The sequence below is a fragment of the Garra rufa genome, chromosome 17 (genome assembly GCF_049309525.1).
Source record: "Garra rufa chromosome 17, GarRuf1.0, whole genome shotgun sequence".
Classification (NCBI taxonomy): domain Eukaryota; kingdom Metazoa; phylum Chordata; class Actinopteri; order Cypriniformes; family Cyprinidae; genus Garra; species Garra rufa.
Window position 1 is genome coordinate 8,513,961 of NC_133377.1, and position 144,179 is coordinate 8,658,139.

Here is a 144,179-nt window from a genome sequence, read left to right on the forward strand (position 1 = left end):
TCACTCAACTGAATCGGTTCGGCGGTTCTTTCGAACGGCACAGTGACAGAAATCTTCGCGTAACGTGGATGAATCGTAGCATCTTCTGACTATAATCAAATATCCAGGTAAAAAAAATAACTTGTAGTATACATTCAACACACTAATAGGACGAAATTCACTCTAACATACACCGAAGAGAAACAATGTGCATTATGGTATATGTGCTATTGAGGTAAGCTGACTAGCTCAGCAAACAACATATAAAAACAAAGGGCAATATAACGTTTTTATACCTAATTTGGAGGTATTTTTAATAAATGGACATCTGAAAAAGAAAATCTAACAATTTATAATATATCACATATTAAAAATGATAAAAAGTAGTTCAAATGTAGTTAGCTTTTCACATGTAGCATGAACTGTATTTGAAAGGTGTCATTCAACGTAAAGTATTTTTCTATAGTGTAGTTTGTAGCTCAGCTAGCTACATTTTGTCCCCCAACATTGAAAATTCCTTTAACACCATGTTTCTGTGTTCAGAATAAACACAGATGAAAAGCCTTGCTGCATACTGCTAACTTACCCATCAAAGACTAAAACGGTTTACTTTGAATAAGAACAGATAATCAATACGATAGGACGATTTAAGAAAGAGAACATTTCATCTGCACCATTAAAGGCCCCCTGGTCCACTCCCAGACTGCAGTGCAGACCAGACTAGATAGTGAAATTCACTTTAAAATGCAGTAAACAAACACTGCTGGACAGCAAACAGCAGATAGGTAGCAGACAATACAGCCCCGGCCTTATTTTCCAGCCCTCTGAAGGTTACTTCTTCAAAGAGCGGACAAAATAACAACAACAAACCCCAGTTGGCTGATATAAAGGAGTGGGTGTATTTCCATTTGAATGCTGCTGGGTGGAGCTAATTTGGTTTGCAGTGTTGCTGCACATCTCAGAAGACAGCCGCATTTCTGATTTCCTCCTGACCTCTGGGCCATGACGACTGCGTCACGGTCGGCGAGGCGTTATGAGCAACACGGCGTGTTTCAAATCACAATGCTCTTTAATACATATTCATATTAGGCCTTCAGAACACTCCAAAAGCCGAGAAGAAGATCTCTGCAACCCCCACAGAGTAATCATTGCTCATAGCGAAGACATAAGTTTAATTATTAATGGAAAAGGCGTCCACACATTTACATCTCAGAGACGAGCTAAAACGTAAAGCATCTAGTATGTAGTGAAGTGAGCTTATGGGAAATGTGTTATTTTGCTCTTATATTCAAAGTGTTGGACTTCAAACTAAATGAATTGAAATAAACTGAAATAGCTTTATCTAGTAAAAGCGATGTTGTGGGATGCAGCAGACTTTTGCACTGCAACAGCCTCTGCAATATAAATGTAAAGCTCAAATCTTAAAGGAACCAGGTTCTCCAGGTTCAACATAAATTAAACCTAACTGACAACAAGCAAAAATAATCAGCTCTTATTTTTTTTATAAAGCACTTACAATGTTATATATATTTTAAAATGAGCTGTAAATTTGTCCAAATTGTCAATTTAGGAGTCGAACTGCTGTTCTAGACAAATGAACGCCTGGTTTCTGGAATTTTTAATGTAATTTCTGTGGGTGGATGTAAATTGAAATTGGATATGACTTTGCACAGACGAGGTTACCAAGTGATTTTTTCACACTAGTCCAGTATAAAGTTACAGTATATGTGACTACTTACGTCTGTTTAGAAGTTAGCATGTTTATTACGTAGTTGTACCTTGCCTCATATGCTTTCATTGTAAGTGCACTACTGTAAATGGGTATTTGGGTTGTTATGACAAATTGAGGAATCATTCAGAATTATTTACAGTGGTAACTGACTGGATGTCATAGATACTTGCTGGGTTTACATGCATTTTTTTTTTTTTTTCAAAAGATTGATTTCAGTTAGACTAAAGTCAGCTTTTCAATATCAAAATTAATTTTGATACAAACTTGCAATTCTTGAGTTATGAACAAAATTCTGAAAAATAAAGTCATTTCATGATATAAAGTCGTTTCTGAGAGATAAAGTCAGTATTGCATACTATAAACTCACAATTATAAGAAATTAATAAGTAAATTCTAAGAAATAAAGTCAATATTGCATTATATAAACTTGCAATTCTGAGAAATAAAGTCAGAGTTAAAAAATATAAACTCACAAATTCTGAGAAATAAATCAGTTCTGAGAAATAAAGTCAGTATTGCGTGATATAAACTTGCAATTGTGAGAAATAAAGTTAAAATTGCATGCTATAAGCTTGCAATTCTGAGAAATAGTCAGTATTGTGTGATTAAAAACTCAATTATGAGAAATAAAGTCAAAATTGTGAGATATAAACTCGCAATTCTGATAAATGAAGTCAGTATTGCGTGATACAAACTCGCAGCTATGAGAAATAAAGTTGCAATTCGGAGAAATAAAGTCAGTATTGCGTGAAACAAACTCACAACTATGAGAATTAAAGTTGCAATTTTGAGAAGTAAATTCAGTATCGCATAATACAAACTCGCAACTATGAGAATTAAAGTTGCAATTCTGAGAAATAAAGTCAGTATTGCAGGATATAAACTCGCAATTATAAGAAATAGTATTGCTTGATAACAACTCACAATATGAGATATAAAGTCAGTTCTGAGAAATAAAGTCAGTGTTGCATAAAATAAACTCACAACTGTGAGAAATTAAGTACATTCTGAGAAATAAAGTCAACACTGTATTATACAAAACTTGCAATTGTGAGAAATAAAGTTAATATTGCATGTTATAAACTCCCAATTCTGAGAAATAGAGTCAAATCTGAGAAATAAAGTCAGTATAGTCAGTATTGCGTGATAAAAACTTGCAATTATGAGAAATAACGTCAGTATTGCATGATATAAACTCGCAATTATAAAAAATAAAGCCACAATTCTGAGAATAAAGTCAGAATTGCAAGATATAAACTTGCAATTCAGAGAAATAAAGTGAATTCTAAGAAATAAAGTCAGTACTGCATGTTATAAACTCACAATTTTGAAAAAGTCGCAATTTTGAGAAATAAAGTCAGTATCGTGTGATAAAAACTCTCAATTATGAGAAATAGTCCATTCTGAGAAATAAAATCAGAATTGTTAGATATAATCTCGCAATTCTGTGAAATAAAGTCACAATTCTGAATAAATAAAATCAGAATTTTGAGATTAAACTCACAATTCTGAGAAATAGTCGAAATTCTGAAAAAATAAAGTCAGTATTGCGTGACATATGCATTTCAGAGAAATACAGCTGCAATTCTGAAAAATTAAGTTAGTATTGTGTAATATAAACTCACATTTTTGAGAAATACACTTGCAATTCTGATAAATGAAGTTAGTATTGTATAATATAAACTCACAATTCTGAGAAATAAACCAGTATTGTGTGATATAGCCACAATTCTGAGAAATAAAATAAGTATTGTTTGATATAAACTGCAAATCAGTATATTTTAAGGATTTCTGAAGGATCACGTGACACTGAAGACTGGATTATTGATGCTGAAAATTCAGCTTTGCATCATGGCAATAAATTACATTTAAACAGTTAAACAGTTAAACATTTTACAATATTACTGTTCTTACTGTATGTTTGATCAAATAAATGCAGCCTTGGTGAGCATAAGAACATTCCAAAACATTAAAAACATCTTACCGGCCCCAAACATTTAAACAGTAGTACACTACTAAAGTAAAGCTCAACTACAAAAACACGCAATAGCTATTATAACTGCATGTGTAACAATTAAGTATTACAAAGACAAGCAATTTCTTTTTCCCCCTTTGTTTTGGAAAAATGTGCACAGATGAGTAATTTATAATAACACCAGGAGCAAACAAAAGTAAATGTTGTCCATTTTAATTTCATGTTTAATTTGTTCTTTGTGCTAAATAGCTTGATTGCAGTCTTATTAATTATGTAAAGCAAAATATTTTGCTCTGTTGTGTTGTCACCAAACAGCAGCCACATATAAAAACTGAATGTGCATTTAGTCATTGTTTTAACCTGACCTCTATCACACACAGTATAAAGCCGTGTGGTTGTGTAAGACTGCAGAGAGGAAGAGAGATCGACAGCAGGGCAGGGATGAAGAGCGCTAATGTCACCATGCACTGCAGCGAGAGGAGAGACTGGCTGTTGATATTGGCCGTGGAGACGCGTGTCTAAACCTGCGCCCTCATCTCAGACTGCGGCTGGCGTATTATGTAAGCACATCGTCTCTCTCTCTCTCTCTCTCTCTCTCTCTCCTCTACCTTTTTTTCCCAGTGTTCTCTCTGAGCCAACAAGCTAGCAACCTTTGAATATTTCAAGACTGTTGCATCAACGACAGTGTAGCAGATTGTGGTGGACTATAAATGTTTTATGGCACAGTGCATGTGGGAAAAATGTATTTTTAGAGCCTTTTTGAAAAGCTCAGTTGGAAATCGTGAACATACTGTATCTATGTACATCTCTCATCTTTTTTTTTTTTTTTTTCTCAGCTGAGGACAGTAATAAATGAGTCGCTGTCCCGCTGCATCATGCAGGAAATCTCGCTCAAGGTGATTCCAGGATTCTTCAGTTTTCTGCTCTCCAGAAGGATCGCCGTGATTTATGAAATGCTCCAGTTTGGGTAGGAAAAGGACACAGAGGACAGGAAGGAGGGGGTTATAATGACATCACATAGACAGGACTAGAACACCACGATCTAGCCATGCGTGATAACAGTTATTTTCTTTTCAATCTGCTACCAAGTACTTTCAAGACCAAGATTGGCATCAGTACTGATATCTGTATTAATCAGAAAGTCTTTGTGATTACAGGTATTCAATTTAATTTAAGTTTGATAAAAAAATAATTTTAATTAAAAATCTGTCATCATTTATAGGTCAAAAGTTTACGTACACCTTGCAGAATCTGCTAAATCAATTATTTTACCAAAATAAGAGGGATCATACCAAATGCATGCTATTTAGTTTATTTAGTACTGATCTGAATAAGATATTTCACATAAAATAAATTTGCATATAGTCCACAGTCCAAGTGATAGTTAAATTTATAAAAAATGACCCTGTTCAAAAGTTTACATGCACTTAATTCTCAATACTGTGTTGTTACCTGAATGATTTTGGTCCTGAACAGTTAAACTGCTTACTGTTCTTCAGAAAAATCCAACAGGTTCCACAGATTCTTTGGTTTTTCAGCATTTTTGTGTATTTAAGCTCTTTCCAACAATGACTGTATAATTTTGAGATCCATGTTTTCACACCGAGGACAACTGAGGGACTCGTATGCAACTATTACAGAAGGTTAAAATGCACACTAATGCTTCAGAAGGAAACACAATGTATTAAAAGCCGGGGGTGAATACTTTTGGAATTTAAAGTTCTGTGTAAATTTAACTGATTTTGTATATATGATATTATATATGAATATGATATTAAGGCAAAATAAGAAAAATGTACACATCTTCATTCTGTTCAAAAGTTTACACCCCGGTTCTTAATGCATAATTTTTCTTCTGAAGCGTCATTGAGCATTTGAAACTTCTGTAGTAGTTGCATATGAGTCTCTCAGTTGTCCTCAGTGTGAAAAGATGGATCTCAAAATCATACAGTCATTGTTGGAAAGGGTTCAAATACACAAAAATGCTAAAAAACCAAAGAATTTGTTGGACCTGAAGGATTTTTCTGAAGAACAGCGGGCAGTTTAACTGTTTAGCACAAACAAGGACAATAAACAACTATCACTAAACAAAAAAAAAACACAGCTGTGGATCATTCAGGTAACAACACAGTATTAAGAATCAAGTGTATGTAAACTTTTGAACGGGGTCATTTTTATAAATTCAACTTTAATTTTGTATGTGAACGTCTTCTGTATGAAATATCTTATTCAGGTCAGTACTAAATCAAAAATAATATGCATTTGGTATGATCCCTCAGATGATTTTAGTAAAATAATCAACATTTTGCAGATTCTGCAAGGTGTATGTAAACTTTTGACCTCATCTGTTCTTACAATCGTGGTGCTCCAGAACCTTTCTTTTGTGGGAAACAAAAGAAGATATTTATCACAATGTCCAAGCTGTTCTTTTCTGATACACATGAGGGTGAGTAAATGATGACAGAATTTTATTTTCATTTCATCTACAAATTTTTTATTGTTTTTCATTTAGTAATGTCTGTATGTTAGTTATGGCAAATATTTAAATATTTCAAATGCCAAATACGGATGAATTGAAAGAGAAAACATCAAAACATCATACTTTCTGATATGTATGGAAGCATGTTTGTAATAAAAAGTAATTGTGGTAATTGTGACTTTTTATCTTACAATTCAGACTTTTTTTTCTTATGTGTAGAGCTGGGTTGTAACTGATTACATGTCATTTAGATGACATAATCAGATTCCAAAAATTAACTAATTGCAAATTAGATTAAATTACATTTTAAAATACTTGTAATCAGACTACAATTTTTTACATATTATTCACATAATAGCAGTAAACAAATGAATTATTATTATTTATTTTTTTTGTAAATGGCTGATGTTATTTTAAAATGGTTTATTTTAATTTTATATTTTTATGTTTTAATAATTATTAGCTTTTTAGAACCCCTTGCAGTTCCTTCATGAACCCCAGTTGGGAACCCCTGATAATGTAATGTTTAATGTTTAATCTAAATCGAAAGCCGGGTTTCCATCCAAAATTGTGAATTTAGCTTATGCGCAAAATTGGTATAAAGGGTATAAATACACTCAATTGTAAGTAAAACAAGTTTTTTATTCATTATCTTGTGGTGGAAAAAATATTGCGAGATGTAAACTCGGAATCCGGAGAAAAAAAGTCTGAATTGTGAGATTCTCTTCAAGAAAAAAAAAGAAGAAGTTGCAATTACCTGTTTTAATTAATAGATATGAATTTTTTAATAGACATGCCTTTCTTTTCAGGGTAAATAAATAATAAAATTACTAGTATTGTTATATAAGCATCCACCCATCAGTCCGCACATTCTCAGTTTAATATGTGCAAAACATGCACATATTGAGCTGCTGATCTCAATAATCTTTGCACCGTATAGGAGAAATACACTGTGGTACAACATAGGCAAAGGAGATCATCCACACTGCTCCTGTTGACATTTAGGTTGCTATAATGGCTTGGTGGTTTTGTTGAGTAATCTGTACATGTGAAGAAAATAATCCAGGGTGATACAGGTCAGGATAATCTGGTGGGTGGTTATATTGGGCAAATAATCTCAGCGCATCAATGTGCTGAGTAATCCCGAATGATTCTGCTTTGTAATCTTCAGTGAGCTGAATCAAATGGAAGACCTGAGAAATTAAATGTAATAGGCTTATGTGACAGTTTCCAACTATATATATATATATATATATATATATATATATATATATATATATATATATATATATATATTTATATTTAAGGAATAAACAAAAAGAAGAAGAGTTGTTTAAGCATGCAGTAAAGCATGCAGTATATTTGTTATTATTAATAACAGAATGAGCTTCTCTTGAATCAAATACAGTTAAGAAAGTTCTTGAACTTCTTGAAAATCATGTCCTTCATTAGTTAAGTCGCAACAAACGCAAAGTATGGTTGAGGTCAGTGCGGTTGAGCTCATTTCCATATAACAGCCATACAGAGTTATGCAGAGGGTCATAGGGTGACTATCACTCATTAAGATGCATGAATATTCATATGCTTCGAACAACAATAGTGGACACACTTGACTGTTTATGATGACCTTAAGGGTTATGCTTGAAGGATCAGTTCACTTCTAGAATGAAAATGTCCTGATAATTTACTCACCCCTACGTCATCCAAGATGTTCATGTCTGTCTTTCTTCAGTCGAAAAGAAATTAAGGTTTTTGAGGAAAACATTGAGGATTTTTCTCCATAAAGTGGACTTCAATGGGAGTCAATGGGTGGGAGGTCCAATATGCAGTTTCAAAGCAGCTTCAAAGGGCTCTACACGATCCCAGCCGAGGAATAAGGGTCTTATCTAACAAAACATCTGTCATTGTCTAAAAAAAAAAAAAAAAAAATGGTATACTTTTTAACCACAAATGCTCGTCTTGCACTGGCTCTGTGATGTGCATCTATGACTTCATGCATTGCATAATCACGTTGGAAAAGGCACGCATGGTTAGTTCTTCGTCAGTGTGCTTTGATTCAAAAAGGTAGGTAAACTTCAAAATCGGCAGACATCGTTGTTGGACCTTTTTTTTGTAAAGGGTGTTTGACTTTCTCTGCACATTCACTTCTAAACACTGGGTCGGTACTTCTGTCTACATCAAGTGTGACCTTTTCAATGTGATTACGTAATACGTGAGGTTGAGCTTGTATATAAATGTGGAAATTTTTTTTTTTTTTTTTTTTTTTTTTTAGAAAGTTACTGATTTTTTCACTAGATAAGACCCTTATTCCTCAGCTGGGATTGTGTAGAGCCCATTAAAACTGCAATTTGGACCTTTAATGATATAGTCGCAATTTTGACTTTTTTTCAGAATTGTAATATAAACTCACAATTTTGACTTTTTTTTCAGAATTGTGTAACAAAAACTCACAAATTTGGACTCTTTTTCTCAAAATTGTTTGATATAGTCACAATTTTGACTTTCTCTGAATTGTAATATAAACTCACAATTTTGAATTTTTTTTTCAGAATTGTGTAACAAAGACTTGCAACTTGCAGATTTTGACTTTTTTTCTCAGAATTGCTTGATATAGTTACAATTCTGACATTTTTCTTCAAAATTGTGCAACAAAAACTTGAAAATCTTGACTTTTTTCTCGGAATTACTTGATATAGTTGCAATTCTGACATTTTTCTCATTATTACATAATTTTTTTTTACTTTTTTTCTCAGAATTGCATAATAAAAATTCACAATTTTGACTTTTTTTTCTCAGAATTATAATATAAACTCGTAATTTTGACTTTTTTCTCAGAATTGTAATATAAACTCGCAATTCTGACTTTTTTTCTCAAAATTGTGTAAAAAAAACCTTGCAAATTTTGACTTTTTTCTCGGAATTGCATAATATAAACTCGCAATTCTGACTTTTTTTCTCAAAATTGTGTAAAAAAAAACTTGCAAATTTTGACTTTTTTCTCGGAATTGTAATATAAACTCGCAATTCTGACTTTTTTTTCTCAAAATTGTGTAAAAAAAAACTTGCAAATTTTGACTTTTTTCTCGGAATTGCATAATATAAACTCGCAATTCTGACTTTTTTTCTCAAAATTGTGTAACAAAAACCTGCAATTTTGACTTTTTTCCTCAGAATTGTAATATAAACTCACAATTCTGACCTTTTTTCAAAATTACATAATACAAACTCACAATTTTGACTTTTTTTCTTAGAATTATATAAACTCGCAATTCTAACTTTTTTTTCTCAAATTTCTGTAACAAAAACTTGCAACTTTTGACTTTTTTCTCAGAATTGTTTGATATAGTCGCAATTCTTTTGACTTTTTTTCGCAGAACTGTAATATAAACTCAATTCTATTTTTCCTCAATATTGTGTAACAAAAACTTGACTTTTTTTTAAATGGCTTGATATAAATTCTGACTTTTTTCTCAAAATTGTGTAACAAAAACTTCAAAATCAAGCAATTTGATCAGAATTGCTTGATATAGTCGCAATTTTGACTTTATTTCTCAGAACTGTAATATAAACTCGCAATTCTGTCTTTTTTTCCTCAATATTGTTTAACAAAAACTTCAAAATCAAGCAATTTTATCAGAATTGCTTGATATAGTCACAATTTTGACTTTTTTTCGCAGAACTGTAATATAAACTCGTCTTTTTTCCTTCAATATTGTGTAACACAAACGTGACTTTTTTTAAAATGGCTTGATATAAATTCTGACTTTTTTTTTTTTTTTTCAAAATTGTGTCCTCGGCTGGGATTGTGTAGAGCCCTTTAAAGCTGCATTGAAATTGCAGTTTGGACCTTTAACCCGCTGAACCCAACTGAAGTCCACCAAATGGAGAAAATATCTCCATCCTGGAATGTTTTCCTCAAAAACAAAAAGAAATAAAGAGAAATAAAGAAAGATAGAAAAAGAAAAACCTCCTCAGAGAAATCAGCTTGATTTTCTTACATGCAAAACCATCTTAACCTGCAGACATTAAACCCCCATGCAATGAGAAAGCCAGAAAGTCAGTTTGGGATTTGCCTATGTTAGTTCAGGTGACACATGAATGAATGAACACATCGTCAGAACATGACGGCATGCAAACTGAACTCCACATAGAGAAAAACCATGGCAACCCTCAGTCGTTTATCATCTCTCTGTACAGCGGAGGAATTCTTTGTTTCCCTCACTCCACTTTTCTCCTTTTTGAAAAACATCCCGTCACCAATATCTGTGAAAATGAACACACTCCTCATTTGTCTTATGTGGCTTTGGTGCCACCACTGGAGTTTGTGAAAGGGGGTGATCGGTCTGGGGGAGACTGAAGTTTTGTGGGGTTGTGAAGCTAGTAGAGAGATGTACGTCCCCTCGGGCCTCCACCCCCCAACCTGTTAGTCCTCTGTTACTAGGCAACACCTGCTGGCATGTGCTAAATAAAGATTAGCACCAGGCGAGCCGCCTGGCAGCAATGTAAGGGCTTCTAGGAGACACAAAAGCACAGCTCCTGCTTTCTTACAACTTCCATCGTCCACCGCACAGTCTCTTTTTTGATACTACAGATTAAAAGCCAAAAACACCTGCTCTAGCTCCTGAGGAAAAATAGCGAGCCCAAATAAATCACCATTTCATGATTATGTGAGACCAAAAAAATTCTTATATCTAAAATAAATAAGTTTATTTTTTTTGGTCTCTTATGATCATGCTCTTATTTATTTGATAAACAAAAAAACAAACAAACAAAAAAAAAAAAAACAGCAATACTGTGACATATTTCAGTTTTCTATTTGAATGTATTTTAAAATGGAATTTATTCTTGTGATGCAAAGCTGAATTTTCAGCATCATTACTCCAGTCTTCAGTGTCACATGATTAATCAGAAATCATTCTAATTTGCTGATTTGGTGCTTAATTAGTAATGCTTATTATTATAAGCATTATAATTATTATTCTGACTTTTTCTTTACTCAGAACTGCGTAATACAAACACACAATTCTGACTTTTTTCTCTCAAAATAGCGTGATATAGTCACAATTCTGACTTTTTCTCAGAATTGCATGATATAAAGTCGCAGTTCTGACTTTTTTCTCAAAATTTAATGTAAACTCACAATTCTGACTTATTTTTTCCAGAACTCTGAAAAAAATAACTTTTGACTTTTTTTCCTCAGAATTGTCATATAAACTCGCAATTCTGACTTTTTTTCTCAAAATTGTGTAACAAAAACTCGCAAATTTGGACTTTTTCTCAGAATTGTAATGTAAATGATCAATTCTGACTTTTTTCTCAAAATTGTGTAACAAAAACTCACAATTCTGACTTTTTTCTTAAAATTGCATAACAATAACTCATAAATTTAGACTTTTTTTTCTCAGAATTGCTTGATATAGTCGCAATTCGGACTTTTTTTCTTAGAATTGTACTATAAACTCACAATTCTGACTTTTTTTCCAAAGTTGTGTAACAAACTCACAATTTAGCCTTTTTTTCAGAATTGTAATAAACTTGTAATTCTGACTTCTCAGAATTGCATATTACAAACTCATAATTTTGACTTTTTTTTACTCAGAAATGTGTGATAAAACTTGCAATTTTTACTTTTTTTCAGAATTGTAATAATAGCTCACAATTTTGACTTTTTTTTCCTCAGAATTGTAATATAAATTCACAATTCTGTCTTTTTTTCTCAGAATTGCATAATACAAAAACGCGCAATTTTGACTTTTTTCTCAGAAGTGCATGATATAAACTCACAATTTTGACATTTTTCTTAGAATTGTGAGAAATAAAGTGATAATTGAGAGAGAAAAACTTTTTTTTCTCAGAACTGAGCGATAACTCACAGTTGCAAGTTATAAATTCCATTTCTGAGGGAGAAAAAAGACTGTTCTCAGAATTTGTATATACATTTAAGAGGTTTGTATCTCATCAACTGAGTTTTCTTGCAATTGGGAGTTTATATCACGCAGTACTGACTATAAAATCATTCCAAACTTTTGACCAATAGTGTATATATATCTGCTTTTCTTTTCCATCAAGGACATTTGAAACACACACACACACACACACACACACACACACACACACACACACACTCACACACACACACACACACACACACACACACACACACACACACACACACACACACACACACACACACACACACACACACACACACACATAAAGTTACAAGGGTGTTCTAGATGGTCACAAAAACCATAATTATCGTTAGTACTTATCATATTGCAATGTTAAGGTGAATATTTACATTTAAGGTCATGTGATGTTTGAACAGGCATGAATGTTTAAATATAAGCCTTAGACTGTAGCTCCTGGTGGGAAAGGGAAAATGGGAGTGAATGAGAGATATAACCGCTAAACGACTGAAGACTTGGAAGAAAAATCTGTCTAATCCTCACAGAAAACCCAAACTCATCGGCCAGTGCTTTCCTTCCGTGGCTGCCGGTCATTGCATAACACTTTCATTACATAATCCCGAATGTACATTCATATCAGAGGTTTATCTTTAGCACTTTTTTGCAAGAGGCGTCCTGGAGTGTCCCATCTGAAAGCAGGGGGAGGAGATAAAAAAAAAAAAAAAAACTGGCCCACCAACACCTCCGAACGTCCTGTGTGAGTAGCTGCATTATCATAAGAGGGATGCTCGAGTGATGCTTCACCCTCTTCCCACATGCGAGGTTTGTATTGAATTTAAAATAAGAGCGTGAATAAACCAAGCATGATTGTGGGGGCGTTCAGCTCGGGAAAGCTGGAGAATATATTGTCTTATCTTCTAAAAATCACTTTGTCTAGGGCTGGTATTTTAAAGATGTTTAACTGAAGAGATAATAGAGAAAAAACATGGTCCAAACTGGCCAGTGATGGTCTTAAACTGGACCAAGCTGCTTTCAATGGCTGATATTAAGGTCAACAAAACCACCCAGAATTTCTTGTGAAGAAAGAAAAAGAAGTTAAGGAGATGTTTGGCAGCCACATGGACAGGGTGTTGCAACACATTCGTGGCAATTCGGCAATGCAAATTGTTTCAGTATTTCAAGGACCCTGAGCACAAATGGCACAGAATGTTACAAGCCAAGGTTTAAAGGGGAAATTCTGTCATGAATTACTTGCCCTCATGTCATTCCAAACCTGTAAGACCTTCATTCATCTTTAGAACACAAATGTAGATATTTTTGATGAAATCCAAGAGCTTTCTGACCCTGCATAGAGAGCGACACGTGAAAGTGCATTGAAGAAGGACACAGAAGAGAAGAAATAGTTGAATAAAGTTGTTGGTTTCTTTGCGCACAAAAAAAGTGTTCTCGTACAGAGGTCAAAAGTTTACATACATCTTGCAGAATCTGCAAAATGTTCATTATTTTACCAAAATTTTATTCTTAATACTGTGTTGCTACCTGAATGATCCACAGCTGTTTTTTTAGTGAGTTAGTGAGCCCGCTGTTCTTCAGAAACACCTTGAGGTCCCAAAAATTTTTCAACATTTTTGTGTATTTGAACCCTTTCCAACAATGACTGTATGATTTTGAGATCCATCTTTACACTGAGGACAACTGAGGGACTCAGTTGTCCAACTATTACAGAAGAAGATGTATACATTTTTCTTATTTTGCCTTAATATCAATTTTTTTCATTTAGTAATGCCCTTTAGAAGCTACAGAATATACTTACATGTTTCCCAGAAGTTTAACTGTTCAGGACAAGCAAGGGACTCATGAACAACTGTCACTAAACAAAAAAACAGCTGTCGATCATTCAGGTAACAATACAGTATTAAGAATCAAGCGTATGTACAATTTTTTTAATCATTTTTTTTTTATAAATTCAACTATTATTTTCTCTTGTGGACTATATGTAAACGCCTTTTATGTGAAATATCTTATTCAGGTCAGTACTAAATTAAAAATAACATGCAATATGTACGATCTCTCTTATCTTGGTAAAATAATTACCATTTGCAGATTTTACAAAGAACATGTAAACTTTCGACCTCAACTCTAGCTTCATAAAATTATGGTTGAACTACAGATTTCACATCACTATTATCAGTTGCATTGCTGTCTATGCAAGGTCAGACAGCTCTCAGATGTCATCAAAAATATCTTAATTTGTGTTCCTAAGATGAATGAAGGTCTTATGGGTTTGAAACGACATGAGGGTGAGTAATTAATGACACAATTTTCATTTTTGGGTGAACTATCCCTTTAAGTATCTGGCTTAAAGGCAGCTTGGCAAAGTCCACTCACATAGTTCATCTGGTTATTTGCATGCCAGATCACATTGCATTTGAGTATAATCAGGAGGTTTAGTGAGGGTTATGTCAGATCTCTCTCATGTGTTGTGCTGTGGCATTCACTGCATGTAGCTGGTTGTGTCACTGTGGTTAATTACGTTCAGAGCTCTCTGCAGTGACCATAGTAACAATCTCCACGGTCTGTAGACTCACAGCCTGTCTCTAGAACAAACCAACACGCCTGAGAAAAGAGAGAGAGGGGTGAGTCTGTCAGTCAAAGCAGGAGACAAGATAGATCCTGTCAGCCCGAGAGAAAGAACACTGACCGATAAACAGGAAGTGAGATAGATGGCTGCAGGGAAACATAATCACCATGAGCTAATGAAGGGAGATAAACTGAACAACCAGCAGTCAAGCCAGGACAGACAGAGAGAATTAAAGGCTAAAAAAGGGCATTGTGATCATGCGTTACCCAACCCAACAAGTTTGAGTCGGGGAAATAATAGTGAACGGGATTGGACCGAGACATACAATAGCCCAATCCTGACACTGACGAATCATTGTGAGAGACAGAAGGAAGATGGATACTTAAGAAACAGATAAGACAATAGTGCAGAGAAGGGTGTGAAATGGAGTGGTGTAGCAGGAAGGGATGTGGAGTGGGTGGACAGAGTGTCCTGGGTAAGACATCGTAGATCAGGCAGAGAAAGCTGGCATTTCTCTCGCTCAACCCAAGTGAATCACCCTCCCTTCCTCATTGTCTCACTTACAGTCACGTCTGTCAGTGCAGGGCTAAATGAAGTGTATCATTCGCCTTTTTGGCAACCAAGATGGCAGTTAAAGGTCCCATAGTGTACACATTTCTGGAGGTTTATTTTAGTTGTTGATGTCCTTAAGAATATATATTTGCGGTATAAGTGCCAAAATCCATCTCAATATATTTTTACAGCTCCTTTTTTAGGAGCTCTGTCAAAAACAGGTCGATTTTGGCCCATCTAATTAATATTCATGAGCCTATCTTCTGATTGGCCTGTTGTTTTCTGAGTGACGCACAGCCAGGCCAACCACAGTTAACTACGGTCATGTATGCTTTAGCCGAGCCCAGAGCCATAGAGAGAGCCTAGTCTGCTGATACTCAACAGGATATTTCAGAATGATCATTAATGTTTTTTCTTTTTCAAACACCGAATGCAGTAAGCTACATAACTGTTGCTTTAGTAAAGCCCCTTTCACAATGCACGCTGATTCTGGAAAATTACGGGAACGAGCGCTGTGTGAACAAAAGCTAGAACCGTAAAGGCAGTGTTGTAGTGATGATGCACGTTACCCTGCGACTCTTCACGATGAAAAAATACGTGCAAAGTGGAATGAAGCAGCGATCAGGGAGCTCCTCACTATCAGCGCTGAAGCACAGTTTGTTCAGGTTAGTTTCAGTTTAGTGAAACGTACGCGTCGCATTACATCTCACATCCAAACGTCACGTCTTTACGTGTTGTGTGTAAAGCACGCACAGATTCCGGAAAACAACTGTGAATGAAACAAATTAAACAACTCCGGAACAAATCATGGTACACATTATCCGTGTATTTACCGGAATCGCTGTGTGAAAGAGGCTGAAGTTGACGTGCCTCTGGTCTCTTATATTCACGTTGTTCTGAACAGGGTTTTCTCGACTTGTTTTCGTGTTGTTGTTGCTTAGCAATGTTATGGACACGATATTGTCTGGGTTTGACGTGATTGGTGCTGGGGTGGTGACTGAAGGCGGTGACTGAGTAAATCGGACGTCACATCTGTACGGAAGTCACAGCGGCTTGTGAAAAGAAACAGCTACTTTAAGCAGGCTGTGTGCAGTTTACTGTGGATTGACTGTTTTGAAACTCATATGGTAGTTACATAGCCCCTAGAGCTCAGTTATCATGAAAAAAGCCAGGAAATTTCGATTTTGACAATATGGGACCTTTAAAGCAGGTCTGGTCAAACTCTGGCCCTCGAGATCTAGTTTCCTGCAGAGTTCAGCGCCAAACCTGATCAGTCTCACCTGCCCGTAGGTTGCTGGTAATTCTGAAGACCTTCATTTGCTTCTGCAGCTGTGTTTGATTGGAATAGAGCTAAAATCTAGGACTGTGTCCAAAATGTCCCACTATACCCTTAAATAGGCCACTATTTAAGAGAATGTTCATTTGGAGTGGTGTCCAAAACAATACTGGATGTTATCAAGTGCACTCACAGTGCACTGCAATAATGAGTGTACAACTGATGTATACTCAACAGCTAGAGATAATGCACTGTGAGGGTCATATCTTGCCAGAAGGTGGCATCTGCAACTGAATCATCCATTCATCCATCCATCCATCCATCCATTTTCCAAACCGCTTGTCCAATGTGGGTACAGTACAGTGTTGCAAAGTCTGCGGTTTTCCTGCAATACTGGGCTTCTTTAAAGGGATAGTTCACCTAAAAAATAAAATTTGATGTTTATCTGCTTACCCCCAGGGCATCCAAGATGTAGGTGACTTTGTTTCTTCAGTAGAACACAATTTTTAGAAGATTTTTAACTTAAACCGTTGCAGTCTGTCAGTCAATGGTTACCAAATCTTTAAGAGTAACATTCTACTGTCCTGAGCGCGTTTACCCAACCCAGCATTTGACGCGTCAAGGTGATCTGCCATAGTAGATGTGCGTATACGTCACTTATTGTTTACATAGTGCATATTGGCCTCTCAAAATGGTAATTACTTGTGCTTATCCTGATTCTGGCAACTGATTAAAAACTAAAATATTATGATTCCTTGTGTGAACTCATCTGACTCAACTATTTGTTGAGTCAACTTAAAATAATTTGTTACCTGGCTGCCTTAAAATTTTAAGTTCTGTCAACTCAAATCAGTGGTCTGCTTTAAATGTTATGTTGTACTAAGTGACAACTTAGATATATAAGAGTTGATTCAACTTAAATTTTAAGGCAGCTGGGTAACTTACCCAGCTTTTAAGTTTAACAAACCACATTTTTTGTGAAGGCAATTATTTTACGTTGACTCAACAAATAGTTGCAAACAGACAGCACCGGTTTGAGTTAAAAATCTTTGTTTGTGTTCTACTGAAAAAGCAAAGTCACCTACATCTTGGATGCCCTGGGGGTAAGCAGATAAACATCAAATTTTCATTTTTTGTGAACTATCCCTTTAACACTGTTGCTGTGGGTTGTTTTTCATGTCTGCGGGTTGAAGCGACCCCAATAACGTGATGTTTAGCCGCTGTAATGCGAATTTTACCAGGGGAACCCCTAAAAAAAACATTTATTTTACCCCCTGGAATGCAATTTGTACTGGTGGACCCCGCTCAAAACGCGATTAGGCTACTTTTTAGTAGCAATTGGGCAGGTTTTGTTGTGAAAACCTGTCAACCCTGGTACAGTGTAATACAGTGTGTCATACAGGCATAAATTTGTTTTTAATTGATTATTAAATAGTTTAATTGAGGTGTATACATGCTAGTTTCCATAACTTTTCATTACTACTGGAGCTGCGAGTTTGCTTAGTTTTCTAATGATTATTAAACAATGTACAAACTGTGCAAAAGCGGCAGTTCTTTTGGCACCCTCAGTGTCCAAATGTATTAATTTGTGTTCATTCACTCCTTTAACTGGACTCTATCTTTAAAGGGGTCCTATTATGCTTTTTCACTTTTTGAACTTTAGCCAGTGTGGGGTGTGTATGTTTGGGCATAAAAAACATCTACAAAGTTACAAATCTCAAAGTCCACTCCAAAGGGAGATATTTAGTTAAAAATCCCTTTTTGAGAACTACAACGAAACGACTCGTTTGGACTACAGCGTTTGTTTTCCGGAGGCTATTATGTCACAACGTAAGTCCCGCCTACTGAAATTCAATTTGTTGGTGGGTGGGGGATTCGCCTAACTTTAGCCATGTATTATGGACGGCCGCTTTTGGGATGCTACAGCGAGCCGTAGGTGTCGGTGAGTCAAAATCGGGGGTAAAATCGTGCAGTCTGAACTCAGCATAAGGGAGACATGCCAAATGTGCAGAACAGGGTTTCCCCTAGGACTGTAATTGAAAACCACTGTTCTAGGGTATGCCACAGTTGCCCATCTTTGAGTTAAAGCATTGTTTCCCAACCCGGTGTTTCCCTGGAGGCACCCCAACACAACACATAAAACTTTCTAATCATAAACACCTAAATCAGTTCATCAGCTTATTAGCAGATACTCCAAGACAGGAAATAGATGGGTCAGATATAGAAGACATTTAAAATGTGTACTGCTGGGGTAGGAACAGAGTTGGGAAGCATTTGAAGAGAGCCCAAACTCGATCCTGGAGGACCAGTGTCTTGCAGAGTTTAGCTCCAACTTGCCCCAACACACCTGCCTGGAAGCATGCCCAGTAAGAGCTTGATTAGCTAGTTCAGGTGTGTCTAACTGGGATTGGAGCTAACTGCCATATGTAATACACATTGTAGCAAATACATAGCAATACCTTGGCTACAACCCACAAACCCAAGCGTTATGGTGGTGTTTCCCTCATGGGTGTTTCATCCATTCAAATCCTACTTGGCACAAGGGTTGTCTTAGACCAGGTATAGGCAAGTTTGGTTCTAGAGAGCTGCTGTCCTGCAGAGTTCAGCTCCAACCCTGCCTATAGCCTTAGTAATTCTGAATACATTGATTAGCTTGTCCAGGTGTGTTTGATAAGGGTTGGAGCTAAACTCTGCAGGACAGCAGCTCTCTAAGACTGAACTTGCCTATCCCCGTCTTAACCTCTAAGGTCTGATGGATATGGCAAACAAAATGGGAAACAATCCAGGTCAGTCTGAAGGTCTGGCACTAGCACAGGTGTGTTAAACGCAATTCCTGGAGAGTCAGTCCTGCAGGGTTTATACGCGACCCATGTTTCCGACCTGTTTTCAGGTAATTGTGAAGGCACTGAATAGCTGGTTCAGGTGTGTTGAATTAAGGTTGGAGCTGACTGTACAGTATGAATGTAATCTAGAAGTACCACCTTTGTCATATTACCTACAACGTTAGTTGCGCCACTTCAGTGCCATTCATAAAATCTTTTGGCGTCATGGGGAAGTATTCATTGGACGCACATTTCATAACCTCAGGCAATAGTAGCAGGCCATTCAAGTTCATTTCAAATATGCTATTTGCTTGTACTGCTTTTATTCTACTACTTCGTATCGAAGTAGAAATATTTTCACACACCGCTAGCACATCTACACTCTTAAAAATAAAGGTGCTTCACGATGCCATAGAAGAACCTTCTGTCTAAATGGTTCCATAAAGAACCTTCAACATCTGAAGAACCTTTCTGTTTTACAGAAGGGTCTTTGTGGCTAAAGAAGGTTCTTCAGATTATAAAAAGGTAAGAAAGAGATGGTTCTTTAAAGAACCTTTGACTGAATGGTTCTTTGTGGAACCAAAAATGGTTCTTCTATGGCATCACTGTGAAGAACCTTTTAAAGCACCTTTATATTTAAGAGTGCAGTCACTGAAAATGGTGCCAAAATAAACAGATATTGACAAATGGAGTTTATTTCAAGTATTGTTACAATGAACAAAAATGGCATAATGTACAATGTGTAAATCATGTACAAGCGTCTGAGAAAATGAAATGCATTGCGAGACCGTTAAATTTGTCCCTTGAACAACATAAACTATAAAAACATACAGCAAATGTTTTATTATTTAAAAAAGCTTTGATAAAATAAAAAAAATCCATTTAGGTTTCCAAATCAGTTCTTTAGAAGTTAGCCAACCAGGTGCTCCTGTACAAGTGTGTAGTCTGGGGGAGAAAAAAAACAAAAAAAAAACTGAGGACCGCCTGGAGCCTTTGATTTTTTTTCTCCTGACCCATACTAACCACTGAGATAACTAACTCGCAGGCTCGTCACAAGTGCTGCTAACAGGTTCTGTCCCATTAGTTTTGGACTCTGAACCGTTTTGCTCCGTTTCTTCACCTTCCTGTTCCAAGAGATCTGCCTCTTGGCTCAGTCCCTCTGCATCTTCTGTGCTTCCTTCCTGGGTTTCTGTTGAAGCGTCGGTCCTCTTGCCCTGTTTGTCACGGAAGACTTCCACCCCCACCATGCGGAGGTAATGAAGACGCTCATTACGTGGGACGAAAGCCCTGATAGAAGTTTTTCCCCTCCAGCCGCACAAATCTATAGGACACTGAGGAGCATTAAGATCCCTGGAGAAAAGACAAGAAAGAAAAATTAAAAGTTGATAGGAGGAGGAAAGAGAGCCAAAGAATGAGTGACACCGAGGAGAATGAGAGGTGAAAGCAAGACAGAAGAAGGGGAAGGGAAAATGAGCAAATTATTGATCAGCTATAGTGCAGACAGGGCCAGGAACCGGCGTGGAGTGTGACAGGGATGGCGGTAGGGGCGCTTTAAGTGTGCCTGTGATCAGGTGGATGGAAAAAGAGAGTGAAAGATGATCAGGCGCGCTGTGCTGGAACGGGCCGTCATGTTTTCATGTGGGGAGCCAGCAGCACACTGCCAACAGAGGAGGATGACACCACAGCGCCACGCGCCGCTAATCACAGTGACATCAGAGCTTGTGTCACTCACTATGAAAAACAAGTACGCGCACGTCAATATGAGAGTATGTGCTTTGTGGGGGCTCATATTAATGAGAAAATAAACAGACATATTCATAGATTCCCATGATGTTGTAAGGCTAATTTAGACATGTCGTCTAGTACAAAAAGGAATGGAGCAATGATGGCGAACATTTATCAGCCATGCTGTTTGTTGTTAAAGAGATGGCTCACCCAAAAATTCTGTCATTAATTACTCGCGCTCATGTTGTTCTAAACCCATAAGATCTTCGTTCATCTGCAGAACACAGTAGTCGTTATTTTTGTTTCCTTTGGACACAAAAAGTATTCCAATAGCTTCATAAAATTACGGTTGAACCACTGATGTCTCATGGACAATTTTATCAATGTCCTTACCATCGTTCTGGGTCTTGAACGTGTCGGTTGTGTTGCTGTCTATGCAGGGTCAGAAAGCTCTCGGATTTCATCAAAAATATCTTAATTTGTGTTCCAAAGATAAAAGGTCTTATGGGTTTGGAAAGACATAAGGACAAGTAATTAATGAGAGCATTTTCATTTTAAGGGTGAACTATCCCTTTAATACTGAAAAGGGCTGTTTGAGATAGTTTTGTATGCATATTTTGGCATATCTACGACTGCGTTTTAGTGACACGTAAAAAAAAAAAAAAAAAAAAAATCTAAAAATACTAAATTAAAGTTATAATATTTTGAGAATAAAGTCAAAATATAAAAAAAAATCTACAATTATGAATGTTGTAATAATATTTTGAGAACAAAGTCGAAATGTTTCGAGAACAAAGTCTACGACAATACAGTTAAAATGACAAGTTGAAATTACAAGAAATTAAAATTATGAGAATAAAGTATAAATGTTGAGAATAAAGTCTCACGATATCTACAATAGCAAATTAGTGCCATGTTAAAAAATATAAAATTACAATGAAAGTTGTAATATTTTGAGAATAAAGTAGAAATTACAAGAAATTTAAATAAGAATACAGTTAAAATGACAAGAACTTGAAATGACAAAGAAGTTGAAATTACGAAAATAAAGTTGAAATGTTTTGAGAATAAAGTTGAAATGTTTTGAGAATAAAAGTTTTTTACAGCATTTTAGTGTCGCATTAAAAACTAAAATTACGAAATGAAAGTTGTAATATTTTGAGAAAGTTGAAATTACAAGAAATTGAAATGATGAGAACACAGTTAAAATGACAAGTTGAAATTACGAGAATACAGTGGAAATGACAGGAAATTGAAATTACGAGTTAAAGTTAACCATTAAAGTTTTGGGATATCTACGACAGCATTTTAATGCCAAGTTAAAAAAAAAAAAAAAACGAAATTAAAGTAATATTTTGAAAATAAAAATGAAATTACAAGAGGCTGAAATTCCGAGAATAAAAGGAATAGTCTCGAAATTACGAAAATAAAAAGTCTAAATGTTTCAAGAATAAAATTTATATATTTTGAGAGTTTTGGGATATCTACAACATTTTCTATGACAGTGTTTAAAAAAAAATAAATCTAAAATTACGAGATCAAATCGAAATGTTATGTGAATACATTTGAAATGTTACGAGAATAAAGTCAAAATGTTATTAAAATTTTTCAAAAATAAATTACGAGATTAAAGTCACACGCTTCAATTGCACAGACAAACGCGGCGGCAATGATAGCCTATATCATTTTATATTAAAGCGTGAATGAAACTACGAGCATGCGCGTCAGATCGGCATCACGTTCAGCAGTGGCAGCTCCTAAAGTAATAGCAGCCAAAAAAAAAAAAAAAAAAAGGAAATCAATAACCTTTGTAGCTTTAACGATTCATCTATATTTAATTTAGTGTTTGATAACTTTATTCAATTTCTGTATATATCCTACTTGCTAAAGGGCACAGGCAAATGATGGGTTTATGTGAAGATTGTTTTAGGTTCGCTTAAATTAGAAGTTATTTCAAGTTTAATAACCATTAAAATTGATAGCTCTCAATTATACTGTAATGCTGAATGGCTAGAGTCAATGGTTAAATATTAGGGGGGAAAACTGTTTTATAGAGATAGTCATTAAACAAATACTGTCTGAAGATTGAATGTGAATTGTTGCAGTATAAAAGTATATTTAAAAACCTTAATGTTAGGTGGGACACACCTGATAATGAGTCATCTAGATTTCAAACAAGAAATCAGTTGCTGCTCTGAGTACTAGGCATCTTGTGCGTGAATGCTGTCAATTGACTATAATTTGCTTGTTGCTCACATTTAAAATATCAAAGAGTGATGAACTTGTCATGTATTGTGTGCTAAAGCTCAACGAAAACAAAAGAAACTATTGTATTGTTGAAGAACCATCTGGTATAAGCACAGCCATGCATGAGCACAACACTGAAGTTTACTGATTAAAATGGTGGGCGTGTTTGAGTGTGCGTAACAAAAAGAGAGGGAGAGAGATAAAGGACAGAGTTTCCAGCTGGATTGACTAGTTTTCTACACCGTAAGGGCCATCAACGTGAAACATGACTGTCTGGTGGGCCAAACAATGAGCTTTCTGCTGAGAGAGACAATGAAGAGCTATTTATCTGTGAAGAGGAAGCCGGGTGCATCAGTTCGAGCCCTTTAATTATCAGACAAGGGGCGTAATGGCTACAAAGCGCTCAATCTCCATTCATTTGTTTCCTGACTAGCTGATGAATGGCGGGAGTGCCATCACAGAGCCCTCTGTGTACGTACAACACACCTCCCAGCCACCGCCACAGGAGTCCCAGCACAAGCGTCGCACCAATAAATAGCCAGACGTCTACCTAGACCACACATTCAGACTTCACCTGATGCTGCTCCAAAAATACAGAAAACGGCACACAAAGCAGCCTGCTACAATCTAATTTTGGTTCAAATCCAAGGCAGCGCTACATTTAGCCTTCATATATGCGACCCCGGACCACAAAACCAGTCATAAGGGCACATTTTTTTGAAATTGAGATTTATATCATCTCAAAGCTAAATAAGCTCAAAACTTAATTTTTGATTAGTAATATGCATTGCTAAGAACTTCATTTCGACAACTTTAAAGGTGATTTTCTCAATATTTTTTGCACCCTCAGATTCCAGATTTTCTCTGCCAAATATTGTCCCATCCTAACAAACCATACATTAATAGAAATTTAATAAAAAAAAAATAAAAAAATAAAAAAACAATATTGAGAAAATCACCTTTAAAGTTGTCCAAATGACGTTCTTAGCAATGCATATTACTAAACAAAAATTAAGTTTTAATACATTTACGGTAAGAAATTGACTAAATATCGTCATGGAACATGGTCTTTGCTTAATATCCTAATGGTTTTTGGCATAAAAGAAAAATCCATAATTTTGACCCATACAATGTATTGTCGGCTATTGCTACAAAATCAAATACACCTGTACTATACGCCTTATTCAGCCCGCTGCCATTTTGAATCGAAAACGAGGCTGTGAGGGATAGCAGTCCAGCAGCGGCCACTGTGGCGCATTGTTGCGTACCGGGATGTAGATCGTATAGCCGTAAAATAATAGGTCATTTCACATTTTTCCACAGGAAAAAGAGCTCCAGAAAACGTGGATTGATCGACAGGACATATAACCTCACTTTCAGGTAACAATATTGCATTTAAGAAAATGACTGTGGAAACTAGCCGGTTGGCTAATTGCTAATTTATAATGCGAGCATGTTTATCTTCCTTTAAACGTTTACGCAGAGCTAACATGTTATGTACTACTACAACAACTAAACTAAATATCTCCATTTTGTATAGATTACAAAGAACACAAAAGTGCTCAACATTTTACTCAGGATTGTTTTTCAAAAACACTGACTGGAATTAGGACGCTTGAGGAGGGTTCAGCTCCGTCTGTGTTTACCTGGACTCTTAAGACCTCACGAAAAGAAAACCTTGCGATTGTAAATGAAAAAGATATTCTTTTTAAATGATGTTTTAAAGATTAACATGTTTAATAGTTTGTGTTAAGAGCCTGCAGTTAGATCGTAAGCCTCTTTCAGACAACATGTTAAGTCATACAAAAAACAGTGGGTTGAAAGTTTATTTTTATGCAAAGCGATCAAAAGATAACATTTATTTATTAGTTTGCCATGTAGTGTTTGATGTCAACCCCTTTTAAAATCGCAAAATGATATTCAGAACATTATTTTTTTGTTTCTGTCTTGCTTTAGACAAGGAAAATGTCATGTTTATCGTAATTTCATAATAAAGGTCGGGAAGACGCTTATGACCTAGCTGCAGGCTCTTAACACAAACCATTAAGCATTTTAATCTATATAACATCATTTGAAAAACTCTGTGTAAGCGTTTAAAGGAAGATAAACATGCGCCCATTAGAAATTAGCAGTCTTTCCACAGTCATTTTCTCAAAAAAATGCAATATTGTTACCTGAAAGTTAGGTTATATGTCCTGTCGAACAATCCACGTTTTCTGGAGCTCTTTGTCCTGTGGAAAAATGTGAAATAACCTATTATTTTACGGCTATACGATCTACATCCCGGTACGCAACAATGCGCCACAGTGGCCGCTGCTGGACTACTATCCCTCACAGCCTCGTTTTCGATTCAAAATGGCAGCGGGCTGAATAAGGCGTATTGCGACTGGTTTTGTGGTCCAGGGTCACATATAAACCCTAAAAGTTGATTTAATCAATATATGTGTAGGATTTACTTAAAATTTTACAATTTAGAACCTTCATAATGTTGTGAGCAACTTGCTAACGGTTGAATGAAGTATGTTTCCTGACAGAACTCACCGAACACTCCAAACAAAAAGAAAAAGTGTGTTCAACTCAAAGCCGCTTTAAGTCAACTACACCTAATGCTGTCTGTTGGACTAAATGCACTCATTGTTGCCACCTGCGAACTCACAAAGAGCTCATAAAAGGCACTTTACCTCCTCGTTGCTCCATGTTTGCCCTCTGCCCATGTGGTTTTGGATACATCGCTTGTTGCCTTCGTGAAAACATGTTGCATAGTGTCGCATCATGTCATTACTTCCTGTTTTTAGTTTGTTTAGAAGTATTTGGTCCACGTTGTGTTCACATTTCATTCGAATCGTACCAGAGTTTGTTTGGAAGCAGACTGAGACCCATCTTTTTAGTGGTCTCAGTCCACTTGTTTGCTGCACACCAGGGTTCAGATGGCAGTGTTCACACTTACTCAAGTGAACCACACAGAGTTTGTTTTAATCAAACCAAACATGACAAGTGTGAACACACCCTTAATTTGTGGAAATAATGTGGATTAAGAACATGAACACTTACTTTGGATCTGGCAGGTAACGTAAAACAATGCTGCCCATTTCTGTAGAAAGAGAGAACAACATATGCATTTCAGAGCAATATTTGAAATACATTAGAGATGGCAACAAAATCATGCCTTTATTGGCTGTAATGTGTTGCTGAGCTTTATGAAAGAATAAAAGGCCAAAGGTTCTGGTCTACTTGCAACTTCGTCACAATGACACAGACAAATTGTGACAAATAATTTTCTGAGCAGCATAATGTAAATAATAAATAATAATGGGCCGAGAATGGAGACATGTTTGAGTAAGACAGTAGGAGGTATATAGTTACGCATAATGCTGTAGTATTGTCTGTCAGATAGGAGGAAAACCAGCATAATGCAGCAGAGAGGTACAGGAGTAATAACTTTTGACAGACAGTATCAAAAGCAGAGCTGAGATTGAGTAATAAGAGTATGGAAAGATTGTCATTAGTTAAAATCATTAATAACCCTTACTAAAGCAGTTTCAGTACTGTCATGAAAGCGAAAACCTGACAAATATATTAAACTGATTGTTAAGAGCGAGAAATGACATTAAATAAATTACATAATGATTTATTTTATGATTTAGGGCCGTGACTAATGATCATTTTGGTAACCAAGTAATTTGACGATTATTCGTATTCTGGCGATTAATCGAGTAATCAGATTATTAGGGGTTCAAGTGCATAGTGATGAAACCCTACTATAATTGTTAGAATGGCCAGGGGTCAGCAATATCCACATAAAACTGATCATGCAGACCAAACAGTAATCCGTAGAGACTTGAAACTTGGAGGGAATGGTAGTACTCACTCCATATACAACGTCACCAAGGCTTGCCCCAATCGCCATGATGGAGGCAATACAGCGATCAAAAGTACGAAATTGCTCATAAATCCTAAACAGGTCATCATAGACTCAAGTGTCTTATGTTATTGGAAGCCTTGGCTCCTTGGGAACCTTGGAAAACGAACTAGTCCTAGGTTTTTCACCCATTCTGAACCAAACCAGCACGAGAAGGTTCTCTGTAGAGTAAGGGACACCAAAACATTTGAAAGGGGCAGGACCACCTTTACTAAAACAGCGGTAACCTTTGAATGGAATGAGATCTTTGGCAAACTCGCAACGAATATGTAAGAGCTGAATCTGAGGTCACATGAAAAAAAAATCTGGATCTTGGCCACTTGGTGGCACTATAAGAGGGGAAAAAAACTTTAAAAAGACCATAACTACACAACCGTTTGTCCTATTGACATGAAAATCGGTACCGAGAAATTTGAAAGAAATCAGTGACTGGGGGGTGATGATGCATTTTTTTTTATGTATGATATTCATATTATATAATAGACCTCCCAGTTTTGAATGACTTTGCCTCTAGAACCACTGCTGTCAATCAAACAGTTTATTAAATGATTGAGAAAATGTAAAAACTTACTTTTGCAAACTAGTCCTAGGTTTTACACTTAATCTGGAAAAAAAAAACACTGCAGTGCAATTCTCTGGACTCTCTAGGTCAATAATTATCAAAAAATGTTGAAATTTACCTTTTGGGAAGCTATAATGGGGTTGTTTAGAAAAGGAGCCTATTCAAGTATACCCAAAAGCTTATAAAGCCTAAATGAAAACTCAAAAAGCACATGCAACAGGGGATTCTACACAAGAATCCAAAGTTTTAGGGAGACTGGACCACAGCTTGCACTTTAACTGTCATAAATGTTAAAAACATCATACTTCCACGGAAAATTACCTATATTTGCCAAAATGCTTTTTTAAAATAATTGATTTAGGTGGTTACAGACTTACTAAATAATATGCAATTTCTTTTTTCATATGCGTTTAAATGCCTTAAAGCGCTTGAACCCCGGTAATCGCTGCTTGCAGCTATATATATATATATATATATATATATTGGAATAATCTTTAATATTTGGTCATTTCTTGACTACAGAAATGCTGCAGCCACTGTAATTTCTTAAATATGTGGACATCGTAATGTGTAAACTCAAAGTGAGGGTTTGAGCTTTTATTTTGTAGTTGTAATAAACAGCTAGCATATTGAGAAAGACATTGATATATTCTCCTGTGTTTGACTAGGTTTATAAACAATTTACCTTACACATCTGATGAAATAGCACACACTACATTCCCATTTGAATGTTATAATAAACCTACAATCAAAACAATATGCAGAGATGCAGCACTTATGGTATTTTTTAAAATTCAGTTTACTTAACTTTTTACCATTCAAAACTGCAAAATCCACCCATACATTTCAACATGTAAAGATTTCATAGGCTAAAAGCACATAGCATCAGCAGGACTCTGAATGGCACTGACCAAGTTTCTTTGCCTGACTGTGAGCTTCATCTCCAAGCTTGCTGAGGAACGGGTTCTCTTGCGTAAGGAGCACCTTCACATCCTCAACGCTGATGTTGATGATTCGGGCTCTGATGTAGGGGCACAGCGTGTAAATACCCTGGAGAAAGACATCAGCATAGAGTCAAGAACTCTAAAATCTTCTCTATCACAGAAAACAAAAGCATACATTTTCTGCTGGGAGGATTAAGTCTAGTGCAAAAATGCATTCCCCTTTGCCATTCATTAAGCCTTGGAAAGCAGCAGACATGTTTTAATCTATTTCTTCATCTAATGGGAAGAATAAACACACATACACAAAATATACAGAACAGATCTTCCTCTAGTTAAAAATCAATAAACTGTAGTGGAAAATGGTAATGGAAGTTCCCTCTAGAGCAGACAAGAAGCCAAACTGAGGTTATTAACGGCATATTGAGATTAACTTGTTTCCCTATAGACCACTGGACCTAGTTTTTGAGCAAAAAAAAAAACATGAGACAACTGAGATATCTGAGTGTTGCTTTAATTATAGACTGATTACTGTGGTACAACTTAATTTCTAAAGCCTTTTTGGTTAAAATTGCATGTGAACTCTACTTATTATATCTTGCAGAAGTATCTTTGGGATTAGAGTGCTGCTTTTCTACTTGAGAAGGATCTTTTAAAATCAATGATTTTTAAATGATGAAAACATGTCTAGACAACACTATCTTTATTCTAGAAGTGAGTGTGCAGTATTCATTTAGATCTCAACTTTTTCAGAATTTTGTTTATATGCATTTACACAAATGATTTAAAACTACTACTATAAAAACATTTACACCAAACTACGTTTTTTAAAACAAACCCACCTCCTGAGCCAGTCTGAAAGCACAACCAAACTGTTCTCCATCAGTATTTCTGGACCAGACCTTCACGCCTGTGTTTATAACCTGCAGAAAGAACGTAGAAATGAAGGGAAAAAAAACAAAACAAACAAAAAAAACATTTTGCTACTTAATGATTATGTTTTAATATTTTGTAACGCTTTATAATAAGATCTCACAAGTTAAAGTAAGGTAATGCATTAAAAAAAAATGTTGTTCATTAGTAGTTAATGTTAATTATTTGGTCATCTTTGTTAACATTAGTTGATAAATACACTTGTATTTTAACTAATGCTAACAAATGGAACCTTGTTATTAACCTGTAATTTTATCCAATTGCATTATAATTATAATGGCATATATAATATATACAATAACACATATAATAATAATGACAACAATTTATTAAATAAAAATTATATCATTACAATTACTATTATTATCAGCAGTAGTAATTATATATTTTTGTATATACACACAGTATAATAATAATTACTGTAAAATAATAAAGTCGTTGTAGTTATTATATTAGTAGTAATATTGTATTTATCATCATTTTACTACTAATATATTACTACTATTAATCCTTCCCATATAATAATACAATATCTAAATATAATATAGATATATAATAATAATAATAATAATAATATAATAATAATAACAACAAACAACAACAACAACTATCACTTATAAATTAGTATTATAATTACAATTGTTATTAACAGCAGTAGTTATGTATATATATTTACTGTAACAATATATGTATTAGTGGTGGGCTGTTAACGTGCTGCGTTAACGTGAGACTCTTACTGTGCGTTCCCACCGCCGCCGGCGAGAGCGCCAAAATTCGCTCTGGCCGCCCTGCAAGCAACGCTGTTGAAAGATTCCTTGACGCTCTGACGATCGAACGCTTGGTCTTGTATTTAAAGCGGCCGCAAAGCAAACAAGCATTTCGATCTTGTGCAGACTGACAACAAGTAGGGTGCAAGTTAGTTAACCTCATTAAATATTTTAAACATGAAAATAAGACATTGAATTTAATTGTAGTTACATGTTTGCTAACGAAATAAAACAATTAAAAGCCATTTGTATAGTATGGGTTTTGTGTTTATGGTTAAGTGCAAACTTAACAGGGACACGTCGTAGATTATGGGGAAACCCGCCACAGCAATAATTAACTTCTCCATTTTCCTTGGGAACTAATGTGGCCGGAACCAAGTTTACAGGACTGCGTTCTTTGGAAACCTCTCAGCGGTGAACTTCTACATTCCGATTGGTTGCTGCCGAGCCGCGTCATAGCTCATTACCATAAAGTTGACCTGACTTCAACTCTCCCCGACGCCCACACCGCCCAAAACGCGTCGCGCCGCTCTCGCCGCCGGCTCACATTGTAAATGAATGACTTCCGGCCACTTTGACGCTCTCGCCGGCGGCGGTGTGAACGCACAGTTATCGGGCGATAAAAAAAAAATATCGCCGTTAATCTATTCTCAAAGTTGGGTTGGGAGCTGGGTCTACACTACGCAAGCTATGATGACTTTCACCTTGATAGTTTAGCGTGGATGTATATCTAGCCAAATTGCACTGTAGGGGGCGAGAACGAGTCTTCGAACCTGTGTGTATGCCTACTGTGAAATTACCACATCAAATGAGACGTGTTAACATGGATGCAGCTATGAAAAAGAACCAATCATACAAAAACAAAAACGAAAAGTTATAATAGTTCTGCATCAGGGATGGAAATTAGCACCCGCCACCAGCCAAATGCGGGTGACTTTGTGTTGTAGCGGGTAAACTCGCTTCACCCACCGGCCACCGTGGCGGGTAAATAAAAATAACATATTTCAACCGGACGGCGTGAGGCGGTAATGCACCTTAACGTTGGTTGCGAACTGCCGTTAAAATTCACGAAGCAGAAGACGACGACGGCGGACACTTTTAGCAAAGGCACACCTTCAAAAAAATGTGGCGATGCATCACAGGCGTTAAGAGGTCTGTTAAAATATCTTTACAATCTGCTTTTGAAGAAATATATTGTATTTCGTGCTACAGCGCACATTCTGTCAGATGCAATTCATGGCGCGTCTTTCTCAATGTACTGTACAACGCGGCATTCATTCACATCAGATGATAACTCGGCGGCAGAGTTCCACTCACACAGGGGCGTAATTTTCACTGGGGACACGCTTTTCAAAATCCCGTTGGTGTCCACCCAAATGGTTTTGTTAAGTAATCTCTTGTATTTTAGAATGCATGCTCTACGCCGCCGAGAGTTTCGCGCTATAGTAAAAACTAAACCAAAAGTAAAACGCGCACGCACATTCAAAAGCAACTTTAATACCCTGCGTTTAGAGAGCGACTCCCCAATGCGCGCAAATTAGGCTACATAAAATATCTAGGCTTGTATAGTATGTGGGCTATAAGTTGTGTAGTTGTGAAGATAGCTCTGTATCATGATAGAAAAATTTGATGAAAATGTCAGTATTTTATTGAGACTTGAGATTAAATAAACTGCTCAAATATAGTAGATCTTGTAGTATTAATTTTCACATGCAGCTACACATTGTCAGTTAAAAACATAAAGTGGCTGGTAAAAACATTTAGTGGCTGGTAGATTTTGAAATCCACCAGACACACTGGCCGGTGGACAAAAAAGTAAATTTCCATCCCTGTCCTGCATCAGTGGCCAAATAACACTACAGGATGTTAACTGCTCAAAACACAAATAATACAACAAAGGACGGGGTGTGTAAGTGTTTACAGTGTGCTTCTTTGTTGTAACGCAACTCCAGTGATGTCTGTTTACATTAGCAGCAGATGGTTGTTTCATACTTGATGAATGTGAAGGCACTAGAGCTCAGATAGAGATGAGATCATAGCGAGGCTGCTGTCCCCATCTGCCTGTACGCCATCCTCAATCACTGCTAGCACTGATGAAGGGCCATCAGAGTGTGTGTGTTAGTACGTGATCTTGCCTTCATTCTTTCGCTGTTGTTGAGCAGAACATTGCGGAGCTCTTTGGACACCATATACAGGTGCCTCTTCTTTCCTTCGTGGGTTCGAGTCAGTACGTTAAGCTTGGGGAAATCTGGAGACAGGTTGTAGAAAGCTCTGCGGCAAACAAAGAAATATCAGAGGGTAAAATAAACGACGGTTAGACAGAAGGAAAAAAACGCACATATGCGCACAGCGCTGAACACGCGGCGACATATGGAGCAGAGGCGTTGTCTCCAACAAGTCAAAATGGCGGGTTGCCAGCGCTGTGGCACTGTGCATCTGTGTGAGAAAATAAATAACATTCATCACCAACAAAAGACGGAGTCACAGTGGCTGAACGATAATGATCATATCATCCATTCATCTGATTGGTCACATAGGATGTATAGATAAATACTCATTTTTATACACAAAGACTTCAGCCTACTCAGAGCGTATATATTCAAATATGACAAACACACATTGGACCAGACAAATACTGCTAAAACAAAGCAGACAAGCAAGATATGAGGGCGCTTGTAAAAACAGTATTTGTATTGAGCTTTGTAAATGGAGAGAAGAGGCACTCACTGGATGGGAGGGAAGATGGGGTCATCCTCTGTCAGGAACACAAAAGGATCCTCTTTGAAGCCAAAGAGTTTCATCTTCTTTGGAGGAGGGGGGCTGGAACAGACAGAGCACTTCATGTCAATGTGGGGCACAGGAACTGAAGAAAATGTGCAATGCTAGACACTGTCCAGCAGGGGGCATTGAAAACGGTAGCATGAGTAACGCCTGAAAGCCAATGAGTTTGGAATGAAATTGTGTCTTACTGAATACTTAAAGAACACTGCACAGTTGCACGTCTACTTTTATGCCTAACTAGGATTTGAAACAGCAGATTATGCAAGAATACATTTTCAAACTGTCGTTACGCAATCACACAAGTATGATCATGTTCAATACGTTGCGGCTCAATGCAAATGACAAGCTTTTCTTAAAGGGATAGTTCACCCAAAAATGAAAATTTGATGTTTATCTGCTTACCCCCAATGCATCCAAGATGTAGGTTACTTTGTTTCCTCAGAAAAACACAAACGAAGATTTTTAACGAAAACCGGTGCAGTCTGCCAGCCTTATCATGGTAGTGGATGGGCACCAGACCTTTAAAAGTAAACAAAAACATGCACAGACAAATCCAAATTACACCCTATGGCTTGTGATGATACATTGATGTCCTAAGACACGAAACGATCGGTTTTTGTGAGAAACTGAACAGTATTTATATCATTTTTTACCTTAGATACACAGCCACGTCCATCTGTCATGTGCATCAGTCACGTCCATGGTCACGTCACATTAGCACGCGTTCTGGCGTAGAATACGCAAACGCCGTAAGGGGAAATCAGTGAAAAGTCCCGGATGAGTTTGCGCAAACTAACGTAATCTTTTAGCTTTAAATCGGTTTAAACAATCAGGATACGCGCAAGTAATTACCATTTTGAATAGCCGCTATACACACACAATCTCTGTGCACTGTGTAAACAATGAGTGTCGTATACATGCGACAGATCGCTTCCGGCGTTTGCGTATTCTACGCTAGAGCACGTGCTCATTTGACGTGACTGATGCCAAACTCGTGCACATGACAGATGGACGTGGCTGTGTATCAAAGGTAAAAAATGATATAAATACTGTTCAGTTTCTCACAAAAACCGATCGTTTCGTGTCTTAAGACATCAATGTATCATCACGAGCCGCAGGGTGTAATTTGGATTTGTCTGTGCATGTTTTTGTTTACTTTTAAAGGTCTGGTGCCCATCCAGGTCAATGATAAGGCTGGCAGACTGCACCGGTTTTCGTTAAAAATCTTCGTTTGTGTTTTTATGAGGAAACAAAGTCACCTACATCTTGGATGCATTGGGGGTAAGCAGATAAACATCAAATTTTCATTTTTGGGTGAACTATCCCTTTAAGTACACTGCTGATATTTTCACAGTAAGGAGCCATTTAAGGAAAAACTCATGTAGCTTTGAGATAGAAATGTTATTCTGCACCGAATTTAATCGTTCCCATGTCTAACATTTAACAGTCAGTAAAAAAAAAAAAAATATATATAATAATAATAATAATAATAATAATAATAATAATAATAATAATACTACAAAGCTTTTAAATAGAATTATTACTAACACTACTATTGGTAATCATTACAAAAAAAAAAAATAAACATAACTGTTTAATTACTACTAACAACAACAACAACAACTAATTGTAAACACTACTATTATCAAAATATAGCTATAAATTATTATAACTATTATTGGAATAAAAAATAACTTACAATAATCAATTATATAATAATAATATTATTACTACTATTATTGTTATAAATATATTATAATTATAAAGCAATCAATATATTTTTTTTACGCAAACATAACTATATTATTGAGTAATAAAATAACTATAACCAATGTTATATTATTAATATTTTTTTTAAATATCTCTCTTTGACTATTATTACATAAACAACCATAACTATTATTATTATTATTATTGAGTAATAATAATTTATTATTATCAAGTAATAAATTAAGTTAATAATAGTAATAAATATCTTTAACTGTTGTTATTAATATGATTATTATTATTAGGTAATAAAACAAAATAACTGATAATCAATGCATGTTATATACTACTAATAAAATAATAATAATAATAATAATTATTATTATTATTATTATTATTATTATTATTACTACAATGATTCTTTTTTATTTTTATTATATTATTATAATATAAATAAACTATATTATTGAGTAATAAAACTAAATGACTTATATTAAAATTATATAATGGTAATCAATATCTTTCATTGATATTATTATTATTATTATTATGTAATAAAACAAAACTGATAATCATGTGTTATATAATACAATTACTATGTCTTATTATTATTAAGTTATAACAATAACTATGATAATCAGTGTTATATAACAATAAACAATATACATCTTTCATTTATTATTATTATTATTATTATTATTATTATTATTAAACAAACAACTTTATTATTGAAATAAACAAAATGACTATGATAATATTAATGATATATAATGTGATATATAATATGACTGATATATAAAAGTTAAATAATAATAAATATTTTTAATTGTTATTATATTGAGTAATAAAATACATCATAGTTGTTATATAATAATAATAAAAAAATTGTTATATGACAACAACCAATATCTTTAACTGTTATTATTATTATTATTATTGAGCAATAAAACAACATCACTATTAGAATAATCAATGTGTTATATAATATAAAAATAAAACATTTAAAGATATATTGATAGATGTTATTACTATTACTACATCATATACATTGCTTAGTTTTTGTATTACTCAACAACAATAATAAAAAATAAAAAAATTATTATTTTGTAATATATTATTATTATTATTATTTCACATTAAACTTTAATAGGACTGTGTTTAAAATGGTTTAACCATACTCTCTCATCTGTGTTGGCCTTGTTTTTGGCTTAAGGGAGCCATAGATGTGATCATCCTACCATGATCATGGGCACCCTAAAAATGCTACTGATTTTCTTACTGTATTGATATATTTTAATATTTATTATTATTATTATTATTATTATGGTAACACTTTACAATAAGGTTCATTAGTTAACATTAGTTAACCACATTAGTTAACATGAACTAATAATGAACTGGACTTATACAGCATTTATTAATCTGTGTTAATGTTAATTTCAACATTTACTAATACATTATTAAAATTTTGTTAACATTAGTTAATGCAGTGTGAACTAACATGAACAAACAATGAACAACTGTATTTTCGTTAACTAATGTTAATGAAGATTAGTAAATACAGTAACAAATGTATTGCTCATGGTTAGTTCATGTTAGTTAATACATTAACTAATGTTTAACTAATGAACCTTATTGTAAAGTGTTACCATTATTATTATTTCACTAAGTTTTATTAAATGTATATAACATGAAGATATAACAAATAATAAATCTACTGATTTATAATACTGGTTATTAAAACTGTTATGACTTCTGGGCTTTATCATTCATTTATCATCATCAGCCAAAATGTCTTCATTGGCGCATCCCAAAACAAACAGCACAGAGAGAACAAAAGAAAGAAGGAACAATCAGCAGAGAGAACAATAGGACGACTACTGCACCCACACACACCTGGCTGAAGATACTCACCCACACACATTGTCTTTTTTGACCTCTGAAGGCGCAGGGGTGTCTGGCACAGACGGGTTTCCCTCTGCAGGGGTCTCACCCTCCACAGCTTCCACAGGGGCGTCAGCGGACGAGCTGTCTGCTGGTGGGATGTCAGCGGGAGACTCCTCCATCTGCACCTCCTCAGAAGGAGCCGCCTCACTGGAGGAGTTCACATCCTTATTACGAAGCTATAGACAAAGAAAACAGGGACAAGGGTACATATACTAGCTTGTCAAATATGGTGGATTCATCCAAGAAAACGTCAAAAATATACCTTAAATGTACTCTCATACAACTTCATTGCTCGGTTTGCATATATCTTATATTTCTAATACCTTTGGGTAACGGCGATTCCATGGCATGGGGGCCGTCTTCACCAACACAGCCACAAAAAAGCCACCCGTGTTCTGGTGGTGGGGCAATATTCTTACACTGAAAACACAAGTCAGATATACTGTAACTACTACAGAAAAATCTGTGTAAATTGGGTTCAAACATCCAGTGAGAGTTTACTCAATGCTAGTGCTGCCCCACTTTTACTGTGGTTGTATACTACCATCTGGTGGTGAGTTTTGATACAACACACCAGAGCCATACAAGCAAATAGGTGGATATATGTGACCCTGGACTACAAAACCAGTAATAGGTAGGGTTGGGTATCATTTGAATTTTATCGATTCCAAATTCAAATTCCAATAAGTAAAAAAAAAAAAAAATCCATTAAAAAGTTTTGAGTCAAACATTTAGATGTCAAACATGTTTATTCCGTGTTTTGCCTATGGTTTTAGCAAAAAATACCACAGAAAAAAACAACTAGACTAATATAAATTTTAGGGGTGGGCATAGATTAATTTTTTTTGGCTAATTTGAACTCTGCTGAAGGCATTCAGAATATGTGTGCTACCCAAATAATGACTAAAAGTAAGTCTTCGAGAACGGGCCAGGTGGCGTATTAGATCAGGCGCTCATCTCCTGTTTCCAAAATGCAGGGGCGCCGCTCGCAATTTTGGGCCCTATGACAAAATGTGAGGTTGGGCCCCCTCTACCACACCAAAGCAGATCTCTGGGGGCCCCTAAAGTGCGTGGGCCCTTAGAATTGTCCTAACTTCCCCCCCCCTTAGCGGCGCCCCTGCCAAAATGCATCACAAACTGCTTGACAATTGCATTTACAACATAATTACCTATACAAACTTGTGCAACCAAGTACTTCTGCGCAAAAGGCTGCACGACGTGCGCGTTGCCGGTAAATACACAGACGCGCACGGGCATGGATATCTGCGTGCATAGTCTTCGATTAAACTGCGTTGCTTTTAGAAGCGTCAATTCAGTTGTTGCATATAGTTTAATGTCTTTATTTCGGGATTATCAAAGTAAATGATAACTCACGTGCCCCAGTAAACAGGGTCTAGCAACGCACCTGCCCTGAAGCGGCTTCATAGCTGCATCAATGTCAGCACGTCTCATTTGATGTGGTAATTTCACAGAAGTTGGAGACTCGTTCTCGCCCCCTACAGTGCAATTCAGCTAGGTATACATCCGCGCTAAAATATCAAGGTGAAAGTCATCATAGCTTACGTAGTTTAGACCCAGCTCTCAACCCAACTTTGAGAATAGATTAACGGCGATATTTTTTTATCGCCCGATAAGAGTCTCACGTTAACGCAGCACGTTAACGCCGATAACGGCCCACCACTAATAAATTTCAAACATTAAATTGTTAAAGGAGTGGTTCACTTTCAAAACAAAAATTTACAGATAATGTACTCACCCCCTTGTCATCCAAGATGTTCATGTCTTTCTTTCTTCAGTCGTGAAGAAATTATGTTTTTTGAGGAAAACATTTCAGGATTTCTCTCCATATAATGGACTTCTATGGTGTCCCTGAATTTGAACTTTCAAAATGCAGCTTCAAATGCCTTACAGCAAACAATCACAGCCAAGGAAAGAAGGGTCTTATATCTAGCAAAACGATTGGTTATTTTCTACAAAAAGAAAAAAAAAAAAAAAAAGTTACAATTGACATATTTTTAACCTCAAATACTCATCTCGTCTAGCTCTGTGTGTACTCTGTGTAGAGATTAAAAAGTACATAAATTGTAAAAGTTTTATTTAGAGCCCTTTGAAGCTGCATTTAAACTGCATTTTGAAAGTTCAAACTCGGGCACCATAGAAGTCCATTATATGGAGAGAAATCCTGAAATGTTTTCCTCAAAAAACATCATTTCCTTACGACTGAACAAAGAAAGACATGAACATCTTGGATGACAAGGGGGTGAGTACATTATCTGTAATTTTTTGTTCTGAAAGTGAACTACTAATTTAAAGAAAAGTAATAAAATAGGAACAAAAATCAACTAGCAATAGCATAAATAAAACCAAACAAATGTCAAGTACAGAAATTGAAATCAAAAGTTTAAAAACACTGCGTAGTTTTCTGTTCATAAATGAAATAAATGAAATATAATTTGAAATAAATTTATATGAGATATTCAGTCAGTGAATAATTTTCTTTTGTTCTTTGATTAAAATAAATGCACGTTTATTAGATGGCTGTCTCTTTACTGTTACACATGCATTTTTTTTTCCTCACCCATTAATGTTCACTCAAGACAAAAAAATGCTGTGTTTATGAGGATATGCTGACGCATTTTGTGCATAAGGGTCAATAAACATGAAAGAGAAGTCAGATGTGGGACAGAACAAACTTTTCTGCAGTGGAAATGCACAGAACTGTTCGAGAATGGACACAGGTCAGAAACCCGCTATTCTCTGTGCTCGCACTTCAGATGTGTGCGCAAGTTCACACCTTTTCCTTCCTGCACTTAAATAGCTTAAAACTCACATTGAAATACAAACATGGGAATCATTAAGTGGAATCGAAATGCATGTGGCTTACCGATTACCCAGTTATTGGAAATTTGGAACCGTTCTCGATACCCAACACTAGTCATAAGGGTACATTTTTAGAAGTTATGATTTATACATAAATGTGAGCTTTCCATTGATGTAAGGGTTGTAGGATAGAACAATATTTGGCCGATATACAACTATTTGAAAATCTGGAATCTGAGGTTGCAAAAAAAATCTCAGAACTGAGAAAATCGCCTTTAAAGTTGTCGAAATTAAGTTCTTAGCAACGCATATTACCAATCAAAAATTAAGTTACATATATTTACGGCAGATATCTTCATGAAACATGATCTTTACTTAACATCCTAATGATTTGTGTCATAAAAGAAAAAATATTTTAGCCATAAATATTTTGGCTATTGCTACAATATACCTGTGCTACTTTAAGTTTTGTGGTGCAGGGTCACATATGATCCAAACTAACTCACCATCTCCCCAGATTCATTTTGGCCAGCTTCTCTGGGTCTGTTGGTGGAAACATGGTGGGTCTGATCTGTGTGTGTCGACTCGTTGGCACCTCTGACCAGTCAGAATACCACTGACCCTCTTTGGTCATTACCTTCAATTACAAGAGCAGAAAGCTAGATTAGAGACTTTTTGGAAGTAAATTAATACTTGTATTTAGTAAGGATGCATTAAAGGGATAGTTCACTCAAAAATGAAAATTCTGTAAAGACCTTTAAAAACCTGTAAGACCTTTGTTCCTCTTCGGTACACAAATTAAGATTTTTTTTTATGAAATCCGAGAGCTTTCTGACTCTGCACAGACAGCAACACGACTGACACGTTCAAGGCCCAGAAAGGTAGTAAGAACTTTTTTTGAAATAGTCCATGTGACGTCAGTGGTTCAACTATAATGTTATGAAGCCATGAGAACCACCGATGTCTCATGGACCATTTTAAAAATGTTCTTACTACCTTTCTGGGCCTTGAACGTGTCTGTGTTGCCGTCTATGCAGGGTCAGAAAGCTCTTGGATTTCATCAAAAATACCTTAATTTGTGTTCTGAAGATGAACAAAGGTAATGACAGAATTTCCAGTTTTGGGTGAACTATCCCTTTAAATTGCTAATTGGCCACAAGTTACCAACCGCATGTCATGATTACTCTGTATTACTGTCTGAATTTTACAACAGGAAACCAGAGTACAAGATCTGATTACTTTCGATCTGGTTAAGGGGACTATCACGAGTGAAGGCGTATTATTTTAATAATGTTACCACTATATCTTCCAGAGAGGACTTCTGTTAACTATAATGCTCTTGCTGTAGTTAATGAAGGGAAATGACTGTGCATAAACCAGGGCAAACTCAAAATTCATAAGCAGAAACCGTATGGGTAGAAACTGAAGTCACAGAGTGGAAGCTAACGCTTCATTACCTTCCAAGATGTAATTCCAGGCATATATTTGAGTCCTGGGAGATCTGCAGAAGCATCTGCTAACTCTAAAGCACCTGAGAAAAAAACACAAAAATGAAGAAACAACCACAGGAGAGTGAGAAAAAGCAGAAGATGAAGGAGAAATGACAAGACAAATACATCCAGCTTAATGCTTAAAAGTTTGTTTGAAAAACTGCATTTCCCACGGGTTTTAAACTTTATATTAATAAAGAGACACGTAACACAAATCAAAGGGTTCAAACTTATGTAAGGGTAAATCTCTTGAAAAAAAAAAAAAAAATGAACTAAATGGTTAGCTAAATGATTAACTTGAAGTACTACATTAAATAAAACTAATTATAAACCGGTTAGTTCCATTCCTCAATTCTGATTGGTCAGCAGCTGTGTTTTATTCACGATACAGCACGGCTACGACCGCTTCACTCAACGTTCTGTGTATCATTGAACCTCCTTAGCAACCACCCTTAGCAACGTAAACAAAGCTTTAGCAGTTAGGGACTACTTTTTACAGCGGAAGGCAGTTAATGATTTTACTTTCTAAAAAAAACGTACAACCTAATATATATATATATATATATATATATATATATGATATTAATATTTTTATTGTGTGGTAACCATTTTATAAAAGCAATAAGGTACTTGAGGCCGTGCTGTATCGTGAATAAATCTCGTACCTTATTGCTTAAATAAAATACATTAAAACTTTATAGCTATTTTTATTCATTTTTAATGATGAACACAACAAAATGACTAATACTTAAATATTTGTAAATTAATTTTATATTTGTTTTCATTTTAATATTGAATTAAAAATAAGTAAATAATACTTTTTAATTAAATTACAAAATTACTAAATGTGATGTGTGCTGGCAGAATGAGTCGGAATTTTAATAAAGATAAAATAAAAATAGCTTTAATGTGATAAATAATATAGAAATTATTATAAAGAAAAGAACTGGAAGAAAATATGCAACGTTTTGGGGATTTTGCTTTGGAATCTTTAGAAAACTTTAACTCAATTTTTCTCCAATTCATCTCTACTGACTATCGCCTTCAAACGGCTGTAGCTCTGTCATTTTTTGTCTGATTCCAACAATTCATTTTGGAGGCATTTTAATGGAAAATAAAAATACATTTTTAAAAAAAATGTACTCATTTTGTCTCATTTTGCAAGCACAAGTCACATATGCATAATAGCATGTTAATAAAACTGTTTTATATATTCACATTTAAAATGACTATTGCAGAAATGTCAGTTATGAGAGAGGAAAAAAAGCCTAGCATCTAGCTATATTATGGTGATAAGAACTAGGGTGAACTCTCATGGAAAAAAATAATAATAATAATAAATATAACCATAAAATAGTATGATTTTCCTTATGCAACATATATTTTTCTCTTGATCTTTGAATGAAATGGGGCAGAAATGTTTTTTTTTTTATGAGCCAAAAGTTAGAGGACAGACATACCTTCACTCTTCTCCAGCAGGGCAGCGATGACGGCTTCATCCTCGATGGGGTTCAGAGAGCAAGTGGAGTACACCATCCTGCCCCCTACTGCCAGCTGCTCCACACCTCGCACTGCGATCCTGATCTGTAGCCTGACAGACAATGAGAAATTGAAAAGACACACACACACACACACACACAGCTCTGGTTCTGCAACCACAGCAACCTGAGAACGGAGATCCACACCCACAGGCAGACCAATGCTGACAGTGCAACACACAGAATACAACTGCTCATTAGATGCAACATCTCGTTTCAGTAACGAGGTACAGAAAACACTCCTCCAGCAAACACATCGCCGCTAATTCACTGCTGCTGCCAAAGTGCTTAAGCTTCAGACACAATGATCATCATGAATCAAGATTTGTGGGTTTATCTGAGAACATGAAGACAGTAGGATGCGTTCTAAATGGAGTACTGTTAACTGAACAGTATATTCTGTAGTATAAAACACTCTGTATTAATTGATCTAATAAAATAATGTGTGTGTGTGTAATTAATACATTTTTATTCAGCAAGAAAGTCATTGATAGAGGGTTTGCACATCACGATTTGGTCCGTTACCCAGACGTGCGGCCATAATGGCAATGCTCAGATGTAAACAACAGCATGGATTGCACAGATGTACAACTGATTAAGTTTTTCTGCTAATTTATGCGGTCTAAACCACGAAAAGAATGAGAATGATTTTGTAAGCAGAAAAGGGCGCAATATTTTCACAAACTAAAGTTAATAGGTGGTAAAGATGCGTACAAGAAGTATTACTTATTAATATTAGCCTAATATTTCACCTACCTGACCTGAAATAAGAACAAACATGAATGTTGTCAAGATTCTTGCCCTGGAAATCCTAGTTCAGTTTGGCCAACCACAAACACCTTTTGTTCCTCAAACACAGTTTTTGCACTCTTCTCCTTGATTTGTTATAACTTTTGGCAGTCTATAGTACTCCAAATATTTTTCCTAGTTTGACCGATTAGTACAGCCCAAAACATGACAATAATTGATCATTTTCAGCAGCAATAAGCAGCAAAATATGCAAGTTTTGTCCAGTTCAGTGGCAATATTTACGTTTAGTGCCGCCAATATGACCGACTGATGACACTTCATGAAGAAACTATAGTAAGAAATGCTTCTTGAGCATCAAACCAGCATATTTGATTTCTGAAAGATCATGTGACCCTAAAGACTGGAGTAATGATGCTAAAAATGCAGCTTCGCTATCAAGGGAATAAACCACTTTAACGACATATTCAAAAAGATACAGTTGCTTATTAATTTTTAAATTACAGATATTACTTCAGTTGCATCTCACAATGGATATAGAAAATCAAGTGGAGTACATTAGGATATTCCACAAAGCAATATAATGGATGTTGGCAAATCCAGATATTACATGCACTCAAATAGCACACTGTAAACATAGTAAAAGTACACTATTCTGATCATAGGTCAAACAAACTGAACTGGTCTTACCCGTGAAGATGCAGGCTGTTGCTGGTTGTCCATTTTTTCCACACATCAATGTTTTTCCTCATCGTTCCATCTCCACTGTAGACAAAAAAAAGTGCTGATTTTATTGTTTGCTGGTATGTCGATCTAGAGCAGAGGTCTCAAACTCAAAGGGCCGCAGCTCTGCAGAGTTTAGCTACAACCAGCTTCAGCTCACACCTGATTGGAGTTTCTGGTAATCCTAAAGACCTTGATTAGCTGAATCAGGTGTGTTTGATTAGGGTTGGAGGGAAAATGTGCAGAGCTGTGGTCCTCCAGGAATTGAGTTTGAGACCACTGATCTAGAGTGACACAAAAGTCACACAAATTCCGATATGACTGTTCACACTGTGGTCACATTGGAAAACATCTGACCTCTATCGGATTTAGTACCACATTTGAAAGTGGCATAAATCAGAATTGAAAAGATCAGATTCCATGTGGTTTGTGCTGTTCTCACTATCATGACAAAAACAGATCTGAAGCTACATTCACACTGCAAGCCTCAGTGCTAAATTCCGATTTCTGCTCAGATCCGATTAAATTTTTTTATTTTTTTTTGTATGGCTGTTCACATTGTTGCTTTAAACGTGGCCAAGATCAGATTTCCAGTGTGAACAGATCATGGTTCTGAACTGACCTGCATATGCAAAAGAACAATACGAACAGGGTACAAACAGCGAAAAAAATCCCCACAAATGCTTATCAAAACTAGCTCAACCATGTTATACGGGGTAAACATCATGCTAGTGGGGTCGCTTCAACCCATGAAGTTGAAAAACAACCTGCCACAACATTTGAAAAAGTAGCCCAATTCCACAGGGAAAGCGATTATGTTTATTTATATAGTGTGATCTGAGTTTTGAAACGTATGATATGAGCAGTCACGTTTTGCTTGTATATAGAGTTGTCACTGTAATACTTATGAGTTCTGACACATCACACGTCCACCTTTCACAACTGTCTTGATAAGTTTGGCTAGGTAAGTGACTCCCATGAGCACAGAATTGTGACGACTGTTGATCCGGTGACGTAAAAGTCACTTGACTGTTCACACTGGGGTTGTGTTGCAAAACATCTGACCTGTATCAAATTTAGTACAGTGGAACAAATTGGAATTGAAAGATCAAATTCCATGCGGTTTGTGCCGTTTACATTGTCATGAAAAAAAAACTGATCTGAGGCTACGTTCACACTTTCACAACGGTCTTGATAACTTTTGGGTATGTAAAATCTTTGAAGTGACTCCCATGAGCATAGAAACATCACGAATGTTGATCTGCTGATGTAAAAGTTACATGAAATCCGATATGACTGCTCAGACTGTGGTCGCATTGCAAAATATCTGACCGGTATCAGATTTAGAACCACATATGAAAGTGGCACAAATCGGAAATGAAAAGATCAGATTCCATGCAGTTTGTGCTGTTCACACTGTTATGAGAAAAACACATCACACGTGAGCAAAAAAACAATAAATAATTGGGCCACGTTTGCAGTGTGAATGTAGCCTCAGTAACAAAATTACACTATGTTCACAGTGCAGGCAAATGTGGCCCAAATCTGATTTTTTTTCCTCATGTGACTCAGATCCGTTTTGATCTTTTGTGAAAGGTAGTCAATGGACGTACAGTGAAGTGTCTGAACTAATAAGTATTAGTGTGACAACTCTATATACACAAGCAATATGAGGCTCTAATCATAAAAGTTTCAAAGCTCTGCTTTCTTCTGTCACATCCCTGTCTTTATTTTTCATATTGATTGCACATAATTTTGCTTGCTTTTTGGATAGATCATATGATAAATGCATAATTGCTTACTTTATGTCTTCCGTGTTAACTGCACTTGGCAAGAAAAAAAAAAAAAAAAAAAGGTATTCTCGCGGAATTGAGCTACATTTTCACTGTTGCCGTGGGTTGTTTTTCAGTGACCCCACTACTGTGGTATTTACCCCCCGGAACACGATTGGGCTAGTTTTGGACAAATGGGTGGATTTTGTTGTGAAAACCTGGCAACCCTGTTTTCTTTTGTGCATGCAGGTCATTTCAAAACCATGAACTGTTCACACTGGAAATCTGATATTGGCCACATTTAAAACAAAAATATGAGCAGCTATACAAAAAAAATGAAATAAAATGAAAATCGAAAAAAAAAAAAAAAAAAAATTAGAATTGAACACTAACGGTGCGTTCACATTGGCACGTAGCGAGCGGGGCGAAGCGAGCGTTTTCAATTCATTCATATGGAAGTTGCACGTAAACGGTCGCGTGGTGCATTTTGGGATTGGAAGCGGCGCGGAGAAAGCATTGAGAGCAGCTGAGAGCGTCAAAAGGTTGGGCATTCCTCAACTTTATGCAAATTTCGAGCGCAAAACGCCGGCAACAACCAATCGGTGTGAGAAGTTGGCAAGGAAAGACTATGACGCGTGTTTCCGAAACTGGTGGATTACTGAGCTGAAATCACATATTATTGAAAAAGTCACGCAAAAGTAAATGTACTTTGCATGTTGTTAGTATACGCTACAGTTTAGTTTGCGAACCGCCGTTAAAAGAAGACAATGGAACGTAAATAGGGTGTGAACATTGTTTTTCAGAGGTGTGCTCAGCCCTAAATTAGACACTCCCCAAAGCAGTGGCGTTGTAGCGTTGCTAGCGGCACTGAGCGTGGATTTGACGCTGTAGTGTGAACGCACCGTAACGGTGCGTTCACACTGGCACGTAGCGAGCGGGGCGAAGCGAGCGTTTTCAATTCATTCATGTGGAAGTTGAGCGTAAACGGTCGCGTGGTGCATTTTGGGATTGGAAGCGTTGCGGAGAAAGCGTTGAGAGCGGCTGAGAGCGTCAAAAGGTTGGGCATTCCTCAACTTTATGCAAATTTAGAGCGCAAAACGCCGGCGACAACCAATCGCTGTGAAGAGTAGGCAAGGCAAGATTATGACGCGTGTTTCTGAAACTGGTGGATTACTGAGCTGAAATCACATATTATTGAAAAAGTCAAGCAAAAGTAAATGTACTTTGCATGTTTTCATTATATGCTACAGTTTAGTTTTCGAACCGCCGTTAAAAGAAGACAATGGAACATAAATAGGGTGTGAACATTGTTTTTCAGAGGTGTGCTCAGCCCTAAATTAGACACTCCCCAAAGCAGTGGCGTTGTAGCGTTGCCAGCTGCACTGAGCGCAAATTTGACGCTGTAGTGTGAACGCACCGTAAGCTCGCAGGGTGAACTGACCTGCATGTGCAAAAGAACACAAACAGGGTCACATGCTTCTGTCACATGCCTGTCTTTATTTTTCATATTGCCTGCGCATAATTTCGCTGGCCTTTGGGGAAGATCATATGATAAAATGCATAATCGCTTACTTTATATCCTCTGTGTTAACTGCACTTGGCAAAAAAAGGAAGTATTTTCGCGGAATTGGGCTACTTTTTCACTAATACCCTTTTCATATTTTTCTTTTGCGCATGCAGGTCAGTTCAGAACCATGAACTGTTCACACTGGAAATTTGATATTGGCCACATTTAAAACAAATGCGAAAAGCTACACACACACACACACACACAAAAATAAACGGATCTGAGAAAAAAAACCCAGAATTGAGCACGAAGGCTCGCAGGCTGAACTGACCGGCATTCGCAAAAGAACAACACAAACAGGGTTGCCAGGTTTTCACAACAAAGTCTGCCCAATTGCTTTTCAAAACTAGCCCAATCGTGTTCAGGGGAGTAAATATCGCCTGGGTGGGGTTGTTTTAACCCACAGTTGAAAAACAACCTGCGGCAAGTGATAAAGTAGCCCAATTCCACGGGAAAACTGTGGACTTGGCAACACTTGCGAAGCACGTCGTTATACGAAAATAAACAAGAAAAACATAGTAAGCGATTATGCATTTATTTATAGTATGATCTGCTACAGGAGCCAGCAAAATAATGTACAGGCAATATGAAAAATAAAACAATGTGATGAAGTTATAAAACTTTATGATACAAGCCCTCGTGTTTTGCTTGTACAGTGCCTTGCAAAATTATTCATACCCCTTCATTTTTTTCACATTTTGTTATGTTGCTGCCTTATGTTAAACTACTTTATTCCATGGAATGTCTGGATACTGGATTCTGATTGGCTGGCAGGTGTGCAGTAAAACCGTTTAATGCACAGGTAGTTCCAAGTCAGTTTAATCACCTTTCTATATTAATGCGCTGCTTTAATTGATGCACGCAAAAGCACAGAGAGAGAGAGAGAGAGAGAGAGAGAGAGAGAGAGAGAGAGAGAGAGAGGTCGGAGATCGCATTGTGCTGCGCACATACATAAACTTCTTGTCAGCGTTTGCCTGCGATCCTTATTAAAATATCCTAGATACTAGATCGCTACATTATATTCCTCAGCAACGGGGAGGTAAAGCTGCTGTTTTTGAATGAATTGTTGTTTGTAGAGAGAGACGCACAGCATGCAGGCAGGTAACGTTACGCACACACACAACTGTCATCTCTCTTGCCTTCACACTCACTCTTGGTCGATCGATAATCTACTGAAGTAAATGCTAAATTTCATTCAAATAAATGTGATTTTACCGGACTATTTAATCTCCGAGTCTGATTTGAAGCGGTCAGAATGCTAGAGCTGCGTGTCATAACTGACGAAAATAACCGTCTTTTTTATCCATTCAGTCAAATTTTGCGTTGCAAATATCAATCCTAGTTTTAATTTGTATATAACCATGGAATAAGCGGGATAATCAACGGCTTGCCGTGCGTTAAAGGATTTAAAATGCACTTCGCGGAGGCAACCACCCTCCGCTTCGCGTCGGGCGGTTATTAGCCTCCACGTCGTGCATTTAAAATCTTTTAACGCACGGCAAACCGTTGATTATCCCTTACTTAAATTACTTTTTGTCCCACATCAATCTACACTCCCTACTCCATAATGGCAAAGCAAAAAATAGGTTTTTAACATTTGTGCAAATTTATTAAAAATAAAAAACTGAAAAGATCCCGTTGCATAAGCATTCATACCCTTTTCTGGGACACTCGAAATTTAGCTCAGGAGCATCCATATTGCTTCTAGATGTTACTACACTTCGAGTGGAGTTAAACTGTGGCAAATTCATTTGAATGAGTATGATTTAGAAAGACCTTTTCTGAGAGGTGTGCGCCTAACAGCTGAAAATGCATATCAGAGCAAAAGCCAAGTCCTGAGGTCAAGATAACTGCCTGTAGAGCTCAGTGACAGACTTGTGTTAAGGCAATGATCTAGGGAAGAGTTCAGAAAAAAATCTGCTGCACTGAAGGTTCACAGAAGAATTATCCATAATGGAAGACGATTGGAACAACTAGGACTCTAGAAAATGTCTGCGAGCCCCCATCTAAGCTGACAGAGCTTTAGAGGTGAAAAGGTGAGGCAAAGAATGGCAGATAATTGCCAAATGCAGATGTGCAAAGCTTGTCACATCATACCCAAAAAGACTTGAGGCTGTAAAGGTGCTTCAACATTTGCATACTTATGCAATGTACTTATTTCAGTGTTTTATTTTTAATAAATTTGTAAAATTAGCAAATCTGGTTTTTGCTTTGTCATTATTATGGTGTATGGAGTGTACATTGATGTGGGGAAAAAACTAATTTAAAGCAGTTTAACATAATGCTGCAACAAAACAAAATATGACAAAAATGAAGGGGTATGATTATTTTTGCAAGGCACTGTATATAGTGTTGTCACTGTAATACTGACCTTTCGCAACTGTCTTGATAACTATGGGTATGTAAAATCTTTGAAGTGACTCCCATGAGCACAGAATCGTGACAAATGTAATGTAAAGTAACTTCTCAAACTTTTAATTATGCATAGTTTACTGTTATTACTATATTAAGTACATGTAACATGCAACAAAGACAGAGAAATATAAAATGTCACTAAGATTTATAATCAGTGGTTCTTTTCCATGCACAGGTTAAAGATGATGGCATCATCACATTTATTTCCTTCAAGTAATTTTCAACCGGACTGTATTAACTTTTAAGAGCATTTCCTGTGGTCTTATGAGATCATACATTACTTTTTAAATCAATTACATCAGTGTTTGGTTAACAAGGCAGCAAATTTTGAATCAAATAAAAGTCCTATTCAGGAATGAACTACAATCCTACGCAACCATAATTACATCTTTAAAGTCGACTTCAAATCACTTCATCGACGGAGAGAAATGTTTAGACTGCAAACCCAGGCTGACCACACTGTGTGTAAGATGTTTGGCCTGCTGGTACGGAGCAGACAGTGTTGTGCTTGGCACCTGATTCTGCTGCAGCCCAAGTATAGACTCCACCAACTAGAAACCCTGCTATATGATATTACATGCTGGGAAGAGATTCACTGCTCAACCGAAAACACAGAGCTCTGGCATGTGTGTACGCCTCTATAATTGTGATCCTATATTGACTGTGGTCATAATCTTCATATCTGTGTACAAGGAAAACAGCTTCCTGCTGTTTGACAACACACACACACACAAGCTCTCACCAACTCAAATCTACAGCTTGAATGGTTAATAATCCATATTTAAAGTACCAAGACTGATCTCTTTGCAGCTAATTTTGGTCAATAACCACTTAGAAGAGACCAGCAGATGACATTTTAAGCAACCAATAATCACAAACCAGACTGTAAGGTTGAAGCTTCTGGGAAGTTTGGGGGAAGATCAACACAGAATTGTATGCTTTTTCTTGAAAGATTTGGCAGGTAGAAAGACACTACAGATGCTAAACAAACCCATTTTATGTGTACTAAAACCAGTTCCCAGTTTCATTCTTCAAATTCTGAACCAGATTTATTTTTCAGTATGGCATCTATGACTCAGATGATCAGCTCAAACTTGGCTTAAAAAAAAAAAAAATTAAGTTGGGTTGTATAGATTTGTGCAGTGTACTTAAAGGAGAACTTTCACCAAAATGCAATCTGGGGTGTTTTTTTTTTTTTACTGTAAACGAGTCAAACTTATATCTAAAAGCATAATTACGACGAAAGAGCCACTTTTAAGATTGACCGTGATTTCATTTTTTGGTCAGTGGCCGGTGAATGGGAGTGCTAGGGGCACTTTTTTGAGCGCATCAAAATCGATATTTTTTACAACACTAAGAAGTCTCGACACACCATGACACTTTGCTGGAAGTATCTCCGGGGTCTCTACACATGAACTCCAGCATTGAGAACATTGTGCACACAGAGTTTACTAAAAAGAAAGGTTTTGAACAACTCACTTTCACTGTTTGGGTTCCCGCTCGCAGCCGTCTTGCCAGTCAAGAAGTGTCGATCTCCGAATGCGACGGATATGAGGCTCTTTTTACAACTAGAAGGTTAATATTGTTTTTCACTTGCGACAAAACAACGAATTAGCCGTGCATTTACATGGAAATATGCTTTGGGAGCCATCCACATCTTGACTGGCAAGATGACTGCGAGCGGAAACCCAAACAGTGAAAGTGAGTTGTTCAAAACCTTTCTTTTTAGTAAACTCTGTGTACACAAACAATGTTCTCAATGCTGGAGTTCATGTGTAGAGACCCAGGCGATACTTCGAGCAAAGTGTCATGGTGTGTCGAGCCTTCTTAGTGTTGTAAAAATATAGATTTTGATGCGCTCAAAGTTATGCCCCTAGCACTCCCATTCACCGGCCACTGACCAAAAAACGAAATCACAGTCAATCTTAAAAACGGCTCGTTTGTCGTAATTATGCTTTTAGATATAAGTTTGACTCGTTTACAGTAAAAAAAAAAAAAAAAAAAAAAACACCCCAGATTGCATTTTGGAGAAAGTTATCCTTTAAGGGAAATACTTATATACCATTACAGTGTTATAACATTTTGAATAAGCTTTTATTGTTACATTTCCAGTTTTAACTTTGATATTAGTTTTAGTAAACATGATATATATTTTTGTCAATTTTATTAGCTTTTCTTAATATTTATTTAGTTGTATTGTTTTTAATTTCAGTTTTAGTCATTTTAGTATTACGACTTAACATGATAAATCATGATTTCTGCTTCTCTTGATTTAAGCATAATCGTTTGCGATACTTGCCTGCTGGTTATTTATTTTAAAGGTGTTTCACTTTAATTAGCCATTTGCATTTTACTGCATGGGTAACAAGCCTCTGTAAGCTTTCATAGATGTGGTTGTGCCAAATGTCAAGAGTTTAAATCCCTTTTTAAATCCCCCAATCAGAGTTTTTTCTCTTAAATAACATTTTCTGCCCTGTGGTTTACTTAATCTTACACACACACACACACACACACACACACACACAAACACACACAAACACACACAAACACACACACACACACACACACACTTTTTGTATGATCTTGCTTTGGTAAAAAAAAATATATATATATTTTGCAGATTCTGCAAGGTGCATGTAAACGTTTGAGCTCAACTGTATATATTCAATACAAAAATGCAACTATGTATTGTGACTGACAATATGTATGGTGCATAGTTAATCTAAAATTAAAGTTAAAGTGTAAATTTAGCATCAAATATGGTAATTGTGCATCAAATGTGGTAAACCCAGAAAGTCAGAAAATGGAGCTTCCATGTTTATTAATTATTATTAATAAATGTCCAATAACATAGTAAACCCATGTAGTCAGGGACAAAGTGCAAGCATGTGTGTCTAACATAATTCTGTGTTTTTAGCCAAGCAGAATAATGAATATTTATATTCTGGGGGCTGTTTCATAAAACTAGTTTATCAAATAAGCCAGGCTTATTTCAGTTAGTCTGTTTTAGTATTAAAACTTACGGCTTAACATAATAAAACTTATGATTTCTGCTTCTCTTGATCTATTAAGCATAGTCATTTATGATATTTGCCTGCTGGTTATTTACCTTGATGGTGTTTCACTTTAATTAGCCATTTGCAATTATCATGCATTGGTAACAAACCTCTGCAAGCTTTCATGTATGTGGTTGACAGACTATTTTAATGATGTCCTTACTACCTTTCTAAGACTTGAACCTGTCAGTTGTGTTGCGATGGTCTATGGAGGGTGAGAAAGCTCTTAGATTTAATTTAAAATGTCTCAAATAATGCTAAAATAAAAGCGCAAAACAGACAGTGTTTTCTTTCAGTCTTTTGTTTACTGCTTCTAAATCTGCTTGTAAATCATGCAAATTGACATTCTCTTAATTTTTGCTTGTGAAATTGCAATAATTCTGATGCATATATAAAAAAAAAAAACACCGTAACAGTGCAACTATTATCATACAGCCCTAATTACTTATTTTATTTCAGTTACTTGGCAAAGCAACATTTCTAATTAAATATTTGGACTGTAAAAACTAAAGCTTTTTTATGGTGTCAATAAAAACAAGTAACTAGGGATGAATGGATTTCAAAATCTCACAAAAAAAATTATATCATGATATGAAGTCCACCATACAATCTTATTGTAATATTAAAAAAATCATTTACAGAAAGACTTAAAAACACAAAATGTTGTATTTTTAAAAGTTAAATTATTCTAATGCACTTCGAAAGTTCAAACTTAACAGCTCCAATCAATGTTCTTATGCCGCTAAAATAAAGCATACCTGGTGGTCGTTGCTTTTTCAAATGTGAGCTAAACTCACAGCACATGCAATAAATTAGTTCAACGCATTCACTGTCAACAGAGCCGTTTTGAGGCGCTGAAAACACTGGATCACGAGCTGCTTGCCTGAACAAAGTGTGCTTTGCATTGAAACGCAGTGAAAACAGACTTCATGGTTTTAGTTCATTTGCCAGATACTGTGCCAAAGCATAATGGCCCAAAACACAACTTTAAAGAACTTTTATGGTAAAATAAGAAGTAGGGATGCACCGAAATGAAAATTATTGGCCAAAGCCAAACAAAATAAACACTGGGCCAAAGGCCAATTACTGAACACATTTTTAGCCCCCCCCCCCCCAAAAAAAAATTTTAAAAACAATTTAAAAATATTTACTTAACACTAAACATTTTTAACACATTATAGCCTATCAGCAAAGCCCAATTTAACAAGTTAGTAAAATAATATTCTTTGGTCATTTTTAAAAACCTCTTCTTGAATCAGGCATGTGTTTTTTTTATGTACAAATAAATGCAGCCTTGCTGAGCAAAGGAGAATGTTATAATAAATGTATCAATAGAGCCGTTGTAATGATTGTTACCATTACTTTTGTCTTACTTTTTTATTTTATTTGACAGAACAACAGTAAAATTACAATGCTAACATTTATGAATGTTGATTTTTATTTTGGTGAAACCCACAAGACCACCTCAGTACTACTTTTTGCTGACAGCAGCAGATTTATGATTGATTCTCATTACGCTGTTTCAGTGCAGATTTTCCTCGCGCTTTGGACTTTGAACACTGGCTAAGGAGCTTGTGAAGAGCTGTCAGAATAAATACAATTTGTGCGTGTATTAGACAACATAACGTTCTGTAGTTTATTTACTAATGGTTTAAGGCCATTTCGTGATTTCAGTCATCATACAGTAACTATCAACAACCGCTCCTTTCTTTTCTCATGGAAGACATGCGATGCGATTCTAAACAGTCTTTCGCTGTTGGCGCTTGTAATGTTTTTTGCATCTTTCTCTGACAGTTTTAAATGCTTCCACATTGCCGGCATTTGACCGCATCACGTCACTGTTCGGTATAATTTATTTGGCCTTTTCGCTTATTTGCTTTTTTTTTTGCCATTTTTAGCCGAATAATTTTGGTTGACGAACATTAGGTGCATCCCTAATAAGAAGTTTAAATATACTACACTTTTTGCCCGGAAGACCTATCGTTTCATATCGTCATGTGACCACGATAATATAGAGACGGTTTTTCTATCGCAACACAACGATATTGATAACACTAAAAGGTAACATCTTTGGGACCAAGCGGAGACCCTCACCTGCAAGGTACGTCACACAGGATCCGGTCATAAAACAGGACTTCCTTCTTCCCGTCCTGATTAAAGTGCAGACGTGGAATGCTAGAGGCGTCATGGTTGACCACCATAATGCATGGACTGTTCAATCTTTTGGCCTGGTGGACCAGCAGGTAACAGCGCTTGTTATCCACATCATTGGCAATTACAAAACCTTCTGAAGACACAGAAGAGACAGAGGACAACTATGAGACATGATCATCTTAAACCTGTATTAGATTCACTATGTAAACCCATACAAAAAATAAAAAAAATAATCACAGTTTACCAGGGAAAGGCACATCCATGTCAGAGTGAAGCATCTCAATTAGTTGAGCAGTCTTTGATCCTGGAGCTGCACACATGTCCAGAATCTAACAATACAAGCCAGAAAGACGATGAGTCCTCATAATTACAAAAATTCTCCCAGTCCAGAAAACATTCAACTGGAACTTAAGGAAACTCATGACGGTGCTGCTGACGACATACCTTATGTTGAGGCTCAATTTTCAGCAGAAGAGGAGGAATCATACTGACTGCTTCCTGTCTGCTAATATTTCCCTGATAGACAAAACATGACTTAAAAGGTTGATGAAATATGACATTTGCATTCATTAGAAACCAATGAAGTTCCACAGATTCATTACCGATTCAGTTTCGCTGACCAAGAACTGGTGGAACTTCTCCAGGAGTGGAGATTTGCGCAGAATCTTCCTGCTCAGGTTAGTGTGCCACGCCAGTTCATCGGGATACCTAAAACAGCATGGTGAAAGCAAGCATCACATCTGAAGGACCATGTTTTACAGATTTCCAAGGACATTCAAAACTAATTTACAAGTACAATACATAAGCAATTTGTTCATCTATCTTACCAGCTTAAAGGCTGAGGAGCCTCAATCTTCTGCCCGTCCACCTCGAGATCTTGAACCTCTTTGAAGTATTTCTCTTTAAGAGTATGAAGGATTTCTTTGGCATGGCTGATTAGAGGGGTTGAGAAAGGGACAAACCATAATTGTAAAATTATAGTAGTGTTACATATCGCATCACAATAAATCCCAAAATGAGAATGCAACAATATGTAATTAATTATTGTAAATTAAGTTCTGGAACATATGTGTCTAATATAATTCTGTGTTTTTAGTTAAGCAGAATAATGAATATTTCTATTCTGGTGTCTCTCGCACTCTGCATGGGAGAGAAGGACAAAGTCCAAGCCGATTGAAATCCAACCTTGATGTAAAAGCTAATTTAGGACTTTAATAAACAGTGCTTTCTTATAACCGCTTATCGTACACCACCAGTCAAAAGTTTTTGAACAGTAAGATTTTTAATGTTTTTAAAGATCTCTTCTGCTCACCAAGCCTGCATTTGTTTGATTCAAAGTGCAGCAAAAACAGTAACATTTTGAAATATTTTTACTATTTAAAATAACTACTTCCGATTTAAATATATTTTAAAATGCATTTTATTCCTGTGGTTTTAAAGCTGAATTTTTAGCATCATTACTCCAGTCACATGATCATTCAGAAATCATTTGAATATTCTAAAATGCTGCTCAAAAAAAAAACATTATTGTTATTACTACTGTTGAAAACAGCTCAGTTCAGGTTTCTTTGATGAATAGAAAAAGAGAAAGAGCATTTATCTGAAATTGAAATCTTTTGTAACATTAAAGAAATCGTTATAATCACTTCTGATTAATTTAAAGTATCCTTGCTAAATAAAAGTGTTAATTTCTTATAGAAATATGATTTTTACTGTGTTTGCTGTATTTTGGATCAAATAAATGCATGCTTGGTGAGCAGAAAAGACTTCTTTAAAAACAAAAACATTTAAAATCTTAAACTTTTTAAATATTTACCTCTATTTTAAATGAGCTTTTATTATAGCTTTACATAGCTTATATTTTTAAATGAGATTTTTTTTTTTATTTCTATTTTGCTTTAATTTCGTTTTAATTAAGCTTTTTGAGTAATTTCAGTACTTCAACTTTTTCCCCATCTAATTTTTTTGATAACAAAACTAGAAAATTTTCATGGAGGTCAATAAAAACAACTTTGTGTCTCTGGATATAAGCATATGAATGAACAGTACTTTTACATTTTTATAATGTGCCTCATAAGTAATAATTTAAATAAAGCCAAAACAGAGCTTTTAAAAGAGATAGTTCACTCAAAAATGACACTTCTGTCATTAATTACTCACCCTGATGTCGTTCCAAACCCGTAAGACCTTCATTCATCTTCAGAACACGAATTAAGATATTTTTGATTAAATCTAAGAGCTTTCTGACCCCGGTAGAAAGGACATCATTAAAATAGTCCATGTGACATCAGTGGCTCAACAGTAATTTTAAGCTACGAGAATACTTTGTGTGCAAAGAAAACAAAAATAATGACTTTATTTAACAATTCCTTCTCTTCTGTTATCCGGGTTCTATGTCCGAATGGCGGCTCCTGCGTTACCAGCAATGCGACATGGTACTCTTGTGAACATCAAAGACTGACACGAAACAGAAGAAACTGTAGAATAGAGTTGTTATTTTTGTTTTCTTTGCACACAAAAAGTATTCTCTTAGTTTTAGGACTGCTCGATTTTGGCAAAAATCATAGTCACGATTATTTTGGTCAATATTGTAATCACGATTATTTAACACTATTATGACAGGGTACAAAACTTTATATTAGTAATTAATTTAAAGACAGCAATACAACAGAAAAAAAAAGAAAAACAGTGCTTTTTAAAAATTGCCATTGTAATTATTTGAAAGTAAAATAAAACAGCATCTTAACTGTAATAGTTAAACATGCTTTATTTCTTATTAAAACTATAAAAGTCCTTCATTCAAGAGCAGTGAGTGATTCTTCCCTTTGTTTTTTTTACGTTTTATTAATATTAAGCACAAAGACGACAGAAGGAATATTTGTTGCTGCTTTAAGCACCACACGGATCCAATATACAGTACAGACCTTCTCATTCAGGTGTGTCCAAACGTTTGGTCTGTACTGTAGATATGAATTCAACTGAAAAAACTTGTGAAAAAATCTCTTTCAGGTGGTCAAATAGCAAATAGTGGAGCTCTGCAGCCACCTACTGGTAAAAGTTATTTTTTTTACTTTTAAAACTGGATTTTCCAAAAGATGGGCAAAAATCTTACAGAAAATCATACACAGAATCATACACAGAACAGCGCAAGTTTTCAGACGCGCTTTTAAAAACACAACAACAAACAAACATTAATAAATCAATCACCCCCATTTTATGAAAGTCACGTTACATAATTTTGCTGATTTGCATGTGAAATTAGGTTATGGAGGAGCGAAATCACACCACTGGTTAGGGGGCGGAATGGGGTGCAATAATCGTTTCATCTCGATTACTGCAATTTCATGATCGTTTGAAGGAGAAATCAAAATTTAAACCGAATTTCAATTAAATGCACAGCCCTACTTAGTTTCATAAAATTATAGGAGTAGTTCAGTTTCAGAACAAAAATGTACAGATAATGTATTCACCCCCTTGTCATCCAAGATCTTCATGTCTTTCTTTCTTCAGTCGTAAGGAAATTGTTTTTTGAGGAAAACATTTCAGGATTTCTCTTCATATAATGGACTTCTATGTTGCCCCCGAGTTTGAACTTACAAAATGCATCTTCAAAGAGCTCTAAACGATCACAGCCGAGGAAAAGAAGGGTCTTTTCTAGCAAAACGACTGGTTATTTTCTAAAAAATAAATTACAATTGATACACTTTTTAACCTCAAATGCTCGTCTTGTCTAGCTCTGTGTGTACTCTGTGTAGAGATTAAAAAGTATATAAATTGCAAATGTTTTTAGAAAATAAACAATCATTTCACTAGATAAGACCCTTCTTCCTCGGCTGGGATCATTTATGGCGCTTTTCCACTACACAGTACCAGCTCGATTCGGCTCGCCTCGGCTCGACTCGACCTGGCTCGACTGGGCTCTGTTTGGTTTTCCACTGTGTAAAAGTTGTACCTGTACCTCCACAATAGTACCTGGTTGTCATAGCGACGCTGCAAGAAACTGCCGTGATGTAATCAACATTACGATTGCAAACGTGACATTGATTTTATACAACAGTAGTTCAATAAACTAGTATTTAATATTAAATAATATTAACTGACTTACATTTTTAGACACATCACTGACTGTTTTTGTTAACGAAATAAGCAGCAGAACAGTCGCAAATCTAACAAACACACAGCGGTGTTTCAATACTGAATGATTTAGCATTTAATTTAATGAATCGGGTGAGTCAGTGAACGAACTCGTTGAATCAGTCTATGGTTGAATCCGTGACTCACTCATTAAAGGTGCGGTCACACTGCACTTTTCGTTCCATTGACTTCCATTCATACGCATGCGAAAGCTTTAGACCAGAAACGCAAGCCCATGCAAAATATTTTCGCATTTCGCTGCGTCTGAAAGTTCAAACTTGGTGAACTCTGACCAACGAATTCGTATCACATGACTCTGTGGGACCAACAGGAGATCGATACGTCACAGCATGACCTCTAGCTGAATGAAAAGAACCTTAAATTTAAACATTTAAAACTGCAACACTGCGGTAAAGTGTAGTAGATTGTGTGTTTTTACATTTAAAATGTATTATTAGTGTCATGTGCTGAATTTAACTTTTAAAAAGACGCAGCAGAGCATGACGTCATATCACGACCGTTGCAGCAGCATCCGAAGGAATTTCGAACGCTCAAAGTCTAGTGTGACCGCGGCTTAAGACAGTGACTTACTGCCACCGATTGGTGGTTCGGTTTCATATTTAAAAGTAATGCATTTTTTCAACATTTTAGATTTATATGTTAAAAAAAGTACAACATTAATCTTATAACATTATGTATTTGCAATTTTACTGTGTAAATGCATTTTTTTGCAACCTCTTATCTTCATTAAACAGTCTAAGTAAATACATTTAAATAGCATTTTCGATGCAGACTGGGTTTTTCCTATGCAGTGGAAAGATGGAATTTGTTGATACTGATTTAATCTGAATGGTAACCATACAGAGTCTAGTTATTCTAATTGAATCTATTGATAAAATTTCAGAATTTAATATAAATGACACATTTAGTAAGGTTAGGAAAATAAAGTTAAAAAGTGTCCTAGAAGCAATTTAAGGCAAATATCACAAATATTCTGATTAAAGTAAGACATTATAGAGCAGTGATGAGACTATTGCTTCAGAAAAGATTAATTTACGGCAAAAAAAGGCTCTTTTTTGCCTTGGACAAGTACATTTTTTACACGGACAAGTGAATGTCTGATTTACTTGTCCGAAGGACATGCACGTCAAAGCTTAATCTCAAGCCCTGTAATCAGAAAACAACTCGCCGTCCTACCTCAAAGGTGTGGGAATATTTTAAACACAGCCAGAAACGTAACGGTATAGTTATATTAGGGATGTTAACCGATGACCGTTTGACCGGTGGTTGACCGTATCAACGTTAACCGGTCAAAGTTGTCGTAGTCGGTTAAAAAAAAAAAGTGCCGGTGCGTCTTTTACACATTCTGAAGGTGCCTGTTTTATAAGGTGATAAGGTGATGATGATCATCATCTTTCTTTAATATGGTTAGCACTACCTCAACTAAAGCGGCGTCTCTTCGGAGCTGTCATTTTCTTAAATGAGCCGTGGCAATGTTTCAAATGAGCTTCTAACCTAGGCAAACGCCTTTATTTTCAAAGCGATCACCTTGTACCCAAACCATTTGAAACTAAGGAGCCATTTGTCCTACGATTACATACAACAAGCTCTTCGGCGCCGCGTTTGCGGGACTAATGTTTCGCGCTGTAGGGGATTTTTAAAAAGTGACGCGAGTGGCAGTGTGTGTGTGTGTGTGTGTGTGTGTGCGGGAGGCAGAGCGGCAGAGAGAGGCCGCGATCACACCGAACGCGTTTTTGCAGATGGAGGCGCCTCTTTTGAATGGTTTTCTGTTGGCAGTGAGCGTTCTACGCGCTGCTTATGCGTCCCAGGCGCCTCACGTTTTTGCAGGAGCGCTCTGAGCGCGTGAAGTTGAAAAAAAAAATCAACTCTGAGCGGAAAAACGCCAAACGTCATTCGCGTTCTTTTCCATTGTCCAATCGAATGAATGAAGAGGCGGGCCTTCTGTTGTGGTGACGGAATTTTACGGTTGCTTAAAAAGTCCGCAGACTGCAAGAAATAGAGGAGAAACCTTTTTTGTCTATCGTGGGTAACCCGGAGCTGTATTATTTAGGGTTTCTGCTAATTTAATTTTGCTAGTTTACTTAACAGCATAAAACTAAGATTTTAGAGCGCTCGCGCTATAATCCTTTGATTTGACTGACAGGACAGCTGTTTTGGTCGTTGCTTAGCAACATAAAAAAAAAACGCAGCACGCTCTTTTATTAAAAGTCACCAAAAAAGGGCAGTGCTGTGCGCCTCGCGTTTTTAGAACTAAAAGACGCGTTCGGTGTGATCGCGGTCAGATGCGACAGAGTTGCGAAATTGCAGGCGCGGCTGGAAATGGCTGTTATTTCAAATAGCGTACCATATTTTAAACTAATCGGTTAACCGGTTTCAACCGGCTAATGAGGCTCGGTGGTCGGTCAAGAACTTTTTTAGTTTTCGCCATCCCTAAGTTATATGCAGTCTTTGCAAGATGGAGCTAGCATACCACACCAGCACGACTTCCATGTGGGAGCATCTATTAGGAGGAAACTGCTAACTATGTTTAAAAAAAAATAAAAATAAGATAAATCATCTAATTAGTCATTAGAATAGTCGACTATTCGATAAAATAATCGCCCGAATAATCGTTTTAAAAATAATCGGTTACCCCCAGCCCTAGTAAACGTAATTTTTTTTCAGCATGGATTTGGCTTAAAAGCATGAGTGATTAAGCCTATATAAGTGTGCAGCGATGTGAAGATCAGCTGTTAAAATGAACCATCCATTCATCATATCAGCATGCAAAACTAAGAATTAGAATAATTGCAATAAGAAGATCGTGTGCGGTTAGATAAATCAGAGAAAAAATATAGGTTGCGGGTGGGTGGCAGGTGGATTACACGATTACCTGATTTTGCTTTATTTCATCGTCAAAAGTAAGATTTTGCTCTTTCTTGTCATCAAAAGTATTCTGAAACAAGTCACAACTGAGCCGCTGTGCATCTCCATTTAAACAGCAGTGTTTCGTTTAACGTGCGTTTTTAAACGAATCTAGTCAAATGATTCAATTTCCCATTCATAAAGAGAGTCATTTGCTTTATTCAGGAATGAATCAGTTGCTCGAACGAATCAAATGAATGATATGATTCAGTAATTAAATCAGTGTCTTGCCGCCATCTGCTGGCAGGTCCTCTCAGTTATATAAATCGTTTAAAATGTCCATATTCAAAATTTTATTTAAAACATTAAAGTTTCACCTTAATCTCAGCTCTTAAACTTTTATGTAAATGATTAACAGTTTTTATATTATCTGTTATATATTTAATACGGTCACACTTTCTATTAGGTGGCCTTAATTATTATGTACTTAAGGTACACAAAACACTTTTGCTTCTAATAAGGTGGGATATGGGTAAGGTTAGGGCCAGGTTTGGTGGTATGAGTAGGTTTCAGGGTGGGTTAGGGTGTAAGGGTTGGTTCAACAGTGGTAATTACAGAAATTAATTACAAATGTAATTACATATAGGTTTTTAAAAATATATAAATACAATGTAAAAACATGTACACAATAAGTACACTGTACCAAATTATTAATTTAAATGTAAGTACATAGTTGTTAAGGCCACCTAATGTAAAGTGGGACCTTTAATACTTGGTCAGTTCGATTTGTTTGGTTAACTTTGGTTAAATCTTTTATAATAATACTGTGCAGTGCACAAAATCAAGATCCGAAAGATGGTTCCTTGTGTTCATTGTTCATGATGTTAAGTTTAGAAATGATGTGCATCCACTTATTATTAGTGTGACATTTTAGCATGCAAATAAAGGGAAGAACTTCAAGATATTGGCCCTAAAAATCGGCCAAAAAAATCGGCAGCACATATCAGCCATCGGTTGACCCTGACCTCTAAACATCGGCATCGGCTATAGAAAAACCCATATCGGTCGACCTCTAATTTAGAGCCCTTTGAAGCTGCATTTAAACTGCATTTCGGAAGTTCAAACCCAGGGGGCACCATAGAAGTCCATTATTTGGAGAGAAATCCTGAAATGTTTTCCTCAAAAAACATAATTTCTTTACGACTGAAGAAAGAAAGACATGAACATCTTGGATGACAAGGGGGTGAGTACATTATCTGTACATTTTTGTTCTGAAAGTGTACTACTCCTTTATGGTTGAAGCACTGATGCCATATGGACTATTTTAAAGATGTCCTTACTACCTTTCTGGGCCTTGAACGTGTTAGTTGTGTTACTGTCTATGCAGGATCAGAAAGCTCACGGATTTTAACAAAAATATTTGTGTTTCGAAGATGAACAAAGCTCTTACTGGCTTGGAACTGAGTCATTAAAGACAGAATTGTTTTTTTTGGAGTGAACTATCCCTTTAAGTATCATTAGTATCACATATCGAACAGAATCCTAACATGGATGTATCGTCATGCGTCACACTCATGAAATTGCATTGTCCTCTGAACTATAGCAATACTTCAAGCAATATGGCTTCATCTATGCCCTGATGGTCAGTAATAAATTATAAGAGTCTGAGAGCAGTAAATAAAAGTTAACTCATATTTTTAAATCACTGAAGCCATAATTCAAATGCTGTGGCAGTCAAATCATTGTTTGTCATTCAATTAAAACTTTATCCACCTCTTGTATCCAGTGATCCGTATTGTAGCTGGCAGTGGCTCCCTCATGGCCTCCATGAAGTCCTCAAACTCTCCCTCGGGGATAATCTTCAGCTCCTTGTAGTACTGCTCGAAGAGTTTGTTTTCCTTGATGATCTCAGAGTATCCAGCTCCCCAAGCCTAGCAAAAAAAATAAAAATAAAAAAATGTATAAGACTATTGCTACCTAACGTTACCTGCATGCCATTTACCAAGACGATTACATTGAAACTGTTATTATTATACATAGACAATTACAAAAATATAACTATATGATGTGTATTCACTGTGCAATCTATTATAATTATTTATAAATGAATCAGCAGTGTTGGCACTAGGCAGAAAAGTAAGAAGCTAGAGCAGTTAGCAAACTCACAGCATCATCTCTGCTTCTTTTCGCCTCTGGTCTTCCATCTCTGTTCTGCAGAGGTCTTTGTCTGTTTCTGTTTTTCCTGCCCATGTTTGACACGCATGCAACTCTGGTTATAAACCTGCGAAGCGTTTTGACTGACTGACTGACTATCTAAAGAACTGTACTTCTCAGCTCCTGTTGAATTCACGTGTTCGTGACGCAGTCTAAACAAGCACACTCGACTGAAAGACCCTTCCTTGGTGTCCGCATTATTGCCTGACTTATATGCAGAAGCTTTTCTTTTTCTCTCCTTTTTTCTTGTTTAAAATATCAAAATATTTAATACAGTAGTATTTAATTTAAACATTAGACCTTCAGTCCTAATAAATGCATTGTCAGGTGAATAAAACGTATGTTTTGTTTTTGTTTTTCAGCATGTTTTAATTCTATATTTCGTTACATTTGGCAAGCAACAGTAAAAGATAAATAACCAATAAAATATTCTCTTTTTAGTTACTAATATAAGTTATCTACTGGTTAGAATTTAAAAGCTTGCATATATTAAGGCGTGTTTTTGCAATATGCCCCGCCCACTGCCTGTTTTAATTGGCGACACCGATGTTGTGATAGGCGGGTCTTCTAGTTTTTTCTCCATGGTGTCAGTTTGTTATGTCCAAGAGTTACAAATCATTACTCAACCTTTCTTCTAGTTAGGCAGTTAGTACATCGATTAGCAATTATGGACGTTATTCTGAGGACATTATTCTCCTCAGAGGAACAAGAACGGCACATTTTAGATTGTTTATCCTACTTGATGATGGTTATGGCATTGATAACTTTTGTGACTTCATTTTTTGAGCACATGCCCTATGGGAGGTATGCATCCAGCAGGTATGGATTCCCTGTGAATGTCAAATTCGCCTGGTTCGTTCAGGAGCTGCCGGCTTTTTTGGTGCCTTTAAGTTTGGTGCTATGGAGTTCATGTGCAAAGATAATGCACCTGCCAAATCAGCTACTTCTGCTCATGTTCCTTTGCCATTATATGCAAAGGTAGGATGTTTCTGTGTTATAAAAAAATCTATATATGTACAAATACGCCTGAGTACATAAGCTCATGTCTTGCCAATGTGTCTTTTACTCAATTTATATTTTTAACATAACCTGAAGCATGTGTTTCACCTAGATCCCTCATCTACCCATTTTTAATTCGAGGGGGGAAATCCACACCATTCTTCTCATTTTTCATGGCCTTTGTCTTCTGCATCTATAATGGGTACTTGCAGGCAAGATACCTGTGTCACTATGCAGATTACCCATCTGGTTGGGTTACACATCCGTGTTTCATCATAGGTAGGTGCTAGTCAGTAAATATTCACAGTGTCTTTTCATCATTTCGTTTATTCCCTTTCATATAAGACACTACCTTTATTGGTCAAGGAAGAGACATACAAACCAAAGAACACGTTTTTGATGAGGCCTGATGAGCCTCAAATCCAAGCATCATGTTTGGAGGAAACCAGGCACTGCTCATCACCTGCAGAGTACCATCCCAACAGTAAAGTGTGTTGGTAGTAACCTCATGCTGTGGGGCTGTTTTCCAGCGACAGGGACTGAAAAAATCATCAGAGTAGAAGGAAAGCTCAGTGCACCAAAATATTGAGATGAAATTAAATATTAATGAAAACCCAGTCCAGAGCATTCAGAACCTCAGACTGAGCAGAAGGTTCACCTTCCAACAGGGCAATGAAACGAAGCACAAAGCAAGAGTGGCTTATAGACAACTCCGTGAATGTCCTTGAGTGGCCCAGACAGAGCCTGGGCTTGAGCCCAATCAAACATTTTTGTAGAAACCTGAAAATGTCTGCCAGACCCCATCCAAGCTGTTTGAGTTTGAGAGGTGAAGAGGTGAGGCGATGAATGACAGATAATTGCCAAATGCAGATGTGCAAAGCTTGTCGCATCATACCCAAAAAGACTTGAGGCTGTAAAGGTGCTTCAACTAAGTACTGAGTTAAAGGTATGAATACTTATGCAATGTACCTATTCTGTGTTTATTAAGTTTATTGTAAGTGACAATTCTGTTTTTGCTTTGACATTATGGTGCGTGGAGTGGAGTGCATTGATGTGAAAAGAAAGTAATTTAAAACTGTTTAACATAAACAGTTTAACATAAAACTGATTAACATAAACACAGCAACATAAAACATGAACAAAAATGAATGGGTATAAGTACTTTCGCAAGGCACTGTAGATCAGGGGTGTTTTCTCCACAAGGCAAGGGAGGCAGTGTCTCAATATATTGGATAGAAACAAATTAATAATACAAAAATAAAACAATACTAGTATTACAAAACATGACTTTAAAATTTTATAAATCACTAGTTTAGCTAAAGTAAAACTGCGAGTTCTCTCTCGCCTCCCCTGAGCACATTGAGTTTGAACAGACGCCATAAAGCGTGCAGTGAGTTTGGTGGGGGGTAATTGAGAATGAATAGGGGAAAGTCATGTGAGAGGAGGCAATTACTCCATCGCGATATGACTGGTTGAACTTGTGTTCAGCTGTGATTGGTTCATGCGATAAATTACGCCTCTTGTGTTTGTGCGTGTTCCGGATTTGCAAATCAGTTTGAATGAACAATATAATAAAAAAATAATTAGTAGGCTATGAATACATTTATTCAGCAAGGACACATTAAAATGCTGTTCATTTGTATTTATTAAAAAAAAAAAAAAAACTAAAAAATGTATAATGGTTTCCATAAAAATATTAAGCAGCACTGTTTTCAGTGTTAGTAATAATAACAAATATTTCTTACAACAGCAAATCAACATATTAGAATGATTTCTGAAGGATCACGTGACACTGAAGGCTGGAGTAATGATACTGAAAATTCAGCTTTGATCACAGGAGTTATTTTAAATCACAATGATTGTAATAAATATTACAATATTACTGTTTTTTACTGTATTTTGACCTGTATTTAAGCATATTCTGAATGTTTTTTCAGGATCTTCTATGTGGTTCGTGGGATGGATCATTAATATTCACTCTGACCATATTCTCAGGAACCTCCGCAAGCCTGGAGAGACAGGCTATAAGATACCTAGAGGTAAGAAAACCATTATCAGACTGACGGCACCATTTATGAATTGCAAATGTGTTTGAGTGGGAAGTGTGGCCTAAAATGGGTCATATTTATGCAGAAATATAGAAAATTGTAAAGGGTTTGCAAACTTTCAAGCGGCACTGTATATATACATATTCTTAATTCAGTGCTAATGCAAATACATATTGAAGAGCATCTAAAAGAGAACACATATCATTTGAACAGTACCACATGCATGAGTGGTCAGTGCTGAGGCGTCCTCTTCAGTGCTGGTTTGAGTGTTAAAGGAGTAGTTCACTTTCGGAACAAAAATGTACAGATAATGTACTCACCCCCTTGTCATCCAAGTTCATGTCTTTCTTTTTTCAGTCATAAAGAAATGGTGTTTTTTGAGGCAAACATTTCGGGATTTCTCTCCATATAGTGGACTTCTATGGTGCCCCGGAGTTTGAATGTCCAAAATGCAGTTTAAATGCAGCTTCAAAAGGCTCTAAATGATCCCAGCCAAGGAAGAACGGTCTTATCTAGCGAAACGATGGGTTATTTTCTAAAAACATCTACAACTTATATACTTTTTAATCTCAAATGCTCATCTTGCCGAGCTAGACAAGATGAGCATTTGAGGGTAAAAAGTATATAAATTGTCATTTTTTTTTAGAAATAACCCATCGTTTTGCTAGATAAGACCGTTCTTTCCTCGGCTGTGATCGTTTAGAGCCCTTTGAAGCTGCATTTTGGAAGTTCAAACTCGGGGGCACCATAGAAGTCCATTATATGGAGAGAAATCCTGAAATGTTTTCCTCAAAAAACGACTGAAGAAAGAAACACATGAACATCTTGGATGACAAGGGGGTGAGTACATGATCTGTACATTTTTGTTCTGAAAGTGAACTACTCCTTTAACGCAAACCAAAAATGTCCCTTTGAATCTGGCTTTGACTCTGAAAGAAAATAAAAATAGATGCCCTTTCTGTTTATGACTCATGGCCCCAGCAACTTGTCAGGAAAACCCTGCTCTAGAGATGCTAATAGTTTGTGGCATATACTTCAGTATCTTTCCCATACGGTCAGTGTCCATACAAGATGTAAATGCAATAATCTCTTATTTCCCCTTACTTTTGGGAAAGGAAAGCTGTCTGACATCACAACTTCACAGGGTAGTATCAAAAAAATATAAAAATAAATAAATAAATAAATTCTCTATGCACATTACATATAAAGTGACTCAGTAACCCTTCAACAAAAATGAATTGAGTCTGCTAATAGATTGCATTGTTTAGCCGAAGTGAATGGATTTAAAAGTATTCTGGTATGTCCAAAGGCTTGTTCTTGTTTTATTTGATCCATAAGTGATGACTGACGTGATGAATCAGGCATGTGCTGACATATTAAACCAGGCAGCATGCAGGTCAGATGGTGTCACACTTAATGAGACTCATGTGATTCACTTTCAAGGACTTGAAATTGTTTCTTATTGCTTTGCGAACACATGTCTTGCATTCAAATGTCTCGTATAAACTATTTCTCTTTGTAGGGGGCATGTTTGAGTTTGTATCAGGAGCAAACTACTTTGGCGAGATTATGGAGTGGGCTGGATTTGCTCTGGCCGGTCATTCAGTACATAGTGCAGCTTTTGCTCTCTTCACTTTGGTTGTGCTGTCCAGCAGAGGAATGGACCACCACAAGTAAGACATTACCATATGAAACAATGCATTCTTGCACAATGTGATTGTTTACAAAAGTTTCAATTCTCGTGTCTGAGTCACAATTCAAGAATCATATGAAATAATAATTACATGATAAAGAAGTAAATAGGAATATGAAGCCTATTTTAAGACATTTTTAATGACTCCCCACAATAATTCTAGATATTTAATTATTCATTTTTGTTTTTTTAATTTTTGAATAAAAATGACATACATATACGTTAAGTTTTTGAATGTACAGTAAAACAGTAATATTGTGAAATATTTTTACTATTTAAAATAACAATTTTCTATTTGAATATTTTAAAATGTCATTTTTTTCCTGTCATTCAAAAGCCAATTTTTAGCAACATTACTCCAGTCACATGACCATTCAGAAATCATTCTAATATGCTGATTTGCTTATTATTATGTTGAAAACAGCTGAGAAGATTTTTTTTTTCAGGTTTCTTAAATGAATAGAGAGTTCAGAAAAACAGCATTTATTTAGTACTTAACTGTTTAAAATATTGATGATAATAATAATAAAATAATTCTTAAATGACAAATCAGCATATTAAAATATTTCTGAAGGATCATGTGACACTGAAGACTGAAAATTCTGCTTTGCAACCCAGGAATAAATTTTACAATATATTCAAATAGAACACAGTTATTGTAAATAGTAATAATATTTCACAATATTACTGCTTTTGCTGTATTATGGATTAAATAAATGCAGGCTTGGTGAGCAGAAGAGATTTCTTTAAAAAAAACATTTAAAAAATCATACTGTTCAAAAACTTTTGACTGGTAGTGTATATTAAAAAAAAAAAAAATTACGAAAACAACAAAATTACTGCAAGTTTAACTAAAACTAAAATGAAAACTAAATAAAAAAATGAAAACTAATTCAAAATATTAATACAAATTATAAAATTACTGCAACTGTAATTAAGATTAAAATGACAACAAAATATAAAAGTGAAAACTAATGCAAAATATGAGCACAAACTATAATATTACTTTTTAATATTATTTTTTTTTAAGAATCATACTGTTCAAAAACATTTGACTGGTAGTGTATATTTAAAAACAAAGCTAATAAAAATGCCTAAAATAACAAATTTACTGCAAGTTTAACTAAAATTAAAATGAAAACAAAATATAAAAATGAACAAGAATGCAGAATATTAATACAAAATATAATAATTAAAATATAACTAATTTCAACTCCTAAATAAATATTTACAACTTTAAATAAAATAAATTATTATTATTATTATTATTATTATTTAAAGAATCATACTGTTCAAAAACTTTTGAATGGTAGTGTATATTAAAAAAAAACTAATAAAAATGACAAAAACAACTAAATTACTGCAAGTTTAACTAAAAATAAAATGAAAACAAAATATAAAAATGAAAACGAATGAAAAATATTAATGCAAACTATAGTAGGTAAAATAGAACTGATTTCAGCAACTAAATAAATATTTAACCACTTTAAATAAAATATTTAATAAATTATCTTTTTTTTTAAGGAATCATACTGTTCACAAACTTTTGACTGGTGGTGTATATTTAAAAAGAAAACTAATAAAAATGTCAAAAACAACAAACTAATACAAACTATAATACTTAAAATAGAACTGATTTCAACAACTAAATAAATATTTAACAACTTTAAATAAAATATTTTAATTTTTTTTATATTTTTTAAGAAATGTGACTTGGCATGTTTTAGACAGATTTACCGATACATATTTTTGTTGTATAATGACAACAGTATCTGAGATAGTTGTTTAATGTGTAATTTCATTTTACAGATGGTATCTTACGAAATTTGAAGACTATCCAAAATCAAGGAAAGCTTTGATACCGTTTGTGTTGTGATCCTGTGGTAAGCCCAGCCGCCACACTTCCACAGAAACAATATTATCATCTATCATACCGCTCATGTACGGCTTTCAAGGGAAGTGCTATCATCGCATACAGAGACTGCATTAAGCATTAAACAATAATAACAATAACTCAATTCTAAAGGACAAAACATTTATTTATATTTTGAAAACCGCTTTGTTTTGAGAGATGTACAATGTCTCAGATGAAATGAGATGAGATGCACATGGCAGACAGCTGCTACCAAAATCCAGACGTTTCCTATTAACCACTTCATCTTCAAGACAGTAACAATGTGTCAGCAAAATATGGACTTTCTGAATGTGCTGGACACAGGTTATCCAAGTAAAGGCTCAGAAAAAGCGAGGAAACATATGATTTATCTATTGAAGAGTGAGAACTTGTGACAATAGCAGAACCATTAATCATGTTATACACACATCTGATCTGAAATGTTCAATCTTTCATGGCAAATTTGCCAATTTGTCAGTTTGGGCTTTCAAAATGTCTGAAAATGGAAAAAAATTCTAAAAAGTCCTGGTTAACGAAAAGCCATGCTGTACATGGGGCAAGATTTCAATTTAAAATTGGTGTTATGTTTACTGATATATGTGTCTAATTCTTAACCCCCAAAAGTGGAGTGTTTAGAAAGTTTAAGAAATTAAACTGGATGAATTTCAACAGGGGCACATTGTGTAAATTATGTTGTCATAACACTGAATGGATTTATTATTGGATGTCTTCATTTGTCATTACCATAAAGCCTCCAGTCGATTCCGTTTTAACAAACGCACAACTAAAATGTTTTTTTCATTTAACTTTTCAGTCAAGTGTTGGCAAGGGTGATATGCAGTAGGGTCAGTACATGAAGCTGTCAAAATGAAGTATTAGATCAATAACCAAAAGTATCCCAAGAGCGAATGCTGCTCTCAAAGAAATAGAAGCGCATGCCTTGCCTTAAAAGGACAGCGTTAGTTATTTATACGTAAAATTAGTTTTGTTTTATGAATATACTTCATTGTACGATACATGCTATATGTAGAGATCATGCACATCGTGATGGCATTGCCATATCTTTTCTACATTCAATGTACCACAGCATTATGTCACAAATCCAAATAGCGACAGCTGTTTTTGTATATAAGATACGCTCGTAACGTCATCATTTACTATTGCCGACATGTTTTGACATGCAGCAGGTGGGCTTTCATAATACCTTCAGGCGTAATGTATGATGTATGGCGAGAGTTATGTGCTGTATGTCAGCGCTGTCAGCTGTGAAAGCGGTCGTGTTCATTTACTCTGGAATGTGGAAGGTCATATAAATTGCTTATAAACATCTCGTTGTCTGTAGCTTGAAAGTTTTTGAACAGTATGTTTTTTTAATGTTTTTGAAGTATCTTCTGCTCACCAAGCCTGCATTTATTTGATTCAAAGTACAGCAAAAAGAGTAACATTTTGAAATAGTTTTACTATTTAAAATAACTTTAATATACTTTAAAATTTAATGTATTCCTGTGATTTCGAAGCTGAATTTTTAGCATCATTACACCAGTCACGTGATCCTTCAGAAATCATTCTAATAATCTGATTTGCTGCTCAAAAAACATTGAATACCACTGAATAAAAAAATATAAAAAATTATTGCAAGATATAAATGTGCAATTCTCGCAATTGCAACTTTGTATCTTGCAATTCTTTTTTTTTTCTCAGAACTGTGAGATATAAACACAGATGCGAGTTATAAGGTCAGAATTGCTAAAAATAAAGAATTGCGTGATATAAACTCACATGAGAAATAAAGTCAGAATTGCGATATATAAACGCACAATTTTGACTTTATTTCTCACAGTTGCGATTTTGTATCTCGCAATTCTGACTTTTTTTTTCTTTTAGAACTAAAAATAAAGTCAGAAATGTGGGATATAAACTCACAATTGTGAGAAATAAAGTCAGAATTGCTAAAAATAAAGTCAGAATTGCGGGATATAAACTTACAATTGTGAGAAATAAAGTCAGAATTGCTAAAAATAAAGTCAGAACTGAGATATAAACTCACAATTGTGAGAAATAAAGTCAGAATTGCTAAATATAAAGTCAGAATTGCGGGATATAAACTTACAATTGTGAGAAATAAAGTCAGAATTGCTAAAAATAAAGTCAGAATTGCGGGATATAAACTTACAATTGCGAGAAATAAAGTCAGAATTGCTAAAAATAAAGTCAGAATTGCGAGATATAAACTTACAATTGCGAGAAATAAAGCCAGAATTGCTAAAAATAAAGTCAGAATTCCGAGATATAAACTCACAATTGTGAGAAATAAAGTCAGAATTGCTAAAAATAAAGTCAGAATTGTGGGATATAAACTTACAATTGTGAGAAATAAAGTCAGAATTGCTAAAAATAAAGTCAGAACTGAGATATAAACTCACAATTGTGAGAAATAAAGTCAGAATTGCTAAAAATAAAGTCAGAATTGCGGGATATAAACTTACAATTCTGAGAAATAAAGTCAGAATTGCTAAAAATAAAGTCAGAATTGCGAGATATAAACTCACAATTGTGAGAAATAAAGTCAGAATTGCTAAAAATAAAGTCAGAACTGAGATATAAACTTACAATTGCGAGAAATAAAGTCAGAATTGCTAAAAATAAAGTCAGAATTGCGAGATATAAACTTACAATTGTGAGAAATAAAGTCAGAATTGCTAAAAATAAAGTCAGAATTGCGAGATATAAACTTACAATTGTGAGAAATAAAGTCAGAATTGCTAAAAATAAAGTCAGAACTGAGATATAAACTCACAATTGTGAGAAATAAAGTCAGAATTGCTAAATATAAAGTCAGAATTGCGGGATATAAACTTACAATTGTGAGAAATAAAGTCAGAATTGCTAAAAATAAAGTCAGAATTGCGGGATATAAACTTACAATTGCGAGAAATAAAGTCAGAATTGCTAAAAATAAAGTCAGAATTGCGAGATATAAACTTACAATTGCGAGAAATAAAGTCAGAATTGCTAAAAATAAAGTCAGAATTCCGAGATATAAACTCACAATTGTGAGAAATAAAGTCAGAATTGCTAAAAATAAAGTCAGAATTGTGGGATATAAACTTACAATTGTGAGAAATAAAGTCAGAATTGCTAAAAATAAAGTCAGAACTGAGATATAAACTCACAATTGTGAGAAATAAAGTCAGAATTGCTAAAAATAAAGTCAGAATTGTGGGATATAAACTCACAATTGTGAGAAATAAAGTCAGAATTGCTAAAAATAAAGTCAGAATTGCGGGATATAAACTTACAATTGTGAGAAATAAAGTCAGAATTGCTAAAAATAAAGTCAGAATTGCGAGATATAAACTCACAATTGTGAGAAATAAAGTCAGAATTGCTAAAAATAAAGTCAGAACTGAGATATAAACTTACAATTGCGAGAAATAAAGTCAGAATTGCTAAAAATAAAGTCAGAATTGCGAGATATAAACTTACAATTGTGAGAAATAAAGTCAGAATTGCTAAAAATAAAGTCAGAATTGCGAGATATAAACTTACAATTGTGAGAAATAAAGTCAGAATTGCTAAAAATAAAGTCAGAACTGAGATATAAACTCACAATTGTGAGAAATAAAGTCAGAATTGCTAAAAATAAAGTCAGAATTGCGAGATATAAACTTACAATTGTGAGAAATAAAGTCAGAATTGCTAAAAATAAAGTCAGAATTGCGGGATATAAACTTACAATTGTTAGAAATAAAGTCAGAATTGCTAAAAATAAAGTCAGAACTGAGATATAAACTCACAATTGTGAGAAATAAAGTCAGAATTGCTAAAAATAAAGTCAGAATTGCGGGATATAAACTTACAATTGTGAGAAATAAAGTCAGAATTGCTAAAAATAAAGTCAGAACTGAGATATAAACTTACAATTGCGAGAAATAAAGTCAGAATTGCTAAAAATAAAGTCAGAATTGTGGGATATAAACTCACAATTGTGAGAAATAAAGTCAGAATTGCTAAAAAATAAAGTCAGAATTGTGAGATAAACTCACAATTGTGAGAAATAAAGTCAGAATTGCTAAAAATAAAGTCAGAACTGAGATATAAACTTACAATTGTGAGAAATAAAGTCAGAATTGCTAAAAATAAAGTCAGAATTGTGGGATATAAACTCACAATTGTGAGAAATAAAGTCAGAATTGCTAAAAATAAAGTCAGAATTGTGGGATATAAACTCACAATTGTAAGAAATAAAGTCAGAATTGCGAGATATAAACTCACAATTGTGAGAAATAAAGTCAGAATTGCTAAAAATAAAGTCAGAATTGTGGGATATAAACTCACAATTGTGAGAAATAAAGTCAGAATTGCTAAAAATAAAGTCAGAACTGAGATATAAACTTACAATTGTGAGAAATAAAGTCAGAATTGCTAAAAATAAAGTCAGAATTGTGGGATATAAACTCACAATTGTGAGAAATAAAGTCAGAATTGCTAAAAATAAAGTCAGAATTGTGGGATATAAACTCACAATTGTGAGAAATAAAGTCAGAATTGCTAAAAATAAAGTCAGAATTGCGAGATATAAACTCACAATTGTGAGAAATAAAGTCAGAATTGTGGGATATAAACTCACAATTGTGAGAAATAAAGTCAGAATTGCTAAAAATAAAGTCAGAACTGAGATATAAACTTACAATTGTGAGAAATAAAGTCAGAATTGCTAAAAATAAAGTCAGAACTGAGATATAAACTCACAATTGTGAGAAATAAAGTCAGAATTGCTAAAAATAAAGTCAGAACTGAGATATAAACTCACAATTGTGAGAAATAAAGTCAGAATTGCTAAAAATAAAGTCAGAATTGCGAGATATAAACTCACAATTGTGAGAAATAAAGTCAGAATTGTGGGATATAAACTCACAATTGTGAGAAATAAAGTCAGAATTGCTAAAAATAAAGTCAGAATTGTGGGATATAAACTCACAATTGTGAGAAATAAAGTCAGAATTGCTAAAAATAAAGTCAGAACTGAGATATAAACTTACAATTGTGAGAAATAAAGTCAGAATTGCTAAAAATAAAGTCAGAACTGAGATATAAACTCACAATTGTGAGAAATAAAGTCAGAATTGCTAAAAATAAAGTCAGAACTGAGATATAAACTCACAATTGTGAGAAATAAAGTCAGAATTGCTAAAAATAAAGTCAGAATTGCGAGATATAAACTTACAATTGCGAGAAATAAAGTCAGAATTGCTAAAAAATAAAGTCAGAATTGCGAGATATAAACTCACAATTGTGAGAAATAAAGTCAGAATTGCTAAAAATAAAGTCAGAATTGCGGGATATAAACTTACAATTGTGAGAAATAAAGTCAGAATTGCTAAAAATAAAGTCAGAACTGAGATATAAACTCACAATTGTGAGAAATAAAGTCAGAATTGCTAAAAATAAAGTCAGAATTGCGGGATATAAACTTACAATTGTGAGAAATAAAGTCAGAATTGCTAAAAATAAAGTCAGAACTGAGATATAAACTTACAATTGTGAGAAATAAAGTCAGAATTGCTAAAAATAAAGTCAGAATTGCGGGATATAAACTTACAATTGTGAGAAATAAAGTCAGAATTGCTAAAAATAAAGTCAGAACTGAGATATAAACTCACAATTGTGAGAAATAAAGTCAGAATTGCTAAAAATAAAGTCAGAATTGCGGGATATAAACTTACAATTGTGAGAAATAAAGTCAGAATTGCTAAAAATAAAGTCAGAACTGAGATATAAACTCACAATTGTGAGAAATAAAGTCAGAATTGCTAAAAATAAAGTCAGAATTGCGGGATATAAACTTACAATTGTGAGAAATAAAGTCAGAATTGCTAAAAATAAAGTCAGAACTGAGATATAAACTCACAATTGTGAGAAATAAAGTCAGAATTGCTAAAAATAAAGTCAGAATTGCGGGATATAAACTTACAATTGTGAGAAATAAAGTCAGAATTGCTAAAAATAAAGTCAGAACTGAGATATAAACTTACAATTGCGAGAAATAAAGTCAGAATTGCTAAAAATAAAGTCAGAATTGCGAGATATAAACTTACAATTGTGAGAAATAAAGTCAGAATTGCTAAAAATAAAGTCAGAATTGCGGGATATAAACTTACAATTGCGAGAAATAAAGTCAGAATTGCTCAAAATAAAGTCAGAATTGCGGGATATAAACTTACAATTGTGAGAAATAAAGTCAGAATTGCTAAAAATAAAGTCAGAACTGAGATATAAACTTACAATTGTGAGAAATAAAGTCAGAATTGCTAAAAATAAAGTCAGAATTGCGGGATATAAACTTACAATTGCGAGAAATAAAGTCAGAATTGCTAAAAATAAAGTCAGAATTGCGAGATATAAACTCACAATTGTGAGAAATAAAGTCAGAATTGCTAAAAATAAAGTCAGAACTGAGATATAAACTTACAATTGCGAGAAATAAAGTCAGAATTGCTAAAAATAAAGTCAGAATTGCGAGATATAAACTTACAATTGTGAGAAATAAAGTCAGAATTGCTAAAAATAAAGTCAGAATTGCGAGATATAAACTTACAATTGTGAGAAATAAAGTCAGAATTGCTAAAAATAAAGTCAGAACTGAGATATAAACTCACAATTGTGAGAAATAAAGTCAGAATTGCTAAAAATAAAGTCAGAATTGCGGGATATAAACTTACAATTGTGAGAAATAAAGTCAGAATTGCTAAAAATAAAGTCAGAACTGAGATATAAACTTACAATTGCGAGAAATAAAGTCAGAATTGCTAAAAATAAAGTCATAACTGAGATATAAACTCACAATTGTGAGAAATAAAGTCAGAATTGCTAAAAATAAAGTCAGAATTGTGGGATATAAACTCACAATTGTGAGAAATAAAGTCAGAATTGCTAAAAAATAAAGTCAGAATTGTGAGATAAACTCACAATTGTGAGAAATAAAGTCAGAATTGCTAAAAATAAAGTCAGAACTGAGATATAAACTTACAATTGTGAGAAATAAAGTCAGAATTGCTAAAAATAAAGTCAGAATTGTGGGATATAAACTCACAATTGTGAGAAATAAAGTCAGAATTGCTAAAAATAAAGTCAGAATTGTGGGATATAAACTCACAATTGTAAGAAATAAAGTCAGAATTGCGAGATATAAACTCACAATTGTGAGAAATAAAGTCAGAATTGCTAAAAATAAAGTCAGAATTGTGGGATATAAACTCACAATTGTGAGAAATAAAGTCAGAATTGCTAAAAATAAAGTCAGAACTGAGATATAAACTTACAATTGTGAGAAATAAAGTCAGAATTGCTAAAAATAAAGTCAGAATTGTGGGATATAAACTCACAATTGTGAGAAATAAAGTCAGAATTGCTAAAAATAAAGTCAGAATTGTGGGATATAAACTCACAATTGTGAGAAATAAAGTCAGAATTGCTAAAAATAAAGTCAGAATTGCGAGATATAAACTCACAATTGTGAGAAATAAAGTCAGAATTGTGGGATATAAACTCACAATTGTGAGAAATAAAGTCAGAATTGCTAAAAATAAAGTCAGAACTGAGATATAAACTTACAATTGTGAGAAATAAAGTCAGAATTGCTAAAAATAAAGTCAGAACTGAGATATAAACTCACAATTGTGAGAAATAAAGTCAGAATTGCTAAAAATAAAGTCAGAACTGAGATATAAACTCACAATTGTGAGAAATAAAGTCAGAATTGCTAAAAATAAAGTCAGAACTGAGATATAAACTTACAATTGTGAGAAATAAAGTCAGAATTGCTAAAAATAAAGTCAGAATTGCGGCATATAAACTCACAATTGTGAGAAATAAAGTCAGAATTGCTAAAAATAAAGTCAGAACTGAGATATAAACTTACAATTGTGAGAAATAAAGTCAGAATTGCTAAAAATAAAGTCAGAATTGTGGGATATAAACTCACAATTGTGAGAAATAAAGTCAGAATTGCTAAAAATAAAGTCAGAATTGTGGGATATAAACTCACAATTGTGAGAAATAAAGTCAGAATTGCTAAAAATAAAGTCAGAATTGCGAGATATGAACTCACAATTGTGAGAAATAAAGTCAGAATTGTGGGATATAAACTCACAATTGTGAGAAATAAAGTCAGAATTGCTAAAAATAAAGTCAGAATTGTGGGATATAAACTCACAATTGTGAGAAATAAAGTCAGAATTGCTAAAAATAAAGTCAGAACTGAGATATAAACTTACAATTGTGAGAAATAAAGTCAGAATTGCTAAAAATAAAGTCAGAACTGAGATATAAACTCACAATTGTGAGAAATAAAGTCAGAATTGCTAAAAATAAAGTCAGAACTGAGATATAAACTCACAATTGTGAGAAATAAAGTCAGAATTGCTAAAAATAAAGTCAGAACTGAGATATAAAGTTACAATTGTGAGAAATAAAGTCAGAATTGCTAAAAAATAAAGTCAGAATTGTGAGATATAAACTCACAATTGTGAGAAATAAAGTCAGAATTGCTAAAAAATAAAGTCAGAATTGTGAGATATAAACTCACAATTGTGAGAAATAAAGTCAGAATTGCTAAAAATAAAGTCAGAATTGTGAGATATAAACTCACAATTGTGAGAAATAAAGTCAGAATTGCTAAAAAATAAAGTCAGAATTGTGAGATATAAACTCACAATTGTGAGAAATAAAGTCAGAATTGCTAAAAAATAAAGTCAGAATTGTGAGATATAAACTCACAATTGTGAGAAATAAAGTCAGAATTGCTAAAAATAAAGTCAGAATTGTGGGATATAAACTCACAATTGTGAGAAATAAAGTCAGAATTGCTAAAAATAAAGTCAGAACTGAGATATAAACTCACAATTGTGAGAAATAAAGTCAGAATAGCTAAAAAATAAAGTCAGAACTGAGATATAAACTTACAATTGTGAGAAATAAAGTCAGAATTGCTAAAAATAAAGTCAGAATTGCGGCATATAAACTCACAATTGTGAGAAATAAAGTCAGAATTGCTAAAAATAAAGTCAGAACTGAGATATAAACTCACAATTGTGAGAAATAAAGTCAGAATTGCTAAAAATAAAGTCAGAATTGCGGCATATAAACTCACAATTGTGAGAAATAAAGTCAGAATTGCTAAAAATAAAGTCAGAATTGTGGGATATAAACTCACAATTGTGAGAAATAAAGTCAGAATTGCTAAAAATAAAGTCAGAACTGAGATATAAACTTACAATTGTGAGAAATAAAGTCAGAATTGCTAAAAATAAAGTCAGAATTGTGGGATATAAACTCACAATTGTGAGAAATAAAGTCAGAATTGCTAAAAATAAAGTCAGAATTGTGGGATATAAACTCACAATTGTGAGAAATAAAGTCAGAATTGCTAAAAATAAAGTCAGAATTGCGAGATATAAACTCACAATTGTGAGAAATAAAGTCAGAATTGTGGGATATAAACTCACAATTGTGAGAAATAAAGTCAGAATTGCTAAAAATAAAGTCAGAATTGTGGGATATAAACTCACAATTGTGAGAAATAAAGTCAGAATTGCTAAAAATAAAGTCAGAACTGAGATATAAACTTACAATTGTGAGAAATAAAGTCAGAATTGCTAAAAATAAAGTCAGAACTGAGATATAAACTCACAATTGTGAGAAATAAAGTCAGAATTGCTAAAAATAAAGTCAGAACTGAGATATAAACTCACAATTGTGAGAAATAAAGTCAGAATTGCTAAAAATAAAGTCAGAACTGAGATATAAACTTACAATTGTGAGAAATAAAGTCAGAATTGCTAAAAAATAAAGTCAGAATTGTGAGATATAAACTCACAATTGTGAGAAATAAAGTCAGAATTGCTAAAAAATAAAGTCAGAATTGTGAGATATAAACTCACAATTGTGAGAAATAAAGTCAGAATTGCTAAAAATAAAGTCAGAATTGTGAGATATAAACTCACAATTGTGAGAAATAAAGTCAGAATTGCTAAAAAATAAAGTCAGAATTGTGAGATATAAACTCACAATTGTGAGAAATAAAGTCAGAATTGCTAAAAAATAAAGTCAGAATTGTGAGATATAAACTCACAATTGTGAGAAATAAAGTCAGAATTGCTAAAAAATAAAGTCAGAATTGTGAGATATAAACTCACAATTGTGAGAAATAAAGTCAGAATTGCTAAAAATAAAGTCAGAATTGTGGGATATAAACTCACAATTGTGAGAAATAAAGTCAGAATTGCTAAAAATAAAGTCAGAACTGAGATATAAACTCACAATTGTGAGAAATAAAGTCAGAATAGCTAAAAAATAAAGTCAGAACTGAGATATAAACTTACAATTGTGAGAAATAAAGTCAGAATTGCTAAAAATAAAGTCAGAATTGCGGCATATAAACTCACAATTGTGAGAAATAAAGTCAGAATTGCTAAAAATAAAGTCAGAACTGTGAGATATAAACTCACAATTGTGAGAAATAAAGTCAGAATTGCTAAAAATAAAGTCAGAATTGCGGCATATAAACTCACAATTGTGAGAAATAAAGTCAGAATTGCTAAAAATAAAGTCAGAATTGTGAGATATAAACTCACAATTGTGAGAAATAAAGTCAGAATTGCTAAAAATAAAGTCAGAACTGTGAGATATAAACTCACAATTGTGAGAAATAAAGTCAGAATTGCTAAAAATAAAGTCAGAATTGCGGCATATAAACTCACAATTGTGAGAAATAAAGTCAGAATTGCTAAAAATAAAGTCAGAATTGTGAGATATAAACTCACAATTGTGAGAAATAAAGTCAGAATTGCTAAAAATAAAGTCAGAACTGTGAGATATAAACTTACAATTGTGAGAAATAAAGTCAGAATTGCTAAAAAATAAAGTAAAATAAATAAAATAAAATAAAAATAAAGTCAGAATTTATTCATCAAAAAATCCTGAAAAAATGTACTCAACTGTTTTAAATATTAATAATAATAATAAATGTTCTTGAACAGCTTATCCAGGGTTTCCGCGGGGTCTTAAAAAGTCTAAAATTTAAAAATCTAAATTTTAGGCCTTAAAAAGCCTTAAATTTGCTGTTCTAGGTCTTAAATAATTTTACACAGGTCTTATTTTTCCAATGTCCATGTAACGCTACCGCTAATGCTCATTTAAATTCTCTTTTTGTTGTTGTTACTTGGTTGTTTCCGTGGTGTTGTAGTTCTCTATTTCACTATTCCAAATATAATTTGCTGTATTTAAACTACAAATGAGACCAACATGCAATAGCCAATCAGCTTTCTGATATTGGCGCGAGTCTCTCTCGGATTGTACCACAGAAGTAAAATGGATTTAACTTTTTAGCTATGGATAAGTGCAAGTTTAGCGATACTTGGCTTGAATAAACTGAATATAGGGCTTGGCTAAGGCCAGTTGCTAACAACTGAAGATTTTTTTCTCCCCCTGCAGAAGTTACTGCATCTTCAGACAGAATTGCAGTAGTAGAATACAGGTCAAACTACCTTTTTTATGTATATAATGTTCTTAATAATAATAATAAATATAGGTCGAGCTAGTTGACCCCCAGCTTTCGAGATACTTTTAAAATTTTTTTTTTTTTTTTACTTGCCGGACCGAACAAACAGCCTGATTAAAACTGAAACTGAATTTCATTTATGACAGCCATGAAATTGTTTACTTTTTACATTAAACACATTAAATATTACATATATGATGTGTATATCCATTACAGGTTTAGGTCTTAAATTTCATATAAGGTGGTATTAAAAAGGTCTTAAAAGGTCTTAAATTTCACTTGTTCATATCTGCAGAAACCCTGTTATCGGCATATTGGAATGATTTCTGAAGAATCCTGTGACACTGAAGATTGGAGTAATGATGCTGAAAATGTAGCTTTACCATCAATTTTGTGTTCATTTTCATTTTTGATCGTAATTTTTTTCAAACTTCCAAGCCGCCAGTGTATTTCATATTTCATTTCATGACATTCAAGTGCAAAAATCCTTGTAGTTGATTCCCCTCAGATGTCCGTGGTCAATCTGGAGCTGTTGGAGGTGTCACGTCGGGCAGTGAGCAATCTGTCCGCCTGTTCTTTGGAGAAATAACCCCAGCCTCGGGCAAAGCAATGATGAAACCCCGCTGCAAGCCACATTGCACGCATACATAACCTTTTGCAACACTGAGCAACCCCCACACATTGACTTTAGGCTTTGAGTGATGTAGAAGCATGCGAAAGACGATTTTAAAAAGGTTACATTCAAGACTAGGGGGATTGACAATCCACTGTATGGATTAACCATCTCTGCATGTAGTGTGACAGCAATGCACACCAATGGTGATGAGCACACGACACGAGATGTGTGTTCTGACTGTGCTGGGCTTCCCCCATCTTACACATGCTGCACGTGAGCTGAAGGCAAAGCACTGGTTGCGTAATCACCGTGGGAGGAGCTTATCACTGCTGTCTTCTTCAGAATGTCAGATTATGATTTATTATCATCAACAGAGAATGCCTGTTCTTTCCTCGAAAGCACGATGATAATTCAACCATTAGGGCTGTCTTCTTTTCTTGAGAAAAAAGGAATGGTTTTGCTACCTGATGATTAGGTTTGAATTATGATTTTGTCATTATTTGCAATAAATAAGTTGATTTGAAATTAGTTTTACGTCAGTGAAATTTCTGCATATTTTTACAGTACAATCAGCATTGCTTCCAGTTTCATAGTTTCTTTAAGTATTTGTGTATACTGCATATAGCTATTAAAATGCTGGCTTGCGGCTTCTTCTGGCACAGCACTAAAGCACGTTACATAATTGGTAATGGGAAAATATGCCTTTTTCTCCAATGTTTTCCTCAATAATTGTGAGATTCTGTTTGTCTGATTGTCTAACACATTCTGCATCTGTGAGCATCAAGAAAATAGCTTTGTTGCATATGCAACTTTTTACATGCATACTAAGGAATAATGTGTTTAAAATGAAGATGAATCATAATGATAGATTTTTTGTTTAAAGAAATTCTGCAGAAGTACAAGAAAGTAGGGAGACCTTTGATTACTCACTTACAGGTGACCTTGCGGTAAAAACCACAAAAGCATTTTTTTATTACTTTTACACTGAAATAAATTAATGCTTTAAATATTTTAGATGCCAAAATTATTGTTTGTCTCTTACACAATATTTAACTATGCATATTTTATCATGTTTTAATGCATACACTACCAGTCAAAAGTTTCTGCTCACCAAGCCTGCATTTATTTGATCTAAAGTACAGCAAAAGCAGTAATCATGTGAAATATGATATTCTATGATAATATATTTTAAAAATATAATTTATCCCTGTAATCAAAGCTAAATTTTCAGCATCATTACTCCAGCCTTCAGTGTCACATGATCCTTCAGAAATCATTCTAATATGCTGATCTGCTGTTCAAGAAACATTTATTATTATTTTTATTATTACCAATATTTAAAACAGTACTTTTTCAGGATTCTTGATGAATAGAATCCAAAGATCAGCATTTATCTGAAATAAAAAGCTATTGTAACATTATACACTATACCGTTCAAAAGTTGGAGTCAGTATATTTTTTAAAGAAATTATAGAAGTAATACTTTTATTTAGCAAGGATGCTTTAAATCGATCAAAAGTGATGATCCAAACATTTATAATGTTACAAAACATTTCTATTTCAGATAAATGCTGTTCTTCTGAACTTTCTATTCATCAAAGAAACCTGAATAAATCTGTTTTAACATGTTTTTGAGCTGCGAATCAGAATATTAGAATGATTTCTGAAGGATCATGTGACTGGAGTAATGCTAAAAATTCAGCTTTGAAATCACTGGATTAAATTAAATTTTAAAATAGAAGCTGTTATTTTAAATAGTACACATATTTCTGTTTTTACTGTACTTTGGATCAAACACATGCAAGCTTGAGAGCAGAATAGCCTTGTTTAAAAAGCTTACTGTTCATAAACTTTTGACTGGTTTGTACTTAATAAACTATATGGTATGTCATGTGGATACCTGCAATATTTTGAACGATCTGTATCAGTCATATGTTTGTTGTGGTTTGTTTTTGTGCTGGTGTCATGAAAATCCAATATAAAAAGGGAGATCGTTTTCAAAAACCATGAAATCAAAAAACTAATTGCACATATCAACACCCACACGGCCATTGTATAATCACTACGCTGTTTTCACTTCGCGCGCGTCGCGTGCATTCGTATATTTAATCGCGCCGCGTCGCTCGCGTTGTAGATTGATTTTAGGCAGGGTTGTAAATTCAAATGTGTCCTCGTCGCTTTGAAGCCGTTTAGAAGGGTGGGGTTGTCGAGCATGCGTCGATTGCGCCTGCTCGGTGTGGAGTCTGGGGGTGTGTGCTGCCCCGATGGTTTAAATCCTACACATGCGTAGTGGATTTCGGGGTTCAAGGGAATACGCCATATTGGAAACACTGTATAGTTTAGCTAACAGTTTATTGCTAGCGGGGGAAAAGGGCCACTAATTGATTACCGTTGGTTGTGGCGTTTGGCACGTCGTTATTTTCCTTGTCGTTTCGCGTAACCCAATTTGCAGGCGCGTCCTCGCGGTCCGGACTCAAACTTATCCGCTGGCGGGGGGAGAAAGGCGTTCGTTTGTTTGACAGGGCTGTTAGAAAGACAAGTTGAATGGATCCGAGGGTCGCTTGGATTCAGCCGGAACAGAAAGGTCCTGCGAACGCTTTATGGATGCGTGTGTGGGAAACGTCTCAGGTAAACCGGGCTAACACCGGTCAGCACCAGAACCTCTGTGTCAATTCTCCGGCGTTTGACGTTTATAAGACTGTGTCGTCCAATGCAAATAACAGCATTAACGTTAACGTTAACATTAAAAGCAGCGGCTCTGCGGCTCACGCGTTAAATGGAAACACGGGAGACGGCGAAATGACCCAGAAGACCGGCTCGGTGGCGGATTCGGCGTCCAGCTGCTCTAAAATAAGGACTACAAACCCTAACGTGATCGCTGGGAATATGAACAAGGGGCATCCGTTTTTTACTTGCAACGAGAGCGTGCTGAATAATGTCAACCACCATCATCACCCTCCTCATCTACGGCATTTCCATCAAGAACAGCAGCAACAGCAGAGTTGCATGAAGCGCCACCCGTCCCATCCGGCAGCGATTCACAACCACCATCACCACCACCATCATCCGGGCCGGAGGAAAAGCGATAATAAGGCCAGCACCTATGGGATAAACTACTTGCTCTCCAACTGGACTAACGGCAATTATGACAACTCCGGCACGCCGTGGAAGACGAGGAAATATAACCCAGGGATTGACGGGTGAGATGTGCTTGATTTATAACGGCGGCCGCAGCAGCAACGCTCGCTTGCCTGCGGTCGGGATGGGGCGTTATAATGTTACGCTGTGGCCTTTTGTGTGAGATAAAGTGTCAGTGGGCCTTTTTTTGACGCGTTGGGCCGGGGAATTAGCTTTAGCACGTTAGCCGGTCTGTCCTGGGTTCGGGTCGGAGCCGCTGCGTTCTGTGGGTTGGGTCACTTGTGGAATGTGTGCCTCTGATTAACAGTTAACGTTTAGTAGCGATTCTGATTCGTCACTCCGGTCTTTTGATTCGAATCTTTTTAGTGAATCGGTTCAACCGGTCTGTACGATTCATTCGCGAATCGTTTAGAGCGGTTTTCTAGTCAACTCATTGAACCGAGAACCAAATATGTGAATTAATATTTTGTGAATTATCTTTAGTGAATTTATTTATTTATTCTTAATTTTAAATCAGAAGTAAAACTAAACTGGGACGCATGAAATATGACCCTGGACCACAAAACTAGTCGTAAGGGTCTTTTTTTTTTTTTTTTTTTTTTTGACAGGTGTATGGTTTGTTAGGATTGGACAATATTTGGCTGAGATACAACTATTTAAAAATCTGGAATCTGAGGGTGCAAAAAATTCAAAGCATTGAGAAAATCGCCTTTAAATTTGTCTAAATGATTTTCTCACGTTTTGGAATATTTACGGTAGAAAATTTACAAAATATCTTCATGGAACATGATCTTTACTTAATATCCTAATGAGTTTTGGCATAAAATAAAAATCGATAAATTTGACCCATATATACAAATATGCCTGTGCTACGTATGACTAGTTTTGTGATCGAGGGTCTTATTAATAACACTTTATATAAAAAAACAAACTATAATAGGCTTATTGCAATGTTTTAGTGTGCAACAGTCAGGTTCCGGAAGTGACAATACTGTTCATTTTCATAAGGAAAATGTATTAATTTATAAAACTTTAAAGATGGATCAACTGTGAGCTACAATGTTGTTGATCAGTGGTTATATGCTTTTGTTGAGGTTTAAAATAATCTTGTTCAACAGTGGCATTTTTGGTGGAAAAGCTACATTACCCACGATTCAGCAAAGAAATCTCAACCGATCAGAGAACTGAGGCAAAATTGCTCTAAAATAAATTTTTAGCACTGTCCATTTTTGAAAAACACTCTGAATGATAGTCATCTTCCTTATGATTTCATACAAAATCATATTTTATATATAAATCCATTGATTGAAACACTTGTTTATATTTATACATTATCAGACAATGTTTTAACTAAGATTTTTAATGTTTTTTTTTTTTTTGTTTTTTTGTCTCTTTGCTCACCAAGCCTGCATTTATTTGATCTAAAGTACAGCAAAAACAGCATAATTCTGAAATATTTTTACTATTTGAAATAACCGTTTTCTATTTGAATATATTTTAAAATATAATTTATTCCTGTGATTTTAAAACTGAATTTTTAGCATCTTTACTCCGGTCACATGATTCTTTAGAAATCATTCTAATTAGGGATGCTCATTTCGGTTAATTTTCCTGACCGACAACCGCTGCTCGTTATTCGAACATTAACCGTTAACTGATAAAATTAGAATAATAAATTAGTTTAAAAATAGAATGCACGAGTATCTGTGATACATAAAAATACAAGCAAATGTTTTATTTCAACGTGCAAACAGCAGCATACAGAGCAACAACAAAAACTGCATTCACATATAAAGTTACTCAAATTATAACGCATCAGCTGCGCTTTTGATAACAGAGAAAACATATAAAATACATAAAAAAGAATAAAATAAATAGGCCTACACTAAATATATATAAATTTAATTACTATCTAATTAAGACAAAACTAAAACACACTGAATCCTTCTATGCGTTTTGAAGAACGGTAACGGTCTTGTTCTTTCCGTCGGACATAAACATATATAGGGCCAGCCTATACCTCAGTGTACCTAGTTTTTAACATGTCGACATGCTGTACGGATAGACTGGAACGCTGTCTGTTAACTGTTAGATCCGCGACAAAAACGCCATCACAAAAAACCTTTCAATTTGCGGTCCGGGAGTTCTCATCCACTGTCATATGGTGTGGAGACGCGTGTTTTTACAGCGTTCAGCAATAGTCAATCACAGACATTTGATGATCGCTGTGGCCAATCGGAGGCGGCTAAATTACAATCCACTCACCACACAAAGTGCCGGTGTTGTGCCCAATTCTGACCCCCGCCAGATTACTACCCCCCTAGTATAGGTAGGTTTAGGGTTAGGTGTGGGGGAGGGGTTAGGATTAGGGGTGGGGTTAGGATTAGGCAATCAGGTAGCGCTTTCAACGAGAGGGGGTCATAATTTGGCAGGGGTCGAAAAAAGGCACAACACCGGTTTCAGTTCTTCTGAATTCTACACGTTCGCGAACTCTCTCATTAAAACAAAGAAAGTGTTGACATGATGTAAATAAGAGATTAATTGTGCAGTGTAAAGGTTATTTTATTACTTTTTATTAACTTTGTGGGATTGCGATGAACAGAATGAGTGACAGCTTTCCAGTGATTGTAACGGGAGCGCCTATTGCGCACTTTCTAGACTATAATCCATTCAGAATTTGAATACATTCACTCACGGATTCACTGTCTGATAAACCAATATCGCCACTTGCCGTTGTGTTGCATATACATCAGTTAACTAAGTGAAGGTGAAGCAGGTGTTTGCTCAGCGAAAAATGCCTGTACAGCTACACTGCACGTGTCCACACGCGCCTGTGAGTGAACAGATAACTTACATATAGCATTATTTTTTCTTTCACCATGCTGCAAACGTAAAAAAAACTATATAAAAAAACCCCTTTTAAACCGTTTAACTGATAGTAATAATCGGTTAAAATTCTTACGGTCGGTTAACGGTTAAACGGTCAATATGAGCATCCCTAATTCTAATGTTATGATTTATTGCTCAAAAAACATTTATAATGTTGAAAACGGGCGAGTAGAGTTTTTTTTTTTTTTTTTTTTTTTTTTTTTTTTTTTTTTTTCAGGTTTCTTTTGATGAATAGAAAGTACAGCATTTATCTGAAGTAGAAGTCTTTTGTAACATTTATAAATGTTTTTGCCATGTTTGATCAATTTAAAGCATCCTTGCTAAATAAAAGTATTAATTTCTATAATTTCTCCTCCAAAAAAAGGTTTCTTGAGCTGCAAATCAGCATGTAAGTGACACTGAAGACTGGAGTAATGATGCTGAAAATTTAGCTTTGAAAATACATGAATAAATTACATTTTAAAATGTATTCAAATTGAAAGCAGTTATTATAAATAGTCAAAATTTCACGATATTACTGCGTTTGCTGTATTTTGGATCAAATAAATGCAGGTGAGCAGAAAAGACTTCTTTAAAAAACATAAAACATCATACTGTTCAAAAACTTTTGACTGGTAGTGTAGAAATAAAAAAAATTATGTTCACTGCAAAATATGCACTTTTAAATATTTATAATTCTATTTTTTTTATTTAATTGTTATTAGCAATGGATAATAGGATGCAGTCTCACATTTTTCTCACAATTTTCAGTTTGTACTGTTTTGATTCCTCTCATAGCTGGTTGGTTTGGTTCATGGTTTATATAACTTATGACTATTAAAAAAAAAATCTAAAGGGAAAATGAAAGATGCTTCTGGAATCAAGTAAGCTGGAAGAGTGGGTTGGCGCTAAAGCACTCGATATGCCACACTGGGATGTCGAGGACCACATGATGATGCATTGACCACTAAATCTGAACTTGTCTGAACCTGAGTGACTGAATTTCTAAATGAGTACTTATCAGCTGCACTATCCAAGTATAGAGTTTACAAATAAAGCAAGCGAGTTGTTGTTTCCTCAAAAGTCTGACAACAGGTTTCAACTAACCGTTTGTTGTTACAATTGTTGTCATCGCCTGTCCATTAACGTTGGCTGGTTTCAGGGTTTTGTGTGTTTGCTGATTGAATATAACTCTGGACACTTAATACAATGCATGCTGAAGTCTTTAGTAACCCAGCAATTGTAGGTTTGTACGAAGGGACGAATCTATTGCATGAACTTGTTATATTTGCGGTGGATGGTTGCAGACCTCTGGAATTTTTCCACGAAAGACTCTGGAACCGAATGAGGTAGTGACTGTGTCTCAAAACCTAGTGACTGGCGGATGTAGTCCTAGACAGCATTTCTGTGTCATAGACTCATAGATGCAAAATGCTGTTTAGGTGCTTAAGATTGGTGACACACTCTGTTTCATGTGTTTAAGTTTTTCTGAGGAAATTAATAACTTAAGTCTTTAAGTTAGCTTAAAGTTACATTTAGAGATCTTGCTTTAGGACAGACTATAATACTTAGTTCTTATATGTGAACGTATTGTGTTTGTATTTTTTTTTTTTTTAAACAACTGAAATTAAAATCTAGGTTTTTCACATTTGAATTTTGTAATGGTAAGTTTAACTCTATTATATTGTAATCTAGAGTGTATTTTCCATGTTTTAACAGGGGTGGGCGGTACACCGGTGTCATAGTCAGCACCGGTGTGACATTGCGCCACGACATGGATTTTCTAATACCGTCAATACCGTAATAAATCAATTATGTGCCTCGAACGGCTGCATTTACATCAATAATAGCTAATTCTAAATAATAAGGCATTAAATTTTCTTCAAACGTTCAGTTGTGGTCTGAATACCTGTCCTTATACTATATATCTTGTTGTAAATAAAAAAGTTTAACATATTCGTGTCAGCTTTGCAGGTGGTAGGTAAAAGGGGAGTGGCCATTAAACGACTGGTGAAACATCGTGAAGAAAGGGCGGGCCTGTAGCCTATACCAGGGGCGGAGTGGCAATCGGGACGACCGGGACTTTTCCCGGTCGGCCGGCCGGCCGAAGGATTTACACAGCAGATCACAAATTGAGCGGGCGCGAGGCGAACTAATATTGTATATAATTTTCGCACTTTCAATATGCGCTTTTAAAGGGATGGTTCGGAGTAGAATTGACTTCATTGCTATGCACTCCGAAGCCTATGTAAATACCCCATCCAAAGTTTTTTTTACCTTAGTCAAACATTTATGGAGATATTAGAGTTTTTCGAATTGCTTGTTACAGGAGTGATTGGTACATGTGATGTATCTCGTAAATTGCACCACTAAACGTGCAAGTAATCTTACCAAACTTGTACAGTAGTGTAATTAGGTTATGTACTCACAAAACGCTGCATCGGAACATTTGTAAGTCCACCATGAGTGTTTTAAAAACACGTTTTAGCCGATCCCTACTAGTCTCAAAAACTACAAATGGCGACACGTCGACGTCACTTCCCTGGTTTGAAAAAAGCAGGGAAGTGACGTCGACTTGTAGTTTCTGAGACTAGTAGTTCTCGTGTAAAACGTGTTTTTAAAACACTCATGGTGGACTTACAAATGTTCTGATGCAGCGTTTTGTGAGTACATAACCTATTTACACTACTGTACAAGTTTGGTATGATTACTTGCACGTTTAGTGGTGCAATTTACGAGATACATCACATGTACCATTCACTGCTGTAACAAGCAATTCGAAAAACTCTAATATCTCCATAAATGTTTGACTAAGGTAAAAAAAACTTCGGATGGGGTATTTACATGGGCTTCGGAGTGCATAGCAATGAAGTCAATTCTACTCCGAACCATCCCTTTAACTGAGTGCTTGGGCTGTTTACTTTTACTTTCGATTTTGCGATAAGGCACACTCTGTGTAAAGGGAGCAGCACATCTTATAATAGATATTTGTCAGTGAGTAGACGATTGCAGCAAATCCTCCAGTCTATTTTTGTCATCTCTCTTTACTTTCGACCCGTGATCATTCAAATCTAAAGGTCATTGTACACTGAGTCCGATTTTCGTATTTCCGATATTTTTTTAGTTTTCTCATTCGCCATCCTTATCAAAATGCTTATTATGGATGCGAAAATGCAGAAAATCAAACACGATCCGAATTTTATGACTGACGAAAGTTTCAGAGGCAGTGTGTGAACTCGATTAACGTAACCTGTATTTTTTTTTTTTTTTTTTTAACGTGCAAAAATCTCGGACGAAAATTTCGTACTCGTGTGCAATGACTATTAACTCCAGCAGCTTGTGTTGGATGCAGGGTTGCCAAGTCCTTGTTTTCCCCACAGAATTGGTCTACTTTTAAACTGTTGCCATGGGTTGATTTCCCCCAGTTATTTAAAGGTTTTAAATATTGCAGAAATTAAATTTCAATAAAAAAAAAATTGTTTTGTTGACTGTTCAGTAAGATCTTTAGGTTTTTGCAAAATAAATATGTTGCGAATGCATAATACTCTCCCATGTCTCTTTTTGATAAGGATACCTACCATTTACTTATATTATAAAAATATTAACTTTATTCACATACTAAAGGGACAGGACAGGCTACTCCTCCCAAAATGTACCAAAAAAAGTAATACTGTGATATTATACCGTCATATTTCAAAAGATGAAAAATACCGTGATATTAATTTTAGGTCATATCGCCCACCCCTATGTTCTAACCAGTAAATACTTCCAGCAGTTGATTTTTATCCATGAGGAATTGATTGGATTGTGAAATGTGGCTGTTTTCATACCAGAAAGAAGTCATATCTGAATGCGAATTTGCTAAAATTGACCTAAAGAGCTATTAACATTCAACCAGTCAAGTTCTTAGTCCTGTGGTCTAAATGTACTTATTGTATGCAGATAGATTTTTATATATATATATGTCTCTTCTGCTTACCAAGCCTGCATTTATTTGATCCAAAGTACAGCAAAACAGTAATATTTTGAAATATTTTTACCATTTAAAATAACTTTTCTATTTGAATACTTTTTAAAATGTAATTTATTCATGTGATTTCAAAGCTGAATTTTAGCATCATTACTCTGGTAACATGATCTTTCAGAAATCATTCTAATATTCTGAAAACATTGTTGAAAACAGCTGAGTAGAATTGTTTTTCAGGTTTCTTTGAAGACAAATTTCTTTCAGAAGAACAGCATTTGTCTGTCTTTATCACTTTTTAATCAATTTAAAGAGTCCTTGCTAAATAAAGTATTAATATCTATAATTTATTTTCTCCCAAAAATTATACTGACTCCAGTCTTTGAATGGTTTAGTGTATATTGTACAAAAGCATTTTATTTTAGAAAAAAATGCTGATCTTTGGATCCTTATATTCAAAGAATCATGAAAAAAATGTACTCCACTGTTTTAAATATTATTATTATTATTATTAATAATAAAATGTTTCTTGAATAGCAAATCAGCATATTAAAATGATTTCTGAAAATTTAGCTTTGATCACAAGGATAAATTACTTTTTAAAATATATAAATGGAAATCTATAGAAGCCAGTTTCCATGACTGAATAAGAAATAAAAAAGGTAATTGTGTTTTTTGTTTGTTTGTTTTCCTCAAAATTCTGACTTTTTCGCAGTTGCGAGTTTACTTCTCACAATGTTGACACTTTTTCTCAAAATTGCATCTCATGCACTCGCAATTCTGTCTTTTATTCTCAGAACTGTAGATATAAATGCATAATTGCGAGTTATAAAGTCAGAATTGCCGGATATAAACCCAAAATTGCAAGAAATAAAATCAGAATGGCAAGATTTTTTTCCTCTAGCAATTGCGACTTTGTATCTCGCAATTCTGACTTTTTTTTTCTCCTCAGAATTGTGAGATATAAACTCGCAATTGCAAGTTATAAAGTCCGTTTCTGAGGGGAAAAAACGACTGAAATGTTCATAAAATTGCAATTCTGAATTAATAACTCGCAATTGCACGTTTATATCACACAATTCTGACTTCATTTCTCAGAATTGCAGTTTATATCATTCTGACTTAAACTCGTAATTCTGTCTTTTTTTTTTTTGTTTTTTTGTTTTTTTGTAGATATAAATGCACAATTGTGAGTTATAAAGTCTGAATTGCCGGATATAAACTCACAATTATGAGAAATAAAGTCAGAATGGCTAGGTTTTTTTTTTTTTCTTACAATTGCGACTTTGTATCGCACAATTCTGACTTTTTTTTCTTTTTTCTCAGAATTGTGATATAAACTTGCGATTGCAAGTTGTAAAGTCCAGTACTGAGAAAAAAACAACTGAAATGTTCACAGAAACTCGCAGTTCTGACTTAACTCGCAATTGCAAGTTTATATCACACAATTCTGACTATTTCTCAGAATTGCGACTTTATTTTCAGAATTGCAGTTTATATCATTCTGACTTAATAAACTCGCAATTCTGACTTTATAACTCGCAATTGTGAGTTTATATCTCACAATTCTGAGAAAAAAAACTCAGAATTGTCAGATGTCGCAATAACCCTTTTTTTGTTTTTTTGTTTTTTTAATTCAGTGGTGGAAAGCAGCTTCCATAGAAAAGTTATTTTAAATAGTAAAAATTTCACAATTTAACTGTTTTGCTGTACTTTGGATCAAATAAATGCAGGCTTGTTGAGCAGAAGACACTTCTTCCAAAAAAAAAAAACAATCTTACTGTTCAAAAGCTTTTGCCTGATTTTTTTTTTTTTTTTTTTTTTTTTTTATTATGGGACGCTGTTAAATTGTACAAAGTTGTACCTTTCCTTAATTTTCTTTCTTTCTTTCTTTTCTTCCAAGGTTGCATGAAGAAATCATGGACTTCTACAATTTCATGTCTCCTCGTCCTGAGGAGACCACCATGAGACAGGAGGTGGTGGACAGAATAGAGACGGTCATCAAGGAGTTGTGGCCAACCGCTGATGTAAGCATGCTTAAGAGCCTTTGCCTATGAAATTAGGCTGTTAGCATTTATAAATTAAGTCGAAAATACAAATATATTTGTTTTTATGTACTTAGGTCCAGATTTTTGGCAGCTTTAGCACTGGACTCTTTCTCCCAACCAGGTAAGTGAACACATGTTTGGTCTTGCACATGAAGTGACAACACAGCAGTGAGATTTGGAACAGGACTGTTAGCAGATTTTAACGTACGTAATGTTGCTCTCATGATCTGTTGTTGCTTGTACAGTCATAACACTATTTACAGTTTGATGACTCTCACAGACTGTGGTGGGATCTGAGCACGTGCTTCAACAGTATCGCAACCATAGCCTGCTAGCCTTTTTTGGCTCTGGGCTGTCTTTCAATAACTTAACTGACATTTTATGATCAGTTGCAGTTTGTTGACTCTAAATGTGAGGATGGCACACATCATCGTACATCTGTAGCTTATGAAAACGTGTACAGTCCAAAATAATTGGTTTTAAGTTGCTTGTAAGATTTTGTGTTAATGTTATTCAGTAGGCCTTTTGTATTTGGCTGTCCACTACTGAGATGACATGGAATTTGAGTTTATTTGACAGAAAGCCAGTTTTCTGTAATGTGGTTTTGTTTTCATGTGAGATTTGAGCTTCTGTTAGGCTTTGATTTGAATAAATTGCCTAAATTTAAATTTTGGCTGATTCTCTTACACTGTAGTGACATTGACCTGGTGGTGTTTGGGAAATGGGAGAAACCTCCCCTGCAGCAGCTGGAGCAGGCGCTCAGAAAACACAATGTGGCAGAACCTTATTCCATTAAAGTTCTCGACAAAGCTACGGTACGTGTTTTCCCATTACTGTTGATTTAACATCAGCTACGCTACGTTAATCCGTTTCATATGTAGTGGTTGTTGCTCTTTTGTGCCAAAAATGTTTTTGGATTATTGCTTTCATTTGCAACATGCGTTGGTTTCTAGGCCATTAATTATGTTCATATCTTCTGAATTTTGAAGGTACCAATCATCAAACTGACAGATCAGGAGACCGAAGTGAAAGTAGACATTAGTTTTAATGTGGAGACGGGCATCAAAGCTGCTAGCTTCATCAAAGAATATGTGAAGGTAAAGTTTTATTTTATTTTATTTTTTAGTTGTAAAACTAAAGTAAATGTATAGTAGGGCTGTCGCGATTAGTTGATTCTATGATTTTTTTTTTTTTTTTTCTGTTTTACATTTTCTTTATTCTATTTTTATTAATCAAAAGCCTGTCTAACTAAGTTTTACAGTTTTATTTTTATCAAATTCTGTGTTTTCCATTAATTTTCTGGATTCCATTTTAATGATTCCATTTAATGGAATCATGTGACACTGAAAACCGGTTTCATACCTGCTCAAAATTCAGCTTTACATTACAGGAATAAATTACGTAATAATATTGTAATATTTCGCAATATTTTTTTTTTCTGTATTGTTGGTCATCGCATATCAACTTTTGATGAAAGTCATGTTAAATTCAATATTTTTAGGTCGTTTTAGTTTTACTTTTTTTTTGTAATGGATATATATATATATATATAATTTTTTTTTTTTTTAAAGACAAGAACAAATTTTCTTAAAAGCCTGTCTAAATAAGTTTATAATTTTATTTTTAACCAATTCTGTGTTTTCCATAAAATGTTCTGGATTCCATTTTAATGGTTCCTTTAAATCTTAATTAATAGCACACCCAATTATTTGATTTCATTCAAAATAAAGTGTTATTAATTAAAATAGTTTTTTTTTTTTGGTGGGAAATTATTTAGATTAATCGATTAATCAATATAAAAAGTCATTAGTGGCAGAAATGTGATTTACCATTGTTTTTTCTTTAAATTTAGTAATGTATTGAAATTCAGTATACTATTAAAGAACTAGGAATGTAACTATATCAATATCATGGTATTGTGATAGCCAAACAATCTTAATTGTGGTCACATGACAAAAAAAAATTATATTTAAAAGTTCTTGTTCTAATGTAAAAGGTCTTTAAAGTTGTGTTTTGGGCCGTTATGCTTTGGCATAGTATCTGCCAAACAAACTAAAACCCGAAAGTACAATATGGCTTAATACCTTCATTAAGTCAGTTTTCACTGCGTGTTTAAAAGCAAAGAGCACACTTTGTTCCGGCGATCAACTCATGATCCGGTGTTTTCCGCGGCTCAGAACGGCTCTGTTCACAGTGAATGCAGTGAACTCGTTTATTACATGTGTTGTGTTTTGGCGTGCATTTGGGAATGCAATGGCCACTAGTTAAGCTTTATTTTAGTGGCAGATTATTACAGCATTTTATTATATTTGTAGTGAGACATGTTTTTGTAAGCCTGTTTTCACTGAAGCTGGAGTTTACCGTCAAAATAAAAGCTCTACTGTTGTTTCCGTCAAAATAAAAGCTTGAAAGTGCAGTATGAAAGTATGCAGTCCAAAATTCAAAATATCTTTTTCAAGCATAGAAATTAGGAAAGTATTGTAATTTCCCTACTTTAGTGTAAAGAAAAATTAATCTACCTATGAAATATTTACATTTATTTTACAGTTCAATTGATTTACAATATAGGACTATTACTGTCATGGTAATAACAATAATATGAAATGATTGAATTCAAGTTTGTTTGGCTTCTTAAAATACCAGTGTGAATGTAATTTATACTGAGACAGTAAATCACAAATTAAAAAAACATTGAGCGTTTCTCTGACTTAAGTTTTCTTGGTTAAGAACGTGTTGGAGCAATAAATATTGTATCGTGGATTTCGTATTGTGATGTCGTATCGTAAAAGTTTTCATTCATTTCATTCCTTTAAAGCACATCACATTCAATAATTTGTCAATTTTACTTCCTAAAATAGTATATCACTCAGTTTTCAGAATAAAATTTTAATTGATATTTGCAAAATGACTGCATGTCAAACTGTAGCAGACAATAAAGCATTTACAACATGAGTGATAAGTTTTTATTGTTGAAATTCACAGTAAAAATGTTTATGATGAGATTTCTATTTCAAATAAATCTTGAGAAATAGTCCATTTACAGACGGAAAAAAAATAGTGCAACGGTTTTCAATATTGATGCTAATAAGAAATTGATCAAGTCAATTTGGTGCTCAAAAAAAAGTCTCAATGATCATGTGACACTGAAAACCGGTGTAATAACTGCTGAAAAGTCAGCTTTGCCTCACAGGAATAAATTACATTTGAATTCATTCAAATACAATTAATTGAATTGTAATATTTCACAATATTATTTTTTTCTGTATTGTTGGTCATCTCATATCAACTTTCAATAAGTCATGTCATTTTTAGTTCATTTTACTTCCACTATAATGGCATACAATTTATTTTTTTTTAAAGACAAGAACATATCAAGATGAAAAAGATAATTTACAGCTTTAATGTCACATTGAGATTAATTTAGTTCATCTTTGCATCCTTCCTTTTCTTTATAAATGTAAATTATAGTTTTATGCTGTGACTACAACTGATTAATCTTGCATACATGATGTGTTTTAGTATTTAGTTTAGCAGTCTTCTGCTCTTTCAGCTCATGTAGGCAAATCCAAATAGACCTGTGGTTGAATTTTTACATAAATCTTTCAACATTTTCTTATAGAAACATCATGTGTTGCTGTGTTACTTTAAATCCCAAACCAATAATGATAGTCTGGCCATCGCTGATAGTGAAGTACTTTAACCTGATTCATTATACACAATGGAAAGCATATACAACCGGAAAGCTTGACTGTTGCTAAAAAGTTGGCTTCAAAGTCAAAATGAATTCTTTTATTGTTGTGACTCTGGAACTCTGTGAGGCGACATTCTTGTGTTTAGCTGTCTGGATAAAAATATAAACAAAATTGTAATGGTTTTGATGATAAAAAGAACCATTTCGCTATGGGACTGACCACTATGTGATGCTGCTATTTATGTATATAAAGACATATCTTTTTTTTTTTTTTTTTTTTTCCAGTTCATTTTCCACACCTGCTAAAGGCAAGAAGTACATTTTGAACCCTGCTTGTGTTTACATGTCCTATGTCTCCTGGGTTTGCTCTGTGTTTGCTGATTTGATGTCAGGCTTAAAGTGTCAGTGTTAGACTAAAGAGAGAAGGGTGAAGCATTACTTAACATCTGTCAGCAAGCTTTCGGTGCAGATGTTTGAATAAGGAGATGACCTGCTGCCTTAGTGCTCTTCTGCCAAGCTCATTTCCATGTGCATACCTGCTGTACTCGTCTGTGTCCGCAAGACGACTTTCATAGTTCTCATCTGTGCATCTATCAGAGGGGATTTTTCTTTAATGCTCCATTTAGCAACAGGAGGGTTTGAGTCACCAAAGATTGGTGCATGAAATCCGTGATTCGCCAATAAATTTTGTACTAAAATGTGTTCTACATTTACAAAAAAAAAAAGACCGCAACAATTGAAACCACTCAAATGCAATATAAATACAAATGTTCTGGATCAGAGGCATTATGTCCATTCAAACTGATGGATCCACATGAAAAATTGATTTTTACGATTATTGTTGGTACAAAATGAATTAATAGCTGTCTTGTGTATTTATATATATATATATATATATATATATATTCCACAGAATTTGTGTAAGACTGATTAGATGTGGGACTTATCATCCTAATATTGGTCATTAATACAAATATAGAGCCCTATGAAATCAGTTTTATTTGTTTTAAATTGTTTTTTGTTTTTTTTCTTCCAATTCCATTTTTTCCACTTTAATTTTTCAGGATTCCTTTTTTTTTTTTTTTTTTTTTTTTTTTTTCCCATGATTTCAATTAATTAGACATTTGCTTTTTAGTATTTTTTTATTTTATTTAACCATTAAAACTATTTGATAATTAAAACAATTTAACAATTTAAAAGTTTACCAAAAATTAAGGCCCTATGATTTTTTTTTTTTTTTTTTCCTCCTCAAATTCAGTTTCATTTGTACTAAATTCTGTTTTACATTTAATTTTCTGGATCTCATTTTAATGGCTTCAATAAACTTTAATAAAAGCATCTCTAAATTAAATAATTAAAAAAAAAAATCTAAATTATTTTTATATACATTTATAAATACTGTGTTTTCTGGGTTTTTTTTCTTTTTTTTTTCTGGAAAATATTACTTAATGTAATGATAGTACTACCAATAATTAGCCTGGAAAAATCCAGACCCTAATCTATTAAGATTATGGGTCTGGCCTCAAGCGATGAAAAGGACCTAACTCGAGGGGCAGCATCAAGCATGCATTTGAAATTCTCACTGCACGCAATTGGATAACTCCAGACCAATCACAACAATACATGGTGTGACGTATCCAGAGCGACGGTGAACATATAAGAGTGGATTTCAATGTTATAACACAAACAATGTGACAAGATTAATAACTATTAATTACGACAGCCGAATCAATCTCATTAAAACAATTAGGTCCGATCAAACTATTCATTAACTATCAACTAATATGTGGATAGACGCCAGCACTAGCGTTTCATTCAGCAGCGAGACATATCGTCCTGTTCAAGTTAGGCTACTGTATTACTATTGAATAGTTCCGTTTTTCGTTACAGTAAGTTTACCAAGTGACTTTTACCATTTGTAAATGAGATGGACCTCATCCACCACAATCCCGATCAGGTTGTCCCGGTAGACCTTGTTCGATAACATTTATCACCACTTCTTTTTTAACAGCCAGGACTCGAGACTGCCGAATGCTATCTGGCATTGCCCGGTTCTGATTTGTTCCCCTTCATGGTCGCCCCATACGCTTAACTACCAGCGGAGCTAACTGATAGATTAAACTCTTGCCGTATCCAGTCGGCAAAACAGCAAAAACGTCCTTCTTGCAAAGGAACGATTCGAGCGCGGCTTTCTGTTCCTCTTTTGTAGCGGCCAAAGCCGTTTCAAACAACTGATTTTCATCTGTAGAATAGATCTCTTTCAATGTTTACTAAATGATTCCGTACGTCGCAGCGCTGTCGTCATCAGCTTAGCTCGCCTCTGGCCCGCCTACATCAGATACACCGATTTGATTGGTTCCCAGAATTGCTTACGTATTGCAGTAACATGCATCATTGCTCGAGGCCAGAGTGTCTTGCAGAGACAATTCAAATTGTGCTCTCGCGAGATCTCTGGATTTCCAGGGTAACCAATTATAGTAAAATTAAATTAAGTAAAATATTTTTGTCACAGTTTCTTCAAGTTATACCATACTTTTATTTTGATGGGTTGCTGTGAAGACCTTTGTTTCTGTTTGTATTTAATATGCCGATAGTTTTTCTCAAAAGAAACCGAAAATGCTCATGAATTGACTCTCAATGTAGCTCTAGAGGTTTGTGTTCATGTACTCCTATATTGAAGCTGAAAACACTTGTGCACCATTCATTCACACAGAAGCGCGCAGAACAAGCTGCCTTCATATTTAAATATTATTTTGGTGGCTTAATACTCACAGACGCTAATTTATATCGCATTTTGATATAAGTGGTACGTACTTTTTATTTATTTATCCAAAATTTGGCAAATTCTGTGACAGTCGGCATTATACAGTAAAATACATTTTTAGGACTGGATTCTGTGACTCAGCCCATGTTTTCTGCATTGCGGAAGTCATTGGGCCCTATCAATGTGAAACAATCCAAGCAGTTATTATTGGGCATTCAATTCATGTCCGAAAGATAGTATTTATGAGCTTGAACATGAACTCTATGAACAAAGTAATTGCAAGTGGGGAAACTGAAAAGCTTAGGGCTTAAATAATATAGGATAGTATTGTACAATTACAGTGGCATATAACTATTAAATTTACAGCACCTTCATAAGTTAAAAAAGCAAAAACACACCTCATGCACATTCTTTATCACTTTGTAGAAGTGGAGTTAAATCTTGCTAATATTATTATTATTATTATTATTATTATTATTATTATTATTATATATATATATATTTTATTTTTATTTTTTATTTTTATTTTTTTTTTGTACATTGCCACCTTGCTCTGACCAAAGTGACTTGAACACACCTGATGTTGTAATTACAACTTCCCAACTTGTAAATATGAACCACTGGGCTATTTGCTCTCTACTGTCTACATAGACAGCTGTCTTCTAATACAGCATCCTAAGTGAATTAAAACTTTGTCAGTGAGGAGACTAACTAATGCCTTACATGAAGCGCAGTGGGACTCAATTTGCATTTAATTTCAATACTGTTGGGCAGTGTTGGGGGTAACACATTACAAGTAACGCAAGTTACGTAATAATATTACTTTTCCCAAGTAACTAGTAAAGTAGATATTTTCTTGTCAATTAAGAAAAATGCACTAAGTTACTTTTTCAAATAAGTGCCAGTTTCTACTTTCTACTTTTTTGATTAAAAGCTCTCCTGTCCCCATGTTGAGAGAAATTGTGAGTAAGATGTTACTTTAGTTCTAGAATAAATGTGAACATGCAAAAAAAAAAAAAAAAAAATGTACTTACAAAAAACAGATACAGTATTCTTCAAAATGAATAAAAACAGTGAAATTCAACGCAAACCTGCAATAATTAAATGTTAAATAATACAAATATCCTTTATGTATTTAATCCCATTTTATTAACCGATGTCTTTGTTGCCGACCGTTCAATGATTCAATTCATCCATACTAAAAAGCAAAAATGACTCAAGATAATCTAACATTTGTTTTCCTTTTTTATTGCTGACGACTTTTTTTTTCTTTTTTTTTTTTTTTTCTTCTGCGGTCTACTGTACAGACGTGAATTTACTTTTCTCTAAGCCTGAGGCTTTTGGTGTGAAATTGCTTTTACATGATTTGCCAAAAATAGAACTTTTTATATTAAAAACAAACAAGGAAGCCCTGCCCAGATTTAAAAAGTAACGCAAAAGTACCGTAACACATTACTTTCCATAAAAAGTAATTAGTTACTGTTTTAGGGAGTAACTCAATATTATAATGCATTACTTTTAAAAGTGACTTTCCCCAACACTGCTGTTGGTTGTTCTCACCTTAATCTAATAAACATAATGCATTGACACACACAAATATTGGGTGATATAGTCCAGTTTTTATTAGATTAAATAATTTAATTGAATTTATTTTTTACTTTATAGCAGAGTTTCTCTAACTTGTCAACCCCTTTGAGTTAAAATGTGCTTGCTTTTTTTTTTTTTTTTACATTTAGAGAAAATTTAAGTCTTGATTTTTGCATTAATCTTGCTCTAACTAAAGTGTCTTGAACACAGACATCGTAATTGACTCCCAGCTCATAAATGCGAACTTCCCAGGATGACTTAAACGTTCCAATAGTGAATGACACCCAACTAAAACCTTTAAGACTGTGTCGATCTTGCATGGTGGAGGAATGTAAGATTTATTGGCCTGTCCCCAGTTATCATAACACTTTACCTCATGTAAATATTTCTGCTGCTTCTGAACAGCTGGATATTATCTCCAGTAAAAGACAACCATGCATGTAATTCCCATGTTTTAGGCACATACATGCACAAGGCTTCACATAATGCTTTCGACGTTTCTTATATCAGTATGTAATGAGACAGAAAAAAAATGTTCATAAAAAAAAGAACCTTGCTGTGATTCTTCAAGTGTTAAATGGAGCTGCTATTGAGATGGCTTTTAATGCCTAGTGTAAATGAAGCCTTTATTTGATGTACAAAAGTCTAAGATACCTGCTTTTGTTCTCCCACACAGAAGTATACCGTGCTGCCTTATTTAATCTTAGTGCTGAAACAGTTCCTGCTGCAGCGAGACCTTAATGAAGTCTTCACAGGAGGAATCAGCTCCTACAGTCTCATCCTGATGGTCATCAGCTTCTTGCAGGTGCAACATTAGCAGCCAGTCTGAAAACTGTCACGACATGCAAACCAAGAGTTAGAGTATTTCATAATATAAATAACTTGGTCTTGTCTCATTTAGAGAGATGTCATTACTTGTCAAGCATATTTTACTATCTTTGTATGTCTGTCAGCCACAGTTATTTCATAAATCACTGTACCAAACAAATAAAGGGACTCTGTCTCATCTTGCCTGTTGTTTTGTTGGCTTACACCCGCAGTTACACCCAAGAATTGATGCTAGGAATCCCAACATGAACCTTGGCATTCTGCTCATCGAGTTCTTCGAGCTGTATGGAAGACACTTTAACTACCTGAAGACTGGCATCAGGATAAAGAATGGCGGCGCTTATATGGCTAAAGAGGATATCATGAAGGCCATGAGTAATGGCTACAGGCCCTCCATGCTCTGTATTGAGGACCCTCTTCTTCCAGGTACGTTTCAAGCTGTTTAATTGCTCACCTTCAAGTCGTTCCAAACCTGTAAGACTTTTGTTCATCTTCAGAACACAAATTAAGATACTTTTTGATGAAATTCGAGAACCTTTTTGAGCCTGCATAAACAGCAACACAGCTGACACGTTCAAGGCCCAGAACAGTACCATTTTAATGGGCTATTTTAGTCCTTAACGATTGGTAAAACATTCATGCATTTATTACATATTCTGGTCTTTAGTGACCTATATATCCAGCACGGATAGATCTCTTAACTGCTGCAGTAGCAAAAACTCTCTTGATATTTTAAGAACAATTACAGAAGAATAAAATAAAGCATATTTCATTACCTTTTGAAACTTAGAAGGGTTTGATTTGAGCAGATGATTTTACCATCGCTGTCATCCTCAGAGCGCACTTCCACAGTACATTCAGCATCGGGCTTATATTTTTGATCTCAACCATATTCGCAAAACTACCTTTTTCAGTGACTTCAGAATCAACAGTTTGGTCGCTGGCACCTTTTTCACCACATCCACCATGACTCAATTCTTTTTTTTTCTTTTTTCTCTCTGAATTGTGAGATAAACATGCAATTGCAATTTTATGAAGTCAGAATAGTGGAACTTTCATGCCTGATTTTTTTTTTTTTTTCAAATGCATAATATAAACTCGCAATTGCAAGAAATAAAATTAGAATTGCTAGATAAAACTTGAAATTCTCACAAATGGGAGTTTGAATTTCGCTATTCAGATTTTTTTTTTTTTTTTAAATTGTGAGATATGAACTCAGAATTGTGAGTTATAAAGTCAGAATACAGTATATTGCATACAGTAATTGCTCTGCAGTAGGGCTGCTCGATTTTGGCAAAAATCATAATCATGATTATTTTGGTCAATATTGGAATCACGGTTATTTAACATGATAATGACTGGGTCTAAAACTTTATTAGTTATTAATTTAAAGATGGCAATAGAACTGAAAAAAAAGAGATACAAATTAATACGTTAATGCAAGTCTAACAGCCTACTACAGAAATTGAATGTAAAATAAAATGGCATCTTCACTGTAAGAATTAAACATGCTTTGTTTTTTTTATTAAAACTAAAGTCTATCATTCAAGAGCAGTGAGTGATTTTTCTCTTTGTATTTTTACGTTTTATTAATATTAACCACAGAGACGGCAGAAGGAATTTTATTTGTTGCTGCTTTAAGGGCCACACGTATCCAATATATTGTTACACACGTATTTTCATTCTCAACTGCTTATCATTTAAGCCATAACTGACAAGGGTTTACATGAATAATCACCAAGCGCCTCATTTTGAAATATTTTTGCGTGTATTTGACCGTTTAGGCGCGCACCTTGGGCTAAAAGATAACTTTACATGTCCGTGTTCTGCTCCATCTCCAAGCGCATACACAGAACAGCACAAGTGTTCTTTCGTGCTTTTAAAAACACAACATCAAAGAAACATTATTAAATCAAGCACTTCCCGTTTTATGAAAGTCACGTTACATGATTTTGCTGATTTGCCTGTGAAATTAGGCTTTTATGGAGGAACGAAAGTGCACCACTGGAAAGGGGCATAATGGGCCGCAATCGTTTTATCTCGATTACTGTATTTTCATGATCATTTGAAGCGGAAATCTTAATCGAAACTGGTAGCGCTGTGCAATTAATCGAAATACAATCATTATTACATATTCTGGTCTTTAGTGACCCGGACCTATATATCCAGCACGGATGGATCTCTTAACTGCTGCATTAGCAAAAAACTCTCTTGATATTTTAAGAACAATTACAGAAGAATAAAATAAAGCATATTTCATTACCTTTTGAAACTTAGAAGGGTTTGTTTTGAGCAGATGATTTTACCATCGCTGTCATCCTCAGAGCGCACTTCCACAGTACATTCAGCATCAGGCTTATATTTTTGATCTCAACCATATTCGCAAAACTACCTTTTTCAGTGACTTCACAATCAATAGTTGGTCGCTGGCACCTTATTCACCACATCCACCATGACTCGAAATTCTCAATGCGAGTTTGGATTTTTGTCTTAGAATTGTGAGAGATAAACGTGCAATTGCGATTCGTAAAGTCAGAATAGTGGAATATAAACTTGCGTGCCTGAATTTTTTTTTTTTTTTTTTTTTTTTCAGAAATGCATGATATAAACTCGTAATTGCAAGAAATGGTTAGAAATGCTAGATAAAAACTAGAAGTTCTCACAAATGCGAGTTTGAATTTCGCTATTCAGATTGTTGTTCTTAGAATTGTGTGATATTAACCCTTAGTTTATAAAGTGTTATAAAGTCAGAATACAGTATATTGCATACAGTAATTGCTCTGCAGTATTATTCAAACTAGTTCAATTTTTGCTGATGATATTCATTTGTTTTATGTTTGCGGTAATTGCGAGTGAAGCATTATTTCATTATTGTCTATTAAACAGTGCCACCTTGAGGAATAAATATGAATTGCATGTATTGAGTCATCAGATATTTGAATATTTTTGCACAGAAAAAATATACTTACACATTTACGTAACTCCGGTCTCTAGCGACCCTATACATTTTTCTATATAAAACATTAAACAGAAAACAGACATTCTTTTACATTTTTATTATTTATTTATTTGTTTATTTGTTATATTGTTTATAATGAATAGATTGAGAAATGCTAAGAATGTTAATGTCTAACTTTTTAAAAAATGAAGGAGGGAGAGTGTAGTGAATGATGTCCCGGGTCACTAAAGACTGGAGATATGCATTTAAGGGTTAAAGGGGTGCTTTGTTGCTAAAAATAACATTGCTCCTCTTTGCCCTGCCTTTCTGAAACGCAGTGATTTTTGCAAAGTTCATCATTCTGATAAGTGCAGTGTGCTCTTAGACAGACATTCAGTGCGTTGTGATTGGCTGAAAACCTCAAGTGTGTGTTTGAGTGAGCCTTTTAAGAAAGGCATAGCTGAGTCTTTTATATAACTGTTTCTCTTTGGGTTTGAGACGCAATTCTTTGCAACTTTGCAGAAACATGAAATCGCATTATATGACACCTTTAACGATGTCCTTACTACCTTTTTTGGCCTTAAACTTGTCAGTTGAGTTGCTGTCTGTAGAGGAAAGCTTTCGAAATTCATCAAATGTCTTAATTTGTGTTTTGAAGATGAACAAATGTCTTACAGATTTGAAACAACATGAGAGTGCGTAATTAATGATGGATTTGGGTGAACCCTCCCTTTAATTCATAGTTTTAGAATGCTGCATTATGGTATGCGATGATTTATATTCTTTCAAGTGCTTTGGTCACTGAGCTCTCCTTGATACATTCTTATATTGCTTTTTCCTTGACTCCATATTTGACCAAAACAATCTAAAAAGGCAAGCTGCCTGTGTTTTAGCACAGACTTAACATCAATAACTTTGTCTATGATGCTTTAAGATGCTTTCTAGGTTGGCAGCTCACTAGGTTTTCAAATGGAGCCATTGGAGAGACACTTTTGCAATTTGCTTAAGCAAATGGGATGTTTGTTCTTGCTGTTATTTGCTTTTAGGCAATAAAAGTAATTTGATGAAAGCAATACTGAAAGTAATTTACGGAAAGTTGTTTAGTTAGCCATTAAGAACTGTATTTGTTACACCGTGAAACTCATTTTTGGGAAAATTGTTTTAGAAAAGCAAAGTTTGACATGCTGAATACAAAAACACATTGCTTTTTATAATGCATCACTAATAGTGTTCATGAAAACTAAAAATATGTTGACTTATACAAAGCAATCTGTTACTTTAGCATAAAAATAATATTTATTAACACCACAGAATTATAACAGAACCTTAATGTTGCAATGTTAAACAGTGTTTTTTTTTTTTTTCTTGATTGTTTAGGTAATGATGTGGGCAGAAGCTCTTACGGTGCCATGCAGGTGAAGGAGGCTTTTGACTATGCGTATATAATACTAGGTCACGCCGTCTCACCTCTCGCACGTTCTTACCCCAACAAAGACAGTGACAGGTACAGCTCTCATCTGCATACAAGCACCTTCACTCTAATTCTCTCCAACGCTTGATTTAATTTGCTGTTCATCTTGTCCCCTCAGCACTTTGGGCCGCATAATTAAAGTCACCCAGGAAGTCATCGACTACAGGGAGTGGATCATAAAGAAGTGGGGTGGCAGACACAACGCCCGCATTGAGAGGAACCCAGGTACGTCTTAATATGAAGACACTTTCTCACAATTTTACGACTGCAGATACAAAGTGAATTTTATATATATATATATATATATATATATATATATATATATATATATATATGCATGCAAATGTGTATATATAATTTTTTACATTAGCATTTGTCACTGAATGACGTTCAGTGCTCAGCCGTCAGAAAGAGCAAAACTGAATTGCGTGATGACGTACATCAGAGACAGGCTGCTAGCGCTCAGCAGTAGTTGGTTAAGCTCCGTTGCGGGAAGTTTTTAGCTACAAAATGAGTATCCCTGACCGCAATACAGATGTGGATGAACAAGCTTCCACAAGAAAGAAGGCAGATGAAATGGTTGATAAGAGAGGAAAGACTAATTCAGTGGTGTGGAAGTGGCTCGGCTTTTTAAGTTCGGATAAACTCTGCCATTGGTAAGTTATACACGGTTCATGCAAATACTCGCCATAATATCAGCGCTGGCCGCTTCAAATAGATTTTCAAAAAGGCTTTGACTTAAATAAACGTTAAATAAACGTTAAATAAACAATCGCGATAGGGCTGGATTAAACTTTAAGAGGCAATGATGTAAATGAATAAATATGCACGCTGCACGTTTCAAAGTCAAAACGCGGCACTGATGTCTTTATATGAATGTATCTGAAGGGAGCCGACTGTCCTCAAGAAACGTATCTTTGGCGTTTTCGTTTCATACCTGATAAAACTGCGTTAATGCTGCTTTGTGTACAGCCGTTACTAGGGAAACCGTAATATTTCAGCGCTCCTAAAGCGCCACCTAGTGACAGAATGAATATGCAGGTCCACATTTTCAGCTGTTTTTAGTCAGATTATTGCAAATCTCAACCAATGTTTTTTATGCAGCAAACACAGAGTTGTAAATGTGAAAGAAGTTAATGTGCTTTCTAAAAATCTCAACAATTAAGACAGTTATATTTATGTTTTAAATAAATATAATACATTATATACTTGATTTATTCCTTTTAATGGTATAAAGGCTGAAATTAGGGCTGTCGCGATAATCGCAATACCGCGCTATTGACGTGCATAACCGCAGAGGAATGCAACAACCGCAGCAACCGCGATATTTGCCTGTTTTCTTTTTTCCTAAGGATTTGCCTTTCTCACTTAATGCCTGTGTGCTGAATATTAAATTAGTAATAAGTTAGTAATGATAACATAATGTGTTTATTATGAGGCTCAGTAGATGTGCACTTAACAAGCCTAAACAGACAGCGAATGAGAGAGAGATCGACTGAGCTTGTGCGATTACCTGCGTCTGTCTTTCAGATCGAGTCGGGTATGTATGTGAAACTAGCTTGTCATGACCAAGGAAAGTGAAATCTCTGTCTTAACATCGATGCTCTGCTGGTCAGCTGAGCCTTTAAAAGTGGCGATTAAAGTTAAAATGATTTCAACATCGTTTTTCATTACGTCTCTCTTTGAATAAATAAGCGTTTTTGAACGTGCAGTTGAATGAACGGTTTAAAGACTTACTCAAAGATAGTCTCTTGCCTCCATCTTGTGGTGTAACAATGAAACTGCAGTGACTGACAGCTCGCCTAAAACACGCAGGTGAAATACTGACAGAAAGTCTCTTGTCCAGTCAGACTCGATCGGGTGCGCGCTAACTGTTATATACGAAGATTTCAGATGCAAAGCCTCTAAGTATGTCTGACATTTTTCTTCAAAATTTGCATTTCTTTCTGGCTAGGTTTCTATGTAAGTACTGTTTACTTCACTTCATGTATCAACGCGATTTGGTTTCGGTTTATTGATTTCTGAATACGACCTTACACCTTACATTGTAACAGCCTACACACAATTTTATATATATACATATATATATATGGCGGTAATACCGCATACCGCGCTACTGAGCCACTCAAAATTACCGCAAGGGAAATTCCTTAACCGCGACAGCCCTAGCTGAAATGCCATTTTATAAGATTTTTTTTTTGTGAAAAACCTGTATCTGAACTGTAAATCATGTAATTTTATGGCTTAATACCGTACATCGTCCAACCCCACTCATACTGTTCATTTTACATGTGCAGCTCTTAAAAAGGGTCATAAATTGCCTCAAATTGATATTTAAAAATTCCGCATACACTGTAAATAGTGAAATAAAATTCATTCCTTGATATTTGTTGATATTAGTGTATTGAAAATATTTTTGATTGACATTTAGACTCCTAATTTTCTAAATTTAAGTTTTGTTTTTTGTTTTTTGGGCTAGTTAAAATAATTTTCGGGCTACCAAAATCTGAAGAGTACCTGCCCGAAGGGCTACCAGAGATTTAGAAATTTTGCGAGCCCTGACCTCCTTTCTGGAAGAGGATTAATAATTAGTTGGCCTAGTGGCATAATTTTTATTATGATTTCTTTCCCCCTTTTCTGTTCCGGCCAGAGCAATGTGTTTTTGTTGTTGCTCACTCTTTATTTATTTTATTCTTTTTGTTTCTTTATCTGAAAACTGCTGAAGCAGTTTGTTTGTTTAAATTTATATGAATAATCAGCCTGCTCTAGTTTAAATGGAAATATATTATTGTTAATAAGCTGAGTCTGAGAGTTTTATTTATGTGATAGTTTATTTCACATTTCTTGTTTGTAAAGGCTAAATAAAAATAAAAAGTGAACCTTATTTTTTTTTTTTTTTTTTTTAAATGTTTTATATAATTTTAATAGGAGGAACCTGGGTGTATTATAGACTTTGCAAATTCAGTTTGCAGACATTTGTAGGTACAGACATCCATTGTGTGTGTCCTCAGCAGTTTTTTCCTGAGGCTTTTTAATATTGTCCATATCGATTTCGGAATTATATCGTATCGACCGAAATTAAGAAATATATCGTGATATAAATTTTTGCCATATCGTCCAGCCCTAGATCACAGAAATAAATTATATTTTAAAATATATTCAAATAGAAAACGGTTATTTTAAAAGGAAAAAATATTTCAAAATGCTCTACTTTGGATCAATTAAATGCAGGCTTGGTGAGCATAAGGGAGTATTCAAAAACCTTTGACTGGTAGTGTAAATGTTAAAATGTATTTGTTTGGCTAATTTTATTGCTTTGAACTTCACTTTAAAATTTTATGAGGCCCCCTAGTGGGCCCAGAATGATGGTTAAGAACCATGTCTAGATTTTGGAGAAATGAGAAATTAACAATGAATACAAGTAATACGAAGAAATTAAAACTGGGCTATTTTGTCAGGTGAAGGCATAACATTTCATTGGTCAACAAATGCCGACAAACTTTTGATTGCGGTAATGGAGTGTCACTTTGGTAAACCCTTGCATTTTGTCCTCTACGTCCTTGCAGACTGCAGTGCATTGATTATGAATGTGTTTGAAGTGAGAAAGTGTTCTCCTCAACAGCACTTTATCTCTTTCACACATCTTATTCTTAACTTTGACACTGATTAATGTGTTTTATTAAGCTGACGCTTGGTAGATTAGTTTAGAAATGGAGTTTGTGACTCCTCAGTCTGCTTTGATAGTCCGTTAGCGGTTTCACCATTTTCAGATGTAGCCTGCTCTGATTTGGCGTAACTTGTTTTGGTGTCTTTTTCATGCAGGTCCATCTCATAAAGACTCAGTGGAGCAGGTGGAGACAGGCACACTGCTGGGTGTAGGTGTGGAGGACCAGCAGCAGAGGGACTCTGTGTCCCCTCACAGCGCAGACTCCCCCATGTCCCTCTCCAGCCCTCAACAGCACTCCTCCGCCTCTTCTGCGTCCTCGCTGTCAGGCAGCGATATCGTAAGCATCGCCCTTCATCCATGTCCATACTTTAACCCCATATACGTACAGCATTTTACTTAATATTCAAAATTGTTAGGCCAAATATAGTTGTTGTTTTTTTGTTTGTTTTTTTTTTTTTTTTAGGAAGTAAAATGCCTTTCATTCTAATGATAAAAAGGTTTGTCTTTAGGTTGTGGTTCATGTGTCTTTTAGCTGTGAAATCTAATTATTTTTATAAAGAAAATGTAAGAATAATTGTAATATTATTGGTGACATTTAAAAATGAGGGTCAAAGTCAAGACATTTATGTAATGAAACCATATTAAACTTTTTTTTTTTTTTGTCTTTGACCTAAGAATATTTATTGAACTAAAACAACTTGGGTTTATTCGGTTATCTATGACTTGTGTTTTTTATAAAAATAATATTAAAATGAGTATTAAATATGTATCGGGCTTCTGAGGAACATTATTTGTTCATCTCTCAAATAATATATTGCATTGTTTTGACCCAACTTTAACCATTATGTTTTGAAGAGATAGAGTGACAACTGATTTGCGCTAGCAGTCAAAAGTTTTTGAACCGTAATATTTTTACTATTTAAAGTAACTGCTTTCTTTTTGAGTATATTTTAAAATCCAGTTTATTCCTCATTTCAAAGCTGCATTTTTAGCATCATTATTCCACATGGTCACATGATCCTTCAGAAATCATTCTGAAATTCTGATTTGTTGCTCAAAAAACAAACATTTATTATCATTATCAATATTTAAAACAGTTGAACTTTTTTTTCCAGGATTCTTTAAGTAGAAAGATACAAAGATCAGCATTTATCTGATATAATTAAGAAACCTTAATAAATAAATATTTAGTTAGTTAGTTAGTTATTGATTTATTTGTTAGTTAGTAATTTAGCTTGTTAATGTACTAGTTAATTAGTTATCAAGGATGCTTTAAATTGATCCAAATTGATAAAGACATTTATGTAAGAAAGACATGTAACAAAACAATTCTATTTCTGATAAATGCTGTTCTGAACATTCTATTCATCAAAGAAACCTGGAAAAAATTCTACTCTGCTATTTTTAATAATAATGTTTTTGAGCAGATCAGACTATTAGAATTATTTCTGAAAGATCATGTGACTGGACTAATGATGCAACAAATTCAGCTTTAAAATCACAGGAATAAGTTATATTTTAAAATATTTATAAATAGAAAGTTATTTTAAATAGTAAAAATATTATAAAAGGTTACTGCTTTTGCTCTACCTTAGGTCAAATAAGTGCATGCTTGGTGAGCAGAAGAGACTTCTTTAAAAAAAAAAAAAAAACTCTTAAATCTTACTGTTCAAAAACTTTTGACTGGTAGTGTATGCATGTAGTCTTATGCTGTTATAAAGATCTCACTGATTTGCATTACAAGCTCAGAATTTTATTTTTTTTCCGCCATATTAATATTTCATATAAGGCTTTCACTGGGTTATTATTCCTAAGATTGTCATTTTCTCTCACATATTTGACTTCTGCTCCTTCAGGACTCTGACTCCACACCGTATGTCGCTCCACCTGTAGCCCCCTTCCCTCTCCAGATTATGGCACCAGGTCCCCTCCCAACAGCGCTTCAGATGGCCGCGGGCAAAGTCGGCATCACGGCAGCACTCACCATGCCTCCGGCCACCCAGGTGAGGCTCTGTTTTGGATATAAGCTAACTATGATGATGATGCTGCTTTGATGGTTGGGTGACTGCCTCTCTGTCTGTTTCTCCAGGCGAGAATATCAATCCCAGGCAATCTTTCTGTCCACGCTCTACCTGGCAGACAGGTGTGTATGGCAGATGGACCACCCCCATACTTCCACATGCCCCCCCCTGCAGTCCCCCCAGCTCCCCCCAGCCCTCTACCCAGTCCCCATCACCATCCCAAGGTAGGCAGTGTGTCCCGCTTGTGCTCTCCTCTACATGCTGTGTGTATCTTGACAGTGAGCCCGACTTTCCCTCCATCAAGACTTCACAGTCAAGTTTAATGAGAAAATAAAGGGACGGTACACTGCAAAATTACATTTGTCAACATTAACTTACCCTCGTGTTGTTTCAAACCTGTTCGTTTCATCGTTTTGTTATTTTTTTGACTATTCAGTTAGAGTCAATGGGATCTTAAAATATCATCTTTTGTACACCCACAAAAGACAGAGTCATACAGGTTTGGGACAACATGGTGGTGAGAAAATGACCATTTTAATTTTAGGGTGAACTATACATTTGAAGGTGAAGAAAATGAATGCTCAATTATAGTAGTCAACATTTGAAGTAAAATAAAGTCCATTAAAGACCTTCCTTTAAAACTTGATCCACTTCAAATGTTGACTACTGTATATCAAATCAGAATCAATAATTCAGTTCAAGGGTTTCAATACTAGAAAAACATACTGGAAAATTCAGATTACACTTTTCATAATAAAAGTCTTTTAAAAAAAAAAGCCCGTACTAAAAAAATGGCACACAATGACGTGTTTTTTTTTTTTTTTTTTTTTTTTTTGTTTTTTTAACACAACTCTAATTTCTTTATTTATATATATTTTTGCAATTTTCTATGTAAATCTCCATGGATTTTTTTTTTTTTTTTTCATATTTTTAATGAAACCGCATCAAGGATCCAAATATTTTACGAAAAATCCAATAAAAATAGTAATATTGTGAAATTAATACAGTATTAAGGAAATAACTTTTCTATTTGTTTCATTTCTTATCTCTATTTTTTTATTTATTTGGATTTTTTTTTATGCAACCTTTAGTTTGGAGAGCAGTAGGGATGTAACGGTATTGTGAATACCGTCATACCGCAATAACAAATTTTTTCGATACTACCGTGGTCGCATGACTCGATAAAACAATAGGTCTTCTGAGAAAAGTTTGCTCAGGCGAATGGAGCGAACGGGAGGTAGCGGGAACTACATTTCCCATCAGCCCAGGCGTGGCCATCATCCTTTATGGTCTGTTGTCGCTACAGACTGTAGCAGCAAGAAAAAGAGATGGAAATAGTCGAACCTGCTCCGTCTGCAGTGCGTATGCGTCACGTATTCTTTTCAGCACCCATGTTAACGGATTAGAGCGTTCACACTGCACGCGGTTGCTGTCCGGCAGTACGTCCTAGAAGCGGTGCCTTTGCAGCAGTGCAGCGATCGTTTCGGCACCGCGTCTTTTTTTTTTTTTTTGCTGCGCTGTATGCGCTGAATTAATGTTACAGTGCGTTGTTCGCTGTAAAAATGAACATGGATTGACACGGAAATGTACCATAAATGCATATAAATTTCACAGTCAACACGTGGCTTTTTGGCTAGGTTTAAAATAAGGTGCAGTTTTAAAGAGGCTAAACTAGGCAACATAATAGATGCACTTGTCCAGGTAGAAAAGTTCTTTAAAGGATTGTTTTTAATAAAGATTTAATGCGAAAGAAAGGCATGAGAGCCTACTGCACTGCAACAAAAATAAAATGCTTTTCTTACTTAGAATTTTGTCTTGTTTCCAGCCAAAATATCTAAAAATTCTTAAATCAAGAAAGATTTTCTAGACAAGTAAAAATTATTGTCTTGTTTTTAGTAAAAACAAGTCAAAATTAAGTGAGTTTTTGTTTAAAACAAGCTAAATAATCTGCCAATGGGGTAAGAAAAAAAATCTTATTTCAAGCAGACAACTAGATTCAGACAACTCATTCAGCTAAACTGATTTGACTGTTTTTTACATGCTTTAATTATTTTTTGTTACTAAAATTGAAATATTTAAGTTTCTGTTTCAAAGTTTACAGATAGATGGCTAATTTGTATGCCATTGATATGTTCAGTGTTCATGTAAACTGTTTAATAAACACTTCTGGCACTTTTTTCGAGTCTCTTCATTAGTTTTGTTTTTCCTGTAAATGATTCAATAAATACCGTCATTCATACCGAGGTATTACCGTACCGTGAAGTTTTGATACTGTTACATCCCTAGAGAGCAGCGTTTAAATGTCAAAACATTTAAGAAATGTCTTATTTATTTTATGTACACTACTGTTCAAAAGTTTGGGGTTAGTATAATTTTTTTAATGCTTAATTAAAAACATGAAAATATTTTCTGCATCATCAAGGATGCATTTATTTGATCAAAGATGCAATAAAATCAGAAATATTGTGAAATATAATCCATTAAAATATTAAGAACTTTCGAATGTTTATCTTTATTTTTTTTTTATCTGCAATTTTTCATGGAACTCTTTTTGGTAGTCTGAAGAGCAATATTTGGCTTTTATTGCATGTCAAAACATTTAAGAAAATGTTTTTATTATTATTATTTAATATACACTACTGTTTTTAATGAAACATTTTCTGCATCAAGCATGCATCTATTTGATCAAATATACAATAAAATCAGCAATATTGTGAAATTTTATTCATACAATATTAAGAAATAATAAATTAACTAACTTTTAATTTTTTTATTTGCTATTCTTTGTATAACCTTTTGTAGTTTAGAGAACAGTTTTGCTTTTATTGCATGTCAAAACATTTAATACATCTCTTTAATATTATTATTATTAATCTATGTACACTACTGTTTTTTTAATATTTTCATGTTTTTTTTTTTTTATTAAACATTTTCTAAGAAATAATAAAGTAACTTTTCTATTTTAATTTTTCATTTCTGTTTATTATTTATTTGCAATTCTTTGTGGAACCTTTTGTAGTTTGGACTTTGGAGAACAAAGTTTTGCTTTTATTGCATGTCAAAACATTTTAAAGTCTTTTTAATATTATTTATACACTACTGTTTTATTTTATATTTTCATGTTTTTTTTTTATTGAACTTTTCTAAATCAAGGACACATTTATTTGATCAAATATACAATAATATCCATTATATTGCAAAATATAATAAGAGATTGAGAAGTGATCAACTTTTCAATTTGAATTATTTATTTTTTCTATTTAAATGTTTGTTTTTAACTATAGTTCTTTCGCAACATTATAAATCTCTTCGCTGTCACTTTTGGTTAATTTAATGCATCCTTGCTGAATTAAAAACAATACTTTCCAAAAGAAGTACTGTCCCCAGTTTTTCGAATGATAAGCATTTGTTTTACATTTTCTATTTAAAATCAGCTTTTACGTCATCTTAAGTCGCCCCGTTTTCTCTTATCTCCTGTAGACAGGTCCCAAGTTCCCGCTGAAGGGCTTCCACAACCCGGCCGTGGTGCACAGTCCCGTCCTTTCCAACCGAGGCCACATTCAGTACAACCGCAACACCTGGCGCCGCAGGAAGAGGGACAGTCTCCCAACCAGCGTCAGCAGATAAACCCAACACTCCTCCTCTCCAGAATCTCCCTCTCAACTCCTCGCTTCCTTTTCCACCCCCTCTGGTCCCATCCTAAAACGATGAGAACTCAATGAGCCCCTCCTACTGATGGTGTGAGCACAGAGAGACCAGCGTTTGCAACCCAGCTCCTCGTTCAGTAGTTGTGGTGATGGTGGTGCTAAGAAGTTCAGTCTGCCACTGAATCTGTGCATGTACATGTTAACTTGTTTGTTTTTGTTTTGACCTGTGCAATCTTCCCGAGGAAGCTTCGAAAACAGGAACCGTTTCTTTTTTTTTTTTCCTTTCTTCGATCGTCTTCTCCACAACGTCCTAGTTGACAAGGCGAAATGTTCCTTTTTGTCTGTTTGTGTGTGTTTTCATACTCCGTTGTTTCTTGTCTTCACGTTTTCGGTCTTCACACGGGACGAACTGGATTCAGTGGATTTCAAGTGTTTGTTTGTTTGTTGTGCCGGGGTGTATGTTTTGTGTAACGCTGGCTTCGAATCCTGCACTTGAGATGCTTCCAGAGATCCCCCACCGTATTGAACTGTACACATCACGCAACCTTTTTTTTTTTCGTGCAATAACTTTTTGTATTTTTGTTCACTCTGGAAACATATTTAAATGTTTTGTTTTCGTTTCTGTGTCTAGCATTTGGTTTTGTACAAACGTTTTTATTTTTGTAATGTTTTTAATTTTGCTCATCGTTTACAGGTCCTGTCAGACAGGCTCCTTAAGGGAAAAAGTCTGTTTTAAACTGTTTTTTGAGAGTTTATATTCCCTCTTCCCCTTTTCTCGGCATAAATTGCACCTGGATGAGTAGAACTCGTCGTTTCCCACTTTGCGTTGAGCTTCAGCACCTCGTCTGTTGCTTTTATTCGTCTCGTTCGTTCGTCTTTAAGGTTGTAGATGTGTGAGGCTTTAGGACTTGGATTGAGAACTGACGGATCGAAAAACGCTCAAGCCCTTAGTCAATACGCGCTTTCGTTTATGTATGTGTGTGTCTGTCCTTTTTAAATCGCTGTAGGTAAGTGTGAGACGTGAAATGTTTTAGGGAAGCTCTAATGAACGTGCGAGCGGATTCCAGATCAGTGCAGCTTTATGCAAGGTGCCCTAATCGGACCTTTTCGATTTCTGAACGGGCACCCGAATCAGACTAGCGGAGAAAGGGAATTTATTTTGATTCCTTTATGGAATCTTGACGTGCATTTATTGCCCGGTACTTGCGCTAATATATGCCTTTTTGGTAATTACCTATTCCTGTACTGTATTGTATTGTATTTGTTTGTTTTTTTTTTTGTTTTTTTTGGTTGTTCTGTTTGTATATGGCACACTAAAACCGTATTGCTGTTTCTCAGAACGTCACAGGCATACAGGTTATTGTTACTATGCAAGTGGAGTTTTGAAAACCTCTCTTCCGGTGTCCCTCACGACGACCGTTTGCTTGTAAATCTCGTCAGGCCTGGGAGCGACGCATCAAGGTACACCCTGTATGCAAGTTCAGTCTGTTTTAATGGGGAAAACCGCTGGACGTCTTGTCTGGCGTTCCTCTTGGCGATCAACCGGACTATTTTACTGCTGTTACAACACTACAACCATGTCTTGCGGTCTCTGACTTTGATTGCCACAAACTTACGTGACGCACCTGATATGGAGACCATGGATTGTCCTTGTGACTCTTGACTCGCCTGCCTATCAATGCAATAGGGCAAATGTAACTAATAGCAGATAGAACCAGCATCTTTTGCAAACTGGGTCAGACATTGAGGCAACTCTCTCTCCCCCTCCTTCGGTTCAAATGAGGACCTACTTTGTCTGAATGGAAAATGGTGTGTTGGAAAGGTGGTGGAGGTGTTTCACTCTGTAATGGTTTGACATTTGTGATGTACTTGCTAGATACAGTGTGACACTCCTCATTGAATCTCAATGATGGATTTTAAATGTAATCCCCCCCCCCCCTTTTTTTTTTTTTTTTTTTTTTTTTTTTTGCTGATGTCTGTTATGTCACAGTGGCCAAAAGAAGTCCTTGTCGGTCCTTATACTGAAAGCCCTCAGTGTGGTCGCCCAGCATCCAAGAGGTCAGACGGAGGAATTGTTTTTGTTTTCCTTCAATATTTTTATGTAATTTTTTTTTCTATTTTATTTTTTAATAAACGTCTTAAAACCATGCTTGCAGTTTCTTAATTGTTCAGTCGAAATTGAGTAAATCACTCCTTCCAAAACGCAATTTTCTGATAATTTACTCACCCCCATGTCGTCAAAGATGTTCATTGGCGCAAAATTTGAAATTGTTGAAAAAAACGCATCTTTTTAAATTTGGAGGAGAAAGTGATATGGGAGTTTTTCGACATACCCTAACTGTATTGAACTTGAATACACAAGAGTTGAGACAGGGCAAGTTTAAAAAGTATATCAATTGTATTTTTTAAAGAAAATAACCAATCGTTTATCTAGATTCTAATATCTAAGACCCTTTTTCCTCGGCTGGGATTGTTTAGTGCCCTTTGAAGCTGCATTTAAACTGCATTTTGGGAGTTTAAACTTGCAGGCACCATCCTGAAATGTTTTCCTCAAGAAACACTTTCTTTATGACTGAAGAAAGAAAGACATGAACATCTTGGATGACAAGGGGGTGAGTAAGATGTCTGTACATTTTTGTTCTGAAAGTGAGCTACTCCTTTAATGGCAGATATATTTTAAAGATTTAAAAAAAAAAAAAGGATTGTTGCTGTTACTGATGTTTTACCACTAGATGGTGGGCTTGCACTTCATGACAAGTCAAAGCTGTTCGGTTTGTACTACTTAAATCCTAAAGAGAAAAACAAGCTGACAAATTCTACTTGTTTGCTAATAAAGACTGCAGCTACCACAAGGATAAGTTTACATGCATAAATTAAAAAAAAAAAAAAACTTTTATTACCTTTACCCTGTAATGTCTGACATGTGAAATGGTAGTTTTTTTTTGTTTTTTTAATGGTACTGTGTATTAATCCTTTAGACAAAAAAAAATGCATAAGTGTAGGTGGTTTGTGGTTGAGAGCCACTGTCATAGTTAATATATCACACTTTTATGGCTCATATTTTATGATTCCAGGAAAAAAACACCTCAGTTTTATGCAGAAGCACAGACTCTGCACTCTAGACTCTAAAATATGTTATTTGGTAGAGATGCTGATATTTTCCAAAATTTGAGATTAAATTCATGATTGACTTTAACCAATTAGGGTTTTAAAGCAGTGGCTATACTTGCATAAAATTCATGGATGAGTCATATAGTTAAACGCTTTGTAAAGCTTTACTTTATAGTTTCACATATTGTATAACAAAATCTAAAAGTCTCAATTAGCTTTTTAAATCCATAAATTCAAAATCGTTTTATTCTAAAATTACATAAATTCCCAACGTGATGTATGTTAGACTATTTTTTTGTTTGTTTGTTTTAAAACATTGCTTATAACAACTACAAAACACATTTTCACGTAGCACCAAACCATAACCAAAAAAACATCTTAACATAAACCTAACATGAAAAAATACTGTAGCACTGTTCGGGAGGCAGACACACTCTGTCAGTTTAAATCTAGATTAAAGACACATCTCTTTAACCTGGCTTACACATAAAACATTAACACCTTCCTATAATTCAAATCCGTTAAAGGATTGTTAGGCTGCATTAATTATGTCAACCGGAACCGAAAACACTTCCCATAACACCTGATGTACCCGTTGCATCGTAAAAAGAATGGCATCTACGCTAATATTAGTCTGTTTCATTCTTATTCCGAGGTGTATCCAGATCAGATGGTCACTGCATTCCCCCGGATCCAGTCCGTACCCAGCTTAGATCATGGATCACCACCTGGAGATGACTTCTATAGCCCTGAATGTCAACCAGATGAGCTCCAGAGACGGATCGTCACTAAAGACCTCGCCAACCTAGACGGCCATCGGCGCTACACCACAGGATCCTGATGAGTTCTCTACAATCAGACATTGGTACAAACTGCTGGTTTCGTCTGGCCAGAGGAGAACTGGTCCCCCGACTGAGCCTGGTTTCTCCATTTCTGTCACCTGTGGAGTTTTGGTTCCTTGCCACTGTCGCCTCTGGCTTGCTTAGTTGGGGACACTTTCCAGCGATATCGTATACTATTTGAACTGAACTGACGATGATATCACTGAATTCATTGATGAACTGCCTTTAACTGAAAATTGATTATTTACAATAATGCGTTACTTACACACTATTGTGCTGTTTAAATACTGTGCAGTTGCTTTGACACAATCTGTATTGTTGAAAGCACTATATAAATAAAAGTGACTTGACTTGACTAGTAAACTAGTAGGCCTATTTACTGTAGTAACTTAAAATATACTGTAGTATATTATAGTATTTACTACACTTTCCCCTGGTTTCACAGACAAGGCTTAAGCCTAGTCCTAGACTAAAATGTAAGTCTTAAACGTTTCAGCTGAAAGAATCTTGCACTGATTGATCTTAAAATATATCAGTGCCGTTTTGTCCCAAGATGCACACCAGTAAAAAAAAAAAAAAAGACTTAAATGTCCTAATTGAACAATGGCCTAATCCTGGTTTAGTGTAAACCATGTCTGTGAAACCAGGCCTATAACTTATACGACAACAACACACTGTAGTAAATACTGTAACTTTAGAATTTACTATAGTAAACTTGTGTATTATAGTATTTACTTCACTTTACTACTCTATGTAAGCGGTTGAATTGTTTTCAAGTACCTTTTTCTGCAGGTTTTATCTTACGCCAGTTGTGGGCGACAATTGACTGCCTATATCCATCTTATTTTTTCCATAAGAACGGGCGTGGCCATTTGTAAATTTAATGTGATCTGGCCAAAGAGTACAGTCCCTGCTGAAAAAAACAGCATATGCTTTGGTGCTGGGATGCTGGTTTTAGCTGGTTTATGCTGGTCCTTTGCTGGTTTATGTTGGTCCTTGACCAGCAACATGACCAGCAGAAACCAGCAAAGGGCCAGCATTAACCAGCATAAACCAGCTAAAACCAGCATCCCAGCACCAAAACCTACCTAACCAGCATATGCTGGTTTTTTCAGCAGGGGTATAAGTTCTTTGATCTGGCTTAAAAATTGAGAGAAGAATAACAACATGCAGTAACAGTAAAACTATGTGCACTACAAACCAGTGTTCATAATTAAGATAATACATTAAAATAATATACTACAGGGCCGTTGAATGCTTGAATCTGATTGGCTGACGAACGTTCTAGAGGTGTGCATTATATTCAGGGAAATGCACGGCGAACGTAGTTCCAGGCAGCTTTAGACCGCAGTGCATGTCTATATCACTTAGCCATATGATTTCAGTTATTTCAAAGGTCCTTACAGCCCAAAACAGCAAAATAACTAAAACCCACAATGACACTGGCCAAACTAATAAATACAGTAAACATCAGGATAAAAACGACAGATTATTTCCATGTTTTTTTCCACAATATATTACGTTTTATTATGTACGGAAAGCACAAACTCTATTTCTCTCGCCCTCTCTCACTCACCTCACAGAAGCACACACATAACGTTACAGTTTGCACTCGCGCTAATGTTGTTAGCGCTGCTCTGACGATTAACAACTTAAAAACGACATGACAGCTCTCACACACGAGGTAACAACGGCGTGGTCTTGAAGAAAATGAACTTAAAGTTTAACTGTTAGTAGAGATGATGCTGCCAGTCACCCTTGAGAGACACAGACGTGAGAGAGGTAAAGTCACTTAGTTTCTCTCCCTCACTCTTTCCGTCTGTCTGCTTGTCTTTCGGTCTGTCTAAACTTCATTATTAACGGCATTATTTTGCTATTAACAGCCCAAGCGTCCTTACTAGTTCTAAAATGACGTTTTGGAGCTAGCAACGAAGCTGTTGAATGAGCTGTAATGAATAATAAAGATAACGAATTTCAAACGAAAGTGACTGAACCAATCATGTTTTTATTAATATAAGTAGCCTACATATACATATAATTTTATATAATATAGAAGTAACGTTAGGCTATTTTTATACTTCAAACTGAAGTTAATGAACCAATCATATTTTTATTAACAAGTACATATGCATATAAATTGATATAGCCTAATACATAGGCTATAGAAGTATTATTTTGAACACGGTGCCTCGCCCTCGACCGGTCTGACTTCTTCACGCGACTTCTGCCTGCACTTTCAACTGTCCTAACGGCTGCTGCAACTTGCGCTCTCTTCATCTACTCTATAAAGCTTTACTTTCATCATGTAGGGCTTTTGCAATCCATGGATACCTGCAGAGACGTTTTAGCTTTTTTGCAGCATGTTTTTGCAGCCATGTCAATTTCATGAATGAAAATTTGCTTATCAGTGCATATCTTAATGCGCGCCTACTGTATATCTAAAAAAAAACAAAAAAAACAAGATGCTGCAGCCAATGAGCAGCCGGCGGGGGCTGGTTGCCAGGCTGCAGGATGACTCAACCCAGAGCCATACAGAGAGAGAGTTGCGACAACGGAAGTCCAAAACGCTCGATCGTCACGTGATACACGCAGCCCTCAAATAGTTCCAGGAAGTTCATAGCGGGCAATTGGAATACATTGAGTTAGAGGGACAGAACAGCGATTTTTGGTATTTAGTTGACAAAAAATTATTTATTGACATTATTTATAAAATAATGTATACATGTATACGTAGTATATATATATGTAGTTGTAATAGTGTTGGTTTTAAAAGATAAAAACCGCTAATATTTGAGGATTAATGTGGTTAGCGATCCGTACCTGCCTTGTTAACATATTTAAGGCTGAAGTTACCATGGTAAAAGTCCGTGTTTGCTATATAAACGACATCGTCGTCTTTTACCAAGTAATTCAGCCTTTCTATATAAATACAATTATTTCTATATGTGCGTGTGTTCTTACAGCTTGTATGTTAATCAAGTGCAATCACATCTTAATGTTTATTGTCGTTTTACTAATCTCACTGTAAGTGTTAAGTTTGTTGTCTTTTTTTAAATTAATTCCAAATAAGTAAAGATATTTTAAGATTAAGTGAAAATGAATTTTGATTATGGTTTTTGATTCTTGTGCACCCCTCAATTATTAATATCTAAAAATTAGAGCTATCAAATGATTAATCACGATTAATCACATCCAAAATACAAGTTTATGTTTACATGCTAAATGTGTGTTTACTGTGTATATTTATTATGTATATATAAATACACACACATACATGTATATTAATGAAAAATGTTTTAGATTTATATAGAAAATATTTATAATCCTAAATTAAATAGAAGTAAAACTATTCATAGATATAAATATTTGTTTAAATCTATACATGTTTGTGTGTGTATGATTAATTGTGATTAATCATTTGACAGCCCTACTAAAAATGTATTTGTAGTATATTCAAATTGAAAAAAATTAAAATATTTTTACACATTAAATCATATATTTTATGTATGTTGAGTTTTGTTATGCACATATTTACAGAAATCAATTTAGACATTTATAATAAATTATAAACCAAGTTGAACATTGAACAGTCTCCATTACAGTGGGAGTGCACCAGTTACATAAAGCAGAGTGAATGTATGGTTACTCCACTGATCTGGTGAGGAGAAAAAAATTATGCATCAAGTTTTGTTCAATTTACATTTATTTGTATGGCACTTTTTAGTATATACATTGTTTCTAGCAGCTTTACAAATAAGAGCTCTGTTAACAGGCGTATCTGTTTTACTGTAATGTCCATATTGCAGAAATGTTCTGAAATTAAGCTATACAAATCATGCAGTTAAGTAACGTCACGTAATCAGAAACAGTGAACAGATTAAAGCATGATGTGATCATGTTGATTACAATGCAAGGGCAATTTATCAGTTTTGTATGTTTATTTAGAGTCTGCTTCATCTGAAGTCCTCTCAAGTGTTGGCGTCATCTCTTCACAGGTGCTGGTCATCTGAAGTCTTCATAAAAAACTGGATATAGTCAGCAGGAGCAATCTATAGATTACATTAACAAAATGTTATGTAATCATACTTAGGAGCTGGCACTGTTTTACTTCAGGTGGTTCTTGTTCTGAAAGCAGGATAGAGAAGGAGAATAACAGGAGAAATGGTTTAGTGATGCTTCATCACTATTCAGTCCTGTGGCATCACCGATCCTTCACACAGTAGTTCTATAGTAGCTAAGACGTTTAAGTGTAAAAACATACTGGTTTACAGTGATTACTGCTATAATACAGCAGTGGTATAGGTATATATATATATATATATATATATATATATATATATATATATATATATATAGCCTAGCATGATTCTGAAACGAAAATAGGTCGCCTATTTTAAAATTTTCATTCTCACTTAGGTCAATCAGCATTCATTGCAATAAATCCAGAACTATTATGTAGCTCCCATCAGCAAAAATCCAGTTTAAAAGCCTTAATTACACAATGATGGATGAAACTGCAAGGACATAAAGCATAACATCCCGTAAATCTACTAATTAAGTGAGAAATAAAGTAATAATAATCTGTTTTAATGCACAAGTTAAATTGATTAGCTGTGCTGATAGTATACAGTTTTGTTCTATAAATGTCTTACCGTCTAAAAGTTGATCACAGCGGTCTCTTCTGCTGCATCTCTATGGCGCTGATATTATTAGCGCGAACTTCCGGGAACTATTGAGCGTCTCCACGATCCGCCATTGCTGTAAAAAATGGTCCATTGGCGTCAACGGAGTTGTCGCAACTCTCTCTCTGTATGGCTCTGACTCAACCTCGCTCCACAGACAGTTTTTTATGTTTTATCAGACAATAACTATTTAAGATTTTGCTTCAGTATAATTTTCGGGACAATTAGAGCGGGATTCGGGACAGCAGCTTAGATTTCGGGACTGTCCCGAATTTTTCGGGACGTCTGGTCACCCTACTCACAATAGCGTTTTAAGGATAAACTCTGCTTCGCGTCGTGACCGCATCACCACCTTGGGTGTGCATTATTTTCTAAGAATTCTACGGCCCGTCGTCAATTATTCCTTACACAAGACACACCAATTTGCAATATCAATCAACTTCTATAGCCGTTTTGTACAGCTAAAAATAACTAGAAGCTATTAACAAGCTGGACACATTCAATTTGCAAATGGCCGCGCCCACTCGAGTGAATGAAAACATATGCGAATGTGGACGCCATTTTCTGGCGCGACGCTCATAGGAATTTTATGTGTATTCTGTGGCGGCTTACCGTTCATTATACATCAGGTAAATTTGTGCTATTTAGGTGTAGAACCGAATGAGTGCACTCCATAATGTCCACTGTGGTTTCGGACACCACTACAGTGGCTGTCCCCTCAAAATAGTGCTTAATATTAGGTTATATGTTGCGAATTTAGAGACAGATTGTAAAGTGAATCATTGAATCGTTCATTAAAACGATTCGTTCAAATCACTGATTTATTCGGGTGCGAAACACTACTTTGTGTTTCTGAAGATAGACAACATTTCTACTGCTGTGTTGTTTGAAGGTATTTTCGTTGGCTAAACAAAAACGATACAGGTAACTGCCTAGGGAAATTTTGGGTCTAAAAATGTAATGTATTCAATATTAAGGGGTGTTTATTGAACTGTTGTGTAACAGAAAGCGTGGCCAATGGGTGAGTAATAACTTTAGAATCGAAGAAACAACTGAATATTATATATGCTGTTTTCCTGCCAAATTGGATATGATTGCTTCTTAAAATGCTGATTTGTGTATGGTGTTTTGCAATAAAAATATTACGTTCGTTTATGGTTTAGGCTAACGTTTGGTAAACAAATTGTTTTGATGTATTGTTTGCTTTACCCTGCAAAGCCTGACATAAAAATAATAGTCAGAAAAAACTAATAATTTGAAATGGAAGAACTGATTGTACCTTTTCAACAGCATAAAAAAATGCGCTATTTTTTGAGTATCATAATTGAAACATCAGGTTTTTATGGCTCATATAACATGATGTAGTGAGAAACAGTTTTATTTAGAGGCCCGTGCAGTTTGGTCTCCCAATAATGTTTTAGTAAGTATTTTAAATGCTTGCATGTCTTACGTTTTATTAAAAATTAAGTTTTGTGATGTTTGAGAGATGAACAAACATTTGATAATCAAGTGAACCTAACTTGCTTTAGTACAGTAAATGTTGATTGTAAAATACAGTTCAGGTCAAAAGTTTACATACACCTTGCAGAATCTGCACTGAGGACAACTGAGAGACTCATAGGCAACTATTACAAAAGGTTCAAACGCTCGCTGATGCTCCAGATGGAAACACAATGCATTAAGAGCCAGGGGGTAAAAACTTTTGAACTGAATGAAGATGTTGTACATTTTTCTTATTTTGCTTAAATATCATATTTTTTTCAGTTAGTACTGCCTTTCAGAAGCTACAGAAGATACTTACATGTTCCCCAGAAGACAAAATAAGTTAAATTTACAAAATGCTCTAGTTGGAAAGGGTCCAAATACACAAAAATGCTGAAAAACCAAAAATGCTGAAGAACAGCAGGCAGTTTAACTGTTCAGGACAAACAAGTGACTCATGAACAACTATCACGAAACAAAACAAAAAACACAGCTGTAAATAATCAAAAAATAACACGGTATTAAAAATCAAGTGTATGTAAACTTTTAAACGGGGTCATTTTTATTATTTTCTCTTGTGGACTATATGTGATCCTGGACCACAAAACCAGTCTTAAGTATCTTAGTATCTCTTAAAAATCATTAGGATATTAAGTAAAGATGATGCTCAATGAAGATATTTTGTCAATTTTCTACTGTAAATATACCAAAACTTAATTTTTGATTAGTAATATTCATTGCTAAGAACTTCATTTGGGCAACTTTAAAAGGCGGTTTTCTCAATATTTTGATTCTTTTGCAACCTCAGATTCCAGATTTTCAAATAGTTGTATCTCGGCCAAATAGTGTTCTATTTTAACAAACCATACATCAATGCAAAGCTTATTTATTCAACTTTCATATGATGTATAAATCTTTATTTTGAAAAATTGACACTCATGACTGGTTTTGTGGTCCAGGGTCACATATGTATGTTTTTAATGTGAAATATCCTATTCTGGTCAGTACTAAATAAAAATAACATGCATTTTGTATGATCTCTCCTATATTTTGGTAAATGTGTATGTAAACTTTTGACCTCAACTGTAATAATAACAGTATAAATGTTATCCTCATGTTCACCTCACAACCTGAAGGTAAGGCTTGTAGTAGATTTTCAGCGAAGCTGGGATCATGCTGATCATTTAGAGACCTTCAGATTACCTTTTTGAAATGTGATACAGTAAGCTTTATAGGGTTAAAAGTGTATCGACAACCCTTACAAAAATATATCACAGTTTCAGCAAAACATACCATAGTATGTGCAGTTCAGTTGTTATTGAAATATAATTGGAAAGTAGCAACAACTCATCAAAAAAGAAATTTGCAGTTCATCTTAAGTACAACTTCCAGTAAGTACAAGCAAATGCCATGGTAGAACAAAATACTGCTCATTCAGTACTCTGGTATATTACCATCTTTTCTAACCTATATTGTGGTATTTTGACAGAAACTAAGGCTAGTGTTTAGGTTAACACCCCACTATTTTTAGTGTGTAAAAATACCTAAGGGATTAAGATAGAAAGCAAGAGGAAGAAAGAGGTTAAAGGGGTCATTCGATGCAAAAGTCATTTTGTTTGAACATTATGTGTGTTAGCAGATTGTGTACACAACCACCCTACAATGATAAAAAAAATCACCCAGTGGTATTTTTTTAATCTTTAAAAGTAATATCCTCTTCCTAAAATCAGGTCATTCTCACGTTACTTTCGTTTTTGAAAGGAAAGCGCCGATCCCGATCTACATATGCGTCTATGTTCGTGCGAATCATTCCTGATGCAGCTTCTCCCACAGCAGAAGTGAGTATAATGGTGCGTTCACACCAGACGCGACTTGTGCGAATAAATCATGCTATTCGCGCGTAGTTGGACGCTTGAACCTTTTGAGTTTACGTACTTCATTCGCGTGTGAAATTCACTTCACAACAGAAGCAAATTCAGGTCATTGGAAGGGCTTCTGCCACTCGTCAGCAGGAAGTAGTTGTAAAATACGGCGAATAAGCTCAATTTGCTGACTTTAGCTAGCTTGTAGTCTCTATATGTATATATTAGGGGTGGGCATAGATAAAAATTTTTAATCTAGATTAATCTAGGTTAAAATGGCTAATTTGAATTCTGCTGAAGGCATTCAGAATATGCGTGCTACCCAAATAATGACTAAAAGTAAGTCTTCGAGAACGGGCCAGGTGGCGCATTAGATCAGGCGCTCATCTCCTGTTTCCAAAATGCATCATAAACTGCTTGACAATTGCATTTACAACATAAGTACCTATACAAACTTGTGTAACCAAGTACTTCTGCGCAAAAGGCTGCACGACGTACGCGTTGCCGTTAAATACACAGACGCGCACGGGAAAGAATAGCCTATCTGCGTGCATAGTCTTCCATTAAACTGCGTTGCTTTTAGAAGCGTCAATTCAGTTGTTGCATGTAGTTTAATGTCTTTATTTCGCGATTATCAAAGTAAATTATAACTCAAACTTGAGATTTTACTGGGGCACAGCAGATTTTCACTGGGGCGCGTGCCCCAGTAAAAAGGGTCTAGCAACGCACGAACCTGCCCTGAAGCGGCTTCATAACTGCATCCATTGCAGACTTTGCACGTCTCATTTGATGTGGTAATTTCATAGAAGTTGGAGACTCGTTCTCGCCCCCTACAGTGCAATTCGACTAGGTATACGTCATCCGCGCTAAAATATCAAGGTGAAAGTCATCATATCTTGCGTAGTTTAGACCCAGCTCCCAACCCAACTTTGAGAATGGATTAACGGCGATATTTTTTTTATCGCCTGATAAGAGTCTCACGTTAACGCAGCACGTTAACGCCGATAACGGCCCACCACTAGTATATATATATATATATATATATATATATATATATATATATATATACACACACACATATACATACATACATATATATATATATATATATATATATATATATAGCTCAAATTGAGTAAAGAGCGTTTTTTACAACTTACCAGATTGTCCGACCTCCTCACTCACTTTCTTCCAAGCAAGATCCTTTTTATTCCTGTTTCTATAAAAGTACGAAGATGTATCATACAGCTCCGAGTATCCACATACAGTGACGGTGATTTTATCCTCCGTTGTTGTTATGGATTTCTGCCTCCGTCACTACTAGAGCAAGCTCCTGATTGGTTAACGCGGCACAAATTTTCGGCAAAGTTCAGATTTTTCAACTTGCGCGATTAGCACGTCAAATGCCCGAAACGCTCAATTTGCACCGCGACATTCATGCGAGGGAGGTATACCGCGTCTTTGCATTGACTTAACATGTAACCGTCTGGTGTGAATGCACCATAAGGGTTTTTTTATGCATCTTTGCAAATGGCCTTTCTTAATAATGTGCTTGTTGGCAAGTTTCTCCGCTAAATATGGCTAAATGCTGCTAAAGGCGGCTAAAGCAAGCATTATGGCTTATCATCCCACGGCAGAGAGGGGCAGAGCGAGCAGAGCTCATGAGCATTTAAAGAAACAATGCAATAGAATAAGTTGATTTTTTGCAGAGCTGATTTTGACAAAGTAAAAGGGTGTTTTTTTTTTTTTCACTACTATTGAGAATTTTTAACCAAAGTATATTATAGACTTTTCATTGAGACCCTAAAGAATCATAGAACTTGTGGAAAATGTGCATCCGATGACCCCTTTAAGAGAAAAAGTCTGAAGCTGATAGAAATCGCTGATGTGAGATGATGTTTGAAGGAGCTCCAGAGAGATAATAGAGTCAAACGCAGGACTGAGCAATTGGACCCAGGCTGATATAGGGAAAAAAAGACAAATCAAAGTCTTCTCCAAAACACCTCCAAGCAGCTCCAGCAGTAATGAACCTCTGCGAAACGGAGCCTGCTGAGGCATAAAATATGCGTTGCTATTTCGAGAGACGTATTTGGAAGAAAAAAAAAAGTTGATCGAAATAATGCTACATATGCAAATGGATTTGGCCTCCTTTCTCCACAGAAAATAGACTTCATGAAACAATCAGTACATCACCATATAAGCCATAAACAGCTTGTTTTCTGGAACGCATAGTAAACATGAGATTTCTAGTAGGCTATCTTCTCCTCATCAGTACGCAAAACCACAACTTCTCAATGACAAAAGACATGTCATCTGAAACTGGCAGCTTTCTGCGTTGCGTACGATGTGCGCGCAGGGCCGGCCCTAGGATTTTGGTGGCCCTAAGCAAGATTTTGTGTGTGGCCCCAAAACACTCACAGGGCAACCACCAAATAACACCACTGCTCGTAACTGAATGAACACACATGCACTTGAATTAACAACAACTATATTACTTTATTTTAAAACAATGTCTCATTATATTAAAATATATATCAAATTTTGAAAGCACTGCAAATAATAAGAAATAGTCAAAATCACAAAATCAACATATTTAAACTATAAAAGCAAATAACTTGCATGCAACAAAGCTTTTAAGTAAAAACAATGACAAATGAACACCAATAAAAACTAAAATATTTTGACAAATAGCAATGATTAATAAGTGGAAAATATTCAAAATGATAAATAATAAAGTCAACAAATTTACACTATAAAAGCAATGAACTTGCATATAACAAGGTCTATAAATAAAGGCAATGACAAATGAACACCCATTAAACCTAAAATACTCTGACAAACAGAAATGAAAACTTAAATAAACATGAACCATAAGCAAAATATTCAAAATATAGTTAAATAGTGAAAAGTGTTAACTATTGTACAAAATAACAGCTAGAGGCTACTGTAAACACTATACAGTAGTTATTTATCTATTCACCACCATCCCACATCAGTGAGTCCTCAAAATTTTTGCCTCCTTGCTTTTCTTGAAGCAAAATCATCAATGACATCATCAAAAGACACCTGTCTGCCAACCTCATGGTTTATGCTAATGATGGCAAGTCCTGTGAGGCGATCTTGTGCCATAGATGATCGCAGGTATGTCTTTATCAGTTTAAGCTTTGAAAAGCTTCTTTCAGCTGATGCCACTGTCACTGGTAGGGTACAGGCTATCCTCAGGGATATCCAAAGATTTGGATACAACTCTGTTAGTCCCATCTTGTGGACAAAGTCCAGCAGTTCAAATGCAGACATCTTGTTTGTGGGTAGCTGAGGAAGGTTCCTGATTTCCATGGCAAGCTCTCTCCCATCAATGTCTGCTTCCTCTCCACTCCTCAATGTATTCTCCAGTTCTTTACATTGTTTTTTCAGTGCTTCATCATCCAAGGTTGAGAAGTTTTGCAGTACCCCAAACTTGTTTTTAACTTGTCCAAGTGTTTCAAACCGGTCATCCAGAGATGTAATAGCGGAGTCGACGACCACATTGAAAAATGTGGTCTCTAGCCTCTTCAGGGCATCATTGACTGGTTCATCTGGTGCTTCATAAGCAAAGTGAGACTTTGTGCTTCGCAGTCTCTTCTCTTTGAGTACAGTGTCTACATGCATTTCCTCACATGCATCTTTTGCAGAAGCTTGTGCAGCAGCAAAGCCATTGTCTCTGTAGTTTAACAGATGGCTCTTGGTACTCTCCAGGAGGTTGACCGCCACATCCAACTGCATTGTGGAAGACTGCAGTAGCTTGCTGACTGTGTTGATCTTGGACAGGACGTCATGCCACACAACTGTGCAAATCTGGAATCTAAATGACCCAACCTCCTCAGCCAAAGATTGTGCTTCAATTTTTGTGATGGCATCTGTTGCCTTTTCCCTAACTTCTAGCAATGCATCCCTTATGCCAGATGCTTGGTAGCGTAAAGGAATGATGCTATTGACACGACTCTCCCACCTTGTCTCACTCCAGGACTTTACAGTAATGGTGACATGCTCTTTCAAAATGGTCCATCTCTGGGGAGCACCTGAGAACATATTGTAGATCTTCTGGACATTACCAAAGAAACCGGTAGCATCCACAGAGTTCTTGGCAGCATCAGCCACAACCAGATTCAAAGTATGAGCCCCACAGGGGACATACAGGGCACGTGGGTTCTTCTCCAAAAGCCTTGCCTGCACTCCTTTGTTTTTGCCCTTCATGTTGGCACCATTGTCATATGATTGCCCTCTGCAATCACTGAAGGGAATGTTCAGTTCCTCCAGCCTGCTCAAAATGACATTAGACAACCCAAGTCCTGTCGATTCTGGTGCAACCAGAAAGCCCAAAAAGTGCTCCTTGATCTTGGGTGTTTCTTCCAGCTTGACTGTTCTGATCACAACAGACATCTGCTCCATGTGGCTGAGATCTGGGGTACAATCCAAAATGATGGCATAATATTTGGATTGTTTAATTTCAGTCACCATTGTCTCCATCATTTTGTCACTAATGCAAGTGATCAATTAATTCTGAATTGTTTTGCCTAAGTAGGTGGCATGACGATTTATTGCACTTTCAACTTGGCTAACATGTTGTTTCATTACTGGGTCAAACTTGGCTAAAAGTTCCACCTCTTTCAAGAAGTTGCCATTATTCTGACTGTATAACGTGTCAACAGTTCCCCTGAGACCCAGGTTTCTTTCAGCCAATGACTGAATAATGGCAACCAGAAGACTGAGAACCTCCCTCCAGCGTTTTCGTGATGCTTCCATGAGGGACATTTCTACCTGGTCAATTGTCTTCCCTTTCTTTAGTCGAAGCTCCAGTTCTTTCCATGTGAACATATGTTTTATGTGATCAGGGCTGTTTTCATGGGCTTTCAACAAGGGTCCAATGTTCATCCAGTCTGACAGTCCCTCTTTAACCAGCTTGTATGTCTTACTGGAGAACAGTTTACAACAGAAGCAGTACACTGCATTGTTTTTCTTGGAGTACACAAGCCAACTCCGCTTGACTTTTTCCTCATTTAACAGTGTCCTGTATGTGTAGTGGTAATGAAAACGTCTACCATCCTGCCTTTTGGGAAATGTGAATGCTGGGTCAATCTGAATCGGCCCTCTGTGAACAATGTCTGTCCTGTCTGCATCTGAAAGGGCAGATGGCCAGTCAAATGGATCAAGAGGTTGTGCTGTAGCTGGATACTGGGAGACGGCAGATGGAATATCGGTGGACGATGAAGAAGGCTGTGGTACATCAGATACAGCCTCTGCAGCTGCAGTTGTGTCAGAGGAGGATGCAGAAGGTTGTGGTGTCTCAGTTACATCCTCTGCAGCCACACTCTCATCAGAGGATGGGGTAGATGCCTCTGAAGTTTCTGGTAAGGTAGCAGCAGTCATGCCACTCGACGAGGTCGATGGACCTGGTGTAGCAGAGGGCTGTGCGAAATATTTCAATAATGCCCCTGAAAAGATAATACATTAAAATATTATTATTGTTACATATAGGCTGGAAGATATTACATAGGTATGTCATATGTATATTCCATATGTATGTATTAACCACACAACAGATGCAATTTTCTCAAAGCGAAATATACAAATTAGCTGATTATGCCGAATTGTTTCATTTGAAAACAAATGGATGGCCTATTTGGGCCAATTTGGACATTTCCTGTATTAAAAAATAACATATCAAAACACAAATTTAATGTCGCAATAAAACATTAGTAGCTAGTTAACAAGTAAAACTAGACTCCTGCAGCTTCAACACAAATGGATTGACTATATAATATCACAAAAGATTTGTGCTTATTTGAGACACAGGCCTACTGTTTTTGAACTGCTTGTAAGTCTGTTCACAGTCCATTCTTGATTAAAAACCGCGTTTTCGCTGTCTACTTTTCACATTTCTCTGACGTGACATGCAGCCAGAGAGCCCGACTAGTTTACCAGCTAGCTTATTATTAAATTAAATAACCCCCTGCTGTGTTGCAATGTGTCGGATACGACATGAAAGTGCTCTCATTATGCTATTTTTTTAGAATAACTCACTGCAACGCTGTGTGCCGTTTTTCTTGTTAGCACGCAGCATGCTAGCAAGAAAAACGGCGGATTATTTAATCTGAGTGAAATGAAATGGACCAGTCACATTATAACATACATACCTTTATCTTGTGATCTTCTTTCCGTTTCAATTTTTCTTTTTTTTCGTCCTTCGGCACCACTCGGGAATTTTCTTTTAGGAGCCATCTCTTGTGTTGTTAATTTGCGAAATAACGATACCCACAATGCCGCGGTTACTGACCGCTGCGCCGGCTGCGTTGTTGCCATGGTTACGCACGGAGGAGGGAGTGCCGGAGCGGTCACAAACTTACTTATTTACTTTACTAGTTTTTTTTTCACCCCTGTACTGATACGTCTGTTTAAACTGATATATTTCCGCGATTGTAGTATATATTAAAATAAAGAGAAGGTCAAAAATCCAGTCACACACTGATCGTGTGGCCCCCCCTCTAGTGGTTGTGGCCCTAAACAACCGCATAGACCGTTTATGCCAGCGGCCGGCCCTGTGTGCGCGCAAAGGAATCAAGATGCTGAGGTGTTGTCAGATATCTATGCAAATCTTCAGAGGCTCAAGATGAAGGCTTCCTCACGCCAGGAAGATTGTTAGACTGCTACTTTTTCAGAGTAGCTGAAGCCTGCGGCTGGGAAACAATTTATATAACTTCATTAAAATGTCCTTTCTCATCGCTCTCCCATCATGTCTATTTCTGAACGGTGTCACGCAAAGTGTAACCGCATTGATTGTATTTTACGGCTGCACTTGTTTTCTTGGAAAAGGAGCAGTTCTCTTTTTTTTGAGGGGAATGAGTTCTCTTCGGGCTCAATATGCTGCTGTCACTTGTAATTCTTTCTCCTCTGACAGTGGACCTCGCTTAATGAAGCAGACGATGATGAGGAGGAGACTTATATGGCAACTAGGCCATATCTTCAAAGATTTATTGGAAGGGTCTTATCTGTTGGTGCAGGTGCGGAAAGATGAGTCTTCTGGAGTCCAGACGTGGTCGGCGTGACGTGTAATTGCGACACATTTTTGGCTGCGGGGATAAAACACAAAGCAGCTCCTAATTAACTGATGACACCCCAATTACATGTTCAACAAAACCGCCATCCATCCAGATGTGCGATCACTGTTGTTGCTCAGTATCACTGACACAAGGGGTGAAAAGAGTCAGGAAACTTGCCTGGAGAGAATCCAATTAATTCTTCCTCGTTACGCCGCCGTGGCAGGCCAAAGACAAAAGAGGTTCTCGCAGGAGACGTCGGTTGAACCAAAGTTGCTTCTTTGCTCCCTGATAAGAATTTTTTCTAGGTTGTTACCATGGAGGCAAATATTTTAACTTTGGCTTTATATAAGCATACTTGATTTCCACATGGAGAGCTGGTCTTGTTGGCCTTGCTGGTTTGTTTGTGTAATATATTGTATTTGATTATATTATGTAATAAGTTTCCTCTTACTTTTCTTTAGCGTCTAGTTGATTAAGAAACATTGACGTGTGTTCAGTATTACATTTGATTATACTTTGTCGTTTATTATATAATCTCACATTTCCTCCTACTTTCCTTTCACGTCTAGTTTTAAACACACGAACACTGATGCATAACCCATGTTAAATATTGTTTTTGATTTTATTATGTGAATATTATATAACGTATTACATTTCCTCCTACTTTCCTTCGGAGCTTATTATTTAGAAACAAACATTGACGTATAAGCCATTTTAAATATTATATTATGTTTGATTATATTAGGTTATATTACAGTTCTTCCCACTTTCTTTTAGAGCCTAGTTTATTTAGAAACATAAACATTGAAGCATAAACCCATGTTAAATTTATATTATATTTGGTTATATTAATGTAGCCTATATGAATATTATATATTACATTTCCTCCTACTTTAGAGCCTAGTTTATTTAGAAACATAAACACTGATGCATAACCCATTTTACATTTTATATTACTGTACATTTGATTATATTAATGTATGTGAATATTATGTATTACATTTCCTTTTACCTCACTTTAAAGCCTATTTTATTTAAAACAAAAACATTGATCCATAACTCATGTTAAATGTTATGTTTGATTATATTCATGTATATGAATATTATATTACATTTCCACCTACTTTATTTAAAAAACATAAACACTGAAGCATAAACCCATGTTAAATCTAATATAATATATGATTATATTAATGTATGTGAATATTATATATTACATTTCCTCCTACTTCCCTTCAAATCAAATATAATATAACATTTAACATGGATTATGTGTCAATGTGTATGTTTCTAAATGAAGTAGGCTTTAAAGTGAAGTAGGAGGAAATGTAATATGTAATTCACATACATTAATATAATCATATATAATATAGCATTTAGCATGGGTTTATGCATCACTGTTTATGTTTCTAAATAAACTAGGTATATGATATTCTAAATAAACTAGGCTTTGAAGGGAAGTAGGAGGAATTTGAATATATACAATCGTGGCCAAAAGTTTTGAGAATGACACACATATTAGTTTTCACAAAGTTTGCTGCTAAACTGCTTTTAGATCTTTGTTTCAGTTGTTTCTGTGATGTACTGAAATATAATTACAAGCACTTCATACGTTTCAAAGGCTTTTATCGACAATTACATGACATTTATGCAAAGAGTCAGTATTTGCAGTGTTGGCCCTTCTTTTTCAGGACCTCTGCAATTCGACTGGACATGCTCTCAATCAACTTCTGGGCCAAATCCTGACTGATAGCAACCCATTCTTTCATAATCACTTCTTGGAGTTTGTCAGAATTAGTGGGTTTTTGTTTGTCCACCCGCCTCTTGAGGATTGACCACAAGTTCTCAATGGGATTAAGATCTGGGGAGTTTCCAGGCCATGGACCCAAAATTTCAACGTTTTGGTCCCCGAGCCACTTAGTTATCACTTTTGCCTTATGGCACAGTGCTCCATCGTGCTGGAAAATGCATTGTTCTTCACCAAACTGTTGTTGAATTGTTGAAAGAAGTTGCTGTTGGAGGGTGTTTTGGTACCATTCTTTATTCATGGCTGTGTTTTTAGGCAAAATTGTGAGTGAGCCCACTCCCTTGGATGAGAAGCAACCCCACACATGAATGGTCTCAGGATGCTTTACTGTTGGCATGACACAGGACTGATGGTGGCGCTCACCTTTTCTTCTCCGGACAAGCCTTTTTCCAGATGCCCCAAACAATCGGAAAGAGGCTTCATCGGAGAATATGACTTTGCCCCAGTCCTCAGCAGTCCATTCGCCATACTTTTTGCAGAAGATCAATCTGTCCCTGATGTATTTTTTTTTGGAGAGAAGTGGCTTCTTTGCTGCCCTTCTTGACACCAGGCCATCTTCCAAAAGTCTTCGCCTCATTGTGCATGCTAGTGATGCGCGGGTCGTCTCATAACCCGCGGGTCGGGTTGGGGCGGGTAAAGAAATTGTCACTTTATTTGCGGGGCGGGTTGGGGCGGGTCATTAAAAACAAAATACAAAATTATGTTGCGTGCAATTCCCTATAGCCTATATTTAATATTTGGGAATATCTATTTTCATATTTTATTAAGTTCTTTAATAAGGTTATCAACACGTCACGACACGCAAGCGCTAAGCAGCTCCCGCTGCCAGCCATGAGCGCTTCAGTCGAGCGCACATTCAGCTCTGCTGGCCTGGTGCTGGAGTCGAGGCGAAATAGATTAAACCCCGGTACAGTGGATGCATTCTTTTTTTGCACAGCGAACGTAAAATCGCTAAATGAACATTTCCGTCTGTTAAAATAAAACAAAAGTTTAGTGGTTATTTAGCGTAGGCTGTAAACCTATACACATTTGAAATAAAAAAAAAATGTTTAGCCTAGACGAATACAAACGCTGCTTTATAAATGTTGAAAATGTTTATACAGTGGTGTAGTGGAGGGTATACGCAGGTATACGGCGTATACCCACTTTATCAGGCGGCTATGCGTATACCTATTTTTAAATCTTCTCTGATGCGCATTATTCAGTAGTGTGAATAAATGTACAAAATCTACTAAAAACACCCAATAAAGACTAATGCAGTCAGGACCGTGGCGCCGGCTTGCTTTGAAATGTATTTGATGATTAAGCCTGATGCGCCTGCGCCCGAAACAGTACATAATACGAAAACAATACCTTACAAATAAAAAGAAGCAAATTTTTACGATCAGAAATTCTTTAAACCAGCGAACCCCTGTAAACTTTTCAGTCCAAGGATCCAGTAAACGAATGCGTTCAAATAGAAAGTTCAAAACGAAATTCATAAATGAAGCGTAGGCTATACCCACTTTTCTTCCGGCACCACTAACGTTACGCCACTGATTATCTTGTTATTAATGTGACATGATTTATGGTTCATATTCATAATCGTATGTTGTCGCCAGTTTACAGGGCGATGTTTCCAAGCACTGTCGGCCTGAAATAAAGGCTGTTTTTATTTGGATTACAGATTACAATGCCTAGTATGTCTATTTAATGGTCACGGGTGCGGGGCGGGTTGTAAAAATAGATACAGTGGTGCGGGGCGGGCCAAATAATTTCATAAAAGCGGGACCCGCGGGTTGAAAAAAACCCGACCCGCGCATCACTAGTGCATGCAGATGCGCTCACACCTGCCTGCTGCCATTCCTGAGCCAGCTCTGCACTGGTGGCACTCCGATCCCGCAGCTGGATCCTGGCGCTTGCTGGACATTCTTGGACTCCCTGAAGCCTTCTTAACAAGAATTGAACCTCTTTCCTTGAAGTTCTTGATGATCCTATAAATTGTTGATTTAGGTGCAATCTTAGTAGCCACAATATCCTTGCCTGTGAAGCCATTTTTATGCAACGCAATGATGGCTGCATGAGTTTCTTTGCAGGTCACCATGGTTAACAATGGAAGAACAATGATTCCAAGCATCACCCTCCTTTTAACATGTCATGTCTGTCATTCTAACCCAATCAGCCTGACATAATGATCTCCAGCCTTGTGCTCGACAACATTCTCACCTGAGTTAACAAGACGATTACTGAAATGATCTCTGCAGGTCCTTTAATGACAGCAATGAAATGCAGTGGAAAGTTTTTTTTCGGGATTAAGTTAATTTTCATGGCAAAGAAGGACTATGCAATTCATCTGATCACTCTTCATAACATTCTGGAGTATATGCAAATTGCTATTATAAAAACTTAAGCAGGAACTTTTCCAATTTCCAATATTTATGTAATTCTCAAAACTTTTGGCCACGACTGTACATTTATATAACCAAACATAATATTTAACATGGGTTTATGCGTCAATATTTATGTTTCTTAATAAGCCAATGTTAAATGTTATATTATATTTGATTATGTGAACATAATTAGTATATTTGGAAACATAAAAAATACATGATGCATAACCCATGTGTCAGTATTATATCATATGGTATTTGATTATGTCTGACTACTACTTTCCTTTAGAGTTTATCTAGAATTATAAACATTGACTGAGTGAGTCTGAATCAGGTTGCTAATTCTCAAGCAGGTTTGTGCATCTTTGTGACTTTTTCAATTATTAAAAAGATCAGCTCATATAAGCTCATATATAATTTTTTGGTGAATCGGACATCACGGCTCGTGTGGTGTATGTTGTTTCATGCAGGAAACACTTAAGTGTAATGTGCCATAATTTCAAAACACATCAGGCCCAAACACTTTAGTTTGGAGATTATTATGAGAGTTTGAAACAGGGTTCCAACGTGAACAATATGGACAAGACTTTACTTAACTGGAGTGCCAAATTACACAGCTGGTGCAAAGATGTGTTTTTTTTCTTTCCATATTATTTCCAATCATTTACTGTCACAGAAGTTTTTGCAGATGGTGAAATTTTCACAAAGAAAACAGTATAATTTAATGGAACTAATGTCTCATTGTAGTTGAACAGACGATTGATTCAAATGAATACAGTGATCAGTCCTGCCACATTAAAAAGTGTGAAAAACACATTATTGCAATTTTGCAAAACACATAGTATTTCGCTAAAAAACTGGCAGATTTTGATTTATATTAAAAGTACCAAAGCACAAAGCTTATTGCTATTATTGGGTGGCTGGCGCACTACAAATAGGCTTAATGAATGCAATCGAAGACGTGAAATATTATTTCCAAGCATACTGTTTCTGCGAGTATAACACATGGTATGATTTCTGCTAATAATCCCGCATAAATTCAAATAAATTCCAGTGGCCTGGCAACTTTTTCCAGTGCTCCCAATCTGGCAATTTGCACGCATAGGCTATGCTCTCAAAATATTATAACTTTAATTGCTACTATTTAATTCTCATAATTTTGACTTTATTCTCGAAACATTTCAACTTTATTCTTGTAATTTCAACTTTATTTTCGAAATATTTAAACCTTATTCTCGTAATTTCAGCTTTATTCTTGAAATATTTTGACTTTATTATTGTAATTTCACCTTTATTCTCGAAATATTTTGACCTCATTTTCGTAATTTCGACTTTATTCTCTAAACATAATGACTTTAATCTCGTAATTTTAGATTTTTTAATGCGGCAATAAAAGTAAACATTTCACTCTATCGATAGATATTTTACATGTCTGTAAGGCAAGTATACACAGTTTTAATTAATTTTTTTCACAGAGTCAGAGTCTGCATCCTTGTTTGCTTTCATTATTTTACAAAAGTGCAATGTTTTGTTGTTATTGTGAGTTCACACAAATAAACATAGAGTCTTTACAAATTCAAAATATGTGTACAGATGTATTACTTTCATCTGTATGACCAAAAATACCTTCATCTGTCATGCAGTAAGTGTGCTACTGTTCAGCTTCCACACTCCGCACATTTTTCTAGGTTAATATTAGAATGAGTGGCAATGTAAAGTTGCTACTGCTTACATATTTCAGATTATAAGCTATATTTGAGGTTGATGAATGAAAGTCGAGTGTTTAGCCGTTAATGATCTATCCATCATGGACTGCGTGACTGTTTTATTGCTGTTGCAAAGATATTTGCAATGTCTTTTTCCCCTAAATGCTGTGAAATCTGCTGTGAGCATATCAGGGCCTTTACTCCTCCTTGGGAGTTGACGTTTGATAAAACCGCATAAGCTTTGTTGCTTTTGCCAATGGCAGCCAGATTTGAAATGTCTGTTGCAAATTTGTACAACAGTCAACAGTTTGGAATCCTGTTATCTTGTATGTGAAATTAAAAACAACATTGTTTTCCTTCCACGTTATTTTAGAGTACATGGTTAATTTCCAAACATAAACACAAATGCATAACCCATGGTAAATTGCACCAAATTACCCAATTACAAGAAACATGTTACATCAAAACATGATGTGAAATCAGGAGGAAACAACAACTGGAGCAAACTTAATGGCATTAGGGGTAAGTGAGTGACCCACGGAATGCAATTTGCTTCACTTCTGCACTAAATTCTCAAGCAGATGTGCTCGTCCGTGCATATGGGTCTATTTTAAAGCAAGGTACAAAAGTTTAAAGTTGGTCAGATTTTAAATTAGCCAGTGCATTAGTGCATGCAGAGCTTTAATGGGAAGCACTAGTCTACAAGTCCCCGTGAGAATCAACCCGTGATGTTACTACTGATATTCAACATCTAAAAGGTGCATGCAACAGAATATGCACGAGAAGGCTAATATGTTATCACACACATATTGAGAGTCGTTTCTTTGTTCCCTGCTCTAATTCTGTCATCCCTACCCAGCAGATGTTATGCATCACTTCACAGTTACAGGAAGAAAAGAAATAAACACACTGGGAAATGTCCAAATTACCAAAGGTGTGTATGACAAACAAAATGATATGTCGACAAAATGCGCGGCAGTTAAAATTCCAGCCTCCCGCCCCATTAACTCTATTCTGCATCCTCCCTCTGCGTGTTGTCTTGTTGGCCTGTTTAAAGTCTATTTTTGGCTCCTTGTTGAGGAGGTTGGAGACACCTACATCTTTTACGTCTTAGAAATGTCCTAAACCCACCAATCAAGCGGTCGGATAGTTTCCAGCCGCTCTCAGCTTTCGACACTGGTCGGTGTAACGATGCCTTGAACTTTTTAGCTGGCTGTGGAATTGGCCTCTTGACCTGTGGTTGACATTTGTATGGATTCTGAAAGATTGTCTGGCTTCATTGACCTTTTCGCTTTCATGAGGGCTTTCTCTCCATATCGAGAGACAGCTTCGTGTGGTGACTAGTAATGACCAGTAATGATTTGGTATGTGAGATTACAGGCAGATTCTGGTTTGAGCGTCTTGAGATGCCTGCAGTCTGTCCTTGCAGATAAGAGGCTCTTCAGACAGATTATTACTGAGATGGAAGACA

General features: G+C 35.3%; 3 protein-coding genes across 3 annotated transcripts; 2 read left to right on the plus strand and 1 right to left on the minus strand.

The window, feature by feature from the left end:
* Positions 1 to 19,982: 19,982 nt before the first annotated feature.
* On the minus strand, positions 19,983 to 64,470 carry nsun2 (NOP2/Sun RNA methyltransferase 2). Its single transcript, XM_073821670.1, has 19 exons — positions 64,282 to 64,470; positions 63,889 to 64,046; positions 55,944 to 56,048; positions 55,719 to 55,824; positions 55,561 to 55,632; positions 55,361 to 55,445; positions 55,057 to 55,249; positions 44,120 to 44,194; positions 42,605 to 42,735; positions 41,112 to 41,185; positions 40,161 to 40,291; positions 37,158 to 37,254; positions 36,802 to 37,010; positions 33,127 to 33,219; positions 32,535 to 32,670; positions 29,542 to 29,622; positions 28,670 to 28,808; positions 26,329 to 26,368; positions 19,983 to 20,655 (listed from the first exon to the last, which is right to left on the minus strand). Exons 1-19 carry the CDS (start codon positions 64,363 to 64,365, stop codon positions 20,340 to 20,342), a joined length of 2,325 nt encoding a protein of 774 aa, XP_073677771.1. The 5' UTR covers positions 64,366 to 64,470; the 3' UTR covers positions 19,983 to 20,339.
* Positions 64,471 to 64,947: 477 nt separating this feature from the next.
* srd5a1 (steroid-5-alpha-reductase, alpha polypeptide 1 (3-oxo-5 alpha-steroid delta 4-dehydrogenase alpha 1)) lies at positions 64,948 to 72,246 on the plus strand. The gene is made up of 5 exons (XM_073822354.1): positions 64,948 to 65,307; positions 65,441 to 65,607; positions 67,266 to 67,367; positions 68,899 to 69,049; positions 70,879 to 72,246. Exons 1-5 carry the CDS (start codon positions 64,997 to 64,999, stop codon positions 70,943 to 70,945), a joined length of 798 nt encoding a protein of 265 aa, XP_073678455.1. The 5' UTR covers positions 64,948 to 64,996; the 3' UTR covers positions 70,946 to 72,246.
* A 13,207-nt stretch (positions 72,247 to 85,453) lies between these two features.
* tent4a (terminal nucleotidyltransferase 4A) lies at positions 85,454 to 119,524 on the plus strand. The gene is made up of 13 exons (XM_073821943.1): positions 85,454 to 86,339; positions 95,013 to 95,136; positions 95,232 to 95,278; positions 95,852 to 95,972; positions 96,147 to 96,254; positions 103,876 to 104,004; positions 104,240 to 104,453; positions 108,343 to 108,469; positions 108,555 to 108,661; positions 112,259 to 112,440; positions 113,960 to 114,106; positions 114,193 to 114,246; positions 117,605 to 119,524. Exons 1-13 carry the CDS (start codon positions 85,684 to 85,686, stop codon positions 117,749 to 117,751), a joined length of 2,163 nt encoding a protein of 720 aa, XP_073678044.1. The 5' UTR covers positions 85,454 to 85,683; the 3' UTR covers positions 117,752 to 119,524.
* The last annotated feature ends 24,655 nt before the right edge of the window (positions 119,525 to 144,179 follow it).

Coding starts and splice junctions, on each gene's coding strand:
- tent4a (XM_073821943.1), top strand. CDS start 85,684: ATGGATCCGAGGGTCGCTTGGATTCAGCCGGAACAGAAAGGTCCTGCG. Junction 95,279..95,851: donor GGACTCTTTCTCCCAACCAG/GTAAGTGAACAC, acceptor CTTACACTGTAG/TGACATTGACCTGGTGGTGT. Junction 95,973..96,146: donor AAGTTCTCGACAAAGCTACG/GTACGTGTTTTC, acceptor TGAATTTTGAAG/GTACCAATCATCAAACTGAC.
- srd5a1 (XM_073822354.1), top strand. CDS start 64,997: ATGGACGTTATTCTGAGGACATTATTCTCCTCAGAGGAACAAGAACGG. Junction 67,368..68,898: donor AGGCTATAAGATACCTAGAG/GTAAGAAAACCA, acceptor TTCTCTTTGTAG/GGGGCATGTTTGAGTTTGTA. Junction 69,050..70,878: donor AGAGGAATGGACCACCACAA/GTAAGACATTAC, acceptor TTCATTTTACAG/ATGGTATCTTACGAAATTTG.
- nsun2 (XM_073821670.1), bottom strand. CDS start 64,365: ATGGGCAGGAAAAACAGAAACAGACAAAGACCTCTGCAGAACAGAGAT. Junction 41,186..42,604: donor CCTGCTGGAGAAGAGTGAAG/GTATGTCTGTCC, acceptor TTTTTTTCTCAG/GTGCTTTAGAGTTAGCAGAT. Junction 29,623..32,534: donor ACAACAGCGAAAGAATGAAG/GCAAGATCACGT, acceptor TTCTTTCTGCAG/GTTATAAACACAGGCGTGAA.